Raw genomic sequence first — 130,800 nt, 5'->3', positions numbered from 1 at the left:
CCCCTTTTTTAAATTGTTATATACATGGCTTTCTTGGTTAGGTCAGTCCTACCTGATTATCAACATGATTTGAGAGATTAGACAGCAAAATGGGAATAGCACAATCCAATGGAACACACAGTCTTAGCAATAAAATGACACCAAGGCAAATCATAATCAAACGTTATCTTAGAAGCAGCCAGGCAGATAAAAGACACACTGTGTACAGAGGAACAAAGATAAAGATGATAACAGAACACTCCTTAGAAAGAATGCAAGTGACAGGGGGAGTGTTATCTTTAAAATACCAAAAGGAAAAAAGAAAAAAAAAAACCATATGTCAATCTAGAATTCTATACTCACTGAAAATGTCTTTCAAAAATGAAGGTAAAAGAAAGCCTTATTTAGACATAACAAAAGTTGAAAGAATTCTTTGGCAGAAGACCTGCATTACAAGAACTCTTAAAGTCTTTTAGGCAGGAGAAAAATGGTACCAGGTGAAAATCTGATTGTACACAAAGAAACAAAGAACACTGGAAATGGTATTACATAAATAAATGTATCAGATTATTTCTTCTAAGAATCTATTTAAACACTAAATGTTTAAAAATAGCAATAATGTGGGGAATGTGGGTGGCTCAGTCAGTTAAGTGTTTGCCTTCCGCTCAGGTCATATCCTGGGTCCTAGGATCAAGCCCCGTATCAGGCTCCTTGCTCAGCAGGGAGTCTGCTTCTCCCTCTGCCTCTGCCCCTCCCTCTGCTCATGCTCACTGTCTAGCTCTCAAATAAATAAATGAGTAAAATATTAAAAAAAAAATAGCAGTAATAGGGGCACCGGAATGGCTCAGTGGGTTAAAGCCTCTGCCTTCGGCTCAGGTCATGATCCCAGGAGCTTTCTGCTCAGTTGGGGTTTCTGCTCGACAGGGAGCCTGCTTCCCCGTCTCTCTCTGCTTGCTTCTCTGCTTACTTGTGATCTCTCTTTCTCTGTCAAATAAATAAATAAAATCTTTTTAAAAATTAAAAAATAAATAAATAAAATAGTAATATATTTTGGAGTTCATATATATTTGGAGTTCATAACACAGTGCAAGTAAAATATGGCAATGATCGTATAAAGACTGGGAGGGGAGAAATGGGAATATGCTATTACACAGTTATATACTTTACATGAAGTGGTATCTGATACCAGATACCAGGTTTGAAGGAAGACTGTAATGACTCAAAGATATATACTAAGCTCTAGGGCAACCACTAACACTAACACAACACAACAAAACAAAAAGTCACATATAATAAGTCAACAGAGAAGATAAAATGGAGTAATAATAATAAAGTCAATAGAATCAAAAGAAGGCAGAAAAAGAGGGGGGGAAGCATTAACAAACAGATGGTACAAATAAAAGAAATAGCTGGGGGATAGACTTACACCTAACCATCGATAGTCACATGTCACGTCAATAATCACATGAAATATAAACTACCCCAATTAAAGAGCAAAACTCATCAGCTTGGGTTAAAAAAAGAGAGAGAGAGAGACTTTAAACATACATGCTGTCCCCAGAGAACACACTTTCAACACACAAATAAGTTAAATGTAAAAAACAATTCAGAAAATGCCTACAGATAGACCATGATAACACTAGTCAAAAGCAAATTGACGATTATACACACACACGCACACACACACACACACACACACAGTTTTCTAACCACAATGTAACTCAGTTAGAATTCATCAGGAAAATGATATCTGAAGATTCCCCAAAATATTTGGAAACTAAATAATGTGCTTCTTAAAAAAACAAACAAACAAACCTTGGATCAAAGAATAAATCAAAGGAGAAATTAAAAAGTATTTTGAGCTGAATGAATACAGAAACACCCCATATCAGACTTCACAGAATGTTACTAAAGCAATACTTAGAGTGAAATTTATAGCACCAAATGCCCATGTTAGCAAAGAATTTCCTCAGTTTGCTAAGGGCACCTATGAAAAACCTATAGCGAACATCATACTTAATGAAAAAAGCCTGAATACTTTCTCCTTAATATCAGAAACAATACAAGGATATTCATTCTTTTCACCTGTATTTATCATTTTATTTGAGAATCTAGCCATTGCAATAAGGCAAAAACATAAATAAATAAAATAAAAGACATTCAAATTGGAAAGGTAGACATAAAACTGTCTTATTCATAGTCTACGTAGATAATTCTATAAAATCTACAAAAATGTTCCTAGAGCTAGTGAGTGAGTCAAGCAGGACTGCAGAATACAAGATTAATATACAAAAAATTGTGTTTCTTAAGGTACAAAAATCAATTGTGTTTCTGTTTACCAGCAATGAACAATCAGAAATTGAAGTTGAAAACTACAATTTACAATAGCACAAAAGATGTGAAATATTTAAGTTTTACTTTGATAAAGAATATGAAAAACTGTGCAGTAAAAATTAGGAAACATTGCTGAGAGAGATTAAAGAAGATCCAAGTAAACAAAGAGATGTACTTTGTTTGCAAATCAGATAGACTCAGTGTTGTCAATGTAGCAATTCTCCCCAAATTGATCTATAGATTCAATGAATATTAATAAAAATTCCAACAGACACTTTTTGTAAAAATTGGCAAGCTTATTCTAAAATTTGTACAGAAACTTAAAGGACTGAGATTAGCCAAAACAGCTTTGAAAAAGAAGAATAAATTTGGAGGACTAATGTATCCTGATTTCAAGACATATCATGAAGCTATAGTAATCAAGGCAGTAAGGAATGATAAATAGATCAGGGAAACAGAATAAGATGTCTAGAAATAGAACTGCACATGTATGTGCTGATTTTTGACAAAGACATAAAGGCATTTCACAAATAACTTATTTTTGACAAAGTCAAAGGCATTTAGTGAAGAAAGCATAGTTTTTTCAGCAATGGTGCTGTAACAATTAGAAATCTGTATTTTTAAAAAATGAATTTTCATACTAATTGCACATCACACACAAAAATGGATCATAGATTTAAGTATATGACTTAAAGTTATGAAACTTTTAGAAGAAAAGACAAAGACTTGGTGGGATTTTTTTTTTTTAAAGATTTATTTATTTGACAGAGAGAAATCACAAGTAGACAGAGAGGCAGCCAGAGAGAGAGAGAGAGGGAAGCAAGCTCCCTGCTGAGCAGAAAGCCCGATGCGGGACTCGATCCCAGGACCCTGAGATCATGACCTGAGCCGAAGGCAGCGGCTTAACCCACTGAGCCACCCAGGCGCCCCGGTGGGATTTTTGATTAAGCAAAAACTCCATAGCTATGATGACAAGAGCACAATCTATAAAAGAACAAGTTGATAAACAGGACTTTGCCAAAATTAAAAATGTCTGCTTTTCTGAAGCCACGGTTAATAAGAAAATGTAAAGCCTAGCCACAGAATGGAAGAAGATATTTGCAAAGCATATCTCTAATAAAAGACTTGGGTCCAGAAAATATAAACTTTATATGAAGGAACAATTTGCACTCATTTCAGCAGCATCTACATTAAAATTGGAAAGGTGCAGAGAAGATTAGCGTGGCCCTTGTGCAAGGATGACAGGCAAATCCATGAAGCATCCCATATTGTCTTATGCCATGACCTTACAGGAGGACAATAAAGGATTTGTATTAAAAAAAAAAAAAAACAGAAACAATTCAATTTAAAAACAGCATAAGATTTGAACAGCAACTTCACCAAAACACACTTCATGAGTTCTACAACATGAACAGCCATTTCACTCTATGGCATTTACTCAAGAGAAAGGAAAGTATATGTTCATACAAAAACTTTACACGAATGTTCATAGCAGCTTTATTTGCAATAGTTTGAAACCGGAAACAGCCCAATGTCCATTAGAAGGTAAGTAAATAAAGAAATTGTGGTGTATCCCTATAATGGATACTGCTCAACAGTAACAAGAAATGAACTTCTCTTTTTCTTTTTCTTTTTTTTTTAAGATTTTACTTATTTATTTGAGATAGAGCGAGAGAGAGAGAGAGAGAGAGAGAGAGAGAAAGCACAAGGAGCAGCAGGCAGAGGGAGAAGCAGGCTCTCCACTGAGCTGGGATCCTGACGTGGGGCTCTATCCCAGGACTTCAGGATCATGATCTGAGCTGAAGGCAGATCAGCTTATCTGACTGAGCCACTCAGGCGTCCCAAGAAATGAACTTTTCATATGTGTAACATGATGAATGAATCTCATGGATGAATTATATTGAGTTAAAAGAAGCCAGACCAAAAAAGACTGTATATTACATGATGCTCTTTATATAATATACTAGGAAACCCAAACTGATTCATACTGTCGGAAAGTAGATTAGTAGTTATCTGGGCAGTGGTTACTCCACGTGGCCTCAGCTGGGGTGGCTCAAAGGACAGCTGGGGACTGGCATGGCGAGGCTCCTCTGACACAGCTCATGCAGTGTAAGCTCTGAGGATCTCGTGATCTTGCCTCATGCCTTCCTGCCCCCCACCCCCTCACTTTCAAAGTGCCCACATCCACCAACATGTGTTTCCCAGACTTTCCATTCATAGGCACCTCTGTGTCTCTCTTTACCATGGCTTCCCTTCCCTGCCCCTGACTAACTCCTACGCGTCCTTGAAGACCCTTGAAGTCAAGGGGTCACCACCACCTGGAAGCCTCCTCTGATAACTCCTACCCCAACACACTTCAGTTTGCATTAAGTAACTCTCCACGATATTCCCACAGCACGGGTTTCCCTCTCTAATGGACCGTTCTTTTCATTTCTGTCTTTCCCACTAGACCCTTCATGCTTGAAGAGAAGAAACTTGTGTCCTCGGTGGGATACAGTAGATGCCCCGTGTGTGGAATCCATGAACGATGAGATGATAAAACAGATTTTGTAAATTAAAATGCTCTCCAAATCACCAGATGAGCGGCAAGACCCAAATGAGGTCGAGTCTATCAAGCACCCTTGAGCCGGGCATCACACACAGTAAGCACGGTGTAAGCGTTTGCTGCCACGGCTCTGACGACTTCTGCAGCTTTCAGAGGAAGAGCTGACCTTGTCGAAAGTCCTTTCTGCACCCTCATTAGACTTTCCCTAGAAGGAGCCCTCGAGTGACCTCCCACATGCTCTTCCTCCTCCTCAGGCTCTGGGGGTTCCCTGAGGTTAGAATTCCCGAAAGAGGAATCCTCTGGAAGAGGAAGTGTGTGAGGCGAACAGTCTGGGTGTGTCTCCCGCTGGCTTCCACTGCGGCAGGTGGATGCAAGCTTGCCACCTGCCAGGTGTTCCCCAGCCTCCCCAGGCGGGGCAGAGCGAAGGAAAGGCAGACGTGAGGAGTGACAGACAGCTCTGGGATCAGCATTCACCTTCCCTTTGCCCTTTGAACCCAGGGCCGTTCGGGAGGAGGGAAAGCAGACCCTCTGGAATGAAAGCCAATTACACACAGGGAGAAGGCTTGGTCTACCCCTTAATTTGGTAGAGGTGCCTGGTTCGTCACGTTTCCTCAGGCCTGGCTCCTGCCCTGTCTTTCTGGAGTGGCCAGGAGCTGAAAAGTCCCAGATTCCTCCTCAATCACGTCCCTGCCCCACCCTCCCAGGAATCTGGGGAAACCTGAGCATGGCAGTTTGGGCCTGAACTGTGATTAATATTTGGTGCCGGGAAAACCAGAGTTCTGGGCTAAACTTGAAAATTTCAGGGGTGAGGAGAGGAGCGGAATTTCCGAGATGCTCCTGAGAGAATGAGGCAGAAGGGTCTTGGGTAAGAAGCTTGAGTGCCCGAGGGAGTCTGAGAAGGGTTGACAGGGAAACACGCAGGATAGAAGGGCTGCAAAGTAAGGCACGTAGGAATGGCAGGTGTAGGGTCTTGAAGAACCAGGCTAGGGGCAAAAAATAGGGTGGGAATCCCGAAAGCGGGGAGGCTGGAGTCTGGTGGGTGATCTGGAGGAGAGAGTGGAATTCGGTATTTCTGTCTAGTGTTTCCAGGTAAACCTCACTTCCTCAGGAGCTCTTCTCTGACCACACAGCATCTCCCGGAACAGCACTGTCCTAATCCTCACCGCACTCCAGAGTCAGACTCTGCGGGTCCAGACCCCAGCTTCTCCCTCACTAATGCAATAGACCTTTGTCCAAATATTTAAACTTTTTTTTTTTTTTTTTTAACCTAAGCTCCCTCAATCTGTGTGAGGCGGTTGAGGATAGGACCTCCTCGCAGGGTTATAAAGAACAAATAAAATGGTAATTAGAAGTGTTTAGCACAAGGGGGGCTGGGTGGCTCAGTAGGTTAAAAGTTGGACTCTTGGTTTCAGCTTAAGTCACGATCTCAGAGTCATGGGACTGAGCTCTGCATGGGGCTCCTCGCTCAGCAGGGAGTCTGCTTACATGTTGCCCATGCGTGGGCATGCGCACTCTCTCTCTCTCTCTAATAAATACATAAATAAATAAATAAATATTCTTTTAAAAAGTGCTGAGCATAGAGGTCAGCTCTTGGGTGGTAAGGACGGTTTGGTGGCTATGACTGGCTAATGACTTGTCTCTTCTACCACTGAGAGGTCGGGGGGGCGGGGGTATTCCTGTTGTCTGCCACCATCCTTGGAACATAACTCCGTGCCTGGTACATCACAACGCAACAAACAGTGTTTGTTGAATGAATGTATAAGTGACTACGGTGGCTTAAGTCAGGTCTCTTGTGGGGGTTGGGGCATAGGGATATGGGTCACTGTGTGCACCCTCAAAACATTCTTCTCTTCGTGATCCAAGTTAAAAAAAAAAAAAAAAGACAACAAGGTTTTTCCTTGAGAGAATGCCCACTTTTCTTTCCTTCCTGTGAGTGATCACTTTTCTTTCCTTCCTCTTTTCTGTAGTCTCCACAAATTTTCCCTAGTAAAACAAGGATTAACTTTCTTATTTATTTATATATGTATTTATTGAGAGGGAGAGCACTCGCACGGGAGTGGGGATGTGGGTGGGTGGCAGAGGGGGAGGAGAGAGAGAATCTCTAGCAGACTCCCCGCTGAGCACAGAGCCCGACTGGGGGCTGGATCTCAGAAGATCCTGATCTGAGCCAAAATCAAGAGTCTAATGTTCAACCAACTGAGGTGCCCACGAGGATTCCTTTCCTAATGGTTTACAAGGAGAATGTGCTAGGACAGCTTTGTTATTAGTAGAGCAGAATTCCTTTCTTCTTCTTTCCCCTCCCCTTTTCCTCAACCCTCACCACCACACTGGTGGATTGCTTGTTTTTTAAAAACTCATTATAATAAAATCCTAGAAGCTGGGAAAAAAGAAAAAAAGAGAGAGAGATGGGAGAGAGGGAGAAACCTAATACTATGCAAGGTCTGGAAGGGAGGACCCGTGACTAAAGCAGAAGGGTGAGTAGATAACGTAGAGAATGGCTTCTGTTTCTGCTTCCTGCCTATCACCTTCTCACTCGTCAGTGCCCCTTGGAGGTCTTACTGGCTGCTTCCTGCCAAGGGAATTCTCAAAGCACAAATCCATGGGGATGAGTTTCCTCTTTTTTTAAGAAGGATCTGACTGGAATGGCTAAAATTAACAAGTCAGGGAATGGCATATGCTGGAGAGGATGTGGAGAGAGGGGAACCCTCCTACACTGTTGGTGGGAATGCAAGCTGGTGCAGCCACTCTGGAAAACAGCATGGAGGTTCCTCAAAATGTTGAAAGTAGAACTGCCCTATGACCCAGCAATTGCACTATTGGGTATTTACCCTAAAGATACAAATGTAGTGATCCAAAGGGGCACATGCACCCAAATGTTTATAGCAGCAATGTCCACAATAGCCAAACTATGGAAAGAACCTAGATGTCCACCAACAGATGAACGGATAAAGAAGATGTGGTATATATATATATATATATATACACACACACATACATACAATACATATAGCCATATATGTATATACATATATATACATATATGTATACATATATGTATACATATATATACATATATATATACATACATACAATGGAATACTATGCAGCTATCAAAAGAAATGAAATCTTGCCATTTGCGACTACATGGATGGAACTAGAGGTTATCATGCTTAGTGAAATAAGTCAATCAGAGAAAGACAATTATCATATGATCTCCCTGATATGAGGAAATTGAGAGGTAACGTGAGGAGTTTGGGCGGTAGGAAAGGAATAATGAAACAAGATGGGATCGGGAGGGAGACAAACCATAAGAGACTCTTAATCTCGCAAAACAAACTGAGGGTTGGCCGGAGGTAGGGGGGTAGGGAGAGGGTGGTTGATTATGTACATTGGGGAATGTATGTGCTATGGTGAGTGCTGTGAAGTGTAAGGCTGGCGATTCACAGACCTGTACCCCTGGGGCAGATAATACATTATATATGTTAATTTAAAAATTTAAAAAAAAAAAAGAGAAGGATCTGACTGAAGTGCTTTTGAGCTCAGTCAAAGGATCTCCACACGTTCCGAGGGAAAGAACATTTTCAGCCATAAATCTTGTGTTGCCCAACAATGATCATGAGCCTATGTGGTGAGGGGAGAAATGTCTCCTGGTGCCCATCGTGGCACTGCCAATCTTGGTGAGAGTAGAGTGTTAGTCTCTAGAGGCCTGTCCCCCAGGCTAGGGAAAGCACTAGCAGCTGCCTGCGGGAGAGGGAAGGAGAATGGTCTGGAGGGAAGGCACCTGGACCAGACAATGAAGTGCTCACGTTGGAGGACTAGTCCCACGTTGGTGTGTGATGTTCCAATCACTAAGCCTCAGTGTCCCATCTGAAAAAAAAGATGTTAGGAACATCTTCCCTGCTTATGAGGAACTTTGAATATAAAGCAAGACCATCTGTGAAAATGCTTTGGAGAGTATGAAATGATGACAGAACCTATCTGTGACTGGGAAGAGTGTTGTTGGAGAAGTAGAAGGTACAGACTCCCCTCCGTGAGTTCCTGTTGCTTGCATTTCCAAATCAAAAAACATTTCCTGGGATGCCTGGGTGGCTTAGTAGGTTGGGCATCCAACTCTTCATGTCAGCTCAGGTCTTGATTCCAGGGTCATGGGTTCAAGCCCTGTGTTGGGCTCCATGCTGGCTGTGGAGTCTACTAAAAAACAAAATAACTATTAAGTTTCTCCCTTTACCTAGGAGTGGACATATATGTTATGTTGTTTTGTCCTTACTTATCCCATGTTCTAGATGAGAACACTGAGGCTAATAGAAGTTAGTCTTACAGGACTTGCCCAAGGTTGCACAGCTACTAATCACTAGATCTCAAATCCGGCCCTTCTTTCTCAGTCAAACTGGTAGTGACCAGGTTGTCTTGGTTCACCTCAGACATTCCCATATTCAGGATTGAAAGTTCTATGTCCCAGGAAACCTCTCAATCCTGGGCAACCTGGGATGGTTGGTCACCCTAAGTCTAGGCTTATTCCATAACTCAACATCATTTGGCTTTGCCAATGTAGTGGGGCCTATAGACCTATGGGGGTTAGAAATTATTCTCCTGCTTTTTCCTAAGGAAGAGATGGTACAAGCCTCCCACCCTGGAAAGATCCTTCTATAGGCAGGACTAACTTGAAAAAACTCAATTGAAAAGCCCAGTGGTGGTTCCCTTTCAGCATCAGATTTGTCTCTTTCTGTGACTTTTATCACTGAGCATGTTGTGAGCTACTCTTAGGTAAATAGGTAGAGAGAAAAGGCAATGCTTTCTTTCCAGTGATGGCATTTGCCATCACTCTGCTCCTTATTGTCCCTTACACATGGATGCAGCAATGATTTGCAACATAGGAGGACAGGGCAGGAATCACCAACCCCACTTTTCCTAATGTGCCCCAGTTGGGGTACAGAGGTTCACTCCTTTATACATCCAGAAAATGTCAAAATTAGACCCAAATCCAAATCTTTTAAGGTTTTAAATTTAGAGCTCATGGACTCCTGATTGTTCATGGATGGACATCAGCGAGGAAGTTTGTATGTTCTGCACATTTTGAGGGATCGTTCCATATATTTCACAAACTTCTCAAAGGAACAAGGCAGACATCTTGGATCTGTAGACTGGGCATCATTAAACCATGATGCTTTTTTGTGCTTAAACCAGAATCCTGTGTTTAAGTGTTACTGGGCTTCAAGTGCATTAGACAAAATGATAAATTTTACTTTGATATAACTGCCTAAATTAAATTATTTTCACTTCCTGTTTGATAATTCTTTAGTATCTAGAAGATGTCACGTTCAAAATTTTTCCTTCTGATACCACAATTTGTTTAATCGCTAACATGGGTGCATATACTGAAAGAAAAAGACCTATGTAATTCCATACTTCAACAGCCAGGATTTGCTTGCTTCCACTTCTTCTTGGGGGCTGATTGTTGTGGATGCTGGGAGAGAAGCATGCAAACCCTTTGCACCTGACTGATTTTTCTATGGTAGGGTTTCACCTAGGGCACACAGAAGAAATATTTCTATGGTACAAAACCGGGGACCCTTCCCTACTGGGCAACCAGCTTAGCGGGCAAACTCTTCATGATGAATTCACCAGAACTTACAGGTGGCTGTAGGGAAATGCCAAAAAACTCTGCAATTTTCTATGCTTTTGGAAGTTTCCATTATCTGCCATTTATTCTTTCATTCACTCAACAGACATTTATGGAGTATTTACTATGTGCTACATTTTGGAGGGAAAATAATGAAAAAGACAGAAAAGATCCCTGCCATTATAGAGTTTGTATCCTAGCAAGAACTTGACCTTACGTTCTCCAGCTAAAAGGTTGATTTAGGAAAGGAGCCATCTAGTTGCTAGCCGGAACACACTCTCTGTTGGAGGAGACAGAGCCTCAGTCATGCTCAAGTTTCAAGTCTGACGGGATGGAGATTTCAGAGTGGCTCCACTAACTCAAAGTGAAAATGAACGAGCACAGAGTAAGTTCACAAGTACTGAGAGGAGACCACGTGGAAAAGAATGAAGAGGATCAAGAGGATTCTGGGAGGAAACAACACATTTTAAGTTTGAGCCAAATGCTGAAAATCCTAGCTCACATTTTTTTTTTAGTGATTTATTTATTTCTTTGAGAGAGAGAGAGAACATGTCGGGGACATGGGTAGGGGAGGAGCAGAAGGCAAAAAACCCAAGCCGACTCCATGCTGAGCGAGGAACCCAGTGCAGAGCACAATCTCACACCCCTGAGACATGACCTGAGCTGAAATCAAGAGTCCTATGCTCAACAGACCGAGCCACCCAGGTGTCCCTCCTAGGTCATTTCTGAAAGATGCCAACAGCTGGCTTCCACTATGCATGCCAGATGGAATGAATCTGTACCTGGAATATGGTGGAGGTTTAATCTAACATGTAAAGACCATCCCCTAGGAAAGAAAGTCTAAGCAAAACCTCTGGCTTTCTGGAGAGACAGGATTCTAAGAGTTGGGGTAATTCAGTGCTGGGGTGCTACAAGTTGGGGTTTCCTCCAGGAGACGATGTGGACACAAGATGTAGTCTTCCCGCCTGTCTGCTCTCCCACCTCAAGGATTGCAGATCCGTGAGCCCTTACTCACTGCCTGCTAACTATAACTATATAGTAAGTCAACGGTGTCCAGTGTAACCTTCTCCTCCGCCTAGGTCTCTTGAGATGAAGTGGTTTCCAGGAACTCCTTGGCTCCCAGTGCCCGTGGGAACAGCTCTTTTTAACTGACACAGTTCATTTTACCAATAAGGGAAAAACCACATCCGATTTCTACAGAATGAGTTTCTGCTGACATGCCTGGATTTGTTGGTTGGGAAGGGTGCTCTCAAGCCATATTCTCTATACCATTTGCTGCTCTTCTTTTTCTTTGCATGGAGGGAAGAGATATCTTTTTTTTTTCTTTTTAATTTTAGGAAGGTTTCTATATTTGTAGGAAGAAACCAGAAGAAATGACAATGGCCAAGTGAATGAAAAGGACACTGGATTGAAAGTTCAGGGATACGGGTCCAGCACTATTCAGCTGGGTGGCTTTGAACAAGACACTTCTCCCTTCTCACAGCCTCTGCTGCTTCCTCATCTGTAAATGAGAAGCCTGAACCAGATGCTTCTTCATGTCTGGTAGAATGAAGTGGTTAAGAGTGAGGATGCCTCGCCAGGATGCCTAGATTGCCCTGCCACCTGGTCCGCGGTGCCCTGGGGTGAAGCTTTTGACAGGTGTCAGCTTCCATAGCTAAAACAATAGACACAAACATAGCATCTACCTCCTGGAGCAGGTAGGAGGATCAAAAGAGATAATGTATATAGGTGCTTAATACTGTGCCTGGGCTAATAAGCATGCTTAACAGTTGTTAGCTAGTCCTGTTAATCTAGCTCCTTCGGTCTGTGAATTCTGAGTTCATGGCCATGACAAACGCAAGCTAATGGAATGAAAAGCATATGGAACATTTGGATTTGATACTCTTCTTCTGGTTCTTCTTGGAGCAAGTAGAGACGCAAGGGCCCAAGAGCAGGATTTCACCTTCTCCCCATGGCTCATGCCTCCTTGGGTGGACTTTCATGACATGCTGCCTGGAAAGAAGTGCAACTGTGATACGTTTATGCTGGCAGGACAGGGGAGGGAAGTGAGCATCTTGGCATGGGATGTTGTATACAAGAGCTAAATTTTCATCTCCCATTGTAGTAAGCCAATAGATCACTTCTAAAACGAAGAGTATGAGATAGCAACAAATGTGCGTTCTTCAGAATGATGGAGCTAAGAACCTGAATGTTGTCAGCTGTTGCCTACAGGGCATAGGAATAGGGAGTAGGGAGGGCTGCAGTTTTCCTCATATATACGCCTTCTAAAATTGTGCACATGGTCATCCTTGATTAAAAATAAAAATTAAATTACAAAATACAAAGAAATGCAATGTAACTATCCTGGAGTCTGTGGTCGGTAGGGATTTACTGTTTGGCTAAGTTTAAGCTTCAGGACTCTCACTTGCATGGGTCTGTGGAGGGGTCTTAGCAATGTTCATACGTCTTGTAAAATCCAAGAGACGAAGGTATGGTAGCCTAATCAGTTAAGATCAGTGTCCTTTTTCACTCTGACTTTTCCTCATGGGGGGTGATATTAGAGAAGCCACAATACCTGGGCAATCTGGCTAAGGAGTAGTTGGTTGACTTGGGGATGCATTTGGCCCTTATCGAGATATATTTCCATGGCTTATAATCACATCTGTATGTGGTTAAGATATCATTAGTGGATTGTGTGTGAGCTATCTCACACCATCCCGGTGTGAGAATAGCACTGGGAACACTCCTTCCAGCCATGGTGCTGATTCTTGTTACTGGAAGTGTGCGAGCAGAAGAGAAGCAAAGTTTGAAATGTATGGAGACAGAAGGAAATGTGTTGAAAATTCTTCCAGGCATATAAAACTGTAAGCCAAAGATTTGGTTTTCATTAAAATCTAGTCAACATAGAAACATTTATTCAATAAAGCAATATATATAATTAGAAAGGAATCAGATACTTTTTTCTCTTCTGTTGGGAACTTCGTGAAGCAGAAATTTCCGTGTCTGTAGGGTGCAAACCAGTCACATACGCCATGCATGTGTTCCAACTATCAACAACAAAAACCCAAATCTGGACAACCAAACTAGAGGAAACACAGACTGTTCTTTTTATTCTCTTCATAGGAAATAACATTTAAAATTCATCATCAGTGACGAAACAAAGAGATGTTGTGTAGTTAATTGATAAAAGTATTCAGTGATCTTGCTGGATTTTGTGGTGTGTGGTATTTGTCAGCTTTTAAAATTTGTAATTTGTTATGATTTTTTAAACAATTCTAAATAAAGATTCATTATATATAATGAATCTTTATATATATATAAAAAGAATCTTTATTTAGAATGATTAAAAATATATAAATATATATATTCAATATATATATTACTCTTCTATCACCCATATATTTATATATTTTTAAAATGTAATTTAATTTTTTTACAGTGTTCCAAGATTCATTGTTTATGCACCACACCCAGTGCTCCATGCAATACATGCCCTCCTTAATACCCACCACGAGGCTCACCCAACCACCCACCCCTCTCCCCCCTCCAAAACCCTCAGTTCACTTTAGTCTCTTATTTTTTACTTTTATTTTAAAATTTATTTTCTTAAAAAGTACCCTCCTTCCCTGAGTATATGAGCTACCCGCCTCATACAACCTGGGTCTGCCCCTGGCTGGGGTTGAAATCTATAGACTGTTGGGTATAAGGTTGCCAGATTCAACTGATGAAAACACAGAAGCCCAGTTAACTTTTAGATGCATGAGCACTTACATGTGCTTATCCGAAATTCACAGTTACCTGGAAATCTGGTATCCATCCAGTGGGAATACAAAAGAAAGAGGAGTCAAGTCAGCTAGGGTAGATCAAGTCAGCTAGGGTAGAGGTAGGGAGGAGGAAGGAGAGGGCAGAGGGAAAGGAAGAGGGGAGAGATTTCACACAGGAAGTCACACCAGAGCTGAGTCTTGAAAGCTGGAGAGCATTTGCATAGCAGAAACCGCAAGAAGAGGGCTTTCTAGGTGAGGAGGGGCAATGAAGTGTTTGGAGCTCATCAAGAGAGATGAAGTTGAAGATGTGGACACTCTGTGATGGTTCTGAAGTTCTGTGGGGACAGACTAGCCCTTTATCCTAGTAGCCCCTGGGAGCCATGCTGGGAGTTTTAGGCTGGGAAGAACCAAGACTGGGTTTGCACTTTAGAAAGTCTGGCTTCCCTAGGAGAAGATGGGTTGTTGGGAATGAGACCAGGTCAGTGATCCAGGAAAGGAATGCGGAGGCCATGCTTGGACTCTTTCCATTACCCATCCCTGGCTCCCCCTCCCCAGTCCCCATAGGGGTTATAGTTCACACCATTTGACCTGTAGAATCCATTAGCATAAGGTGTCAAACAGGATCTGAGGCTCTAGATCAGCAGATCTACCCTTGACTGGAGCCCTGTGGTTGAGAAAGAAGAAGGCACAGCCAGGTGTATGTAGTAGAGGTACCCAATTTGTTCTCCTCTCTCCCACAAGGCAGGATCAGCCAGTTCAGATTTCCTTAGGTCATGGACTTCCTGGGTGAAGGCAAGTCAGAACATCTTCGCTTGGGAGAGTTACATCACCTCTCCTGCTAAACAGGCTTGCGGTTCCCCAGAGCTTTGTGTTCTGTTCCACTCCACGTGATCCTAAGATAAGAAAGCAGCATGGGGTTAGGAAGGGCACTGAGCTAGAAATCAAGAGATGGAGGTTTGAGAGCAGGGCGCCACTTCTTCACTGTGTGGGCTGGTTCACGTCTTCCTCTGCTCATTGCTGTAATGGGAATGCTGAGATGAGCGCTCTCTGCTATCCTTTCTGACCCATTTTTAAATCCCAAACAAAGGAGAAAGTTTTTAAGTTCAAAGTCCCCAAGGACTGAGAAATTGATCCTTTATTTTTTTGCTTTATTTTCACAGCTATATACAAACTCCAAATATATCTTTATAATCCAAATCTATTTATCAAGACCGTTCAACATTTATATTCTTTTTATGTTCCTATTTACTTCCCAGATAGAATATCCATTCATCAGTACCAACATTTCTTTCCTTTACAGACCCTTTCCCTATCATTCTTTCTAGTACCAACATTTCTTTCTTTTACAGACCCTTTCTCTATCATTCTCACAATGATATGCTGAAATCATTCATATAAGCCCTACCCATGTTGTTCAGATCACTCAGTAGGGTCCCACCACTCAACTGAATGGGGCTTCATTCCCATAAAAGACAGTGGGCATGATGCCCTCTGGAGTTGTGCAACGCCTGGCTCACTTCTTGTCTGTTGTCCAGGATTTAGCACTTAGAGGAGTGGGCCAGCTGCACTCTTTTATGAAGAGGAAATTACCTTGGCACCACCATGAGCCGTTCATGAAGTTGGAGAGGATAGGGGGTGAGGACGGGGGATTGGAAGGCGTGAGAGAGCTGTGTCCAGGACACATCAAGCTCAGAGCATTCTCCTGGAAGTCTTCCTTCACATTCTTTCTGCTTCCGCATGTACCAGATGGGAAATTGAACTCTGGTATTCCAGCTGTGGAATACCAACTGGTTTTAGAAGATCCAACACTAAGGTTAGACATAGCCCCACATTTATGGATCAAATCCACGGTTTGACTGCAATCCTGGAAGGGATGCCGTTCTATCGTAATCTATATTCTCACTTTAAGTATTATATTGTTAGGCAGCAAGGCTTAGGATGGAGGGAAATCATCGTTGTCTCTCCCTGCTCCCAACTGAAGGCCTCAAAAGGGGACTGTCAAATTAATAACAAGGGTTACCATTTTTTAAATTAAAAAAAAAATTTTAAGTAAGCTCCACAGCCAGCATGAAGCCAAGCATGCTTGAACTCACGACCCTGAGATCATGAGCTCAGCTGAGATCGAGAGTCTGATGCTTAACCATCTGAGCCATCCAGCTGCCCCAAAGGTTACCATTTTTGAACCCCCATTATGTGCCAGGTCATTTAACTCTGCACATGCTGCCCACACAACACATATTCAGTAGGCACAATCAGCACCATTTTGCAAAGGAAGAAATAAAGGCTCAGAGATGAACTGTCTCCCCTCCAGTCTGCCAGCCACAGGGAGTAGAGGTGGGCAGCTAGAGTCCCAACCACTGGGATGTTCTGTGTGTTGGAAAGAAGCTATAAAGACATCACATATTTTTCCTTCTGCTGCAAGTTCTCTGATATGACATCCTTGCCCTGAAATGAAAGCTGGGTTGGAACATACAGTCTGAACACATGAGGGGTTGAATACAGGGTGAGAGCCAGAAGGGACAGTTTTGCAATCACGTAGCACGTGGGGCTGGGCCACCATCTGGGAGCTATGAGCCAGGAGGCTCAGGCCAGGCTGGGAACCCAGCAGCAACCTTCCTGTCCAGCCCCTCTGTGGAGAAGCAGGGCTGGCTGGGGGGGGGGGGGAATCTCTGGAACCAAGAGAGCTCCTTTCTCCCTGCCAGAAGGAACAGAGAGACACCTATTAGCTCCTAACAAAGGTGCCTTCTCCTTCTTCAGGTGCCTGGCACACGGCATCGGAATAAAGAATATTTATGGGGTACTTATCAAGAATCAAGTCCATTAGCTCATTCCGACCCTCATAGTTTATTTTGCTTATTTTATTGGGCTCCAGAAAAGTCATAAACAGCTTGTCTAAGGTCTCACAGAGAAGAGAGAAAGGCAGGGTATAAATCTAGAGGTATACTGTGGTCATTATAATCATGTATTGTATTTTTAGGACATGTATTAAATCATTAAGTCCAAGATGCTGGACAAGGTTCGTAGCCCTCATAGCTTCTTGCCCTCACACTTACCCCATAAAAAGTCCTCAGACTTCCCTGTTCCTCTTTCTTCTCTGCCGGTGTCCTGCCCACCCCTCCCCCATCTCGCTGCATAGAAGGTCCACCCCAGCCTGTTGTCCAAAGGGCCAGTGGGTCTCTTGTAATTGTAGCCCATCTTCATTGAGAGTGCTTCGTTTGGTAAAAACAAGCTCTGCTTATTTGGGGATGTCATGCTCGGGGAGGAAACTTTTTACAACCTACGCTTCCCTCGACATCACCCCAAACCCTGCTCCTCGGAGAAGTCACGATGTAGAGTTTGTATACGAAGAGTGATTAGGATGGAGGGTCTTCTGTTCCAAGAGCAAGGACTCTAGGCTCAGTTCCTGAGTCTGCCACCGGCTGCTAAGCTCTTCCACTTCCTCATTTTCCCACTTTCTACTTCTCATTTTCTCTCCCTGCACTGATCGAGATGAAAGGGTCCTCCAAGCGACATGAGGAAGAGGAAAGAGATGGTGGCCTAGTAGGTACATTTCTGAGAGGGGGGAAAAGAGGTTTCCCATAAGGTTAAACAAAATAATGCATGTAGAGCATTTCGCTAGCACCTGGCACCAAAAGGTGTTCAACAGCTGTATGAAGCTTCGGGCAGAGGAAGGGTGCCGGGACCAAGGACACCTGCACGGTTTCCTGGGGCTGGCTGCTGTCAGGGTGGGGCCGGCAGGAGAGTATTTTGCTGAGTTTGCCTGCAGGGTACAGTTGGTGGCTTGCCATAGCTCTCAGGAAAGTGACCTAACTTGGATTTTTCTGTATGGACACAGAATTGCAAGAAATTCTCATTTGCATGGAGATGGGGAGTTTATTCTTCCTAGAAGCTGCATGTCAAAACCCAGAAGAAAGAGGCATTTCTTAATAATGATTAATCAGCTGTATCTCAAAGAAGCAAGAAAACAATTAGGGAAATGAGATACTAAGGAAACAAGGAGAAAAATAATCTCCCAAAGGTGGACCCACCCAGTAAACCTTGACAGCATTTCCTCCTATCCACCTGCATAAAAGTGACCAGCCCTTTTTGAGGGACGAAGGGCAGACAGAGAAGACACAGGGACGGCTGGAAGCACCTGGTGAGAGGTGAGGCGCTCCCCGGGCCACACACCGTCCTAGCCCTCGGCCCTCACTGCTGCAGAGATGTGACCTGTGGACATCGTGTATGGCCTGGGGAGTTTGTAGGACGGGGAAGGGTATGCCACGGAGAGGACGAGCCTCCTCGTACCTTGTTCTCGATGAGCAAGGATGGAGAACGGGGAAGAAGGAGGGCGGGAGGAAGGGAAGAGGAAGGAACCTACGATTGACTACAAGCTTTTTGTTCTAGGAGCTGTGCTGGGCATTTGATATCTTTTCTTTTTTAAAATAAGGCTTTGCTATATTAAATAGAAGGAGCACGGTTGGTTCAGTGGGACTGGATCCGGAAGGCGCTCCTGTCTGTCTAGTGGGAGGGAAGCTGCTGGGATGTCCAGCGGAGGCCCCGGGTTTCCAGCTGCTACTGTCCATGGACACTGCGGCGGCAGGGACAGCCGGCTTGAGCGCCAGCCTGTCTGTCTCCCGACGCTGGCTCTGCGGCTTACTGGCTTCCTACCGTGGGCAGGTGTGGTCGCTTCCTGTGTCAGTTTCCTCTTGAGTAAAATAGGGACAGAAACCACTCACCTCACAAGGTGGCTAAGAAAATTGTTAGAAATTCTAGGCACAATGCCCCTCCCCACGTGGCATGTATGATAAACATTAGCTATTATTGTCTCTGAATCGGCTGAGATGTCTGGGCTCACCTACCCGAGCTAAGGTCCTCTGCACGAGGTCCTAGGCTCCTGGCCTGGGGGTGATCAGAGGATGTCCCACTACTTCTTAGAGTCGTCTTGTCAGAGGAAAAACTGTGCTCTCTTCCCAGTCACTTGACTTTCTAGAAGTGTCCTAGTTGCCTCGAGGTGGGGATAGAGCTGTGGGAGACTTTACAGTCTTCCCTGCCAATGGGAGTCTGTTTTCCCGCTTTGGAAGAAAGAGGAACGAAGAAGCCCTTTGACAAGATGCCTGCGCCACGGTGAGGTCTCTACAGCTGTGCCCTCGTGGGGATGATGCCGAGTTACTAAGACACGAGGCAAAATGGTTTTCGAAACAGGATTTGCTCTTTCTTGGCTTTCTGGAGAAGAGCCTGGGAATTCCGGGGAAGACTGGGGAATGGTGGTGGGGAGTGGGGTCTGCCGAGGCTCACAGTCTCACACATGTCTTTGCAGCTCTGGCATGGGAAGCGATGGTGAGGAGTCGGTGGAGGGCTCCTCAGTTCCTGCAGCTGGCTTCCTAGCTTGTGCACAGCCACCGGTCTCTCCCCTTATCTCTCTCTCTCTCTCTCTCTCTCTCTCTCTCACACACACACACACACACACACACACACACAGCTGGAAGCCAGAACTCTGGGTGGGCACCATGGAGGATGCTGGGCAGAGGGCTGATCTCATCACACACGCTGTCCTAAGCCTTCTCTTGAAGGCTAAGCCCTGGGCTAGTGCTGGGGCAAGTCAGGGGAAGAGACTTTTCTCCGTGCGTCTGCATGAAACCATAGAGTGGTAACATGGGAGGGATAGAGAGGATGGAGGCAGGGAGGGTGATGGGATTAGAAGAGTCGGCCCCCCCGCAGGACAAGTGAGCTGCACACAGGTCTCTCACAGCCCCTGGGCTCAGTGAGTGACAGAGTGGGAGCTGACAACTTGCCCGCCTCTCTCACTTCACTGCGGCTCATTCGTTGATTGGAGGTGTTTTGTGCTTCCCTTTCCCATCTTCTCCGGAAGGTGACATCTTCATAGTTGGCTTCAGACAGATGATTTTAAGCAGATACACATTGGGGGTTTATAACAGAAGGGTGTCGCCTATTTCAGGAGCAAACATTTAAAAAATGTGCTTTTAGGGTTTTTCAGATCTGTTGCCTAATTCCCAGGGCGTATTACCAACCCTGTTTTTCCTATTTAAGTTATTAAAAACAATGCTTTTCATCCCTGTTGACAAAAATGAGCCTGTTGAGTCATAATGGAGTGATATCCACACAAATAGACTCCCTGGGACTTGAGAGAGCCCTGTATTGTGCTTTCTGGGGTGAAGGTGGGGGCACCGGGGGAGGGAGAGCGCTCATTCAGTTGATTCAAGAAAAACAGAGGAGGAGACACATGACCATGAACTCCACAAGGCTGAGGTACTGAGTCTCGTTTTCTTGGCTGCTGTCTGGCGTGCCTTGTGAGGTACAGAGGAGAGCTTGGCCAGGGGTCCCCATTGCTTTCCCCTCTCAACTGGGCAGCTGACCTCCCCCCTTCCTGCAGGACATGAAGGCACAGCGTGTTTCCCTCTGGCTCGTGGCTGCTATGTTCTTCCTGTGCTCAGTGCACGCCCGAGGTCTGAGAAGGTGTCTGATCTCCATGGACATACACCATATAGAAGAGACTTTCCAGGAAATCAAAAAAACTATCGTGAGTATGGGTTCAGGGTGAAGGTGTGGGCAAGGGAGCGTGTCTTACCTTCCATCTTCACTTGAAGAGCAAGTTCCTTTTCATTATCCTTTGATTCTCAGGGGGACACGGAGTACTCATGGCTTGTGTCTGTCCTTATGTTTCCCTCCATAGCAAGCTAAGGACACCTTCCAAAATGTCACCATCCTGTCCACACCAGAGACCCTGCATAGCATCAAGGTATTGGCTTGGATCTGCTCTTTCTGTATTTTTATTTTTATGGTGAAATGTCCCTGGGCTGAGAGAGAAATCTCCACTCTGTCTTCTTCTCCTTCTCCAATCTCTACTTTCTAAATATGCCCGGTTTCTTATTTGCCAGCTGATGTGTTCATGCACACTTGTGTCTCAGGGACTTGGAAACCCCTAGGATGGACCCGAGAAGTGCCACTTATCTATAGAGGGATTTTGGGGTGCCACATGCTCAAATGTGACAGGTTGTCTGTGGCTCAGGATGATTCTGGAAGTTTTCACGGGGGAGCCAAGAAAATGAACAGTGACTTAAAAACTGAGTTGGCTCTGGGTCAGTGGATAAAGGAGGAAGGAGTCTGGAGACCAGGGAGAATGTGTGTGAGATCAGTGAATGTGTATTAGGGGACAGTGAGGCAACCAGACCAGGCTTGTGGCATGAGGGTCGGGCAGGTGAGTGAGGTGAGGGTAAGAGGAGGAAGTAGAAAAATACACTGAAGTCATTTTACTAAGAGCTTCAAAGCCAGGCTGAGCCTTGACCTTGTAATACAGCAATAAGGGGTCCTGCAGGTTCTCGAGCCAAAGACGGTATGACCCACAGCATCTTTCAGAAAGACTGTCTGGTGATGTTCCTTACAATAGAAAATGTGAGGCCAAAAGGCAGTAAAGAGATATTCCAACTCTCCAAATGAGAGGTGTTGGGTGTGTTACGAAGCAGTTAGGCTTACAAGGCGAGAATTCACTTTATAGAATGCAGTCACTGAGAAGCACCCTTAAAAATGAGCTCCTCCAGTCCTTGTAAGCATTGTAGAAAGATTCAGGTTGTTTTTTTTTGTTGTTGTTTGTTTGTTTGTTTGTTTTTCCAGATATTTATCTGCCAGAGTGTGCAAGATAGTTGCAATGAGTTACTCTTTCTTTTTCTTTTGGCTTCTCTGAGCGAGATAATTCTTCTAGGCAGTATTGGGCCTGATCTATTCGTAGGAAATAGATGTAGCCACTTACTAAATACTATTCCAGCCCGCTGTATGAGAGACTCACAGGATAGCACAGTGGGAAGGGACCCAGGGGGCTACCTATTCCAAAGCCATCATTTTCAAATGAGCAAATCGCTAGCTTGGGAGAGAAAATGACCAGTCAATGGTTGAGCCAGTGGCTGATCCCACGCTCCCTCTGTCTCCAGATTCTTTCTCCTCTCTAGATCCAGAAATAGCTGATGGGGCAGGAGAGTCAACGAGGAGGCAGGTTTTTATTCATTTCTCCCTCCCCTCCCCGGCTCCCTGATAAAACAAAGGTGTTTCGCTTTTTTGCTCCTTTGGTTAAGGGAACAAGGAGAGAACAAGGAGAAGGGTTTTGCCATTGAGGAAAAGCTGCCTGTGGGGTCAAGGAGGCTTTGCTGCTTTAATGTTAATGAAGATGGACGCCCTGTCCCACTCATGCTTCATACTTTATACCCCTCCTTCTCAGCCTGCGCTATAAACCTCCTGCCAGGCAACTCATTGGCTCTCAGCGCAGGGTGTAAATTGCTAGAAGGAAATTCAGCCCTGCCAACTGCTGAGCTGTATCCTGGGAATTCAAGCACGCCCCCCTCCCCGGCCGCCCCTTAGAGACACAGACACCCTGCCAGCTGCAGACCCACCCAGAAGTACACGTTCCTACAGCTGTCAGTTTCCATTCTTGCAAATCGTTGCTCCATTCAAAGGATCCCTGCAGTTTAAACAGGACAGATCGGGGTGGTGGGGGGAGCAGAGCAGAGAGGGCAGGATAAATGCGATGTCATTACGGTGCAAGCAATTGTGCCCAGCACACACCGGGTGTGCAAGAGCTCCTGATACGTATACACGGGAATTTGTGCAATGTTGATGGGTGGGAGCAGGTACGGAGGGGCGGACCACAGCACAGCAGAAGGAAGTACTTTTCCAGAAAGCTGCTCAGATGTGGATCCTTTCAAAAGGGAGACACCAAATTCCTGCAAGGGTTTAAGCTGAAGTGAGTGATGGCGTGTGGGGATGCTGTAGGGAGGGTTCTAGTCTGTGACTGGGTTCATTGCTTGCTGTTATATTTCCTGGCCATAAAAAAAAAAAAAAAAAGAAAGAAAGAAAGAAAGGGCAATCTCTCCTTGATGCTTTCATCATAAGTAGCTTTGATGTGGTGAGAGGACACGGATACTCTGAGACCAACATGAATTTATAAAACTGACCTTTAGCTATTTTGTTCCTTGATGCCCTTACTCAGATAGGCTGCTTTGGTCTCTGAGATGGTAAGAGAAGACAGTCGCTGGGGCTTTCTCTAACCTGTGTCTGTAGCCCTTAGACGTATGCTGTATGACCAAGAACCTCCTGGCATTTTACGTGGACAAGGTATTCAAGGACCATCAGGAGCTGAACCCTCAGATCTTGAGAAAAATCAGCAGCATTGCCAACTCTTTCCTCTATATGAAGAAGGCTCTGCAACGATGTGTGAGTGACCACCTCAGGACTCTCTGTTCCCCCACGGCCCCAGGGAGGGTCCAGGACATGCTGATCCCACTTGGCTTGTTGTAGTAGTTCCTAGACTCAAGGGAAATCCCCTGCCCTATCATCCAGGGGAGAACCATCCAGAACCTCCTCCTTAGGGCTTCCTTCCGGCTGATTCCTCAGCAGATCCATTTCCTCATGGATAATCCTCCTGGGGTGACCTTCTGTCAAAGTATTCCTTCAGCGACCTCAGTGCTGGCCTGTGACAGAGGCACACCCAGGCGCCCAGGCTTATCATACGACTCTCTCTAGTTTCTTTGTCCGTGGCCCTTTCGGGTTTCCATACCCATGGACCTCTGGGTTGCTCCATCCTATAATCTGTCCCTGAGGGTTGTCTATAAATTCATTGTGCTCTATTAGAAACAAACACCAGAAATGAAACCAAACCCAAACAAACCCACAAGAACTTAGACCAGGAGAAACCCCGGGTTCCAGCTCTGACCCTGCCACAGTGTGACTTTGTGGCGAATTCTCTCCCCTTTCTGTGCCTTGGATTCTAAAGTTGTCAGAAGAAGTCATGACCCCTGCCGTACTTACCTTAAGATTCATTTAATCAGTTATTTAATTCACTAATCCAGTAAATACTTAGTGCCTAATGGGGTGCTGCATTCACCAGGTGGTGACGAGGCAGATTTGTCCCCCACTTTCCTGGCCCTTCCAGTCGGGCGAGCTGCAAACCCAGAAAAGCCCTGGTCAAACACAGGGTGACTCTGTCAACAGACTCTTGTCCCGCTCGCTGCTCCAACCCAAGCTGACCCTCCTGAGCCACCTGGGGCAGAAAAGGCGGGCCGGGTGGGAAGGTTCTCTCTGATGGCTCCTTCCTCCACTGGATTTCAGCAGGAGCAGAGGCAGTGTCACTGCAGGGATGAAGCCACCAATGCCACCAGAATCATCCATGACAACTATGATCAGGTAAGGGTAGGCAGGGGGAGATGCGAAAGACGGAGACTTTTGGGCCGTGGGACCCTGATGGAGAGTGTGCCAACCCTTTTGCCTCCTCTCCATGCAGAGTTGCTTGTTCCCTTGTCAAGTGTTCATTGCTGGTCTTCCCAATTCTGTGTGTCCGCAAGGAATGTGTTGGTCTTAGCCCCTTGACTAATTTCCTGGGCTCCCCTTCTCCACCCCCACCATTTCTTCTGCCTTTACATATCAGAACGAATGTATCAGAACTAAATATTGAGGGAAAGCACACACACCATTTCAGATGGGGGTGACACAGAGGGAGCCAAGATCCTCAAGGAACACATTACCTGCTAGGCGTCACTGTGGTCGGTAACCGCGACCAGCATTCTGTGGGCTGATGGAGAACAGTGCTTCTCCCGCACATGCAAGAGAGAACGCACACCTCATCTAGAGGTAGAGCAGAACTGGTGCTTCGCACATGCGTCCTTTGGAGACTTGGCCAAAATAAAATGCAGGTTCTGACGTAGTAGGTATGGAACGAGGCCTGAGAGTCTGCATTTCAACCACACTCTCAACTGATGTCAGTGCTTTAAGAAGGCAGGAGGTGGGAGTCTGGTCACGGCCGTGCTGTGTTTGGAGAGGCTGCCCAGCATCAGTTATAACTGGCTAAGACTCGTACTGTTCTTGCCATGGACCAGCTGTTCTCCCAAGCGCGCTGCAGATATCAGCACACGTGTTCCTCACAACGATGCTACGAGCCAGTATCTGCATTTGACAAACTAAGAAACAAGGGAAAACAATTTGGGTTTCCTGTTAGAAAAATAATCTAGGGTACATAGGCTCCGCCAATATAATGGATGGGTAAAAGGAAAACCTCCTGATGACTGGAACATGGGGAAAGATTTGAAAACAATCACACGGTCCAGAAAGGCAGGTTCTTGTGATGATTTGCCTGGTTTCAGCTGGAGGTCCGGTCTGCCGCCATTAAGTCGCTGGGAGAGCTTGACGTCTTTCTAGCCTGGATTGACAAGAATCATCAAGGACCTTCTGCGGCCTGAAGACCAGGAAGCTAACACCCGGGATGAGGGGGTGTGGGAGGGGTGTGGGTTGGGACAGCCCCTGTAAGGCTGCCGGAGGGGAGGGAGATGGGGAAGACCCCGTTTTACGCAGATGAGGGAATTCCGCAGAAACCTCTTTCCACTTTGGAATTCTTTCCTGTGAGGCTGGGGTATTGCAGGGGAAAATTTAGGTTTGGACAGATATCTCCCAGTGGGGCTGCAAGCCGCCCTGGCTGGGCCCAGGCTGCCTGAAAGCAGCCAAATAGTGTGCTGTCGTATTTATAATAAACCGACCTGTGGGAAGGCCCCGCGGGCCATCGCGGCGGGAACGGGTGGGCTTCCCCCTAATTTATTGTGCGCTTGTTTATCCCGTGTCTGTGATGCGAGCCGAGCGATGTCCTGTAGTGCATATTGTACGGACTGATTTTCCTGAATAAACTCAACTCTCTGCCAGTCAGTGGAACTGTCTTCTCATTCAGCAAGGGCCAGCCAAGGACTCCTAAGTGGTGGTGATTAGAAGTGAAAGGTGCCTTAAAGAACGCACATAGCGGGGCACCTGGGTGGCTCAGTGGGTTAAAGCCTCTGCCTTCCTCTCAGGTCATGATCCCAGGGTTCTGGGATCGAGCCTTGCCTTGGGCTCTCTGCTCAGCAGGGAGCCTGCTTCCCCCACTCTCTTTCTGCCTGCCTCTCTGCCTACTTGTGATGTCTGCCTGTCAAATAAATAAATAAATAAATAAAATCTTTAAAGAAAAAAAAATGCACATAGGTAGGGAAACCGAGGCTCGAAAGGGGTAAGAATCACTGAGTCCCAAGGCGAGTCAGAGCAGAGCAGGGCTTGGCATTGGGTCTCTAAAGCCTCTACCCAGCACCCTGCCCTCCACCTAATGATCTAGAAGGTGGACGCGGGGCCCCTGACTGCCGGCCTCTTGATATCACTCCGCCTCTCTCTGTCTCTGTGCCTTTCTGTCTTTGAATGTCATTTCTTTCTTACTGCTCCCAACCTAGATACATCTCCGACCCTACATTCGTCCTCCATGGGCTAGAGGTTGTGCTAGAGAGAAGGTGTTTCTGACACAGGGGTGGTTGTCCTGCTGACAACGCGGGGCAGGGGCAGCCCAAGGCATGGGCTATGCTGGGTAGAGCAGTAGCCCGGGCTACAGCGGAGAGAGGCCCAAATGGGCACCATCTTCTAGAAGGACATTCCTCATGCGGTTAGCAGCCATAACAGCTGACCCTAAGCACCTGCCATGTGCCAGGTGCTGTGCCGAGCCCTTTCTCGTCACCTCCCCGGGTCATCATCTGTGCTGTGAGTGGCTGCCCGAAGCATCCTCTCTTCACTGCTACCCAAGGAAGAGATCCCACAGGGCTCGCTTTCATGGACAGAACAGGATCTCTGAAGTCAGACGCGCTGGCTCCAAGCCCTTGTGATTTGGCATAAACTACTTGATGTCTCTGTCTCAGCGCCCTCTTCTGTAAAGGTGGGGGCAATGCCACCAATGTCAAATTGTTGCTGTGAGCATCAGCTGTGGTGAAGCACCCCAGCCCCCTCACTGCCTACACCCTGCCCTTCCCGCCCCCCGCCCTGGCGAACCCAGCAAGGTTCTAGCTGCACCTTGGGGTTGGTGGAGGGGGAAGAAAGTGCAACCAGGAGCCAAGGGCTGGTGTCGAGGCTTCTCTAGACGTGAACTGCCTGGGGCAAGAAACTGTCTTTCTTTGGTCCTTAGTCCTCTGGAATGTGGAAAATGACTGCTTTTCATTTAAAAGCCAGAGTCATCAACACAGCCTAGAGAGCCCTGTGATCTGTCCCCAAGGCCTCCCCAGCTTTGTTTCTCTAACGATGCCCTGACTGCCGGCTGTGGGGCTCCCTCCGACCCTGCCATCCTGGCCTGTGATCTGTGTTCCCCAAACACCCTGGTCAAGCTCTCATCTTAGGGCCTTCGCACGTTGTGGGCACATGTATGGGTCATCAGAGGTCGGGTTAAAAAAAAAAAAAGATCCAGCATCACGTTCTGATGGGATGAATAAGTTATGAAGAGGAAGCGGAACTGTTCGTTGAGGATTCCACCTTTGCAAGGTGACCTTGGGTAGATATCCATCCTGAGGCACCTGGAGGAGGGCAGGACCAGCTTCATCAGAACATTTCTGATATTTTATGGCTGCCTTGAGGCCCACTTGAACCCAGACATCTTCCCCTTTAGGCCTTTATTCAAAGGTATCTTATGGATGAACAAACCCCTCATTTCCACCTTTAGCACATCTGAGACCCCTTTCCTGCTTCCCCAGCATCCTACTTTGTTACCTGTTTCCCTACTCAGGTGTAAGCTCCATGAGGGTGAGGATAGTTTGTTTTTTTTCACTGCCTGGCACTTACTAGGTGTTAAATTCCCATTTCTTGAGTAAATGACCTGGATGAACTTAAATGATGATAATAGCAAACATTTATATAGGGCTTTCTATGTGGCAGGCTATGGTCTAAAAAATACACATAATGTACTATAATAAATATATTTATTTTATTTAATTCTCCCAACCATCCTCTAGCAGTTCTGAGAATGAAATAAAATGGGGGGGGGGGGGGAGGCCACTGCTTTGAATCCTAGCAACACAGGTAATTAAACTCCAAGGAGGAAATTGGGGCACAGAGAAGTTAAGTAAGAGACCCGAAGTCACATAGCTCCCAAGCAGCAGAGCCAGGGAACCTGGTTTCAGGATGAGCTACAACGTTAGCAATGATGGCCACATGCTGAGTGCTCACTCTGTGCCAGGCGCTGAGGTGAAAACTTGAGGTACCATTTCTCCTTCATTCCTTATGATGCTCTGTAAGGTAAAGATGATTGACCAACCCAATTCTACAGATGAAGAGAGCTAAAGCTTGGGGAGTTTCATTCACACCTACGGTCATGCAGGTGGTTGTGGAACTGGGATTCAAATTTGGGATCCTACTCCAAATCCAGAGCCCTCGGTCATGATGGAATGTCATCTTGGGCAAGCATGGAGAGAAAACCCTTTCCCGGCATCGTGGGCTGCACCTGCCAGGTTGCAGAAGCAGTAAAAGAGGAGGAGGAGAGCCGGGGCAGGAGGGGGAGGAAGGACTAGGGAAGGAGAAGATCTCTCTCCCACTCTCTTTCCTTCTGTATCTCTTGTTTGTGGGTTTCACTTTGTCCCCTTCGCTGGTGCATCTGTCCTTTCCTTCCTTCCTGACTTAAAGAATGTCTCCTGACTCTTTCGTAGGCCACAGGGGGTCTGGAACAGAATTGTGTTTTTGGTTTTGATATTGTTGTTTTTTGTTGGTTTGTTTGTTTTCTGTTTTCACAGAGTTGGTGCTTAATACTTGGGTGCTGAGGAACCAAGTATAAAATTCTCCCCTAAACCATCCGTTCTGAGTCCTTTATGAGATGCTAGGCACCCTTGCAAACTCAGGGCTCAGCTTTCACTGCTAAGGTGCCAAGGGAGGCACCCCACAGCAGGTGGCAGGACCACGGCAGGTGCCTTACATACAGGATCTCTCTCGAGTCCCAGAGGAGCAGAGGCGGTCAGAGGTCTTACCCTCAAGTGAGCAGTGAAAGAGGCTGAGGCTCAGGAAGGTGGGAAATCGCATGGCTAAGGGACGGCAGATGGAGACAGTAAATCCAGGTTCCATCTTCCTGGCTCCAGGACTCTCTCCCCTTGCTGCTAGGAGAGTTCACTTTATCTTGGGCAAGACTATATAATCTGGGACCTAGATTACTATGTCGGATGCAAGCAACGCAGATCCTTAACCCCAGACGTACAAAAAAGGACCTGGATTTACTAGCAGCAATTCTGTAAAGCTGCACACTAATTCATGGGCCAACACAGAGCAAAGAAGCAGAGGCCAAGTTCTGAACGTGTCACATGATGTTCCTGGTCCAGCTGAGAGTCTGGACTCCTGGAGGACACTGTCTCCTCTTTCCATCTTCCAGAGCCAGGCATGCACAGGGCAACTGTCTTTTAGAGCTGTGGCCTTGTCGGAAAGATGGGCCAAGAGAGTAAGATGATAGGCTTTTGTGTGAAATCCTGCCCCTGCCCTTACTGTATGACCTCGGGCAATCTACTTAATCTGAGCCTGTTTCCTTCTCAGTACAAATGTAGGAGAGAGCCGACTCCCAGATTATGAGGCTCAGGACATCATCTATAGTAGATATGTATAGTAGATGTGTAGTAGGTGCTCATTAAAGATGATGGTTGTTCCTAATGATTTCTTACCTTTTCTAATTTTATTTCCCATAAAACACTGTTGTTTTGGGAAAGCCTTACTCTTACAGGTTTTTTAAACTAGCAAGTGAGACCAGAGTAAAGGTACTGGCCTCTGGATCTGCACTCCGCAAGGCGGTCAGCTGAGTCCCTGAGAGGGAATGTGCATTTCTGTGCAGACAGCCAGGCTCCAGCTGTCTTTCTGAATCTCTCTATTCCTCAGACACCCTCATGAACTCATTCTGCCTCAGTCACAGACTTATCCCAGTGCGGAACCCCTCCCTTGCCCTGGCTGGACCTTGCCTCATTCATGCCCAGCACAATCCCTGGTGCCTACAGATCACGGGCAATCTCTGAGGCAGATGGGACTGAATGCCTGACCAGGGGCAGACACAGACTCATTCCTGGAGGGAGGTTTGGGGACCAGCATATTGCATTTGGCCAAGGAGTTTCGGGGAGGATAACTTCTTAAAAAGCTGTTATGAAGGAGCTCTAGGACATTCTAGAGAGAGTATCTACTTCCAGTCCTGTTTCGGAGAGCCACTTGGTTAGCCCAGTCTCAGAACTCGGCCATGAGCCACCATCTGTAGACTAGGGTGTCATAGAAGAGACCTTCTCTATTCAGGAATATGGCTTGATCCAGGCATGGGGCCCGGGAGAGGGCTCAGAAGCCAGCATTTACCATGAGGGACGTTTGCCCCAGCATGCCCCGAGTCTGGATATCTCTGTCTGATCACTTTCTTAGGTACTAAGAAGACTCTGTGCCTCAGTTTCCTTACTTGGAAAATGAAAAGAATAATCATACCCACCTTATGGGTTGCCTGAGGATAAAATGAGTTAATATATTATGAAGGATTCAGTGCCTGGAATTCAGTAAGTGCTACAAACAACAAAAGAGCCTCTGGTCATGTTCTGTTGCTGTCCTATCTCTGCCCTAACCTGGGATGAGCTTCCTAAGAACCATAGTTCCATTCCAGGGACAGAAAGTCGTCTTCCTCTCGCTCCTTCCTCTCTACCCCCACGCCACCCCCCTTTGGGTTCTCTGGGGCCCAGAGCGGTTTTCCAGTGTTTGACAAGTCAGAGATCCGTTAGTGTCCATCTCCTCTTTCCAGACTGTGCTCCCGGGGGACAGCTGCAGGGTGAATGGCTGCTCTCAGTATAGGAACAGATTAACGCGTGCCTGAAGACAAGCCAATCCCATCTGTCTAGGCAGCTCCCTCTCTCAGGAAACCCGTGGCTTTGCTTTTCGGCTGCCTAAGACATGCCTTGTCCTCCACGGATACATCTGTTTGGTATCCTTGTTTTAGCCTAGAACAAGGAGTCCGTTTTCCACTCTGTCTAGCTTCCCTAGCTTTGGGTTTGATTTTTGCCTCTGATTGTTGTCTTCTGGTCTTCAAGTCCATATCCTGAAGCCTTCAGGTCAGCGCCTCCCATCCCTCTCCGGGGCCAGCCAGCCCCTCGGGTATCTTGCTCACCTAGATCCCTGCTTCCCTGGGAGCAGCACAGTCCCGAGGGTCCCGGCCACAGCATGCTGTCTGCTCTGACAGATCAGCCCCAGCACCTTCTCTCTTGGGCAAGGAGTTCTCAGTTTTTTGGACCAGCAGCCCTGGGAGCCAGGAGAAAGGACTTAAGAAGTACCGACCGACTTCACCTCTTCCTCACCTCCTCAGTGTCTTGAACAGATCCACACCCAGCCCAGGAAGGGTGCAGTGGAACTCCGGAGGGGGTGTTCTGAGTGCAGATGACGCCCACCGGTAGAGACCTCGGGAGGACAGCGCTGAGGCAATGGGGTTATGCCTGCGGAGCTAGAAATGATGTCTGAGTGGACCGTGTTGGGACGGCAGAGAGCTTAGTCTCTGTGGAGAACCAGTGCCTGAAAAAGGGCTTTGAATCTAATTAGGGAAATGGATCAGTAAGCAAGACAGCTGAGCTGCTCTGAACTGTGCAGTGTTGACCTCAGCATCACCAAAGGAAACTGGTCCTTGGTTCTTAGAAATGGAAGATCTCAAAGGGCCGCTTCTTTAGACTGATGTTCACCGTTCATGGCATTGACCCTTTTCAACGTTCTGCGATACCTCCCTACCCCACCCAACACCCCCAGGAGGACCCTCCCTCAGGTACAGAAGCACCTTCTGCTTCTGAAACTTTGTTCTAACTATCCCACTGCAAGGAGCAAGGGTCCTTCTGCTCCTGCCACAGCCTCTCCATCCCCAAACCTCACAAAATCATTAGTTCTTCAAAGCCTTTCTCAAACCGGGCTCTCTCTAAGAAACCAACTCAGATAAGAAGTAATCTCCATACCCCCCCTCCCCAACCTCCAGTGGCTATGATGAGCACAGACTCTGCATTTTCTAGGAATGTCCTGATAACAACCTCTCCCATCATCTCCATAAATAACCTCCTCCTTCTCCCACTTCATGTCACGATTGGGAATGTGTGATTAACATACCAGTGGGTCTTTGCACCTGCCATTAGATCCAGGGATCTCAAACTTCTGTGTGCTCTGGACCTCCTTGGCACACAGCAAAGCCTATGGACCCTACTCAGAATAATGTTTTTAAATGCATAAAATAATACATAGGATTATAAAAGAAATCAATTATATTAAAATACAGCTATCAAAATACAGAATGACAACAGGTAATATAAAATGAATATCCTTTTTTATTAATGCATTAACAAGAGAGTGCAGACAGGCAGGCCTAAAAACTATTGGCATTTCTAAGTAGAGATGAGTAAAAATGATATTTTGAAGTGTCTGAAATAACTGTAATATGATACAAAAATATTTGTGGTTTCTGTGAAGTGACAAAGTCACAAGTACTGCTAATACTCTTCTGGTTTGTATTTATTCCCTATTCTCATAATCAAAGAAAATGCTAAATTTTGATTAGAGGTTAGGGAAAAGAAAAGATCTGGGGTTTTTTTCATCCAACTTCTCCCAGGCTATGATCTCCCATATTAAAGGCTCTGTTCCCCTACAATGCTCTGAGTCCCACAAGAGGTCCCGAGACACAGGTCTTTTCACTTGGGTGCTCTGGGGTCATCCAGCTCAGTGCCCACTCCTGAGAGCCCACACCTGGGAGTCTCCATGCTTGTTGGTGGAACTAAAAGGCAAAGAATTACATTCATTCCTGTTCTTCTAGATGAGGAAACTTAATTCAAGGCCACGTCTGGACTTTTGTTCCCAGAGTCCATGTCCAGGGGAGGGTTTTCCCAGTGATTCTCACTTGCAGGCAGAGGCTGGGAGGAATTAGCCAACTCTGGGGTAGGCTATGTCAGAGGAAATCTCAAGAGAAAGGGCGGCAGCAAGTCAAGCTGGTTAAATAGAGCAAGATGGAAAGACACAGGAAAAGGAAATGACGTCACCCGTTTTACAGGCTTTGAGGACAGGGAACTGAAAATGTGCGCTTCGGATAGCGTCAGCTGCTCCGCCCATCCCCACCCAGCAAGTGGGTAGCGGGGAAGGGACCAGAGGCTGCAGGCCTGCGAGTGAGAACGGTCTCTACGTGCCCATCCAGGGAGCTGAACTTCTTCCTTCAGCAGAACCTGAACACCCAAGTGTTTCCCTCCAAGGTGATGCAACTGGGCTGGAAGCCACGTGCCAGCAGCTGTGACGCTGGTGTAGACACGGAAAACCCTGAGCTACAAACGCAGGACGTGCCTTGGGAAAAAAGGAGTGGCTGGGTTTAGTTCTTGGTTTCTAGAAAATTGTTTCCTGCCCAAAAATGGCTTGGTTAGGAAGCTGAACTTATGTCATAAGAAGGGATTTTTCTTTTCTCTCCTCTGCCAGGCTTATCTTTACAATTACACTGGTTGACGGAGTATATGCTGACACCCAGTTTTAAAACCCTATTTCCTAGAGCTAGCTGGCTGTGCTCATGAATGTGCCCCCCACTTCTTCACCACAGCCACATCACCTGCAAGTATTTTATCTGATCACTCACAACGTGCCGAGCACTTCACTGCGCAGGAGGACCTCACGGCCAGTACAGTCACTACCACACTTCCTCCCTGACTCTGAGACCCTACATGGCCCCTTATTGCTTCACGGAGGGGGATGGTGAGGACAAAGAATCACAGAAACAAAAGGCAGGGGCACCTGGGTGGCTAGTGGATTGGGCCGCTGCCTTTGGCTCAGGTCATGATCTCAGTGTCCTGGGATCGAGCCTCTCATTGGGCTCTTTGCTCAGCGGGAGTCTGCTTCTCTCTCTCTCTCTCTGCCTGACTCTCCGCCGACTTGTGATCTCTCTCTCTGTCAAATAAATAAATAAAATCTTAAAAAAAAAAAAAAAGAAACAAAAGGCAGAAATGAAAAGGACTTAAATTCTTTAATTAATTTCTCCATCCTTTACAGATGAGGAAACTGAGATCCAGAGAAGATCTAAGACCACGCTGTGGGCTGCAGGTAAAGCCAGAGCCAGACAATCTCTCTCTAGATTCCTAGTCCAAGTTCACACTCCTTGGCATGATAACCGTGATGATAAAGCCGTATTTCCAGCTTGGTCTCCCATCGCCCCTCTACACGAAATCCAGCTCCAGCCAGCTAGGCCGTTTGCTAGTCCTCAAATATATTGTGAGCTTTGCTGCTCTAGTCATCTCTGTCCTGAAAGCCCTTCGTGGGACCCTAGTTTTTCTAGTTGGCTTATCCAATCACGTTGTTCCTTGCTGTAAGTCTTCATAACTCCTTGCTTTTCGGTAAAATCCAAATTTCTTAATATGGCCAATATTACTTCTGACCTCAGACCAGCTCATCTTTTACCCTCATCTCGCCATCCTCTTATCCCTGTCTGATTTCAGGCCATTTGGTAATAACTATTTATTCTCTGTGTCTCTAATTTTAGGTTGAGCCAAGCCTGAGAGCCTGTGGCAGGGTTTAACATAAAGAGGACATGAGGGGCACCTGGGTGGCTCAGTGGGTTAAAGTCTCTGCCTTCTGCTCAGGTCATGATCCCAGGGTCCTGGGATAGAGCCCCACATCAGGCTCTCTGCTCAGTAGGGGAGCCTACTTCCTCCTCTCTCTCTCTCTGCCTACTTGTGATCTCTGTCTGTCAAATAAATAAATAAAATCTTAAAAAAAAAGAGGACATGATTTTAAATCAGTCTGTTCATATACTAGGTCTAAGGTATTAACTGAGCACCTACCAGGAGGTCATCGAGTGCTGGGACCACAAAGATGAATACGGAGCTCTCAGGCTGGTGAGAGATCCAGATACGCAACTAAAAAACCTGCAAATTGCTGTGAGAGGTACAAAAGAAGGAATATGCAAGGCAGAGTGGAGGTCCACAGGTGGGAGGGACCAATTTTGCCCTGGGAAATGGGGGTGGGGGGAGAAAGTGAGAGAGAGAGAGAGAGGTTAGGTTGAGGCAAGGGCAGTTTTATAGAGGAGAGATGAATTGGTGTCTGTTTAGAGAATGGAATGGAATCTGTTGGATGGATTTTAAGAGAAGAAAGTACTTCAGTGTAGGAAAATGAAAGACTCAATTATTAAATTAGAATCAGGATTGAATAGGAATAAGTTTAGTTAATCATTACAGGTAACTTCAAATGAAACAATTGTGTTCTTCTTGCTTAAAAGAAAGGAGTTCACAGGCATGAGAACAGCTTATATTTTCTAAAGCTTTGGGCTTCAAATATTCTTGTCAAACCATGGTTCTCATTACTTTAGTCACCATTCTGGATGATCATGAGAAATGGTCTACCTAGCAGCAATGATTAAAAAACAGGCTTGAGGGGCACCTGGGTGGCTCAGTTGGTTAAGTGGCTGCCTTCAGCTCAGGTTATGATCTCGGGGTCCTGGGATCGAGTCCCAAATCGGGCTTCCTGCTCAACAGAGAGCCTGCTTCTCCCTCTCCCTCTGCCTGCTGTCTGCTTACTTGTGCTCTCTCTCTATCGCTCTGTCAAATAAATACATAAAATCTTAAAACAAAAACAAACAAACCAGGCATGAGCTCAAAAGATATTTAGATCGGATATTCACACATATTTCCAATATTTATCAAGCATTACAATGAAAAGTTATGGTCTTCATTTTCAAGGAACTTTAGGGAGATATTAAAAGACATTTTAAAAAGAGTGCTCTGAGCCAAAAGGTAGAAGAGCAAGGAAGCATAGTGGCGTTGAATGTCAGAATTGGGATGGATCTTATGCGTTACCTATTACGCTGCTCTCATTTGTACGTAAACAGATGTGTAAACAAATCCAGAAAAATGAAATCATATGGGAAAGTCATCCTGTAAACCTTGGGATCCCTGAACTCAAATACAGGACCCCGGAAACTTAGGTATTAAGAAAAGAGCCAAAAAGGAACATATTACCATCTCTACCATCTTGACAGTTGTCAAAGCATTGTATATAGTTAATCCCAGGTGCTTTGATTTAATATTACCTGGAGATATGGTCCCACTTGATGGATTAGTCCCTAAGATAATTTTTCAGGATCATTGGGGAGGAAAGTCTAAGGCTTATGAAACAGAGGGCAACATCAGACTCTCTTACATTCCAAAGAAAGGCCTGAAATTGGAAGTCAGAGAAGGAAGGGATTTGCCTAGCCCTGAAGAAACTGGGTTAAAGGGAACTGGATTCAAAGGTGGGGGTTGGGGTGCGTGGCTGGCTCAGCTGGTAGTGATGAGAAGCTTTATCTTAGGGCTGTGAATTCCAGTGAATAAGGGACAGGCGGGGCTAGGTAGGGAGAGGTAGATAGGGTGCTATGTGATCAGGCTTTCAGAAATCCCCAAAAGGGGGGAATTTGGGGAAACCAGAGATAAGGGAGCAAACCGGGCCACCCTGCCCTAGGCATGTGGGGTGGGAGTCTTGTTTTATAACAGCCTCCTGTGATCAACAAAGAATAACCAGACCCTAAAAAGAAGTGAGCCATTAAAAATGTTATCATCAGTCCTTACTCAAGCCAAAACATCACAAGAATGGTAAGGCCACAAGCTCTCCGGTCAGTTCTAAATTAAAGACTGTCAGTGGAGGCCCTTGTTGGCAGCCCCGTTGGAACCCCTCTCACTCTTGATTGCTTTTCCTGTATCTTCAGGAGCTGGGTGAGTAGTGTGTCTTCACTTAATAAAACTCCATCGCTTTACTCCCTCTCCTTTGTCCGAGAGGGTCATTCTTCCACTCTGGGAGACGAGAACCTTGCTCTCCCACTTCACCAGCACCACGCTGGATGTGCAGATTATTTAAGAACAAAATCTTAAAAAATAAAAATTTGAAAAATAAAGGAGGGGACAAAAGCACCTCTTGGAATTCTCTTCCAGTTCTGTCCTTCAGGGATCTTTCTTGCCCTGATTACCGTCTCACCTTCCTCCTGGAAGGGACCCGGGAAGAAAGAAGCGCATCTTTGATCTAAAAACTATAGCCAGTAGTCTTCTAAGAAGGCTTCTTTAGGAGGAAGGTGTTGAGGTAACACAGCCTGCAATTAATCTGCCTTGGGATGGGAGGAAGTGAAGTGCCACCAGAGAAATCCCAGGGGAGTTTCAGACCTCACCTTTGGGATCTCACTTCCTTTATGTGACATATATAAATCCCTGGAAGCCTCCTGGCTTGAGACAGACTCCTAGGAGACCAGAAGCAGCAGCCTTTCCTGAACTCCGGTAAGAGAGCTCCCTTTATCTACACTATTCACACAGTTCTGGGGATCAGGGTGGTTCTCCCAATCATTCACCCAAGAGCGTTCAGGGCAACATCTAAAGGAGCCTTTTCCAGGAGGACAAAAATACCTTAAGGATAGAGAATTGTCATGTTTCTTTTCTCACGCCAGTACCTAACGCAATATTTAAGGTAGTGTTCAGTAAATACTAATCAAATCATTGATTTTAAACTATATTTACTATACGCCCTCTATGCTCAAGGCAACGAACATCATTTTCTTTTTTAAATGAATTGATTACTCTCTATATTTTAGATGTATAAATCATGCTTCATTTTCTTTAAAATGTTAAACCAAGTTTCTGGGGTAAGTGGTTATTATACTACCCTTCTGGGGGCTAAGAAAACAAAACTCGAAAAGGCGAGTTTACTTGTCCAGGATCCCGTAGATGTAGGGTGTCTAAAGCATTCAGGTTTACCTGTGACTTTTCCAGTTTTCAAACTGAAAGTCTTGGGTCTGGGGATCCCCCTCAGTGCTGAGCACACTGGGAACAACCTACCTTGACTGGAATTTGTAGCCAGTATGTCTCAGCACGCCACTGTCAGATTCTGTCTTTGTTTAAAATGTTGATCTGTTGTTCATCGTGGATTTTTTTCATTAATTCTGATGTTGCATTAACATATTACTTATCTGGATCACGGAGACTTTTGGTGTGCCCTTAAATTTTGTGCTTGACGTGAGCACTTTGTTCTCCTCACCCTAATCTCAGCCCCCTATAATTTCTCTTACAACTCAGCAGTTTGGGGATAGGAGCAGCCTATCCCAAGAAGAAATGAATTCCCTTCTTGCCTTTCTTCTTCTTTTGGAGGGGCCTGGGCAGAGCGAAGCGTTGCAGAATGAGGAAAGAGCCCCCATCTTGCATTCCTCTCAGATGTGCCTGTGTCTTCCTGTAGAGGGTGCTGTGGAGCTCAGCCACCTCAGGAAGGAGAAGTGTTAGGTGTAACTGGGCTAATTGCCCATCAGATCTTGACTTTCCCTGGCAGCAGGACTATTATGAAATCACTGACTTTCTATTTGCCTTTGGGGCTGAAGTAAATCTATGATCCCCAAATAACCAACCTGATCCCAGACAAATACCAAACAGCTAAGCTCTTCTGCCCCTGGGGGGCAACCATAAAATCCATAGACAGTTTCCCCCAAGTGTTTTTGGTGGCTCAGCAACAGCTTCTGTGAGATTCTGTTTTCCTGCAGTTCCCCTCCGGGCTCAAGGGGACCAGAAGAGTGAGCTACACTGGCACTCTGGAAGGAAAGACGGTATACGTCAATTCGCCAAAACAAGTTTTAACATTTTCCCTGAAATGTAATCCTCTACTCACTGCAAGTGCCTCCTGTTCCAGGACTTACGTGCTGGGCAATGACGATGGGGCTGGGATGGGGGCAGAATAAAGGAGCCAGGACCTGAAACACCAACTCACACTGAGACCTTGAACAAAGACCCAGAGTCTTTTCTTCCAGGAGGCTCAGCTGCTTTTCTTAGTAAGTCAGAGGAAAGGGCCAGACTGTCCAAAGCCAGACAAAGCTATTGACTTTCACCAGGGGACACCTTGAGAGGGCATGTCCCTGGTGACTGAATTGGCTTCTTAAGACATGATGTTGGGAAAATTAGTAAGTCATTCTCTTTCCTTTGAATTCCTAGCTCATTCGGTCTTCAGATTCTGGCACAAGATGAAAGCTTCTGGTCTTCCCATCTGCCTTCTCTCTGCTGCATTTTATCTCTTCTGGACACCTTCTGCTGGGCTAAAGACACTCCATTTGGGAAGCTGTGTGATCACCACAAACCTTCAGGAAATGCGAAATGGATTTTCTGAGATCCGAGACAGTGTGGTAAGTGAGGGTGGCAACCCTTTCCTGTTCCAGTGGCTGTCTCTCTTCTTCTCTACTTAACTTTCTCTGTCCTCTGGCAGCCCAACAGTGTGATCACAAAAAGAGATAGGCTGGGGAACTCCTTACCAGGAGGATGTGTTCCCAAAAAACAGCTGTAGTTCATAATTCAAGAATGTTTTGGAAAGGGACGCTGTCTGCTGAGCTGTGTGGCAGGGAGAAGATGAGAGGTCTTGATGTCTAAGACCTGGCAGTCGTCACTGACCCGTCCTTTCTTGTCTTGCTTTCTTTCATTTAGCAAGCCAAAGATGAAATCATTGATACCAGAATCTTGAGGAAGACTGAGTCTTTGCAAGACACAAAGGTATGTGCTTGGTCCATAAAGTTTTGGGAGGAAATATGAATTAGAGGCATCTGCATCACTGGGTCTCATTCCTGGATGCTCTGCCTCCACCAACATACTGGTCTTCTTTGTAGCCTACAGATCAGTGCTGCCTCCTCCGCCACGTACTGAGACTCTACCTGGACAGGGTATTCAAAAACTTTAAGACTCCTGACCACCGTATCCTCCGGAAGACCAGCAGTCTTGCTAACTCTTTTCTCACCGTTAAGAAGGAACTCCGGCTCTGTGTGAGTAAAAGTCTTGGGTAAAAAGAGTTCATCACTGCACACAACTTCAGTGGCTTGGCAACTAAGTTCTTTCTTACACCCATTTAACAGATAGAAATACTGAGTCCAAAAGTTCTCATAATCTGTGTTGTGCCATGTGACTAAGTAATAAGAACTCAGTTTTACTCACTTTTGGGTATATGCTCCATGCCAAAAGCCCAAATAACTACAAAATGCTGTTGAATATCTAGGATAATTATCTACTATCCATGAAATAACACTTTTCCTGTAGGTGAAAGATCCTACAATATATTAGTGTATCCTGTGTCCTGGAAGCCACTCAGCAAAGCCATTGCACTCAATATCAAGATAGCATCTGAATAGGACATGAAGAGCTCCATATTTGAGACTACAAAGCTGGTCTCTTCTTCTAGCTGATGATTAGTTTTCTGATCCCCAATGATGAGGTCTGAAAAGACTTTTCTATAAGAATGGAGTATGAGCAAGAATGCAGATGAAAGAACAGAACTCTCCTTACTTCACGGTAGTGGCAAGAGCAGAAAATCAGAGTCTTTAATAAAACCTATTATTCTGTGGCATTCTTTTCAGCATGCCCATATGACATGCCCTTGTGGAGAGGAAGCAACAGAGAAATACAGCCAGATTCTGAGTCACTTCGAAGAGGTATATGCAGTTTTGGCCTTGGTTGGGATGGGTGTGTTTTCTGGGACTGAGATCACAGATGGGTGGAATGGACAGTCATACTGGTAGAAATCCTGTGGCCCTCAGTAACCCTCTGAAGTCATGTAGACCACCCCTCTGCTTTAACCCAGGGGATACCCATCTAGGCGCTAGAAGGATGCTGTCTCTAGAAGCCACTCTGGGATTCAAGAGGGAAGGGCCCTAATTCCATCAAGTCACTCCAGGGACATCTGGATCTTCCAGCTGCACAAAGGGCAATAGTTTCCCAACATTCACACCCTCACACATACCCTCAAAAACACTCAATCTCAAACTCACACATGTCCGTGCCGTATTATTTCTCATCTTGGTGCCTTTGCACATCTGCCAGGGAAGACTGGAGTCTACTCCTCATTGACTAATTCCGACTCATCCTTTAAGACTCATCCTAGGCATCACCTCCAGGAAGGTACTGACTACGTCTCCCAAAATTTCTTATGTCTCCTGTCATCCCGTGGGAGCGCCATCCTCTACCCACCCCACTACATTTTGGTTGTCTGCTTCTGTCTCCCTCGCTTGCCTGAATTCCCTGTCAGTGGGCCTTGTGCCATTCATCTCTGAATCCCTGGGCAGCCCAATGCTTAACACAACAAAAATTTGTTCATCTGAAGTTGCACGGTAGCAACCATTACACGCACATGCGTGCACGTGCGCAGACACACACACACACACACACACACACACACACACCTTTCTTTAAAAAAACAAACAGCCTAATTACTTTGATTTCTGATTCAAGAGGCCTGAGTTGTAGTCTGAGTTCTGCTCACCCCCTAGGCTTCACTTTCCCTATGTAATGGACCCCATAATTTTCCTTCGTCTTGTGAGATCCCAAGATCCCATAACTTCTTTCAAGGTCTCCATCTTGAAAAGGATACTGTGCTTACAATCCCCTGCAGACCTACCAAGGAAAGGAGAGGATTAACCCAGGAGCATGTATTGTCTGTTTAGGAGATGCTCACCACAGAAGTGTGTGTCTTTCAGCTTACGCCTCAGGCCGCAGCGGTGAAGGCTTTGGGAGAGCTGGACATTCTCCTGCAATGGATGGAGGAGATGAAATAGGAGGAGAGCGATGACCTTACTGACGGTGGTGCTGGCCAAGCATCCCAGTCCTTGGTACCGGCAGAAGCATGGCCCCAAACCATCATCTCGCTGCTGCAGAATCTAGTGCTGGTCACCATGTATATATTATTTATTTATTTATTATTTGCTTCCTTATTGTGTTTGTCTCCATGTTTTCCTACTCTTAATCTAGCCCATGGTTTTATAAGATTTTTGATAATATTTTTTCTACCATTGGGTGTATTTATTAGTAAATGTATTTATTTATTTTTGCTATTTAACTTATTTATTTTTATTTGTAAAGATAAGACTCATTAAAAATTCACGGATTATATGTATAACCTGATGATAGGTTTTCATACAGGTTTTTGTACAGGAAACAAACCCTCTAAATACTCAAGGGGTGGCTGGGGCTGTTGTCCATTTTATTAAATTAAGGACATGTTTACTGACTGCCAAGACTCTGTGAGATATTTAAAAGTGAACTAATGGCTACTAAGTGTGGGTTGTGGAAGAAGTTCTGATGTGAAATTGTAGACTTCTCTTATATTTACGGACCGCCCCCACTCAGCTCTCCAACCTCAAACATGCTATGGAATCCTGTATGGCCAAAATGTATTTCTACAAATAAAGTTTTCCTTGCGTAATATCTTCGTGGAGTTTGGAAATGCTTCAGGAGCAAAAATAATGGTGGGGTAACATGAATCTTTTATTACCTTATTACTTCTTGCTCTTTTGGGAAAGAAAGATGCCAATGGGAACCTGGCTTTCTTTCTCCTATTGAATGCATTCCCAGCTCTATGTCTTCATTGACTCATAGCTCTGATCCCACAACTCTGCCCTCTACATAAAGGGTCTATGACTGAGCAAAGGGCTTCAGTCTGTTTTCACCTTGTTGGCTTTGAGCACTGTCCTCTCTGCACCTGGTTTTCTTTCTCACTTTGTGTTCTCACACTGTAAGCAATCAAGAGTCTTGATTTCAACATAAATTACAATAGGCAGAAGGCTCAGTTATAAAGGTTAAGAAAACAGATGTAGGGGCACCTGTGTGGCTCAGTGGTTTAAAGCCTCTACATTCAGCTCAGGTCATGATCCCAATGGTCCTGGGATTGAGCCCCATATCGGGCTCTCTGCTCAGCGGAGAGCCTGCTTCCCCTCCTCTCTCTGCTGCCTATCTGCCTACTTGTGATCTCTGTCTGTCAAAGAAAGAAAGAAAGAAAGAAAGAAAACAGATGTAAAGTGTAGGTACTGAGCCTTGCCTAGATTGGTGCATGAACACTCTCTTGAGGTTCTTTTACTTTGTATTCTGGCCAGCCCCAGGGTTTAGATTGTTTCTGGATCAAGTCTTTGTCTTTGTGACCAACTGCTAAGTCAGTGTTCTCTCTTCCGGCTCCTTTCATGGTGAGCTTCCCTGGGCTTTTCTGGCACTGGCTGTTTGTCTCCTTCCTCCCCACCTCACTCTGAACTGCAACCCTGCTGAGCAATTCAGTTTTTTCATGACTAGCAGACAAATGTTGATGCCTTGGCTCCCAAAGCTGGCGCCCCTTACGGCCTCTGGTTTCTGCTCTCAGCCATCAGATTGGGCCTTGAAGAAGTTTAAATAACAGTGTTAACTTCTCTTTTCATTATAAAATAACAACTACCCAAGAGAGAAAATTTGGAAAATACAGAAAAACATAAAGAAGAAAATTTAGATCACCTATTATCCACTTAAACATATAGGTGTATTTTTCCTGGATCTCTTTTTTTTTTTTTGCATCCAAATAATGACTCAACTCTCATTACCTGAGTGATTTGGGCTGTAAAACTTAACCTTCTTGGAATTCAGTTTCTCCCTCTGGGACACAGGATGATAATATCTATATTTTGGGGTGACGGAAGACATGGTTTTTTATGTTCCTCTGAAAACAAGACACCTTCTGCTTTCATACTCCATGTAACTATCACCTATTTGCTATCAGAATTTTACTCCATCTCACCTGTCTTCTGTCATACTTTTCAGTTGCATGTATCTTGGTTTTCTATGACCAATCTGACAAACAACTTAGATTCAGCCCTCAAGGAGTCGTTGAGGAGGCAACTTCACTGAAATTACTGTTAAAGTTGGAACAATCACCTCCAAGAGACATTGGAGATAGCAAGGAGGAAGCTGGTTTTACCTGCCAAAGGTGTGAGACTTCCGGAAGAATGTGCCACAGATTGGCCACATAGCTAAGGAGGAAATTCCCCCATTTGTTTCTTGGGAAACATTTCTGATTCTTTCAAAAGTCTGGGCCATGGGAATTCTAGGTCTTTTGAGACTATACATGACCATGTTAGCAATGCCTCTTTACCTCTTCGCTTATCTATTCCTTGCCCCAGCAGGACCCATCTCTTCCTCCAAGTCACTGCTTGACCTATTGTAGTCCCAACAACATGGTACTAAGGGGCTGTGGGGCCAGTGAGGGACAGACTCTAAAGAATGGTTTATGATTGTCACTTCCAACTCCAACAATTAAAATGATTATTGTCATTTATGAAGTACTCATCATGTCTCAGGCACTCTATTGGGAATTACACATACATCATATTATGCAATCCTTAAGACAAGCCTGCAAGGTAGATAGTATTGTTACCAGTTTGCAAAGGACAAAGTGCTCAGAGATGGTAAGTAATTTGTGCAAGGGAACAGAACCAAGGGTTGAATGTGGGCACACTGATACCACAGCCCTATATGCTTCCCACTCCATGGTTTACTTTTCCTTCTTTTATCTTATTTTATTATTTTATGTTAGACACCATACAGTACATCATTAGTTTTTGATGTAATGTTCTATGATCCATTGTTTGCATATAACACCCAGTGCTCCATGCAATCCATGCCCTCCTTAATACCCATCACCAGACTAACCCATCCCCCCCCACACCCCTCCCCTCTGAAACCTTCAGTTGGTTTCCTGGAGTCCATAGTCTCTCATGGTTTGTCTCCCTCTCTACTGTTCACTTTTCCAACAATGACATCTTGGGTTCAGAGGTATAGTAGGAAGGAAAAATGTGTGATGACTTCATAGAGACATGAATAAAAATCCTGACTTTGACAACCATGATCTTGGGCAAGTGACATCGGTAGTCTTAGTATCTTTACCTGCAAAGTGCAGGTTATACTAGTTACCACACGTGAACACTAAATGAGATTATCATAGCTAACATTAACAAGCACTTATTATATACTAAGTATGGTTCTAAGTGTGTCATAAGTGCTCACTCACTTAATTTGTATAAAAGCGTGATAAGATAGCTCTGATTATTCCCATTTTCCATATGATGAAGCAGAAGACCAGAAAGGTAAAGTACTTTGTTTAAGTTCACACAACTTACAATGGTGGAGGTGAAATAGGAATACAGTAAGAAGACTGGAGAACCATGCATCTGACCACTTCACCTCACTGGCTGGGCAGAATATCCAGTCTATAGAGAGCACTGGATCAATAGAAGCTCTGGTTATTATAGCAGTCCTGCCTTGAGAAGAAGGTGATGAGCCTTTCCACCAAGCTGTAGTGTTAACTTCCTGGTACAACTACTCTCTACGACATCTATATTGACCTTCCTTTTTCCATGGTCTAGACCTTGTCTCCTCAACAAGCTGAATATAAATTCATTTGGAGGTCACAAGATACATGTGCCATACCTCACGTTGACCTATCAGTTCTGGTTACTCTACCTCTCCAGGTCTCAGTTTCTGCTGAGAGATTGAATATACAGATGTACAGTGGCTAGACCAATATGAAAGTAGAATTCTGATCTACAATCTGCAGCTTGGGAAACCAACTCATTGTCTACAGTGCCACGCCAGGGAAGCCAGTCTGCTATCTGTAAGTTGGATTTATATGAAGTCAGACCACTATCTAGCAACCATCCCAGGAAGCCAAACTATAACCCCTGTAGCAATTGGTCCCTTGATGACCATGATTTGAATGGTAACTGACAGATTCCTTATATTTTGTTCCCACTCCCAACTTTGCAGGAACCAGGAAAGTTGAATTGGGACTCCTAACCAATCACATAGGATGCCCTGCTTCTCGTTATTCCACTGACATCTTCCTCATGCCAATCAAAGTGTCCCCAAAGGCTTCCTTGTTTTCTGCTGTAAAGCTTTCCCACCCCTGCAAGCCTTTAAGTCTGTGCTAAAACACAAGTAATAGCAGATGACTTCTTTGCTATAATAAGCTCTGAATAAATAATACCCCTTGCCTGTTCTCATTTGGTTGGTCTTAATGTATTCCACACTACATTTGTAAAATGAAAAAGTTGAAACAGGTGATTCTGAATTCTGGAAATGAGGTATACTACAACAGACGCAGGGGATCAGATGTAGCTGCTGTTTTCTTCATTGCCGGGAGGAGTTTGCGTGGTTCCTGTATCACCAGGTTTGGATTCAGAATTTGGGGTGAGCATATCTGATTGGTCAATCCTAGAGGGTGCCCTGGATGCTGGGAATCCTGGAGCACCTTCCCTCTGATGGGACGTGGACTCCTTCTCAGAGTGAGAGACGGTTCCCAAACCCAGAAATGAGATCTAGATGCAGGTAACACAAAAGAATAAAAATGTCCACTCTACCTCTCACTGCCATCATAGCTTGGGGTTGCCCAAATTCCTTATTTTTAAGGATCCAGGCCTTCTCCAACATAGTCCAGCATAGCTTTGTCTGCCCATCCCTCTCTCAAAAAGACAGAATAGACCATTCTTTTGTGGCCTCAAGTTCCTGAAGGACAGGACTGTGTCTTTTCAGCTTTTTTTTTTTTTTTAAGATTTTTTATTTATTTGCCAGAGAGAGAGAGAGAGAGCGCGCGCAAGCGAGTACACACAAGCAGGCAGAGAGGCAGGCAGAGGCAGAGAGAGAAGCAGGCTCCTCGCTGAGCAAGGAGCCCGATGTGGGACTCGATCCCAGGACCCTTGGATCATGACCTGAGCCGAAGGCGGCGGCTTAACCCACTGAGCCACCCAGGCGTCCCGTCTTTTCAGCTTTTTAGCCTATCTTGTCTTAGTAGAACATTACATTATTGATAAGGACTTAATTCAAAAGCAAAAGAATGGAATATGTGTAATAACAACATTTTTAAAAATACCAAATGAAAGTGCTCTTTCTAGATATGTTGCTTTCACCTGATTTTTTTTTTCAGTTCAACCAGATTTGTGTTGATTTATTTAATTTTATTTTTAAAATTTACTTATTTAATTTCTTTCCAGTGTTCCAGAATTCATTGTTTATGCACCACACTTAGTGCTCCATGCAATATGTGCCCTCTGTAATACCCACCACCAGGCTCACCCAACCTCCCACTGCCCTCCCCTCCAAAACCCTCAGTTTGTTTCTCAGAGTCCATAGTCTCTCATGGTTCATCTCCCCTTCCAATTTCCCCCAACTCACTTCTCTTCTTCATCTCCCAATGTCTTCTGTGTTATTCCTTATGCTCCACAAATGAGCAAAACCATATGATAATTGACTCTCTCTGCTTGACTTATTTCACTCAGCATAATCTCTTCCAGTCCCATCCATATTGATACAAAAGTTGGGTATTCATCCTTTCTGATGGAGGCATAATACTCCATTGTATATATGTACCATATCTTCTTTCTCCATTCATCTCTCTAAGGACATCTTGGTTCTTTCCAGTTTGGTGACTGTGGCCATTGCTGCTATGAACATTGGGGTACAGACAGCCCTTCTTTTCACTACATCTGTATCTTTGGGGTAAATACCTAATAGTGCAATTGCAGGGTCATAGGGAAGCTCTATTTTTAATTTCTTAAGGAATATCCACACTGTTTTCAAAAGTGACTACACCAACTTGCATTCCCACCAACAGTGTAAGAGGGTTACCCTTTCTCCACAACCTCTCCAACACATGTTATTTACTGTCTTGTTAATTTTGGCCATTCTAACTGGTATAAGGTGGTATCCCAATGAGGTTTTGATTTAAATCTCCCTGATGGCTAATGATGATGAACATTTTTTCATGTGTCTGTTAGCCATTTGTATGTCTTCCTTGGAGAAGTGTCTGTTCATGTCTTCTGCCCATTTTTTGACATGATTATCTGTTTTGTGTGTGTTGAGTTTGAAGAGTTCTTTATAGACCCTGGATACCAGCCTTTTGCCTATAGTGTCATTTGTGAATATCTTCTCCCATTCAGTGGGTTACCTCTTTGTTTTGTTGACTGTTTCCTTTGCTGTGCAGAAGCTTTTGATCTTGATGAAATCCCAAAAGTTCATTTTCACTTTTGTTTCCTTTGCCTTTGGAGACATATTTTTTTTTTTAAAGATTTTATTTACTTGACAGACTGAGATCACAAGTAGGCAGAGAGGCAGGCAGAAAGAGAGGAGGAAGCAGGCTCCCTGCTGAGTAGAGAGCCCAATGTGGGGCTCTATCCAGGACTCTGGTATCATGACCTGAGCGGAAGGCAGAGGCTTTAACCCACTGAGCCACCCAGGCACCCCTGGAGACATATCTTGAAAGAGTTGCTGTGGCTGATGTCGAAGAGGTCACTGCGTATGTTCTCCTCTAGGGTTCTAATGGATTCCTGCCTCATGTTGAGGTCTTTTATCCATTTTGAGTTTATCTTTTTGTATGATGTAAGAGGATCGTCGAGTTTCATTCTTCTACACATAGCTGTCCAATTTTCCCAGCATCATTTATTGAAGAGATCGTCTATTTTCCACTGTATATTATTTCCTGCTTCATTGAAGATTATTTGACCATAAAGTTGAGGGTCCATATCTGGGCTCTCTGCTCTGTTCCACTGGTCTATGTATTTGTTTTTGTGCCAGTAGCATGCTGTCTTGGTGATCACAGCTTTGTAGTAAAACTTAAAATCAGGCAACAAGGTGCCCCCAGTTTTGTTTTTCATTTTCAACATTTTCTTAGCGATTCGGGGTCTCTTCTGGTTCCATACAAATTTTAGAATTGTTTGATCCAGTTCTTTGAAAAATGCCAGTGGAATTTTGATTGAAATGACATTGAAAGTATAGATTGCTCTAGGCAGTATAGACATTTTAACAATGTTTATTTTTATGATCCAGGAGCATGGAATGGTCTTCCATCTTTTTGTATCTTCTTCAATTTCTTTCATGAGTGTTCTGTAGTTCCTCAAGTACAGATCCTTTATGTCTTTGGTTAGGTTTATTCCCAGGTATCTTATGGTTCTTGCTGCTATAGTAAATGGAATTGATTCTCTAATTTCCCTTTCTGTATTTTCATTGTTAGTGTGTAAGAAAGCAACTGATTTTTTTCCTGAGTTAAATGCTCTGGCTTTTGCCAGAACACAGACAACCCACCCTGAAGACTGGGCTTTGCCAATAGGAGGCAGCAGAGCAAACAGTAAAAGGATGACTGAATACAGGCACTCCCCTATTTCACTGGAAGGTTGGGAGGAGAAAAGGTTGACACCCTTTGGTTCAACTCAACTGTCCCTAGCAGGATGAGTCAACTGCTTAACGGGAAGAACGGGAAGAACGTAGAACTCAGAGGCCTCGAGGCAGGAAGCCGTGGATTACAATTAGAGTACTAATACCTTTCAGAAAGCATTCTTTGTCTTACTGAATGTTAGAAGTAGGAGACAACATGGATCATTTTACAGGGTGACTGGGGTTCAGCGAGGGAAAGCAATTTGCCAAAGGTTGCGCAATAGTTATGGCAGAGCTGGCATTAAAACTCAGGTCCCTGGACTTCCAACATTATTAAACCTCAACTCAATTTAAGAAGAAATAAGTCATCCATAGTAGAATGAAGCAAAACTCTTCTTATACATAGACGACACGCTTATTTGGGTAGAAATATCTGATGGAATCTACAAAAAGCTCCTAGAACTAAGAAGAAAGTTTCATTTGGAAACAGAGTATAAGATCAATATACAAAGATCAACTGTATTTCCATATACCAGTAACACACAATTGGAAGTTGAAATAATAATATACATATTATTATGGTACAAACAATAATATAAATAAATAATCTACATAAACAATATATGTGTGTATTTGATACACACACATGTATATATACACACACACTGTTGACAATAGCATAAAATGTTTTGAAATGCTTGGGAACAAATCAGGCTAAAGATGTAAATGATTTCTTTAGTGCGGGTCCTGGGTGGCTCAGTTTGTTAAGCCTCTTGGCTTAACAAGAGGTTTTGACTCAGGACATGATCTCAGGGTTGTTAGATGGAGACCTGCATCAGGATCTATATTCAGCAGGGGGTCTGCTTGAAGAGTCTCTCCCTCTGCCCTTTCCCCCACTCGCACTTGCTTATTTTCTCTGTCAAATAAATATATCTTTAAAAAAAGATTTCTGCATTACAGACTACAAACCATTGCTGGGAGAATTAAAAGATGATCTAAATAATGGGAAGATATATCATATTCAAGAATTAGAAGTCTCATTATTAAAACGTTAAGTCTCCCCAAATTGATCCATAAATTCAATGCAATCACTATAAAATTTTCAGCAGCCTTTTTTAAAAGGTAGAAATAGATGAAGTCATTTAAAAATTCCTACTAAAATACAACAGGCCAAAAATAGCCTTCTGAAAGAGAAGAACAAAATTGGAGAATTAATATTCTAGTCTCAAGAGTTATATAAAACAATAGCAATTAAGACAGTGTGGTATTAGTATAAAAATAGATCAATGGAACAGAAGAGAAAATCTAGAAAAAGGCCCACACATTCATGGACAATCGATTTTTAACAAAGTTATAGAGGTAATTCAAAAATTAACTCAAGATAATTTTAACTCATTTAAAAAATTTTAACTCAAAATGGACCATAGATCCAAGCATACAATGTATTAAAAAATACATAAAAGACTTGAGCAGACACCAAAGAAGATAAAACCAAACAAAAGCACATGAAAAGACAGTCAACATTAAGTTGCATTGATTAAGTGCAAATTACAGCCATAATGAGATACCACATCATACAAACTAGAATGGCTACAAGTAAAAAGATTGACCATACCAGGTGTGGGGAGAATGTGGGGGAACTGAAATTCTCATATACTGCTACTGGGGATGTAAAATGGTAAAACCATGTTGAAAACAGCTTAGTGGTTTATAAAAACATAAGCAAACCTCTGCCAAATGACTTAGACATTCCGTTCTTATGTATTTATCCAAGAGAAAAGAAAGCATAGGCCCATATAAAGACTTGTACATGAATGCTTAGAGCAGCTTTCTTTTAAATAAAATTTTGAAATAACCTGAATGTCCACCAATAATTGAATGGTTAATGTGGTGGATATATCATCTTGATGGTGATGATGATTTTACAGAGGTTTGCATATGCCAAAAAGTATCAAATGGCACATTTTAAATATGCACAGCTTACTGCATAACAATAACATATCAGTAAAGCTGTTGTAAAATAATTCAATTTAATGCCTTAAATTTTTTTTTTAAAAGATCTTATTTATTTATTTGACAGGGAGAGACACAACGAGAGAGGGAACACAAGCAGGGGGAGCCAGAGAGAAAGAAGCAGGCTTCCCAACCATGCGGAACTTGATCCCAGGACCCCAGGATCATGACCTGAGCTGCAGGCAGATGCTTAACGACTGAGCCACCCAAGCGCCCCAATGCCTTAAATTTTTCTGAGAGTTTCTAAATGTTTTTTAAATGTTTCTCTTTCTAGGCATTGTGGAGGTTAAAGACATATAAAGAGAGTGAAGTTGGCAGGGCAAGTCACTGTCCAGCAATAGATGGTCCAATATGATTAAAGAAAGAAGCTTGTGTGGAGGTGAGACCAGAGAAGTCTTTCCAAAGGAGAGATCCTTGGACTAGGCCTTGAGGGGTGAGCAAGGATGTCAGCAAGTGGCACGAGAAGACAAAGGACCTCAAAGTTCTTCTACCTCAGGCAACTGGTTCAATCTTGTGCTAATATCAATATCTCCTTCTGTGTGCTTAGCATAATGCAATTTAAAAAACCTTTATTTAACTTATTTTATTTACTTATTTATGTCCCACCTCCTACTTAAGTGATTCAGAGTGGCTTATAAAAATACATGCAATCCAAGATTTAAGGAAAATGGATAAAACAATTGGAATGCAGACAATACAATGAAGTTGAGCTAGGATTTTTTCCACAAAGGATGTATCATAAGATTCTGAATCATAAATTGCTAGAAGGATCAAAATTTGGCTGTATGCTTTCTACAGGCTGGAACAAATTGGGAAATGATTGCTACAAACTCACTAAGCACTTGGTGAAGTTTATCTCTGAATCCTCACAGACCCCACACAGTAGGGGTGTCTGTCCTCCCAATGGCAGGGCACAGAGATTTTTCTGAAGCTGTTGAATATGTGGAAGTATTTTCCTCTTTGTCTGTTTTGCATGAAGGAGGAAATAGCTGTTGGATTTTAAATGAAACTTCTCACTGAGAAGAATCTCAAAAAAATTGGAAAAATCAGGAAATAGGGAAATAAAAACTGAAGATAATTGGAGAGGTAACAAGACAAGCAGAAATACAGAGTCAAGAAGTGGGCAATGGAAATACAGTCAGAGCTGGGCTGGGCCCTGGGGATGCCTTTTCCCTCAGGGAAGCCATCTAAATTGAGAAAAGTTAAGGAAAGGTTGGGAAACTGAGAAGATGTGTAGAATTTAACACAAATTTACAAGAGTGGGGCAACACAAGAGTTCAGAGCCTCCTGAAGAGGGGCCCTACTAATTTCCTGTTAAGCTTGGGTTTGAGACCCCAAAGAGCTACCCCGAGGAGTCATGGTATTCCCTAGACTGGCCTTAAGAGGAACAGGCAAATCAGCTTTGAATCATATCAGTCTACTAAAGTCATCTGAGTAATTAAAGTAATTGGAGATAACTAATCCCCTACTCTCCTTTGAGAAGCAAATATAAATCCACCTCAGAGGAAAATGATATTCTAAGCTTGAAATTATAGTTTTTCAAATACAATGTCTGGAAATGTTCAGAATAGGCAAAGGCATAGAGACAGAAAATACACCAGTGGTTTCCAGAGGCTAGAGGCAGGAGAAATGGGGAGTGATTGAGAATGGGTAGGAGGTTGCTTTTGGGGTGATGAAAATGTTCTGGAATTAGATAACGATGCTGGTTGCACAACTCTGGGAATATACCCAAAACCACTTTTAAAGGGTGAACTTTACGGTATGTGAATTATAGCTCAATAAAGCTATTGTTTTAAAAATAAACATGAAATAAAAACATTTTCAGATCAACAAACTTTAGCAGAAAGTATGAATAGTTATTTAAGGCATAACGATTTTAGGACAAGATGATCTGGCTTATTAGGAAATGACTTAGTTATTTTTGTTTTCTTTATAAATGTTAATCAAAAAAGAGCCCACTCCACAAATCATGGTCTTGAGGTTTTCATGTAATATTCTATTTTTTTTAAAGATTTTATTTATTTATTTGACAGAGAGAGAGAGGGAGAGATCACAAGTAGGCAGAGAGGCAGGCAGAGAGAGAGGGGAGGAAGCAGTTTGCCCGCCGAGCAGAGAGCCTGATGCGGGGCTTGATCCCAGGACCCTGAGATCATGACCCGAGCGGAAGACAGAGGCTCAACCCACTGAGCCACCCAGGCGCCCTCATGTAATATTCTTATATCACTTCTCTCGGGGCTGAACGATTATCGTTTTAAAGCAACTTTGCAGACATCCTAAGCAGACGATAGAAACTGGCATTAACTACAGTCCATTCTGTCATTTCTCTGTGGAGTACTTTTATAAGCACTAATTTTATTCTTCCTAAATGGAAGAGCATATAGATAAAGGGAAGAAGTTATTTGTAGCCATCTCAAGTTCTTTTTATTAATAAAAGGCATTAAGTGGGTCACAGTAATAGATAAAAATAATATTAGTAATATTTTAATAACATCTAACTCTTTCCTGTGCCTACTAATGTGTCAGGTTCTCTCTTCTATGAGTGTTGCGTGTACTTCCTCGTTTAACAATACCTATGAAGATGCATTGTTATTCTTACTTCATAGAGTAGGAAATTGAAGAACAGAGGAATCAAGAGACTTATCCAAGGTCACACAGCTAGTAAATTGCAGAGTCAGGAACCCAAACACAAAGTGTGACTCCAAGGCTGCATGCTTACTGCCTTTCGTGCACTCAGGTTTAAAGCCAGAATCCCAGGTTCAAGTCTAAGCAGCTCCATTTGCTAGCCCTATGAGCTTGGGCAAATAACAAAACTTCTCTTTGCCTTGGCTTTCTAAAATGGAAATGATTTCTGTTCTGCACTACATGGTTTATGGGAATACCAAACTGTGGAAGTACTTTGTAAGATATAACACAACAAGCTGGCTTATTGGACTACAGCTGAGACCTACCTCCGACCCCCACTTCACCAAAGAAATGATGAATTACAGTGCCATGCTACCAGAAGCTGTCCCCAAACCAATCTTCCTGGTAGGTATCCCAGTATGTGGCCAAGGATATATCCCAAGGACTTGTGATATAAATTGGGAAAGCTGTTTCACAAGTCCAGCAGTGGTCCAACATCCTATGAGGGTGAATGAGACTTTGCAACATTTTTTTGGCTGGAGCAAATGGTGCTGAGAACTTGGTAAGGAGAATTCCATTCTCACCATCACTGGGGCAGCCACTGGAGCTGACAATAGCTGGCTTGGCCAGCCCTGATGGTATAGACTGGTGCATGGATGTGCCTATGAGAGACATTCCTTTGAGAATTCTCAAAACACTTTGGAGAGTGGGACTCTGTGAGAGCCTGGTATGTTTATATAAGTATTTGGGACCACAGCACTTTGAGATATTTAATTTCTAACTTTTAATCATAGGTTAATGAAACATGAACATTCAGGTTATCCTATTCCCAGTCATTTTTATTACTATTTTATTGTGGGAAAGAGGAATTCACTCAACCAGGATTAAGCAATTAGATCCATTACATCTCCATCCTTGGAGGTCCATCTCCTGGGGCTGGGAAAAGGCATGGTGACTTTTCAAGGCAGGAAATACTCCACAGAGGGAAATACCCTCTCTTCATTTCTATGAGTAATACATTTTCCAAGAGGATATTTTTCGGAAGCTGAAGGCAGAATGGATAAGCCCCACCCACTTGCTGGAAGCAGTGACCACTCTTCATCAGTCCTTTGACTTTTGATGATTCTCTGGATTTGATCATTTATCTGTGGTAAAGGCTGGAGGTAAGGAACTACACACACAAAAATTTTGGTTTAAGGCGCCCAAATTATTTTGTATATCAAGCATCATATGCAAGGCTTTTCAGAGATACAATCTGCAGTTTCTCATATTCTGGGGCAAGCTCAGACCTGCCTTTCATTGCCAGTTTTAAAATCCATGTAGTAGGGGTGCCTGGGTGGCTCAGTGGGTTAAGCCACTGCCTTCAGCTCAGGTCATAATCTCAGAGTCCTGGGACCCAGCCCCGCATCAGGCTTTCCGCTCAGCAGGGAGTCTGCTTGCCCACCCCACACCCCCAGCTGCCTGCTTGTGATCTCTGACTGTCAAACAAATAAGTAAAATATTTTTTTAAAAATCCATGTAGTAAGTAAGTATGTGGGAGAAGTGTGTGTGTGTTTTGTTGTTATTGTTGGCTTGTCCAAAGCTTTTTATTGGCACCTACCAGGAGAAGGGTCCTCTCCATCACTCCAGCCAGGAGCACAAGACTCTCTCTTGCAGGCAAGCTTTCGGACTCCATCCATCTTACGTTCTGGAGCTGCTGCCCCATTGTGTGACAATGACTGAGCAGCCAGTTGCTGGATCCCAACGTGGTGAGCCTCATGCCAGAACCTGCTGAGTGCCTTGCTTGCACTGTGCTTCAGGAGGAAGCAGTGCTTTCCATCAAAGAAGGATTTTTGAGAATCTCTGACTTATAATGAGTCCTCTAAATAGCATCTAGACCAACAGTTCTTCTAAATTGGGGTCTAAATTCATTTCCTGAGAGTTTAAAGGATCTTTAGGGACATCTAAAGTCTCCTCCCCTCTAACATTAGCCAGGTTAGGCGAAGTTATGCTGCAGTAATAAACAAGACCTTCATCTCTCTCAGTGGCTTAATACAACAGAAGTGATTTCTCCCTAATTTCACACATCCAAGACACATTAACAAGAGACTGTGCCCATTATGGATACTCAGGGGCCCAGGCTGAAGGAACTGCTTCTCTCCTGGGATGTTGCCATCACAACAGGAGTGGGACATGAGAGAGCATGGAGAAGTATGCCCAAGATTCTAATTCTTCCACCCCAAATAGTCACATGGCCCATTGAACTTCAGTGGGGCAGGGAAGTGTGGTTTTCCCAAGTTGTGGGAAGAGGGAAGCTGTAAACATGAGGAGCAACTGAAACGTCTGCCATACATCAAAGTGAGTATTCAACCAAGAGCACATTCAGAGATTCAAAATCTTAATTTGTGTGCTGAGATTAACCCAACAAAATGTAGTTTTCAAATCATTCTGAATACTTACATATTGAGTATCTTATTATTTATTTATTCAATAACCTATTCCTCTAATCTGAACAGTGTAAGGAAAGGAGAAGGATACAATATCTGATAACAGTATCCATCCCTTTGCCCTCCCAGGAGAGGGAGGGCGATGGACGGGAAGGGAAGGGAAAGGAAGGAAAGGGAAAAGGATTCAGTACCACAAAAGAAGATTCAAATTGCAACAGTGATCAAAGGTGATAGAAATTCTTTGCAGCTTTTGGAAAAGTTTTCAAGGAAGAGAACTTGATGAGCAGGCAAAATTTTTAATGCAAAAGTAGTAGGTGTTTATTGTTTATGCCAATTATACCAAATAGTTGAAAGATAAAAAGAAAATTATACTCAGCCTGTACTTTTACTTCTTCAAAATAAGTATCCTTAACAGTGTGTGTGTGTGTGTACATGTATATGCATATATATGCAATCTGCTTTTGACAATCAACACTGTATCATGACCATCTTTCTATGTCCAGGCAACAGGTGGTAAAGGTGGTGGTGAGTGTTTGGCAGGTGGTAAAGAAATCTTAGATTGTGAACAGAGGGGCAGAGGCAGGAGGTGGAGATGAGCAGCTCAGTTGGGTTGGGAAGCACAATGTGCAGAGGTTTGGAGAAGAGATAAAACTGGGAAAATGAATGGACCAAGTCTCAGAGGCTATACATTTCCAGCCAGGGAATTTCAACAGTTTTCAGTGAGCAATGGGGAAACTAATGATTTACTTAAATTAAAAATAACTTTTAAAAAGATTTTATTTTTTTTATTTGAGAAAAATTGAGAGAGAGAAAGAGAGAGAGAGTGAACAGGAGGGAGAGGGAGAGAGAATCCAAAGTAGACTCCACACTGAGGGGAGAGCCTGATGTGGGCTTGATCCCAGGACTGAGAGGTCACGACCTGAGCCAAAACCAAGAATCAGACGCTTAACTGACTGAGCCACCTAGATGCCACAAATTAAAAATGACTTGTAAAGAAACTTGCATTTATATTCAACTTGTATAAACTTAGAAAATGAAGAATAGGTACAGAGGAGGAAAACATCCGTTATCTTACCGCTCCAAGATAATTCTGTTAAAATCTTGGTATTTATAGTTCTTGATCATTTTCAAGATATATGCCCACTCTTTTTTGTATAAAACCCAGATCATACTGCATATATCATTCCATCATCTGCTTTTTAAACCTAAAATGTTATAATTTTTTAAGAATTTAAAAATATAAATTTTTAGTGGCCGATAGCATTCCATTATGCAGATTTTATCCATGAATAATCAATGAAGAATCACACAAAAATAAAAATCAGTTCAATTTACCTTATCTCTCCCTTAGTGCATTCCAGTTACCCAATTTTGAAATTAACAATTGATTAGAGAAGAACCACGATGACTGAACACCCGATAAGTGGAAGGCTCTGTGCTAAAGCAAGGCTGGGATACAGAAACGGAAAAGAAGAGTGATGGGTGGGAGTCGGGAAGGGGGAGCGTTCTCACCAGAAACCAAAGACGGTTTGGTGGCTGAGGAGTAAGACAATCAAGCTGTGCATTTGGAAGTTTCTTCCAGAGTAGTGAGCATTTTGCTTTAAAGAGGGATGAGAGAAGAAGCTGTAGGAGTCCTTCCTTTTCCCTCCCTTTCTTTCCCCCTTCCCTTCATCCTTCCTCTCTTCCTCCCTCCTCTCCTTCCTTCCATTAAAAAAAAGAGAATCTCCTTTAGGAAAAGCAATCTGGGATATGTGAGTGACAGAGCAACGCAGGAAGAAGGAACACAGTCCTCGGCCTGGATCTACTCAGAAGACTATCACCATCATTTCCCCCAACCTGTTTACTGTCAGGTATTTAAAAAAAATTCATGTCTTTGGGACTCAAAGCTGGTGTCTTGCAGGTTGTGGGAGAGTACAGAAGCCTGAATCTGAGGAGCAGGGGCAGTTCTCAGAACTGGATGTCTTGTGTGGTTCTGTTTCCTGTGACTGGCCAAAAGCCTTTGCTTAGAAAGTGAGGACCATGGCTCTTCCCTTCCACTTTCCACTCCTGCCGCTGCTTTGGGAATCAGCAGCACCCTACATCCCTTGGCATGCTCCTAAGTTGTACTGAAACTGCTGTTCCCCATTGGTGTCCATGAATCTTTAAGCAAAAGAACAATCACTGGTGGTCCTCTTCTAGCAGCTTCCAGATCCTTCTTTTCCTTGGTCCCTTACAGTAGTTGTATGGCCATGGAATTTGTGAGGGTCATAGTGGTCTTGGGCAGGTGCTCTCCCTTTGCTTTTGCTGATAAACTCCTGCTCAGGCTTCAAGCCTCAGATCAAACATCACCTCTACTGCAAAGTCTCTCTACCCCTTCCAACACTGTCCCAAGATGGCGGGGGCGGGGGGATCCTGTCGCACCTCCATGTTCCCATGAACTCGATCCTTCTGTTAAGGGCACCCAAGACACAGTGTGACAATTGATCTATCTGCAAGTGTATCTCCACTTTACTGATGGATTAGAGCTCAGAAGACTGCATCTTAGTTGATTTTTTAACAGCTTTATTGAGATAATTTACACATGATAGGGTTCACCCGTTTAAAATGTACAATTTAATGGCTTTTAGAATGTTCATGGAGTGCATCACCATAATCTAGTTTTATAACATTTTTTTAACATCCCAAAAGAAACCTTGCGGTCACAATCATTCCTCCTACCCACCCAGACCCCGAACTCCAAGCCCTAGGCAACCACAATTCTACTTTCTGTCTGTATAGATTTGTCTTTTCTGGACATTTTTACATAAATGCAATTATAGTGATCATTTTTTTTGGTATAGCCTCTTCTGGCACTTAGTAGTGCTTAGGAAATGTTTGTTCAGTAAATGAACGCACATCTGCACGATTGAGAAGTGGCTTGAAAGGGTAGTACAAGGCAGAGTACTAGACTAAAACCAGAAGACCAGCACTCCACTTCCAGTTCTGTCGATTATTTATGTGTCGGAGGGAAAATCACTGGACTCTTCTGACTCTCAGCTTTCTAATCTGCAAAGAAATATTATCTGTCCTCCTTATCTCAAACGATTACGGTGTATATCAAATGAGAACATTTATTTGGACGTGTTTTGTATAGCTAAGCATGCTGTAGAAATGTAAAAAGAATTGGTTTTTACTTTCATCTTTTGGAATGCCTGTAATAATAAATTGTTTGTTACATCAACAACAGAAAAGAAGGTAGGATGGCAGCGTGCCAGTCTAAGGGGGCCGACGAGTAGACACGCACATTTCATTTCTGCTCCTGAAATGACAGCAGCTAAGACAGGGAAAAGACTGACAAAATGCCCAGGTAACCCACATCTATTAGCGCTTAAATCTCTTAGCCAAATAGGGAGATAATGATCATTCTTAGGGTGAAGATTAAAGTCAATTCATTGGAAGAAAATATGATGATGTAACTTTCTTTTCTCTTCTGGCTATCAGGAAATCCTCGTTAATGGGCTTATTGCTTCTCTCCTGCAGAGCATTTCCATGTCTCAGAAAGACAGGTTATTCAGCTCTAAGAGTGAGCCCTTTAGTGCTTCACCTCACCTTTAGTGCAGATGGGACCCTGCTCCATCCTGATTCAGTCCCTTTCTCTCCCTATAGATTTAGGGAGACTTAAGTAGATGTGGGGTAGGAGTGGATTTACTTCTCAAACATGACACTGACACTCTGTAGAAAGATACAGAGGGCAGATGGTATGAGATTAACTGAGTAACCCCCCAGATCTAAGAATATTTGGGGGGGGGGGAAGTAGCCTTGTAAATCAAAGCTTATTCTCAGAGATTTTCTCCCACCCAATATTTTTGTAAGGGAAATTCCCCAAATTCTGGATGAAAGAGATTAGAAGAGCCTCTGGTCTCAGTCTGGTCTAGGATGGAGTTTGGGTTAAAAATATAGGCATATAGCCCAAAGGACCAGCCCCAATTTCTCCAACATTTCCAAGTCAGAGACTCAGAGCTTTCCCAGGGGTGAGCTAGTGGGGTGGGCTGTGCCATCTGCTCCCTCCCAGGAGTCTTTGGGCTCTGCCTTCCAAGTTACCATCTTGCTTTGTCCACTTCCCTGACCATGTGATCTGTCCACAGCCCCCTCCCCAGTAATGGCCCTCTTTTTTTTTTTTTTTAAGATTTAATTTATTTATTTGACAGAGAGAGATCACAAGTAGGCAGAGAGGCAGGCAGAGAGAGAGAGAGGAAGGGAAGCAGGCTCCCTGCTGAGCAGAGAGCCTGATGCAGGGCTCGATCCCAGGACCCTGAGATCATGACCTGAGCCGAAGGCAGCGGCTTAACCCACTGAGCCACCCAGGCACCCCAATAGCCCCCTTCTTATCCATCTTTGGTGCTACTTCAGCTTTTTCCCTCACAACCACTTCTTTCCTCTAGCCCAGGATTTCTTAGCCTCAGCACTGTTGGCATCATTCTTTGTGGTGAGGGGCTGTCCTGTGCACTGTAGAGTGTCCAGCCGCAGCCCTAGCCCATTCCACTCCATGTCTGTAGCATCTCCATCTCCCACACTCCCCAGTTAGGATGCCCCAAAACATCTCCAGACATTGTCCAATGTCCCTAGGGGACAAAATTGTGCCCCTGGAATCACTGCTCTAGTCCTTCCAAGTTCACTTGAAGTGCTTACTTGTTAAGACACTGGGTTGTCCTTCGTGTGTTTTACGTAGTGCCTCGCAAATTTTCATATGCTTAAGAATCACCTTGGCGTTTCTTAAAATGCACATTCTGGTTGCGTAGTTTTGGGGGAAGGGTTTGAGACTCTGCATTTCTAATGAGCTCCCAGATATTGCTGTTGCTGCTGGTCCACAGACCACACTTGGAGGAACAGGCTCTCCATTGTTGTGTCCTTGTGATCCTATAGGACTTGACTTTATAATTAAGAAAACTGAGACGCAGACAGCTCATAGGCCACTCAATCACATTTTGAACCCAAGCCTGCTTGTGTGTAAATCTTATACTCATAAGGGGCAACCTCAGTTGACTTTGGGCCAAGGTCCTTGAGTTCTCTCTTGGCCCTCTCTTCCCAGGTAATCGTGCTAGGTTAAGCTCAGGCACATGTTTGCCTGGAATATCCCTCTTACGCCACGCCTTCCTTCGACAGAATGAGCTACCTGTGACCTCAGGTAGAGATTCTGGAATCTACTGAGCTATACCCATGACCTCATGCCTCTGTTCTAGCCTGCCCTGCTAACAGCTCATCCCTCCTGCCCTCCTGCCCATCTGTAGGCCGTGGTCTAGCACTGCAGCCGCCCTGGGGCTCACTTTCTCTCTCAGCTTCCTGCCTCAGCTGTCTGTCTCTCCTGTCTCCCCCTTGTCTGCTGCTGCTACATTCGTACTTTGTGTTCTTTTTTTTATCTCAGGAATGCCTCTGGGCATCTTCTTCCCGTAGTGGTTAGGGATTTTAGTAATGCTCTGGATCCTCACAGGGGAGGAAAGGGTGTGGTGTGAGCTCCTGCCAAAGACTGGATGCAGGTCCTCTAGAAGCGAAAGGAGGGAAGAATTCAAGTTTGGTCCTCATACAGACCAGGCTGCTGGCTGGGGACGGCAGCAAGTATTTCGTCTGCTTAAGGAAACAAACACCACTGAATGTGTGATGAAGGGAAAGGGTGTTGGTGCCAGAGAGACTGAGAAGGGTCTGCCCGCCAGAGAGACTGGGAAGGGCCAGTTCCTTTCAGGGTCCCCTGTTTGTCCTCCACTGAGCTGGGGAAATGATCCCACGCCTCGCATCACGTTCTACTCCCATGTGTCTTGCCTGATTCCAGATGATCCCCAGTCCCAGATGAATTACCAGGAAGGTAATTCAGAGCAGGGCTCAGCAGTCTCCCTGCAAAGGGCAGAGAGTAAATATTTGGGGCTTTGTGGGCCATATGGTCTCAGCCATGACTACTAGTCTCCATCACTGGAGCACAAAAGCAGCCATAGACCATATGTAACAGACGGGGTGTGGCTGTGTCCCAGTAAAACTTTACTCGTAAACACCGAAATTTGAATTTCACGTACTTCGTATTTTTTGATTTTTTGTTTGTTTGTTTGTTTTAGTCACTAACAAATGTAAAACCATTCTTAGATCACAGGGTAAGCCATTCTCAGCTTATTCTTGGTCCATAGTTCGGCAGTCCCTAATCCAGGGTCTGGCGTTTCCCACAATGTGTCCCAGAGACATGGTCAAATACTCATGGGATGGGCTGCATTAAACAAAGTCAAATACATGTCCCTGCCCCCCAGTCCTCCTGAGACTTCTCAGTCTGCATTATTCTCAGGAGCATTACATGTTCCCTAGAGGGGCTGGCACACGTCAGCCTTCTGGAATCTACTGACGAGGCAGTCTCTTGTCCCTCAGAACCATGTTCTGGGCAACATGCTGTAGGAGCATGGCTCAGGTCTATCCTTCACTTCACCCACAGGGCAACCGAAGTCTGACACCCAAACATATGGTTGGGTGTCTTCACCTTGGCTCCTGACATGCCGAGTCCCATGGGCAAACCCCGGCCAAGCAGTGCAGGCTGAGGCCCGCCCACCAGGACACCAGAATATCTCAGCTTTCCAGGTCTGGCCATGCACTCAGAGCCTTCTTCTTCTTGAACTTGAGACGGGGCCATCGGGGGCTGCATGTGAGGAAACTCTAAACTTCCAGGCTCTGAACCATCATAGAAGTACGCATGGGCGATCCTCAGCCTTCAGGCCACTGTCCCGTCATTAACAGAGCACCATTATTGAATGATCTTGGAGTAAGGAGACCGGGTTGCTCTGCACAGCAATAATGTATTCCCATATGTGTACAGTTTGCAAAGCACCCTGTGTCATTTTCCCATTTGCTCCTTGCACCTGTGTGGTGGGGTGGGGGAGTCTGTTGGTTTGTTTTAATTTTATAGATGCAGAAACTGAGGCTCAGGGTAGCCAGGAGACTTGTCCCTGGTCACAGAGCTGGTGGCACAGCCAGAAGTCAGCTCCAGGCCTCAGCTCACCTCCCTCAGCATCGTCCCATTGTCTTCAGGTGAGGGGTGAGTAGGCAGTGAAGTAATTCTCTAGGAAAGCATGACCAATTTCCCTTTCTCCACCTCCCCCCTCCCTCCGCCCCTCCCCCAGCCCCCATATATAGGTTCTCCACAGAGCCTTGAGAGCCTGCACATCTTTATCTTTGAAAACGGCTTTCACTGCTGGGAGAAGAACCTTCCACCTGTGGCTACACCCTTGATCAGTGAATGGGGAAGGTGCCTGTCCGACTTGCCCCTCCCTCAACAGGACCCAGCCACCCTTGAACAGCCAGCCCTCAAGCACCCCTTCCGGGACTGTGGTGAGTGCTGGGGGTCGAGGGAGTACTTTGCTTCCAAGCACCCGACGGCTGCCTCGTTGGGAAACGGGGCCAGGGGGACGGATGCGGAGCTGCGGTCTCTGCTTTAACACCAAGAAGGGTCTGGGTTGAATGGAAGGAAGGTGGGCAGGATCATGAGGCCCAAAAATGAATCTTCAAGAGAGGCTGCAAAGGCTGTGGCATCGGAAGAAACAGAACGAGAAGGCTCCGAGGGAGACACCGGGGCTCCAGGAAAGAGGCTCATCTGACTGGGCGCTCATCCTGTGCCCCTCTGGCCCGCGTGTCGTCAGCCACTCCAGATGCAGGTCTTTTCCCACCTCCCTGCCCAGTCCGGGCTGGAATCGAGGGGCTGCAGGTGTGAAACCAGTGCCCCGAGTAAGACAGGTCCTTAAATGTTTGTGGAAGGAAGGAAGGAAGGAAGGAAGGAAGGAAGGAAGGAAGGAAGGAAGGAAGGGAGGGAGAAAGCAGAGAGGAAAGAAGGAAGGAAGAAAAGGGCAAGGAAAGCCGGGAGAGGAAACTGTCTGCACGCGGCTGTGACAGACAGAGAGTGGGTGGCCGTCCCCTAGCTTGGGGCCTCTTCGAGACAGTCATCCCACTGGTGCTTCAGTGGGAGGTTTTCAAGGTGATTCACTTGGAAATCTGATTCCTCCCGTTTGTGCGGTTACCTGAAAACTTAACTCTTCGAGTCAGGGGTGAGTCGGTCAATTGAGGTGGCCCAGTGAGTGTGTGACCCTAACCTGCTGTCTGAGCCCCTCCCTGTGGGCCAGGACGAATCCCCTGGCTCCCTGGTGATGAGGCATCGGGATGGTCCTCTCCTGGGGAGGAGAAAAGACCTGCCGGAGGGGGCCTGGGGATCCAGGGCAGAGCTCAGTCATGTGAATGCCTAGTTAAGGTCCCTATGCTCCCGAGTTTGGAGAATGCTCTACGCATGTTCTTTGGCTCTATAAGCTTCCTGCCCCCCATTTCTTCACTCTTCTTGGTTCAATTCTGACTGGACAATTCCTGGCTGGAGAGAACGGTCATGGAGCAAGGAGGGAGGCGTTGGGTGCTGGGGACGTGGGTGGGCATGGTGGGGAACGGCAGAGAGACAGCGAGACCAGCGGTATGAGATGGAGGGGCAGAAAGACCCGCGCCCCACCCAAGCACACCCCAGCAAGGCCACACGTTTGCCATATTCTAAACTGGGAACTTACTCTGGTCTCAGATTTCACATCCATGTGTCCCCGTAGGTGGCCCAGGGAGAGCCAAGGAGCACTGATCTGGGTGTGCTATGGCCGGGGCAGAAGTCCTACCTTGCGACGTACCTTGTGACGCCTCCTTTTCTTCCAGCAGGTTCCTCCTGCTCCCTCCTTCGCGGCAGATGGGCTTTCCAGGGCGGACAACTGCCCTCCTTGGCCTGAGTCTGACCCTGCTTCTCTGCAGCCAGGTTCTAGGGGTCCAGGGCCAAGAATTCCAGTTCGGACCCTGCCGAGTGGAGGGTGTAGTCCTCCAGGAACTCTGGGAGGCCTTCTGGGCCGTGAAGGACATTGTGGTGAGTGAGGTGTGGCTCTGGACGCGGCTGCAGGGGTTCCTGTGAGTGCAGCAGGCTATTTTGTGATTACGGAGCCCTTTGCAACTCGCTGATTATTTTCCTGTATAATAAGTTTTTGAAATCAGAGGCATCACAGCATGCTTTAGCTAATGGTAAAAAGAGTGGTTGATGCTCTTTTTGGGAGGGGCCGCTTGTGAAACATGACTGAGAATTTCTCCGGGTGCTGAAGGTGATCGGTGCTCATACTGGCTCTAAAGCGCCTTTCTCACAGGGACACTTTGGCTATAAACAGAGTTGGAGGATACGGCTGCTTGAGGGGAAGTTCCAAGGGCAAGAGGCAGCTCAAACGTGCAACCACCACTCCATGCCAACCCCCACAGAAAATGGGGGTAAAACCCTGCCCCTACTCATTCTTAAACCAAATAGGCTTATTTCCTTCTGACCGAGGGAAACAACAGGTCCCCCACGAAGGCTCTGAGAACTCCTGGGATTCCATCTGCCTCTGGGGGTTAAGCTTAGTGATTTCTGTGGCTGGAAACTTGTCCCCTCACCCCCTGGGGGCCTACCTCAGCTCAGCCCTTCCTGGGTCCTCCCTTGGCTTCTCTGGCCTTTGAGATCTCAGACTGGATAGATCTGGGGACCAGCATGTATTTGCGTGGTTGGTTTCTGTGTTGTCCCTCAACCTGGATGCATCTTCTCTTTCTATTCCCAAAGCAAGCTAAGGATAACATCACGAGTGTCCGGCTGCTACGGAAGGAGATTCTGCAGAACGTTTCGGTAATCAGACACTGGGGAAAGACAATGCCTCTGTGTCTGGTGGCTTGTCTCCTATGGGTGGTCGAGGGGAGGCTGATAGAGACCACTTCTGCCTGGACTGAGCCTACACAGGACAGGGCTGGGCAGGGAGCTGGAGAAGTAAACGTCTGAGTCATCACCCCCGTGTCTGGGTTACGTGGGTATGTGTGTGTGGGGACATGAGGGTGGTACGGATTGAGGCTCATAAGCATCTTTCTCCATTTAGCCAGAGCCACCAGGATTGCACACGTGCTTTGGTCTCATTGGTTCCCATCCTTCTTTCTCACTCATTACCGTCATCCCCACACCCAGCTAGGCAGTCAGCGAGTGCACGTACTGAGCCCTGGTCCCCGCAAGGCACTGAGCTTCCCTCTGGCGCTCAAGGGGGCTTGAGTGCAATCCCTGTGTTCCAGGGTGTTAGTTTTCTTTCTTCATTTCTCTTTCCAGTTCTTTCCCTGGACTCTCAACTCTGAACCACCAAGTGCCGGGTGCTTTCTACGGTCCAGCACCCAACCCTACACAAACACAGCTATTAGAGAGGCCATGTAGTGTAGAGGAAAGGACATTAAACAGATGGGGAATCAGGACTTCTGGGACCTCGGTCTGTGTCTGCCACTGACTGGCTGTGGGTCTGTCCTCTCTGGGTCTGCGGTTCCTCCCATCAACCAAGGGCGCCGCTCTGCGTGCCCCTGAAGGCCCCTTCAGATTTAATGTTGGTCAGCCTCTCCTAGAAGATCTCTTTCTCTGTGTGCTTATCTTGCCTCGTGTGGCACATGGGTTGTTCACCTAGGGCTATGGTGGGGGGAAGGCTCGGCTCCGCAGTAACCCAGATCCTCCCCAGGACGTCGAGAGCTGTTACCTCATCCGTGCCCTGCTGAAGTTTTACCTGAATACCATTTTCAAAGGCTATCTGGGTAAGGCAGCTGACTCCAGGATCCGGAAGTCATTCTCAACTCTGGCCAACAACTTTTTTGTCATCGCCTCAAAACTGCAACCCAGTGTGAGTAGAACAATGCTGTGACCAGGGCCCATGGGAAATGACGTATTTTGAGAAGACATCCTCCCTTCCCTTATCCAGTCCTGGCTTTTATTGCATGACAGGGATTCGATGGTGTCACGGGAGAGAGCACAGGCTCTGGATTCGGAAATGAGTAGTTCTGGATTCAAGTTCAGGTCTGCTTCTAACCAGCTGGAAAACCCTTTACATAGCAGTCTACGTCTCTGAGCTTCATTTTCCTTATGTATAAAATGTAGATAATCATGCTACGTGACCAGATTGCTGTGAAAATGAAAGGAGTCAGTCCCCACCATGGTGGGAGTTCGGCAAAGGCTATCTTGAGAATGTGGGATTCAGAGTTGGTCTGGGGAACTGCGCTGGCATCACTAGGAAGGAGGGGGAGGGGGCTTGCTTCTGCTGCTACCCAACACTTGGCATAATTTTACCGCCCTATTATTCAGCAGGAAAACGACATGTTTTCTATCAGTGAGAGTGCACGCCGGCGGTTTCTACTGTTCCAGAGAGCATTTAAACAGGTAAAGGCCAGGATTTGAGAACCTGCCTATCCACCAGTAGACTAGCCTGAACCATCACACGTGGGTGTCTCATGCAGAACTCACTGCAGGTGACCCCACCAGGCATACCCCAAAGCCACCTAATTTTGCACACCCACAGGGATATTTGCATCAATTATCATCTACTTTGCACAAGCTCCACAAACGACACGATCCATATTTGTGCCAGTTTTCCTATTGAAGTGCATTTCTATTTCCCTACGAGATGATTTTCTTATGAAGGACTTTTCCCTGGGAAAGTTTTACGATCACTTGAGCTGGGCAACTGGAGGCTGAAGCGGGTGCCCCAACCCCAACCACATGCTACATATCTGCAGTATTTTCCATAATGCTCAAATGGTCTAGTTTGTGAGAAAAAAAGGGAGAATATATTACCATCTCCCAAATAAAGACAACAAAGAAAATCCAAATTTCATCTGCAGACCCCTCCAAAAAATAAATGATTTTGATCAGTTTTTTTGAGGAACAGAGCAATCAGCATAAAAATAAATGGTGAAGAGGAATCTTATACACAGGAAGGGGGGCAACTGGACCTCAGTTTCTTCATCTGCATAGTAAACTCGGGAGGTGGCAAAATCCACCTCACACTAGGATTCCATAGTTCTTGTTATTAGGAGCTCCAGGTGCCTTTCCCTTGCTCCTTGCCCACTGCTACTCACTGGTCCCTTGGTCCTCACTGCCTCCCACACCCTTGCGGAGGAACAAGTGATGGGTGGGTGCCCTCATCAGAGGCCATCCCAGAGCTGACACAGCGAGCTCCAGGAGTACAGGATGGCAAGGAAACTTAATCCTGTGGCTAATACGGTAGACCCTCAACTCTCTTTTCTCTTTAGTTGGACATCCAATCAGCCCAGACCAAAGCCTTTGGAGAAGTGGACATTCTCTTGACCTGGATGGAGAAATTCTACCAGTTCTGAATGCCAACACCAGGATACCCTCCTGAATGCCAACACCAGGATACCCTCTTGAAGTGGATGGATAAATTCTACCAATTCTGAATGCCAACACCAGGATACCCTCCTTGTTCTCCATGTCATTTTGAATGTGCCATATCCCTTCCAGTGATGTTCTCTGAACACTTCACCCCTTTGACGATGGATATCATTCTTGGCCAGGCTTATCCTCAAAGACTTCTTTCTTGAAGTGGCCCCAAAGACAGTCATGGAAGGTTCTCTTGGATGCTGTGAATAATCTACAAAGTAGATTTCTATATTTATTACAACTCTATTTAATTTCTATCAGTGTTTTAATCGATGCCGTATTTATTCATCAGACTGTAAGTTCTGTGTTGGCAGCAAGGACTGTGCCACATGCTTCTTTTTTTATCCTCCATGATGCTTTACACCACGGGGGGCAGTGGATAAGTGCTAAGTAAATGCTTAATAAACTGGATTTTTTTGTCTGTCTTTGAATGGTTGAGGAACAATGAAGTGCTGAAGTTGCACTTCAGGACATAGAAACCATATTGCCATGAGATCTGCAGGAACACAGCAGGGAAGAGGTGAGGGGCATCCGTTTGGAATGTAAATGATGGAAGATACAAGATACAGGCTAAGAAGGGCCAGGCATGAAGCAGGCTCACTAAACATTTCACTTCTCCCCACCCCCTTCTCCCCATCCCTTCTCCTCGGGGGCTCTCCTTTCTTATACTACTTATTCTTACTTGCTGCTGGAGAGGTGCCATCGTCAAGCTGACACGGCTAATGGTGTCATCACATGACCGTCCAATCTTTGATGCCACTCCCTGCTAATAAGAAGCAGGAAACCCAGTTCTGACAGCCTCTTCTTCCTAAGTGTGGGCAAGTGCCGGTAAGGCAGAGATATGCCTCCAGGAAAGGTCTTTTTCCTAACAGCAAGACTGGGGTGATCCCTAGTCCCGAGCTCTGGATGAACTTTGTAGTTGACTTCAGTCTGCCTATGTCCTTGCCTGGAAAACTCAAGAGAAGGTCTATGCAGGAGGTGGGCGATCTCTCCCTTCATGACATAAGTGCTTTTGTGGAGTGGTAGGCCCTCCAAGAAACCACTTTCCTCCCTACCTTGCCAGAAGTTACCTGGCAAAGAGATGAGGTGGCATTTCTGAATGCAGAGAGATGTTAACGGTTTGGGATGGCCAAAACAGACCAACGCAAAGTGCACAAATATCATTGCTAAGCCATGGAAGGAAGATAAAGAGATAACACAAGCTATCTTATTTTTAAAAGAGGGGAGACACTGGGGTCACAGCACTTATGTACATCAAGGGAGGGAGACAGTATAAAGGATTTAGGAGCACTGACACTAACAAGCCTAGGCTCTGAAAATTTACAACCTTTCATCATATCAACCAACTCACAGGACTGAGGCATGGTCTCACTAGAAGGTCCAGGAGCCTTCTACTGGTGTGACACCCAAGCCTGAGAAAGTCTCCTGAAGCAACACCTATGCCTATCTCCAGCCAGATGCCATGAGTCAAGAGCCAGGGCAGCGAAGACCCTGTGATTGAAGATACTCTTTGAATCCCATGGCTTGGAGAGGAAGCAGTTGGTACTGGGACAAATGCTCCATGTGCCCAGGGCGCACTTGAAAACCACAGGGGGCTCCAGAGGGGTGCGAGAAGAGTTGGGAGAGGTTACTGAGCTATTCTCAGGAGACAAAGGAATGAGACTCAAGGTTGGCATGGGAGGTGATGAGGGCTCTGGAAACAGAGCAAGTATTGGAATCCAGCAGCTCGACAGGACTCATTGGCACCAGGGTCTGGGCCCAGGGGGACAGCTGGCTAGGTGAGTCAGACAGGGGATATTGACATAATCATCAGCATCCATGTCCTCCGCTTTGGCAGCAGGCTTGAAGTAGAGGCTCATGTATTCACAGCTGGTCTTCAGAGACGGGGCATGGAGCCAGAGAGCTTCAGATACCTGGGAACCAGCATACAAGCATCATTGGATCTGAGTAGGGTGATTTTAGTATCTCTCCAGATAGATTTTCACAGTGGGCAATGGGGGGCATGTGCATGGTTGCCGATTTCTAGAAGGCAAAGACACAGAGGTGGCTCTGCCTTGGGCAGTTTCAGGGTGGCGTCTCACCGCAGATAACTGGAAACCACTTAAATCTAATGTGGGCAGGAAATGCCTTAAATGGGGTTTGGGCTCAAGTCACCTGGCTAAGCATGGGTCTGAAGGAGACTCAGCTGCCAGAGGAGTTTCCCCTCTAGGGTTAGACAGTGTGACTTGTGGAATAAATATGCATCTTCTTAGGGAGTTATTCAGAAGCACGGTGAGTCATCCCTTGCACCTCTGTAAGGACTAAGAGAGGCTGTGATGTGGCATAACAGTACATTCCAGGAAGGGGCTGGGTAGGGAAGAGGAGGAAGGCCGTAGGCTGCTTGGGCACAGTGGTACTCCTCTTCCCCGGAAAGAAACTTCAGGGTCATCTGCTTTCAGGATGGGTCAGCTTGGGGGAGGATAGCACTGTGCATTGATTCCAACACTGCACAATTATTATAACATCCACCCAACAAGGCTTCGGGAGGGAGAGTCACGTATTGAAATACAAGTGCTGAGAACTGCAAGTTCGGGCCCATGAGCATGGTGGCACTCAGGAAGTGCTCAGTCATGGAAAGCAACTACTACTTTGTGAACGTCAGCAGAGAGAGAATGAGCTGCAATGTGTTTCAAAGATATATCTCCCACTGCTTGTCACCGTCCTTCACCTAAGATTAATTTATTCTGCTTGAAAAATCAAGACGCTCCCTATGAAAGCTAAAATATTGAGCCATTAACCATACACACCTTGTGGTGGACTGGTTTGGTCAAGAGTTTTATCCCTAAGAGTGGGAATGAGAGTTTCAAGCAGGGAGGAAGTGTAAGATGGGAGCAAAGTACAGGCTTGGGTGAGGGTGTGTGTGGCAGCGGGGAAGTTCAAGAGGAAAGGGCTGGTGTAATGGTAGATGGTGCTGCTGGGCCATACCTATGCTACTACGAGCCTTCTCTAGCAGGGGTGGGTAAGGGCAAGGTCAGGAAGCTGGAGGTGACTATGGCAGAGCTGTTACTGGTTACCGGGCATCACTGTACCTTTTTAGCAAGGCACACAATTGTCCAGTTAGGGGGTCCATGTCTCAGTCTCCCTTGAAGATAGGTGTGGCTGCATGACTAGGCTATGGACAATGGGATGTGACTGGATGGGATGCATGAAACCTCAGGGTCATGGTCTTAAAGAAACACCTTTTGCTGTCTCTAAGGGGCTGGAATGGAGACATGAGGCTGTGACTGAGCACTGATGGTGGACCAGACGAGACTCCAGAGGATAGTCGAGCAACAAGACAGAAGTTGTTTGAGTCCCTGGATGACCTGGTGGCTTTGGCCACCTCTTCCTGGTCCCCTGCCTTAACTTGGGAGGAAAACAGGCTTCCATCTCGTGAGCCCTGTGGTTTAGGGTCTGTTGCATTAGCTTTGTCAACACCCCAATTAAAACTAGGACATTCACCAAGCTTAGTTTTTTCCTGGTTCCTGGGGCAATAGTAGTAGTAGTTTTTAATTACTCTGGGCTACTTCAGAGAATAAAATAGTTTCTCTTCTTAATTTGGATAAACAAAAATGAATGGACAGTTCAAATACTTGTTACCCGTCTGCCAATGGCTATCCACAGACACAGGACTTCTCTATGGCCATTCATAGATTTCCAGAGGACTCCGCCTCAGCCAAGGTTTGAATCCTCTACGTCTTGACATCTGTCCGCCAAGTCATCCTCTAGGCCAGGCTTAGTACCTCTAGTGATGGGCAAAGTGCCTCCTCTCATCTACAAGAGTTTACTAGAAAGTTCTCCCTCATATTGAAGTAAAACTGGGTAGATTCCAATCCCTAAGACCTCCTGGAAATCGCAGCTCTTTCACATGAAAGCCCTTCGTGTGTAGAATTGCCATCCCTCGCCTCTACTAACCCCCAATTTACCCCATGGCTAGAAGCCAGGTAACGGAGTCTACCACGATCGTTGGACTCTCAGTCCACCGACACCCTCAAAGGAGGAAACTGACACAACTTCTTCCCAGACTCGGGGCCCAGGAGCTGCTGGGAAAGCCGTGCCCTCCGGCCAACCCGCAGCTTCGGGAGCCGCCTCCCCGCAGGGCCAAGCCCAGGTCTAGAGCCGGCTTCCGGCCGCAGATGCCAAGCAGGGGCGGGGCAGAGCTTACCTGCGGAGCGGCAGGGGGCGCCGACGCTCGGAGGCCTGGGAAAGGTACCTCCCCCTCACCTAAGGAGACCAGGAGACGAAGGTGAGGGCGTGGCCGCGGCCCTGCCCGCCCCTGCCCCGCCTCTTCCCCGCCCCTGGCCCGCCCCGGCCCCGCCCCCGGCCCGCCGGAAGCCCTGGGGAGGCGGAGCCGGAGCGGAGGTGCGGGCGTTCCCGGAGGCAAGGGGTTCGGGCGCAGCCTCGGCGTCCGCGCAATTTCTGCGGCCGCTTGGTGCTCAAGGGTCTCGCTCCGCGTGGCCCCCGCCCGGCCCGGCCGTCTGTCCCCGCGGCGCCCGGCCCCCGGCTCACCCTCAGCGTCCGCCGCCCTGGCGCGCCGCGGGCACGCGCTGTAGATGTTCTGGGAGCGCGGAGGCTGCGAGGCGCGGGGCCGCTGCGTCGGGGGCCGCTGGGACGCTTCCAGGGCGCGCATCCTCACGGCCGCTCGGCGGACCCGCCTGGAGAGGGCTGCCCGGGAAGAGGAGAAAGGTGTCAGGGGCCCTGAGCCACCGTCCCCCTCACTCGGGTCCCAGGAAACTACGGGCTGTCTCCCTCCCCGGGGCGCTTGGCCGGGTCTGCCGTGGAGATGCTCTGAATGTATGAGCCACAGCCTGGCCCAACACGAAAGACCAAAGGCCCCAGGCCGCCCTCCACGTCCCCATCCCCCTTTCCAGACCGTAGACCCCCTGCCACGTTTCTCGTGCCCCAGGTTGCCCATCTGAAGCTCCTGAGTTTTCCCTTGGGGAAGCTGGGGGGGTGGGGGTGGCTTCCAGCGGAGTCTGAATGGGCCTTTCTCACAACTCGCCTTGTTCCAACTGAGCCCCCAGCCGCTCACCTTTTCTCCTTTGGATGACCCTTTTCATCAACAGCCCCAGCAGTGCCGCCAGGATGAGGGCCAGGGTGGTGGGGACCAGGATGTGAAATCCTTGGCTTTCCAACCCAGGCAAGGGGTCCTGGTGGAAGGCTCTGAGGAAGAAAGGAGAGGGAGAGGGAAGGAAGAGGTCTGGGAGGGAGGGAGGTTTAAGGCAGCATTCCCAAATAGCCAACTTTTTGGGAAATGGCCCCTTTCTTAAAAAAAGCCTTCTCCCCACCCCACCCTCAAAGAGCCTTGTCTATTGGAGTCATGAAACCCGGATATAAATTCAGGTTCAGCTTTCTACTGGCCGTGTGATCTTGAATCAGTCTCCGAACCTCGCTGAGCCTCATTTCCGGAGAAATGGGTAGAGTAAAGCCTATTTCACGGAACTGTTCAAGGATGAAACAAAATTGTAGGTATAAAGAAGGGAAAGCACCTGGTCCAAGCAGCAATCAGGAAATGTCAGTTCCCCTCTGACTGTTTGCATCTCGGATTCTTTACAAGATTAGTGCAAATACTAAGCAAATTAAGTTTCTTATAACAGTGGAAAAGATGTTTCTCACATGGGGTGCCCTCTGCTTAAAAGGTCTTCCCTCCATGTTGTTTACAGATTGAAATTTTACTTTCCTTAAAGGGTGAGTACATCAGTTCTATTTTCTCTTGCAACCATGGAAAACTAGAATTATTTTTTTCTCACTGTCCTCAGTTCTTGTGTTTGTACGGATTACAACACTTATTACAATCAGACTGACGTTAGTAAGAGAAGACCTGGATATTTCATGTTTTCATCTTTCTTACATTTTTCAGGACAGAGCACAATGCCTGGCAGATAGTAGAAACTGAGAAAATGTTGGTTGAGGGACACCTGGGTGGCGCAGTCAGTTGAGCTTCTGACTCTTGGTTTCAGCTCAGGTCATGACCTCAGGGTCGTGAGAGTGAGCCCCCAGATGGCTCAGTGTTGAGCACAGAGTCTGCTTGAGATTGTCTCTCCCTCTCTCTCTTCCCCTTCCATTTGTGCTTTCTCTCTCTCTCTCAAATAAATAAATCTTAAAAAAAAAAAAAAAGGAAAAAAGGAAATAAAGAAAGAAAATGTTGGTTGAACTGACTTGAGTTCTCCACTGGCCGGCTGGTGGAGTCTACTGAACTAGGAATCAGGAGTCCTGGTTCTATTTGAAAACACGTAGTGCTGGGCGCCTGGGTGGCTCAGAGGGTTAAGCCTCTGCCTTCGGCTCAGGTCATGATCTCAGGGTCCTGGGATCAAGCCCCACATCGGGCTCTCTGCTCAGCAGGAAGCCTGCTTCCTCCTCTCTGCCTGCCTCTCTGCCTACTCCTGATCTCTGTCTGTCAAATGAATAAATAAAATCTTAAAAAAAAAAAAAACCACGTAGTTCTGATGACCTCAGTTCCTCATCTATAAAACACAAATGATGCTGGAGGTCCCTTTCCTCACCAACATGCTTGTCTTTGCTTAGGCAAAAATAATTCCAATTCTTACAGGTTTTCTTTGGAGGCTGCCTCTGATGCTGACCCCTAGTGATCCATTGCAGCACTTTCCTGGGTGTGCCCCAGTCTTTAGACCAGTGCCCTCCAGTAGAAATACTACGTTAAAATTACACATGTAATTTTAAATATCCTAGCCACACTGAAAAAGCAAAAGAAAACAGATGAAATCAATTGAATAGTTAATAGTTTCATCATTAGTTTTTGTTTTTTTTTTCTTATTCAGTTCCCCATCAAAGCAGATCTGAATGAATGCTGAGCAACTTAAAGATTTGGGTCTCCTTCCTACAGGATCTCCTGCTGGGGCATTGCCAAGTGTATTCTTGTCATTGTACTAATGAGCTAATGTGCTACACTCATAGGTAGTATGGCCCACAGGGGCCTAAAGACAAGAAGGGTCTCTGTTGGCAGATGTTGTGAGAAGAGTTCAGTGGGTCTCCTACCTCTTGACTACGTTGCCCGACCTCTAGCCCATTCTGGGTGGTGGAGACCTCTTACCTGTGCCTGTGAAGCCTGGTGTGGTAATTGTAGCTGGCTGTCTGGGGCTTAAGCAGCCCCTCCGGAGCTGAGGTCTCTGAGGCTCTGGTAGATGGCAGGAAGGTTGGTGGGTTGGCAGCTGCTACTGAAGACGCTCTGGAAACTCGAAGGTAGTGAGAGGTTGGGGTGGTGGGGGAGGAGTGGATTTCTGGAGGGGCCTCTGTCCCTTCAGCTGGTGTGGTAACTGCAGGAGATAGCAGAAATAAGTGATTTTCCCTATACACACTCTAGTCTCCAGCAGGATTAGGTCACCCTCTCTTTCCTGAACACACTCCTTCTCTTTACTTAGACTCTGTACTTGAAGTCTTCATGGCTAAAATGCCTTCTTAGCATATCCTCTACACCTAGTATATTTGCTATTCTATATATTTTTCTAAATGTATTTGCTTCAAATGCCATTTCCTCCAGGAAGACTTCTTGGAGTTCCCAGGCAGAAGAGCTTGCTCTCCTCTGAGCATGGGGAAAATCCTGTTTGTAGTTCCATCCCCACTCTACCCTATGCTGTATTTGTGTGCTTGCCTGTTCTCCATCCTACACCTATCAGTCACAACCTTGGGTATGTGGTACACTCAATTATATTATCTCTCTAGCAAAGTCCTCCAGGGTATCAATTGTTCAATTAATGTATCTACCTCACAAGATATATGTGAAGATGTGGTGGAAATATTGCATGTCAAAATGCATTTAAAACAGGAAAAGGATATAGGAATGTAAGATATCATTAGTATAGTCATCAGTATATAATTATAGTATAATTAGTATAATTATCAGTCTTTTATTGCAAAATGGAATCGTTAAAATCACTGTATTCCAGCAAATGTAGATGGCCCTTTGGGGAACAAGAGGCATCAGGACCTCTGGCTGGAAAAGTTCTGCCCAGTCTTGGCTTCTGTAAGTCATTCATAAAAGAACGAAGATTTTGTGAATGGAGCACAGACTTCATTACTTGTGGTGCCACCTGGTGGTGATGTGTAAGTCCTGCAATTAGTGCCAAGTGGACAAGGCTTTAGGTTGGGCTCCACGGACATAGGATGCTGATCTTAGGGAGGTACCCTCTCCCAAGACAGGGAAATACACATCTGAGACTCAGCTGTACTCTGCCAACCATTCGATGAACTGAACGCATCCCCCCTCCTCCACTGTCACAATGCCACATCATCTCTCCCACCTCCTCTCCCACCTTAGCTTTGATGAACTGACCTTTAGGTACAAATTCAAAAGAATTGTCACGTGCAGGCATCTGGAGCCAAGGGGGCACTGGCATGTGTGGAAATCTGTGAAGCCAAGGTGGGGGCTCAGGCATCGGCTCCTCTTCCCAGAATGGCTCATACTCTATGGAGGCAAGCGGAACACACCTGTGGGCTCTAAGACCAGACTGAGACCTGGGGAAGGGATGTCAGTAGGAGTTGAAGCTGACCGAGCCAGGGTGGATGGCAGCAAGCGGAGGACGGCAGACTCCACCAAGAAGAGCACAAAAAGAAGCGGACTAGAGACTTCCCCAAAAGAAATTCTCTTTCGCCTTCACTCAGCCAACTTTTGCACTAACCACCACTGGGATTCGAGGCTGCATTTGATTAGGAAATCAGTGGAGGAATGGAAGAACGTGGGATTCAGAAGACATATGGAAAGGATCCGATTATAAAGTACCAAGTTTGGCTTACAAATGTGGCTTGAAAAATGACTGTCTTTCCTTAATAGTTGTCCCTGATATTTCTTATGGGGCAACTGTGTAGGACAATTATGTCCTTCTAACTTCTTCCTATCTCAGAGCCTCTCCTCAATCTTAAATCCCCACTCCTCTTAGGCCTTGGGTGGGATGGATACAGTACAGCACAGTAAGTGTTGTAAGAAGAGTGCTGGTCTTGTTCCTTTCATATGGTTTGGACCAGAAATTGGGGGGACTGTGAGGTTTCAACCAGTATCTTTGGATTGGCTAAGATGGCAATAGCAGGAGAGTCTGGGGGACCGGTGGCTGTCTCAGCCATCACATGTGAAGACATTTGCTGGGTGCACTGAGCCTGGGACACCTACCACTGAAGACAGTCAGGGTGACTAGCTGGGTCTTGCCTTGGTCTGTGTTCATGCCTGTCCCACAGGCATAGACCCCACTATCACTCTTGGTCAGCTCTGTCACCTCTACGAGGAACAGGTTCTTATCTGGACAAGGCTTCAGGGTGACTCGTTCCTTGTATTCTTCCTTGACAAAGTTCTTGCTGGACACCACGGTGGCACAGCCTCTAGTCTTGGCCATTTCCCGGCACAGATAGAGCCTTAGATGCATCTGGGGAAGCGGGCACTCGATGGTAATGGATCCACCCAGCACTCCCTCCATCTTTACTTCTGGGAGGATCTTCAGAGCCCCAGCCACTGCAGGGAGAGAGAGTTAATGTAGAGGAAGCCCCGTTCCCAACCACAACTCCAACCCCATCCCTATTTCCAAACCAGGCCCCTGCCCAGCCTCGCACTCATCCCTCGCTCCAGCCACATCTCATCATCAGCCCAAGCCTCAGCTGGTCCTTAGCCCCAGCCCTCTTCTGATCTCTAGCCCTGGCCTCATCCCTAACCCTATGTATGTCCTCAGCCTGGCTCTATGCCCTGGTCCGTTTGACCCAAGCCTGGCTTCCAGGCAGATCTCTCCCAGCCTAAGCCTTAACATAACCTTCAACCTCATTCAAACCCAAACCCATAAGTTCCCAGACACCAACCCCCTAAGAATATAGTCAAAGTACTGCCCTACTCCCAGGAGAGAGGCTCTCCCACGGCGACCCTACACAGCCCGTAGTGCTGCAGTGACTTCGTGTGGAGCTGGGAGGCACAGTGCGATTTTGCTGCAGGAGGTTTCCTGACAATTCTGTTTTGCTCAGATCCACTCAGCCAAAAGAACTGTTCACCCTCAGTTTCATTTGTTAAATCATTAAAAAACAAAACAAAACAAAACCAGAACATTTACTGAATGCCTTTCATGTGGCAGGAAGGCTGCTGGCCTCCCTCCATGCACAGAGTGACTCCTTTGGTGGGCAATACAAAAGGCCAGTCACTATAGCACCAGCACAGCGGGGTAAAGCCCACGCCGGAAATACGCAGCGTGCCCTGTGAGGAAGAAAGCAGTGAGGGCATGCAGAGGGCTGGTGTAGCATGAGGGAGGGATTCTGGAAGAAGTGATGTCTCCACAGGTAGAATTTTCTGTCCATTGGCACCAAAGTGAAGTCACATTTCCTCTTGGGAGACAGAAATTCCACATGTGAACATAGAGTAAGTTAGGAAAAAATGACCCCTGTTGTTTATTTTATTACTATTGTGATTCTGAGATCTGGGATTACTAATACACTAGCAGTGAACAACGCAAACTCCTGGCGACAACCGTCAGGTCAGTAACACTAACTCCCTTCCCCCAGTCACAAAATTTTAGTATGAAAAGAATTAAAATTACTAAGCTGAACAAATGGGAAACAAGAAACTAAGCATAACTAAAACAAAACAAACTCCTACTAAAGTCTGAAATCACAAGGAGAACTTTGGAATGCACTTAATAGCTGGTTTTTATACCTTGATTTCAAGGTGGAAAGTAATTGATCATGAGTCTCTAATAAATTTCAATCTAAACCAGTAGGTGCTTAATATTTTTTTATTTGATTGATGCCCATTTGAATTTCATGGGTTCTAATAATTAAATTTAAGACCCTAATCCATTGTCATCTATAATTACCCTTGGACTTTACCAAGGTATAATATGGGGTTTTATGCAAAGTTACAAGCTACATGGAACTTTTTTTAACCGTAATAAAGAGGAGGAATTATTCCCAGCCTTCTTTACATGTTGTGTTTTGTGGTCCAGACATGGCAGACCTTTTAGAAGATGGTACGACTTTGAGTCCTTGGCTTGTCTATACAGCTTTGGGCTTCATGGCATGTCAGCTCTGCCATATTCATAGGAGAGTTGTTCTATGTCTAACAGCTCAGAGTTGTAAATTTCACATGTGAATGAGATGGTAACCTTAAGAAATGTCTGTATTGTATTTGAAGACTGTTCACATAAATCTGAAGTTTGAACTTATGTATTTCAATTTGGTATGCTAAAAAGTACTGAATTAATGTAATAATCCTTTTCTTTTTTTTTTTTATATAATATTGTAATCTCAGTTCAGAATTTAACTGAAAATATAAAACCCGAATGACTTCTACATAGTCAATTGAACTGTAAAGGTAATTTGTGTGTGATTCTGAATACACAAGATAAAATGTTTTTATTCCTAAAAAAAAAAAAAAAAAAAAAAAAAAGAAGAAGAAGTGATGTCTCCATGGTGACCTGGAAGACTGGGCATGAAGGATGGCCGAGAGAGGGATGAGCACCTTCCCTGAAGCAGGGAACACGGGCAGAGCACAAGGGAGTGTGTCAGTGTGCGTGCATATGTGCCCAGGCGTATGCGCCTTGTGCGTGCAGGGAGGGGGTGACGCAGGGAGGGATACATCATGGCTCACGAGTCCCTGAAATCAAAGCGCTTATGCTCTGGGTGAGAGAAGGCAGGCCCCATGCTGTTGGGTCAGCTGGAGAGGAGGCTAAGTCCAAGTATGATTAATTACCAGCCGATGAATGTCCACATATTTCTGGGAAGAGGGAATAGGAGTAGGAATAGGAAGGTGCGGGGTGGGGGGGCAGGGGTCTTGCGTGGAGGAGGAGAGACTCTTCCAGGCAGTGAGTGCGGCCCCCAAAGCAGCGAGGGTCGCAGAGAGAACATGGCGTGTTCGTGGGGGCAGAGAGGAGTGGACGAATTTCTGGAAATTCATCCGCCGACCCCATTAAGAATAGCTCCGATGAGTTTAGTAAGGCGAGGAAAGGCAAGAAGGGAAGTCAAGGAAAGAAGCAGGGCTTGAGGTTTCCGGGTGGGCGGAGAGAGAGCCGAGGAGGACGTTCTGGAGAGACGGGAGGGCGTGGATAACTGTGAAGAGGTTGAAACCAGCATGGGAGTGTGAGTGGGGGCGAGGTGCTGGGCGGGGACTATTGACAGGAGCCTGTTCAAGTCTGAGAGCGTCATAGCTGGTGCCCACGGGGCAGGGTGAAGCACAGGGGCCAGCCAGACACGTGATATCGGCCGTGGCCCTCACACAAGTAATCCAACCCTGCTTCCAGCCTGCCGGAAACGAAGGTGTGTGAGGCAGCCTCATGACTGGAACATGGCGATGGAAGGGTGACCCATTCAAAAGACAAAGACCCAGTCAAGGGGTGGGGGAATTACCCTGTGTGATCAGACAGCCTGCACCTGTGTGTGAGGTTCAGCACCTGCGGGTGAACATGTATTTTTGGACCAACCCAACCAGAAAGGAGAGAATGCTGCTTTCCTAAGAGCAAGATGCTGTAGGGTGGGCAGGGGCAAGACAGACCAGGAGGGACCTCCACCTACGCAGACACTTCCAGTGGCCTCCCTCTGCTCAGGGATGAGCTTCGGGTAAAGCCTTGGCTTACCCAGATCCTTGGTTAGGGGCTTCATGCTTATGTCCCTTTAGAATTCACGGTTTGAAGCCCTAACCTTCAATGTGACGGTCCTAGGAGGTGGGGCCTTTGGGAAGTAATCAGAGTTAGACCAGGTTAGTGAAGCCCTCATAATGGGATTAGTGTTCTCATTCCCTCCAAGGACACCAGAAGAGGCCATGTGGATGTCCAAGGATTTGGGGGCGGTCTGTAAGCCAGGGAGACGACCGTCACCAAGGACAATATTTGCCGGCACCTTGATCTTGGGCTTCTAGTTTCCAGGACTGCGAGAAATAAATATCTGTTGTTAAAGTCGCACGGTCTATGGTATTTTATTGAATCGGCCAGAACAGACTAAGGCATCCTTACTGTGTGAACTCCGAATGGATGAAACACAGGAAAAGCTGCTGGCTACAATGATCTCTGGTCCCAAGGAAGCACGAGTCAGTGACATGTGAAATGGCCAGACCCCAGATCTCTGTGGAGTTCATAGGAGCTTCTAGCCCACACCCAAGGCTTAGTAAAGCAGATTTCCCAAAGAGAGAAAAGACAGATAGAACTTCCTGGCTTTGAACTTATGCAAAGGGGCGCCTGGATGGCTCAGTTGGTTAAGCATCTGCCTTTGGCTTGGGTCATGATCGCAGGGTCCTGGGATGGGGTCCTACGTCGGGCTGCCTGCTTAGCCGGGAGTCTGCTTCTCCCTCTGCCCCTACCCATCCCCTGCTTATTCTTTTTCTCTCTTTCTAATAAAGAGATAAAATATTTTTTTAAAAAATAGAACTTATGCTCCATGTGCATCAGATTCGTGTTGGAGAAACTTACTAGGGCTACAGACGACCTGATCCCCCCCTTCAGCGCGGTGGTTACGTTTATCTACAGCGGGGTCTGTGCACCTGCATTTTAAAATAAGCATCCTAGGTGCCCTTGAATTTTGCGATTCCAAACTATATAGCTCTATTTCCAAGTACAGATTCTGGGGACTAATGGGAGGGGTGGAAGAGGTGCCTAAGGACCCACCCTGCAAAATATTGGTATTTTAGAGAGACTCCTCAGTCAGCGGCATTGATCTCTAAGTTGGTGACTTGGTTTTCATGGTGATGGTAGGGGACAGGGATATACGTGCTTTGAAAAGTCCCTCTCAACATATAATTGGATATAAGTGTGTGTGTGTGTGTATTTGGAGTATGGGGAAAAACACATTATTTCCATGATGAGAAACACAGTGAATGCCCACAGGGCCTTGGCTGGGGTGGTGCTCTGGAGGTAGACTTCGGGTTCTGTAGCCACGGTTTTGCAGGTGATGAGAACCCTGTCAACTCAAGTCACAGCAGAATTACGTCTGGAAGAAGGAAGCTGGCCTGAGATTTTTATGTTTGTCAGATGGGGTGTGAATTTTTAAAAAAGAATGAGAAATGTCTGACAGTTTCCCGTCCCTGCATACCCAACATGTGTGTCCAGGCCGGCGGTCTGCTCTTTGTCCTGTCACGAGGAGTGGAGTGCTCTCTCTCCTCCCACGAGCCAGTCCTGAGTCTGTCCTGCTCACTTTCTTTAGAACTTGTCCGGGGCCGCTGTCCCTCTCTCCTCCCGCTACCGTTGGTCTCCTCTCCGCCCTCACTGCCGTGGCTTCCACACCTGCTCTGATAATGTCTGTGCTGAAAAAACCCTCCGTTCACTTGTTTGCTAGCCCTCTTCTGTTCTCTTCCTCAGACGAGTCGTCACACTCACGGACTCCATCTCCACGCCTCCTACTTCCTCTTCCACCCACACCTGTCAGAGTTTGTCTCCAAGATTCCACTAGAACTGCTGGTCAAGTTCAGCAAAAGCTTCCTTTTTTACCCAAATTTCCTTTTTCCCCAAGTTTTCCTTACATTTGGTTTTTGTTTTTGTTTTACTTGCCTCTTGGCAGCATTTGAGGGAACTGATCCCTTCTACTTTGAAACACTTATGTCTTGTGGCTTCCCTGAAACCATGTTCTGAATGACTGCTCCTTTCCAATTTCCCTACATTCTTCTCCATCTCTATCCACCTCTCAGGGTTGGGTTCCCCCAGGGCCTGGAACTTGGGCCGGTTCTTTACTTGGTCTTCCCTTACTCCCCCCACCCCACAAGCTCATTTAGGCCCATGGCTTATAATGCCAGCTCTCTGTAGATTTCTCCAGAACCTTGATCTCCAGGCTTGTCTTCCCTAGACTCACCTTTCTGATATCTCCTTGGAACTACTCGAATATCTGAGATGTATTTCAAACTTACAATGGCAAAACAAACAACAACAACAAAAATAATTCTTGATTTCTCTTTCAAAACCTATTTCTTCTAAGCTCTTCCTGTTTCAGAAGATACACCAGCATCTATCCAGCAGCAGAAGTTCAAAACTCATTCCCATACTATATTAAAAAATCAAGAATAAATTTAAGGGTGTGTGTGTGTGTGTGTGTGCGTGCGTGTGCGTGTGTGTGTGTGCACAAGCATGGTCCCAGCCACAACATCAAGTGTATGTATTATTATTTTTGGGGTCAAGGTAAAAAAAGATTTGAATGCCTCCAACATGTAATACTGCCTTGCTTTATTACAGAAATACATTTAGGGCTCCAGGCACGATGGCCTATGGCTTGGGACCTAGACCTGGTTCCTGGGAACCAGGACCACCCCAACATTTATACAACCTGGGACAGAAGTGCAAATAATGTCTAAGTATTTTAGAGTTATAAATAAAGCTAATGAACTGTTGAAAAAAGTGTGTTCTATACCTCATCTTGGCAAATTTACATGCTCCTTAGATGTCCATTCTAAACCACTTCTGTTTGGGAATAATGTTCCCCACATTCCTAACCTCTGTCCCATCTCCCTTCTTTTCTCATGCCTGGCTCCTGTTCACACCACAAAGGTCCTGGTATGGACATGATGGATAACCCAGCTTATCTGTATTAGTTCCACCCATCTCATTCCGAATGGCCACCTGTGGTGACTCTTCTATAAAATTAGAATACTAGGATCGAAGATCCAGGATAGAGGCTCACACAGTCATTAAAAGTGGGCCCAGAGTCATTTGGACAGGAAGCTTGAGGTTTAGAAGAGGGGACATGAATGGGGCTTGAGGTGGACAATCTCCTTGGGTCTGTGAACTCCTCACCCTTTGGGGAAGGGCACAAAAGAAAGATGTTCTGGACCCAGAGCAGGGATCACTCTGGCCCAGCTAGAAAGGTGGTATTGCTTGGGGCAGACTGCAGTGGTACAATTTAAGTACCCTTCACTGTTAGAGATCATCTACTTCCATCCAACCCCTCTCTCCTCTCAGGCCTAAGTTTAGTTAACCATCAACTGGTTCACCTAAGTCCTACTATCTCCCACAGAGTCTGACATTTTGCTTACCACGTACAGAGTCTGACATTTCATTAAAGTTGCATTTCCTTAGATTTTTAGGGGTTTTTAATCTTCAACTCAACAAATATTTGACTTTCTTCCATATTCAAGCTATCAGGAAGGAAGAAAATATGAATAAGAAAATAATGTTGACCCTCCAGGAATCTACTGTTTCATCAACAAAATGAAGTGAATATATGCCAAGTCACAATATAAAACAGAATGAGGTCAGTTATGGAGATTCAGAAAATGGGTTCTGAAAAGTGTTATTAAAAGGAAGTGGAGGATGAGGTAGACTTTGAAGCTGAGAGGAGGGGTGTTCCCAGCAGAAGGAATGGCATGAGGAAGAACATGGTGGCAAGAATGTCTAGCACATGTTCAAGGAGGACTCCTCTTTGGCTGGAGGTTAGAAAGTTCAGGGGATTGTGGTAAGCTCAGAGAGTAAAAGGGGAGTACAAGGGATGAGTTTGTAGGAGGTGGGAACCATTGAAGGTTGCTGGGAAGGGCACTCCTATAATTAGAGTCAAGAATTAGGAAGAGGAATCTGGTACTGTGGGCGAGCCAGGTTGAAAGAAGTGGGAAAGACAGTTACGGGATGACTGTGTGTTCTCCTCCTTCCCATTCCCTCTGTTACCTTTTTATAGAGACTGCCACTGATGCTCCTTCTGGTAATACTAATCCAGAAACTACATGAATTGGCCATTGACTGAGTCAAAGTCTGCGTCGGGATAAATGGGAAGAGGTGGCAAAAAAACCATTCTGCATTCTGTAGCTGATATCAGAGATAGTTAAGATGGATAGAGTGGTCGGTTTGTTGGAGACCAATGAGGAACTTGAAGTAAGGTATTAGGCATGTTGCATTTCAGATCTTCGTGGGATATTGAAGTGGGGGTTCCTAGAAGGTAGCTGTAAATTAATACATGGAACTTGGACAATGGACTAGGGTTACTAAATGGATCAGGGAGGCTTCATTTAAAGTTGAAGTTGAAAATGAGCAGTGAAAGAGACCCAAAGAAAGAGAATGTAGAGATAGGAAGAAAGGAATTTGAAGGCACTTGCTTTAAAATCCCCCATTATCAGGCTAATGTGTCTAGGAGGGGTGACACCTTCAGCTCTCATGAGTCAACACCTGAGCCCCACAAGAGTTGTGTCTGGAGTGGAGAGAGGAGCACTAGCAGAGAGTGGGGAGGGCCTCCCAAGAGGCCCTCACATGGTCTCCATCCTTATTCTGCCCTAGGTACTGGTCTGCAACTAAACCCATCCAGGAATAGCAGAGCTCGAGATGGCCCACAACTCCCCTACCTGTGGCCAATTTGAACCTCCTAAGATATGCGAGGTGTTTTCCCATGGCACTTACCTGGCAGGAAGCAAAGTGACCAAAGCCAGAGGTCCATGGCTCCTTCCAGAGCAAGGTCCCATCCAAGAGCCCCTGAAGACCAGAACAGAGACCCACTGCTCACCCAGGAAACCTTTACAATCTGGAGCTTGAAAGAGATTTCGGGCCCCACGAGGAGCAAGGCTTGAAAATGAGGAAATGACAACTTGTCTTGTTTGCTAACTAGTCTTAGACTAAAAAAGAAAATACCAGCAAACCACAGCGGAAGTTAAGAATTAAGAAAACATGTTATGTTGAGGGCGAATGGGTCACCAGGGTTCAAAGAGCTTTGAGGCAGCTCCTGAATGCTACTAGAAATGTTCAGGTATGCTATTTCTTTGCCTTGGGGACTTTCTCTTGGAGGTCCTCACGCTTTATGTCTGTTCGTTAACTTCGGAACCACAGTCACTTGCTTTATCCCTGCCTTTGGGACAAAAGAGACTTATCACCAATTTTCTCCACCTGCAGAAGACCATATGGATAGAAGCTTCGGCCTGAAGTCAGAGGATTCTGGTTGTAGACCTTGAACTTATATGAGAAATAATTTTGAGCACCTACTATGTGGGACTCCTAACCATGGGTTTTGAGGAATTCACTCCCTTTCTCTAAGCCTTGATCTCTTTATCTAGAAAATGAAGGTGGGACTGCCAGGAGATGATGTGACAGTACCGAAAGTCACACAGCCTAGCAGAGCTGTCCTTCAAGCACCCAACAGACCATCGGGGGAGGCCCAGTGACTGATGGAGAAGAATAAAATGTTGAGGCCCTTGGTCACAAGGTGTCACAGACAGAGCCTTGGATTCCAGTCAGAAGATGTGGTTTCTGGTCCTGGCTTGGTGCTTACTAGCATCTGGCCTCAGTTTTCTCATTGATAAATAGGGATGGTCCCTGCCCTGTGTATATCACAGGGCTTTCACAAGGCCCAGCAGGAGCCATGGTCATAGGGGTGGTTGAAGAATCTTTTGTTGTGGAGATGCATGGGACTGATCCTTAAGAGGGTATCCCCAGGGCTTCATTCCTGGTGGTGACATTTTAGGTGGCTTCCCAACATTCCCACTTCCAGGTGCTACAGCTTCTAGAGCCCATGGAGGACTGAGGCTTCCCACCTCTTTTCTGGAAAGGCTTCTCAGTGGTCCTGTGCACACTGCTCTTCCCTGGACCCACACCCCCTATTTGTCACATGCTCTCCAAAACACAAAAAGAAAACATCCTCGGTAGAATTTGCATGGGAGGCCCAGAGCAGGTGCAGAGGAAATGGGTGTGTGGGCGGGCAGCCTGCCCTCTCCGCCCCTACGTGGATTTCCACCAGCACAGAGCTACTGTGGTTCTGATTTCCTCCAACCACGAACTGGGCCAAGGTGGCAGAGGGCAGGCCTAAGGACTCTAGTCAGTGAGTGACCACCAGAGGTCTTGGTTCGGGTTGGCCTCCACCCTAGCCTACTCAGAGGACTCTTCCCAGTTTCCCACAGCTGTCCCACTCCTGGGCTCTGCCATTCACTGGGCTCAAGGCCTGGGACTGCCTTGGAGAGAAAGAATGTGACATGTGTATGTCAGTGGGCCTAACAGGGTTTGTGTGTGTGTTTGTGTGTGTGTGTGTGAATGTGTAGTGTTTGTGTGCTGTGTGATTGTGTGTAGATGTGGGTGTGTGGTATGTGAGCAATGAGTGCTCTATGACTGATGTGTGACTGTGTGTGACATACACACCATGTGGGACAGTGGGAGGAATGGCATGGGAACGTGTCATGTGTGACAGGTTAGTGTGTGAGTATATGATGTGTGGCGTAAAATGTGTGTGTGGCATGTGAGGTGTGATTATGAGATGCATGACTGAGTGTGTAAATGTGTGTGATGTGATGTATGAATATGTAGCATATGGTTGTGAGTATGTGAATGTATGTGTTGTGTGTGTGGCATAAGTGATGTGTGGTTGTGAGTACGCAAATATGTGTGGGGTGTCTGAGTGTGATGTGTGGGTGTGAACACGTGTGTGTGAACATGTGTGATGTGTAAATGTGTGGTTGTGAGTGTGTGAATGTGTGCAGGAAGTGTGGGTGTGTGGAAGGTGGGTGTTAACAGGTTGCATGTGTGAACATGTGGCATACGTCTGTGAATGTGCAAATGTGTGCAGAATGTATGGGGTGTGTGTGTGAACAGGTTACGTGTGTGAACATGTGTGTGTATGAAGATGTAGGTTGGATGCACTATGGTGGCCTCCTGCTAGGCAGTGCCTGGAGATGTGTGGCCCAGATAAAACCCTTAGAGATATCACACTGGGGTTAAGAGCAAGAATTAGGGGTCTCACGATTGCCAGGAAGGAATGGGACTGCCACGACAGGCAGGAAGGGAATGCTGGGAGTCTGAGGAACCAATGTTAAAGATGGGGTAAGAAAGATAATTCTCATCAGGTTGCTGTGAGGATTGCCTGAGGAGAGCATTACAGAGGGTTTAGCACGATGCCTGAAGTACAGTGTAAGTGCCATGGCGGTCAGCCCTTGTCACTGAGGTGGAAGTTGTCCTTATGGGTTGGGCTCTGTCATAGCATCATCCCACTTTGACCTCCCATGTCGCCAGTCTCCGAAGAGCCATCTCCTGGGCCTTTCCAGACCAAGAGCTGAGATCCTAGGTGGTCCTTGCCATGACCCAGCACTGTTCTCCCCAAAGACAGACCCTGAGAATCCCCCCACCTGCTGGATTCAGTGGGGGTCCCACTCAGGTAGAGGTACCTGCCTCAGGCATCCTGTAGTTTCCACCTTCTAACAACCTAGACCAGAGTGAGCCAGTCCACAGGAACGGGGCTTTGGGAGGGTTAACCTTTACTCTAAGCCTACTCATGGCTTCCTGCTACAAGAAATGGTTAAGACTTCTTAGCTGAATATGGCTATACTTCTGGTAGTACTCTAAGGTTAGAACCTGTATACGTAGAATTTTGCATGAATTTTAATGTGACTTAAGAGCAAAAATCTGAAATTTAGAGTAATCACCTCCACACATTTAGTCAAAGACGTTGACTCTAGTGAGCACAGATTGGCTGCCCATTTCCTTGTCAGCCTTAGGAGGGGCTTACCAAGCCCGAGAAATTCCTGGAGCCTTACAGGACCATTTTCCTTCCCCTCCCTCTTCCTTCCTCCTTTCAGCTCCCTAGCCAGCTGGGGGCCAATGGTCTCACCATCTCCTCTCATGGTGTGTCCCCTGTCTACTTAGATATGTGGTCTTTCTGAGGTGATCTCCTATTATTTTTATCGTATAGACTCCTTGGTAGAGTTCATCATTTCAGAGAAGCTTGTGGGGTCAAGGGACAGTCCTTGTTTCCCTGCCTTGGGGACCAGTTTCAAGACCTTATGCCAGTCAGCTTCTCTCTGCTGTCTACTGTTCTTGGGAGACATGTTCTGTCCTGACTCTTGGGAAAGTCTTGGACAAGCGAGATATATAAATATATCTTCACACATTAAAATCAACTGCTATAAGCAGATTCACAGGCACTATTGGACCTCAGTAATATGTAATCACTATTATGTAATAGATTTTTTTAAAAGAAATAAAATCAAGGTAGTTCAAGGACTTGAGGAAGATTCTTTTGTCATTAGAAATATTTAAATAGTTCTTTGAGTGATCGCTGGACACTTATCGTTGCATTTGGTTTATCATTAACCCCACAGTTGATTGTTACTCCCTAGTCCTGGGCTGAATAATGTCCTTCCAAAATTTATGTCCACCTGGAACCTCGGAGTATGACCTTACTTAGAAATGGGCACTTTGCTGATGCAATTCATTAATGTGAGGCCACACTGGATCAATGTAGGCCCTAAACCCAATGACAAGTGTCCTTGTAGGAAGGCCCTGTGAAGACACAGAGAGACACAGTGGGAGAAGGTCAGGGGAGGATGGGCAGAGGTCGGAGCCATGCAGCTGTGGGCCAAGGATCCCTGAGCATTGCTGGAGGTGCCTGGCAGCCCCTGGCAGCCCCTGGCAGCAAGGAGAAAGGCACAACCCCCTTCACAGATCTCCCCTCACAGCGTCCTGAAGGAACCAACCCTGTGGACATCTTGATTTCAGACTTCAAACCTCTAGAATGGTGAGAGACTAAATTATTGTTATTTTAAGCCACCCAGTTTATGGTACTTTGTTACAGTGGCCCTGGGAAATTAACATACTCCACCAAACTGGTGAATTTTTAACTTAATTAGATATCCCATTTCGGCTACAGACCAACTTCCTTATTCATGGAAAGATTTAAAGTGGACTTTGGGGAGTTCATTTTTATATCGGCTATCACCTATTTATACTATCAGTTAAAAATAATGTAAGGTTGTCTGTGGCTTTAGTGGCATTTCTTGGCCTTTGATTCTAAGGACCAGGATAGGCTATCTGAGGTCAGGATTGGCTTGTGGGTTATTGGTATTAATATGGAAGCTGTGTCTTAGTCCTTCTGCCCTAGGATGATGCTCTGGAGGTCAGGGAGCCCCTTCCAGGGGGAAAAGATTGATAGGTTCTGATGGACTTTGTAGTTTTGGTTCTTCTGGCAAGATGGGCCATCATGCCAGAAGAAGCTAGATATACCACTCCATTATAGAGAACAGAGAAATAAACCTTCCTGATGACCACCTCTCCAGGCCAGGGTGGAGCCCCAGGCTCTGACCTAGGTCATGGCCTGGCAATCAAGCTTGGGCACTGCAGCTGGTAAAGCAGGAGAGGAGACCAAGGAGGACTGAAGTCTGAGTCTTGTCAAGGGCAGGCTTCGAAGCGTGAAGTATCAGAAACAGTATGTTCAAGGTCGATGTGGAAGCAAAGGTTCTGCCCCACATCAGGCAGGATGGAAGCCTGGAAAGAACTTTCTCCTAGAGAGAACTCTCATACACAGAGGCCCTGGGGATGAGTCCAGCATGTACTGGGGGCTGATAGGACATGACAAGGTTTAGTGCCAGAACCTAGGAATGGCCTTGGCAGACAAAGGGGTCCTTTATCTAATTGCTGTACCCCAAGACACTCTGGGTTAACTACTCTAAAAGCTAAGTTATCGATTACCTGGATTCTGGTTGATATTTCTGTGGAGGGAGTTTACTCATTTGATTTTTTATTAATAGCCTCTCCATCTGGGACGATATCCCAGAAAGGTATGAGATTCAAGTTCAAGTGTTCCATGGATGCCTACCCAAGATATTTTTTCAATGCCAAAGAGAAGTGTGGTTATACTCGCTTTCAGTTTGTTCCATTACAAATGTCCTAATCACATTCTATAACACAGAGCTTTGAGATCTTGACCATTGGTGTAGACCCCAAACTATTCTTCTTCTGCAGATCATCTTGGTCCCACTCGTAGGCAGTCTTCCACCCCCACTCCCAGCCCAGTCTTGGAGGGAGAGGGAACTTTGGCTTGGGCCCAGAGGCTGGAGTGTCTAAGAGTGGGACCAAAGCAAAAAGGGCTGTCTGGGAAATAGAAGGTATGGGGACAAATGCAGCCTGAGCCTCCTTGGTGGCAATCATGGTCTTTAATTATTAATGAAGTCGCATTTTTGATTTGTAAGCGAGTGTCAGCTGGTAGGTGCTGGTTGAAGTACAGAGCTCAGAGGGAAAAAGACCTTAAACCTTAGCTCTTGGAAGATCAGCCCCTCTCTGGCATCATCAGACACCTTCTTAACTTTCCTTTGGTTGGGAACTCTTCACATAAGTGGTGTATGAGGGTTTGACCACGCGTTTATCCTCTTGGGTCCATCTGAGTGGCAGAAAGGGAAAGAGTCCTCTTCCCTGAGGTGTGGTTTATGGAAGATCAGTCTCCATTACGTTTTTCTCCTCCTTTACCTCCTCTTTATTCTAGAAGTCTGCCTCCATCAGGAGTGCAGGGGCTCTTATAGAGAGACACCTAGTCAGGAGGACAGGAGATGCATCCTCTGGTTTTGATACTAGTTTATGCTACGTGGTCCCCTTGAGCAAACCTCGTCACCTCTCGGGATCTCAGTTTTCTCTCCTGTGAAATGGTTAGCATGTGTGTTTACGATTCCTTGTATGTATGCCCATGTAACCTGATCGTTCAGGCCCAGGACTCCGGGCAGGTTATGATTTGTCCTACTGTGGGTGGAGATGAGTGTTCCTTGTGAGGATTTCAGGTCTCGGTGAGGGTTACTGCACTGAGAGGAGCTGCAGGTTCCAAGAATTTAGGGAGGTTTACAAAAAGGCTACTGGCTAGGTCTGTGGCCTCTCTGTCCCAGCGTCTAGAAGAGCCTGGATTCTAGTGAGTATCCAAATATGTATTTTCAATGAAGGAAAGAAGAGAAGATGGAAGGGAGGGGAGATGAAGAGAAGGAAGGGTTAAGGGGAGAGGAGAATTCCATGGAGGATACCATAAGAAGGATGTGGAAAAGCTGCCATTTTGAAACGATCTTCCCACCCACGGGATCTCTCTTCTTTCTGACAGATGCCTCTGAGATCTTAATTCTCCTTCACCGTCTTGGGTTCCTTCATTAAAATAAGCTGCAGAGGGGACCCCTCTTGGTCCCTCCACCCCAATAGTTAGGCCAGGCTGGGATACCACTGAGGAGGGACCAGCAAACCCTCTGAGGAAGGGAAAGTGGGATGTGAGTGCATGCATCGAAGCCCCCTGGAGCCGAGGTCCCCTGAGGATCAACATGATTTTGAAGGCGATTGTCATGAGTGGTTGGAGCGGAGAGAGCCACTGGTGCCTAGACTTTCTCAGGGTCCTCCTGGACTTTGGCAGCCATGTTGTTGGTCTGGAGCAAGAAGGCGGTGTAGGCCATGTCAGCTTCCTCCTTGGAGGACTAAGGGGGCAAGAGGACAGGAGTCAGTGTTTGGGGCACTGGCTCAGCAGGTGGGGATCAGAGGGAGTGTCGGCACTTCATAATCTTGGCCTAAGCAACCCAAGCCTGTGTTGACCTGCTGCTCTTATTCTAGCTCCTCAGGCTCGCCAAGGACTAATTTTGAGAAACGGAAAGTTGCAGTTTCTAAAAATGCCTCCCTCTGTCTCACTACCTCCTTCCAACACGTGGAGTGGAACCACCTCTGTTGCTTGGGCCTGTCCCAGGAAGCTCTGCCCACACAGTCCATGGGCAAGGTGGTCTAGACTGATGTCAGCCACAGTGCTTCACGTTTTTCTTTCACTACCTGCTCAGAGATGGAGCTCAGCAACAACACAGGGCTAGAGGGGAAGGCTGTCTCCAGACGAGCTTCCTCCCCTACTTGTTCCAGATTCAGGGTCTCTGCTGCTTCCAGGGAGAGTAGATATGAAAGCAAGCATTAAAACCCTGGACTAGGAGGCCCAGGGGATGGGAGGAGGGTAATACGTGACTCAAAGCCAGGAATCACCTCTGGTAGGGTTGTAAGCAACATGGCACCTGACTGGGGTGGGGAAGGGCTTCTGGTGACTACCAAAGTGCCCGTGGCCAGCAGATGTCTTTCAGACCCAACTGGAAGGCTGGTCCTGAGCAAACTCTCAAGGGAGGCTGGGTGGCCTGAAGCCTACAGGTTCCACAGCCCACGAAGGGGATCCACCTAATCACCGGCATTTGACATTTGACCTTCCCTACCCTGTGTCTGCAGTTTCGTTGTCCTTCCTTCTCATCCCTCGCTCTCCCTGCCTCTGACATGTTCACAGCCCGTCCGCTGACCTCCTGCCTCTGCCTCAGTCACATCAACAGCACAGCCAGGAAAGCAGACCTTGCCCTCAGAAAGTTCTCCTGAAAACTATTTTCATTGCCTTCCCTCTTCTGACATCAGCCCCAACACTGAGGTAGCTTCTCCTGAGGTCTAACTGTTCCCCCCCCCCCATGCTGCCTTTCCTTGTCACAAAAGTGAGGCCTCCCTCTCCCTCCTCATTCTCACCCGTTTTGCCTTCTTGGGTTCTTCGGTCTCTGCGATGTTCTCGGTGGCGGTGCCCTCGGTGGCGGTGCCGCACTCTGTGTGAGGAGCGAGGGTGGGGGGGGGGGGTCTTAGCCTTCACTGGCCTTATATCACCACCTCAGAGGCAGGGTCAGGTCTCGTTCTCGCTCCCCCAGGGGGCTGGGCATTCCCTTTGAGTGAGGGGCGTACCATCTTTTCCTCCGAGCGTTGTCTCCTGAGTGACTGGCGAGGCTCCCATGTTGTCATTGGCACCAAAATCCTTGGAGTTCTCAAAGTCCGACATGCTGATGTCTGTCCTATAGCTTCTAATTGAAACCCGGTCTGTCCAGGAGAAAGAGGAGTTGGTGTAGGGACAGAGGACATGTGTGAGCAGGACATGCTGCCTCTGAGGGAGCCCCACAGGATAGCTGGAGAGGACAGTGTGGCACGTTGCTCATCTCTGACTCTGACCCGGAGCAGAATGGAGATGGTCAGAGGCTCCTTCCCCGTCCCTTCTCAAGGAGAATCAAGACCCAATAACCCCTGACCCCCCACCTTTTTTTTTTTTTTAAGATTATTTATTTGTGTGTGTGAGAGAGAGAGGGAGCAGGGGAAGGGGCACAGGGTGAGGGAGAGAATGGGAAAGAAGCAGATTCCCCACTGAGCGCAGAGTCTGATGTGGGGCTCGATCTCACTACCCTGAGATCATGACCTGAGCCAAAACCAAGAGTCAGAGGCTCAACCGACTGAGCCTCCCAGGCACTCCAAGAACCCCTGACCTTTCAAGGCACAGTGCCTCGTTCTGTCCTCACATCAGCCCTGTGAGGCACTTATTATTATCCCCACCTCGAACCCTGAGGAAATGGAGGCATGAAATGGGGACACCCAAAGTCACACAGCCAGCCAGTTCTCAAAGTAGGCCGGAAGTGTAGCTCCTCTTGCCTCCTGAGCTCCTCATCCTGCAGGTCCTGCCTGTGAACTTGGACCCAGAGCCATTACAGGTGACCTTCCTGGGACAGCAGCACTCAATGTGAGTTTTGGGTATGAGTTTATCTTTCCCCACCCTGCTTTCCCAGAACCCTTTCTCAGAGCCTGTGAAAGAGAAGAGACCGTGGCAGCCCCATACTGAGGGCAGCTAAGCCCCCCGACTGAGGTCCAAGGGCTCAGGACTGGAGATGCGGGGCAGGGGTCTCCCGGGCACTCACCAACGTTCTTCCTATGCCGTGCCCTGAGCACTGCCACGGCGACGGCCCCCGCTGCCAGCACCAGGCCCAGGGGCACCAGGGTGGAGACAAGCACTGTGGAGCTCCCGCTTTGTCCTGCAGAGCTGGAAGAAGGGCTGAGTTAGTCGCTGGAAGGGAAGCCTGGGGTTCCAGGACATCCCAGCAGTTTGGGTCCCCCCAGCTGTTTCTTTTCCTCCTCTTGGTACAGCCCCTTAGCTCTCCTAGGGAGACTCCCCAGACATGGCAAAGGCAAGGACAGAACCTTCTCTGCATCCCAGGTCTAGGAAATTGAACTGAATGGTGGACACGCCCCCCCCCACACACACACACCCCGGGCCTCAGGAGAAGGGCAAAGAGAACCACGGGCCCCTCCTGAGCACAAACCAAGGCAGAGAGGGCTGCCCCACCAGCGAGAGGAGGACATGCCCTCCTCTATGCTCCCCACAGCCCAAGATCAGGTCCTCATCCTCTGGGATATTCTCCCTCACCTGCTGGCATCTGCGGACCCTCTGCTCCCATCTGCAGGGTCTCCGACGTCCTTCACTGTTTTGTCATCCACAAAAAGCCTGGGATTCTGAATGACTTTGCTCTCAACCTCCCTGACGCTCGACTCTACCACTTCTTCACCGGGAGCTGAATCCACTTGGCTGATGTCTTGGGACTCTGGAGAAAGACAGGTATGGCTGGATTATTTGTTCTTTCTCTATTTTCCCTCCTTCATATCAGGGAATGCAAGGAGTGGGACTTCAGTAGCAGTCACGGGGTCAGGGTGAGATCTCAAGGCTATTAGAGTCGAGTCCAGAATAACACTAGAAATAGATGATCTCTGTCCCATTATACCAAACTCATTTCCATCTCCAAGGCTCCATGGCATAACTCCAGCTCTGCATAGGGGCTGGCCGATCATTTGTAGACTAACATTTTTCTCAGCTTTTTGAAACACTGCCCCAGGTCTGCTGGGTTCGGTTGTGCTGCCCCCTGGTGGTAGCTTGGCAGTGGTTCCCTTAGTGAATGAGACCAGTGGGACCCAGGTATAGTAGGATTTCTAGAGATTCTTATAATACCCTCACTAGGGACAAAACACTTCATGTGACATTTTAAAAAAGAGCCTTAAAATGCAAACATGCTCAAATAATTTGCCTTAATTTTCTTTGTTATATCTTACACATGAAGATATCTGGCCTCTTTCGAGAGCAGGCTTTGGCAGAATGTATCACATGTGATAGAGACTTTGAAATTTCATGATGTGGACGATCTCTCTTATAGAAAGGGCTTCAAAATACCCTGAAGAGGCAACTATAGGGTTTTTCTTGAACCTGTGGTTATATGGCAAACCTACTTTTTTTTTTCCGGTTTGTATGCTTTTTTCAGATGCTCCTTGTAGAGGGCTAAATGAAACTCAACAGAGGCTTACTCTCCCCCTGCCTCTAGTTGCTTATAGCCAGACTGGGGGCCACCTCTGATGGACGAGCTGGTAGGCAGGAACCTTCTCTGGTAACTCCCGGGGACATAGACCTTGACCTCAGAGACTTACCCTTTACCCTCTCCTCGACTGACAAATAGACAGCCACGGTCTCTCCGTATCGGGGCCCATCCTTCACCCCGCACCAGTACCAGCCTTCATCTGCCTTGGAGACTGGGTTCAGGGTCATGGAAATGATCTGGCTCTTCTGGTCACAGTTCACGAAGGCCTGGCTGGGCCCTTCATCTTGGCTGGGCAGAGTTTCGCAGCCTTTCTTACTCCACTTGCACCAGTATTTCTGGAAGGAGTAGTATTTGCATGGGAAGTGACAGGAGAGCTTGAAGGTCTTCCCCACCTGAGCAACGGCATTCTTGGGTGCCTTGAGGCCTGGTTCTCCTGGAGCAGGGCAGGAGGGAGAGATAGGCATGCAGGTTGGCATTGGTGAGACTGCAGGGAAGTAACTGTGGTGCGGACCTTTGTCCACGGCCCATTTCCTCTCTGGAGAGCATTATAAATAAATACATTATACTGAGCACATAAGGAATGTGATTATGTGCCTATGTAAGAATTACTATTGATGACCCTCATGCATTAATCTAGTCTATCATTAAACACAGGGTCTTACCCATTGGCCTCAGTTTGCTTTCCTTGATCTTCTCTTCTAGACTAAATACAAAGAGCTGCACTCTACTTCAGCTGTTGGCATATATACTGTAAAAGAGGCCACTGCTTTTGATACTAAAAGGGGCTACACGTGGTGGTTTGGAGAGTGTGGAGTATGTGCAGGAAAGGGTGCTTGTTAGAGTTATGAAAACATGATGTCTCGATCCTTGGGCTCTCTCCTGAGGTTTGTCCCATCAGCACGGGATGAGATAAGAGGAAGAGTGGTTGAGGGGGATGTCACTGCTGACTGAAGGGTCCTGGGGCTGCCTCTTCTCCCTCTTGTCCCCGTTCAGCTCTTACCTTCGACAATCTTGAGCTCCACCGTGTACATCCAGCGATTATCGCCATTGGTCAAACACCAGTAGAAACCAGCATCCTCGGGCGTGAGCTGGTTGAGTATAACCGTGTAGGTGCCATTGCCTGGCTCTCTGTGCAGTGTGAGCCTGCCATTGTACTGCTCCTCAACCAGCCCCGCACTCTCCACCAGTGGCTGACAGCGGCCATTTTGAGTGTCTTCCCAGCGACACCAGTACTTCAGTCTGTCTGCTTCCTTGGGGTTGTAGGGGCAGAGCACTGCCACAGAGCCACCAACCACACCTTTCACCACAGAGGGAATCTGGGGCATTACGGTCTCTGGAAGTACAGAAATGGAACGGAACATCAGCAACACGGTCTGGGTAGATCTTCCCCACGGTCTCTGCTAGGGCAGAGAGTGATGTTTAGATCATTTACCTCACTCTCCTCAGAAAATGAGACTTTCCTAATATACAGAGCCTGTAGCTGAAGACGTCCAGCCAGACTCCAGTGACCTTCACCACTAGTCTGGGCATTTTGTTTCCTTTCCCCACTTTATTCTTGGCAGAGAATGGAAGGAGTTTAAGGAACGACTCTCAGTTCTCCTTGGGCTTCTTATAAAATCTCGCTATATACAAGTTTTTGTCTGTTTATTAACTCATCCCTTTCAAATGGCCAGATGGTTTTTCTCCAAATTAAGAAAATATATTTAGGATGGTATGCTTTAAAATATAAGCTACGTAGCACAGAAGGTTTACTAGTTGATGACTCTGAGGGCCATCTCAGGAAAAAAAAGATGGCCATTCTCCAAAAACTAAAGCTGATGTCCAGTGCGAAGATGGACATCATATGAAGATGCTGAGGAATGTAGTGAGGGCCAAGCTGGATATAAAAGTACTACCCAGGGAATGTGAGCCCCTTAAGGAAAAGCCACAGGTGACATTGAACTGCAAGTACTGGTTTGCTGTTTCTCATGAGGGTAACTCTCTGCAGTGCTCCTGGGTGAGGGGGAGCAGGAATTTAATGATTTCACCACCTTGCTGGCCTGCCAAACTAGAGCTATTGCAGGCCAGGTGGTGGAATCACAAATACCCTTATGAGATGTTGAGGGGGAAACGCAGAGGCTGGGGTATTGTTTTCCTGGCACAGCACTGAGGCCGAGATAAGACCAAGAAAAGACCAAGATAAACCTCCCATTACAGATTAAGGGATGAGATGCTATCCTGCTTGAAAGACTAGGGAGAAGGGGCAGGTGGACCTTGTAAGCCTTGCCATGGCACTGGGGTTCCATGCTAGGTCCTCACCATGGCTCTCTGAGACCCAGACATTCGGAGGGTCTTGACTCAATGAGGAGCTTCGCTCTCCTTGTTAATCAGGGACAGCCATCAGAAGGCCTTTGACAGAGAAAAATTGGTAGATAATGCAAGGCTGAGGCTGTGTTTTCTAACACTCCTGTCCAGCTGCCTACATAGCACATAGTTCAGGGCTCGATGGGGAGAGGACGACATTGACTGACTGATGGATAATAGATAGACTCCCAGGGCACGAGACAGGTGCCCACCTGATGCGCTGACACTCTTCTTCCCTTCCCCATCTCAGGTCTCACCTTCATTGACAAAGAGTTGCCAGGGCTGGGTGGGGTAGCCTTCGTGAAGCTGACCATCAGAGTGGGTTCCACACAGGTAGTTTCCGGCATCTTCTTTCTTTAGGTTGGTGATATGCACACTGAAAGAGCCCTTCTCCTTGGGAATAAGCAGGGTCCTGCCCTCAAAAGCCTGAGCCTTCTGCCCCAGGGTGTTGATGACCACGTCGCAGTCTTTCCCGTTGCGTTTTCGGCACAGAAATCTGGCTGTATCTTTCACCTCGGAGCCCAGGGCACAGTCAAAGGTCACGGAGCCTCTCAGATCTCCATAAAGCAGTTCAGTCTTAGGCTTCAGCACCTGGAGGTCAGCCTTACTCTTCTCAGCACTGGGGCCATTCCCAACCTGGCAGACGTATGTCCCAGCATCATCGAGCTGGACTTGCTTGATAATGAAACTGAACATTAATTGGCTGGTACCCGCAATATTGATCTCTGCTCTGTCTGCATAGTTAGAGCTCACATAGCCATTGGAGTCAATGACTGTAAGACAGGCCTGGCCTCTCATCTTGCACACAGACTTCCTCTCAGAATTCACACGCTTGAAAGAGCAATTGATGGTCACTGTTCCATGCAAGTCAGCAACATAGACCTCAACGTCATTTTGAAACCCAGGACCTGCAGGATAACGGGAAGGTGGCCAGTTGTGATTTCACTTTCTTGCAATTGAGGGCTGTTTAGTATTCCCAGTGAGGGTCTGGGTATACCTATCACCTTCACTGCCTTCCTTCCAAGGAGGACTCTACCAGAATGTCTTCCAAGGACCAGCCTTACTGCTGTCTCCTCCATGAAGCCCTCCCCAAGCTGGCGCTAATCTTTTCCTCCTCCGTGCTCTTGACACTTACATCTGTTATCTCTTATTACATCTGATCTTGCCTAGAGCTAATTATGTTCTCCATAGCCCGGAAGTCCCTTGAGAGCAAAGACATACTTTACCCATGTGTGACTGCCCCCCGCCGTGCCCACCACAATGACTATACGTGGTAGGAACCCAACGTAACGTGTGTCGAAATAAACAGAATGAATGTAAGGATAGGGTGATGGATTTCAGTGCATGTGATGGAAGTTTCTAAAACTTACAGCAGTCCAAATATGGAAGGATCTGCTTTGTAAAGTAGTGAATGTCTGCCATTTCAAGTGTTTAATCAGAGGCTGTATACCCATTGTCTCCAGGATTCTTTCAGACATCCTGAAACCTGTCAACTCCAAGTTCTCCTCAGCTCTTAAAATTCTTCCATTTTATGACTCTCCATGACCACCTGAATGAACTCTTTATTCAGTTCACAGATAACCCCCAGGCACATCCCAGGGGAATATCTTTGAGACCTATCTTTGAGAACCCCTCCAATTTTTCACCCCTAAGACTTCTTTCTCTCTTAATTTCCCTTGATTATCTGAAATGCCCTTTGTTGTTGAACCGTTGTCAGAAAGATCTTTCCTATTTTTCTCTTCTCTGAACTAGAACAGCCTTATTCAGTGGCCCACTCTTGCAGGGCCCTGGTCTTTGGGCAACGACTGATCATTTCATTTATGCTAAGGTTGTTGATGGACTAAGGGATCCCAGATCAAAAATGCATTTTGAAAGAAGCCTTCTGGTGACCTTAAGGTCCTGATCTGTAGAGTGCACTAATGGCAGGAGTTTAAGGATCCCTAGAAACCTCTCCCTGCTTTTTCTGTCTCCCTCAGTTCAAAGACTTCTTGCCCCGCCCTGGAACAAACACAGTAAGAGAACTTGTCCTCCTGATGCTCTTCTAAGCTACCGCTTTAGTAAAACCCTCAAATGTCATAGGCCCTGAAGACCTAGATAGTTGTACTCACCATCCCCAAGGGTGTGCCATCTGTCTCATTTCCATATTCTATTATGAAAAGTCCTTGCCTCTGGAAAGAGAACTCACAGTCTTCCCCGCCCCATGCTGTACCTCTTTTGTGTCAGGAAATGCTTCCTCCAGCCCTCCCACAGCAACTGAGATGAGTCCCTCTCACTTGTCCACTCTCACAACCCAAGGAGCCTGGGTTCTTACCCCGGAGGACCTCCAGGTTCACATCAAAGGACAGGCCTCGGCTGTTAATGCCCAGACCACACTTGTAGCGCCCAGAGTCGCCCGGAGTGAGATGGTCAATGTTCACCACAAATGTGTTGTTCTCTGGGAAGTTGATAAGGTTGGCTCTGCCCTCATAGTCCCTGGAGATGTAGCCTTCTGAAGAGAGGAGTGTTATGCAGCGGCCCTGGGCCCCCTGTCGGCACCAGTACTTCCGGGTATGCCGGTTGACGGAGGAGTCTGGGTAGTAGCATGTGATAGATACTGAGTGCCCTTCCACACTGCTTACTTCCTGGGGACCGAATATGGGACTCTTCATGGAGATCACTGTGGGGACAAAAGGCAGAGGTTTTCTGAGGTCCTGGCAGGTAAAGCCTGCTCAAATGATCCCAACAGCCTCCCTGAGGAGATGGAATTGTCCCCCGACACATGTGCCTCCTGTAGATTATTTGCTATGCATGACAGCAGGACAACTGCTGCTGGACAATTCTACATGACTTGCTGTGATTGGGTAAAATGATTGATTAATCATTATTACATTCTAACTGTATCTCACTAAGGATTGCCATTTTAAGGACAATGGAACAGCAAACTTACTTCATATCCCTTTCCATTAATAAAAAGCCACTTTGTGGGGTGCAACACCATTGCATTTGTTATCTATTACTTTCTTATATTTCTAGAAACACTTGGTGGATTCTTTTCTTTTTTTTTTCCAGATAAAAATATTGGGAGCCAAGAAGGAAAAGTCATTTTCTCCAAATCCCATAGCAACTCCTGAGAGGTCTGATTTGAGGTCTAGGTCTTTTTTTTTTTTTTTTTTTTTCCTGGTAAAGAATCTTAACCAGACTCCTGGCCTTGAAACAAGTAATTGCCACTCCTGTTCCGGATCCCCTACACTGGTCACCATATCTTTTTTTCAGACGTGACCTTTCAGCGCCGTCTGTGTGACTCCTCCTTGAGTCAGTACAAGTTTTGAGAGTGGCATCCCTGGGGACAGGCCAGGTTTCCGTGTTCCCAGCACCCTGGGTCCTGGAGGGATGGACTGGGGTCTGACAGACACACCTGGGAAGACAGCCAGCAGGCAGGCGAGGAAGAGGAGCCCCATGGCTTGTGGTTCTCAAGGGGCTGTGCCACCCAGGCCGGCTTCTTTGTGGGAAGCTGAAAGAGAGTAGCAGAAAAAATGAAGCTCTTGTGTTTTCCAAGGCCAGTTGGCTTTACAGTTCCTGTAACACCTATTTGGTTTTGTAGTTCCAGTAACAGACAGAAAGCCTGTTGAAAGAATGAATGGCTCCGCCTTTCCCTTTATATTTCAAAGTCCCATTATTCCACAGAGCTTTTTGTTCCTTAATAGTTCTAAGTAGCTACTTGTCTTCTCAACTAAACTGCATGTTCCTTCGGAGTAGGGACACAGGTGCCATTTTTTCCTGTGTCCCTGTCTGGGTGGCATGGTCCTAGGGTTAGCTCTGTAAGGTCTCAGAACAGCTCACTGGATCGTGGGTTATACTGACCAGCGGTCCTGTCTCTCTGTTTCGGCTGCCCTCCGTACAGCCCTGGCATACTTTATGGTGTGTTCATATGAGCAAACTGGGACCCCTCGAGAAGGCCAGATAGGGATTAAAGTTTAAATGTCACAATGATGGTCTCTTACATTAGCTCCTTCCAGGCACTGTGTTAAATAATGTACATGTATTATCTCATTTAAACTTAATATCACCCTCAGAAGTGGTTGTTCTTCCCCACATAGGAAGAACGGAAGCTTAAAACTAAGTGCTTCCCTCAAGGTTGTATAAGACTTAAGTGTATGGGTGGGCAGGCTGGGAGTGGGGGAGATGGGCAAGATTTGAACCCAAACTTGTCTGACTCCACAGTCCAAGCTCTTTGCCTTCTCCCGATGCACTGGGTCACACCTCAAACACAGGAGGAGGCTTAGCCCTGTGCTCATCCTTGTCCGTGGTAGAGCCCCCGTTGCTTATCAAAGTATTGTCATTCATGCCTTCCTGGAGCTTCATCACTTCCCTTTAGCTAAGACAGAATGGATATAATTACAACTGTTTTATGGATAAGAAAATCAAGATCTTGAGATGCTGAGGGATAGGCCCAAGATTTCCCAGAGATTCGGTTATGGGGTCAGAGTTTCAAGCGTAGGTATTGTGGCTTATTACCTTGCCTCGTCATTCAGGGCAGAGGAAGCTGGAGAATCCAAAATAAGGCCCCTTGGAGGGTCTGGTGTGGGTAAATCTTGCCATGTCTGTGGATGTAGTTTTGGGCTGGGGTGGGGTGGGTGCAGCTTGAGGGTCCCAGGGCTCAGCCTTACCACCGCTATCCTTAGGATCCCAAACCGAGCCCAGAGGAGGAGAGAGGTGGACAGAGGAGCCCCACTTTCCCATGAACTTCGGCAGGCTTTAGCCTTTGGAGTGGATTTGACGATGGATGAGAGCTTTAAGGGAGAAAACCTTGTCAAGAAGCCCGGTGCAATAATGAGCACCTATAAAGATTAGGAAGCCCTAAGCACTCAGGAGCCCAGAGAGTGAAGTCCCAGGCTCCCCTTACCACTCCGGCCCCTGGTCTTGCCCTCAGAGACTCCCTTCATTAGCTTGAGCCAAAGGCAATAGAGCTGTTTGTCTTGGTTATTTCTTTTCCGGGGGCGGGGGGGGGGGGGGTGGGAATTCCCCAGCAAGGAACCTTTTTATTTCCTTGTGCAGATAAAGGTATTCTGTTTCTCCAGTTCTTTGGGAGAGTCAGGGGAGTGGGTTCGGGAAGGAGGGGACAGATATGATGCCAGGTGGCAGCTTGAGGTTCTCTTGATGCCAGATAATTGCCCCAGACTTTTCACGCCAGGCCAATGATTAACTCCTGGGGTGGGTTCTCAGCCGAATGCCAGGGTCAGCCCCAAACTGGATGCATTTGGGGGATGCTGGCTTGAGGAACTGTCTGAGTGGGCACTACAGGTCACCATAAGACAGACTTCCAGGGGGGACCAGGCCTCAGAAGACTGGCAAGTCTCTCTCTTCTGGAAGACTTAGCGTGGACTGGGTGCAGAGCCCCAGGGAAATGACCTTGGGTAAATCGGGCCTTGGGTGCAGTGACAAAATGCCGCGTGTGCTTTGAAGCACCAAACCAGCCGTGCTTCCCTAGGTGCTGGTTCCTACGCTCACCTTCAGACAAGCAAGCTCTCTAACATTTCTGTATGCCAGGAATGGGTACCTCCCTGGACGGCTAAAAGGGACTTGCTCTGGGTTACAGAGAGGCAGGTGCCTGCTCTTCCCAAGTGGAAGTCCCAATTTTGGGCTCAGGCTTCCTCTCATTTGTGACATGCTTACGTCGCTGTGACTCTCCACCTGGGGAGACGACATGCACATGGACCCACCAGCCTTTGCACAGCCTTGGGGCAGGGATGAGAGCATCAGGTATGCACAGCTGGAAGGGCAAACTTGGCAGAGAGTGACCTTGGTGAGAACCACAGGGGAGATGATGCGAGGGCAAAGGCACCCCCACTCTCGGAGGCAGGAAATCTTTGTCCGAAGATAAACTTGAAGCACCGTTTCTCTGCTAGCTGCTGACGTGACCCTGGGCTTTGACAATCGTTAGAGATCCCTTCTCCAAACCAGACTATTTTCCCAAACCTGGGAAATTCAGGTGTCTGGGAGGCCCCAGGCCATGGTGGTTAGAACTGGCTTCAACAATTTGCTTAAGGAAAGAGCATAGTATTTACTGGCACTTACTAGGGCAGCAGATGCTTTGCTTTCCTTACGTAAACCCTTCCATCATCACCGGAACCCAAGAGACAGATAAAATTACCTTCATGTTGTGGATGAGAGAGCAAAAGGTTAGCAAGATTCTTGGCTCCAAGACCCACAGCAGAATTAGATCACTACTGGATTATCATTCCTTACATGAGCAGAGGGACCTGTCCTTTTGGGATCTACATAGGCTGGGATACCCGGCATGAAGGCACTTTTTCTTGTCCTTAGAACAGGACTTGTTCTTTTCCCCAGCTAGGTTGGGGTATTCTCAATCACTCTCGTGTTACCAAATTACTACCCCTGACACATTTATAACATGTCTACACATTGTGGATTGGGGCAGGGTTGTCGGCTGTGCTGGAGAATAAAGTTTATTACCTTGTAAAATTAACCTACCCAGCTCCCCTTTGGTTAGAGTGACTGAACTTCAGCTCTACTAGGTTGGAATCCAAACCTTTGTCCACCAAATCTATAGTTTCCTTTTTTTTTTTTTTTTTTTTTATTCAGAGGGAGAGGGATCTCCCAGACAGACCAGGTCCTAGCACAGCTGCTGGTGCACCATTTGACCTTCAGTCTCTCTGAGCTCTTTCTCTGTTTGGTACATCGCTCAGGGCCAGTCAGGGCTCTCAGCCCCAGGGGCTTCAGAGAGGAGGAAGAGTGTGCACGACAGGGACTCGAAGCCAAGTTGGCAGTTTCTGACATCTTCCTGTGAGTGTGAACTTGGAGGAGCAAGAAGGTTGGAGCAGCTGGCCTGGCTGGGGACGGGGCTTTCCTTGGCCAGACCTGAGCAGCTCTTTCCCCTACTTCTAGAAGAGGCACCGCCTGAGTCCATGTGGGGCTATCCCTTCTGTCTCCCTTGGGTGCAGGAGCAGAGCGCATACTAGAGAGATCCCGGAAACTGCATGATCACTGTGTGGTTTGGAAGGGCCTCAGACATGAAATGACAAGTAGGAGCTTAGGAGAGTTTATATAGTTTATATAAGTCCTGGCGTGTGGGACAGTCTCCATGTAAAGGCAACATTTGGGGGAAGGGAATAAGAATTCTAGAGGACAAGAAGATGGAGAGAGAACAAAGGGGTCTGAAGAACGTATGACCTAGAAATACTGAAGACTTTCTAATCCCATCTCTGTCAAAAGTGGCCCGCATGAATGCAAAATTTAAGCAGAATTAAACATTTGAAATACCAGCTCCATGAAACTCTGGGAATAAGCTTCGTGGATGTCTAGAAGACCTTTCTGTAAAAACTTAGAACTTTGTTATTAATTCCACCACATTCTGCCTTAATGTGTAGATACTTATCTCGTCCACTCAACCAAATGGCTTGCTCCTGGAAGGCAGGGGCCAACTGGGATCAGTCTCTACAACCCAGAGGGGCTTGCGTGAGAACATCTGGCGAGGACCAGCTGCTCAGCGAAGTTGAATGGGATTGGAAAGGGTTCCATCTCTATCCTCTGTATGGGAAGGGCCAAGTCAGGGCTGATTTCTTACATTTTGCCAAATGCCTTCTTAGTTTGGGGCACGCAAGGGACAGTTGCGTGAAGAGGAGCCTAGCGGATGGAAGAGAACCCAGAGGTTCCAAGTCCTTCTGTGTCACAGGCTAGTGGAAGAGCTCTAGCACTTGGGCAAAATACGCTGGCCCAATTCCTTCACCTGTAAAATGAGCATCATAGTCCCCGAGTCTTCTAGAGAGACACACTTCTGTGGGATGGGGGAATAGGGAGGGGATAACGAGATATGCATATGGAAGTACTTTAAACAGTATAAAGTGCCCTTCCCAAGTAGGAGCTTACAGTCACTCTCAAGCACAAGGCAGTGAGGGTCTGTACACTTGACTTTCATGATTGCTGAGCACTTGGAGAGTGGCACAGAGTATGGGCTCCACCGCTTGGTTTTCAGCTCTCTCACTTGGGGGCTGTGTAATTCGGGGGAAGGATTCTTCGAGCCTCGAGTCCTCACTTATAAACTAGAGACAATTGCATGTAGTAGAGAGAATCGCTCTAAGGATTAAATAAAACAACATATGTAAAGTCCTTAGTATGGTGTCAGCTTAAAAAGTGTTAGTTCCTTTCCCATCTCCTCTCTCAAGTCAGCAGTCCTCTCTTTTTCCTGTCCTAGAGTGAGAGGAGAATAGAAGTCTGTTCACTAGGCATCCCTTGGAGACCAGGAGTGAGCTACTCAGATTGGACCCGCATGGTCTGAAGGAGGAGAGTAGGTTAGAAGTGGGACATAGAATTATAGCTAGCACATAGGGAGTTTTTCTCAAGGGCTTTCCATGTGTTTATCTCACTTAATCTTCGCAGCAACCCTAGGAGGGAGAATAAAATGGGCAAACCCATTTCACCGATGAGAAAACCGAGGTACAGAGAAGTAGGAAATCTGCCCGGGGTTACAAAGCTGGTAAGTGACTGCCATGGGATTCAAGTTCAGGTGCTTTGGACCAAGAACAGAGGCTAAGCTGTCCTAGGCAGGTCTTGAAATTTACAGGAAGCAGTCAGGAGAGGAGGGAGCAGGAAAGCCACTTTTAGAGAAGTCAGTCCAGTTCTCTCCTCTTGACTATTCACAGGAAAGATCGTTCCTGTAAAGAGATGCCTGAACCCAGAGGTAGGTGCCAGCAGAGAAATTTCTTCCTGAAAAATAATAATAGCTGCTATTGATGTAGCCCCTACCACGTGTTAGGCACGTTAGGTTTGTTTCCTGTAACTGGACACATTGCCTCCAAAGCCTTTTTCCACATGGTCAGTGCCAGGGACTTTGGGATCCGAGCCCTGGCCCACACAGAGTGAGGGCAAGACGTCGCTGAGGAGGGCCTCGGCCGAGCATTTAGCAGAGAGATCGCTCTAAGGATTAAATAAAACAACATATGGATAATCTCAATTTTGCATGGATAATCTCAGTTTTTAAAAAGTTGGGTATTTTGTTTTATAGGTGATGTCAAAAGGTCCCCATGACCCTGTCAAAATGTTGGTACCAAACCGTCCTTGCCCATACTTGCTGGGTGACTTTATGTTACTCGTGGAGAACTAGCTTCCTCACCGACAGGCAGGATTCTGTACCTACCATGCCTGCCTGCTAGATTTAGTTCTGGCGGGAGTGAGATGATGCTCTGAAAGCCTGGGGTAAGTGAATTCTTGACATGGACTTTGCTGTCTTCACACTATTGATAAAATAAAGCTGCCAAGGTCTAGAGGCGCCGAGAGACAGGAACGACTACAGAGCTAGTGGCTCTCCTGACTCTTGGCTCATCGCTCTTTCGGCTACATCCCCACATCCAGGACTGAGGTGAAGGATGGATGGATGAATACTTCCAGAGCTGGCTCTGGGTGGGCAGATTGCTGCCTTCCACCATAACCCATGAACGGGCGCATCCCCTCTCCAGATGTTCGAGAACCTGTAATTCCTCTAGTGAAGGGGGGTAGTAATGGTGCGGGTTTTGGTGCAAAACCACCAGCAGCTCGGTTGGCCCTAGGCATAGGACAGTTGCACAAGTGGCGCTGGGGGCCCTGGGAATGGAGCCAGTGCAGCCACTGTGCTTATGGACGAGGGTCCCGTGGCTGGCTGGGGGTGCTGTCAGGGTGGGCAAGGCGAGAACACAAAGGGAAAGAGGAGTCCTGGCTGCAGAGCCAGGGGGAGAACCGGGACTTGGAATGCTGTCTACACCCGGGAGGGGGCTCTTCCCACCTTACTCACCCGGGGAAGACGTCCTTTTCCCCACTGTAGCAAGGGCAGGGTGATATGACCATATAGATCATGCCTCCGTACAGCAGGAATCAACGGGATCAAAACGAGGTTCGAACAGGAAGGATCCCAGAGCCTCTCCAAGACCCGGAAAAGGGGGCTGCAGGTGCCCTCCCCAGCAAGCTGAAGCTGGAAAGCTTCCAAGGCTGGAGGACTGCTATGCATGATCTTATCCAGGTCAGTCTGGTGCTCAGTTAAGTCCTCGAGTAACTGAACCCATTTGAAAAACACCAAACCATTGCTATTTTGCTCTGAAGGTTACAAAGCAACTTCACACATATTTTTCCATTGGAACCCCACATACCTGAGCGATAGGCATGATTTGGATCTCCATTTTACAGATTAAGAAACGGAGGCTTGGAGAGCCATGAGGTGACTTGCGTAAGGTCACGCAGTTTAACTATGGAGGCCTTAGTTGGGAATTCATGGGATGAACTTAGAGAAAACCTGCACATGCTGACCGCAGACATTCCTTCTCCTCCCCACCCCCCCAGCTGATATTTCTCAGAAAAGAGGCAAGGCGTCCCCCACCCACATGCACCCTTGCTCAGCTCTGGGCCATGGACATCTGCTCTCCGGCCACATACTCAGCTGCTCACGCTGCGGCCCCTGTCCTCCTCAGCCCGCCATCTGCAGGCTGCGAGCTGTGAATGTGGAAGGTTGCCTGAGCCCCCATCCCAGGCCCTTCCCAGACGGCATCCTGTTGCAGATCCCAGAGCAGCCACACTTACTTTAAGCCACTTTCTTCTCTCCCAGCAACTCAGATTCGGGGGCACAGCCTGCTGGCTGGTCCACAGCCTGGGGTTTTCCAAAAGTTGCCAGCAGGACACTGGATGTTGCTGCCAAAACTGAAACTGTGCAATGCTTGACCCACACCTGGGCTCTTAAAGGGACACTCTCCCGTAGGCCTGGCGGCCGGCCAGGGGCACGTGACTCTCACGGATCCCTTGCTTTCCTTTCCTTTCCGTTTTTCTGACTGGTTCCATTTGCTCCCCTTGACCTTGGGGAGACTGTGACCCTCCATCATTTCAGCTGCAGGATGAGAGAGTAAAGAACGAAGAACCTACTCTGACTTTTTCTAGCTACAAGATCCTAGGCAAGTCTTCTTTATATTTCTTTTCATCAGATAGATAGGGATAGTAATCCCAAACCTACAGGTTGAGGGTAGAGCCAGTTATTAGATATAAAACCCTGGTCCAGGTATGGTATGAGGTTCATATGCGTTTGATGGAACACAGGTGGCAGGAGGAGCTCTCAGTCCTTGGTCTCATCTTCCCCACTCACTCGGGAACCCGCTACTTTCTAGGAAACTTAACCTGGATAAAGTCTGCTCTTTACACATCTTCTGAGGAGCCCCCCTTTCACCAGCCCCGGGGCTTCCAGGAACTTAGGGGAACTGTCGCTCTCCTATTTTACTCCCTCCTGGGATGAAAGAAGGGCTTCTTCCGGGCTCTCCTGAAAATGGCGGACCTGAGAGCCATGTTGGGACCTGGGCTCGACGCCATAGCAAAGTCGGCGCTTATCTGCCGAGCGGGGTGGGGGACCTCCTTCCCTTTTTCAGGAGGTCGTTGGTGGTCTCCCGGCCATGACCCGGTTAGGACTCCCAGAGGTGCCCCAAATGCTCTCAGCAGTCCCGTGTCACACAAGTGAAGCCTACTCCTCAACACACACTCATATGATCCCCCACCCCTCACCACACACCCGCTCCCACAGAATCCTGCCCCAACCTACCTGTGCGGGACAGATCCAAGCTCTCCCTTACAGCGTCCTTCAGGCCAAGCCCAGAAGGGGAAGGAGAAAAGGAGAAATAGAGCCCTGGAAAGCGCAAGATGGTCAGAGCCCTGAGTCTTATTTTAGCTCACCACTCACTCAGGAGTGAGTATCAACCTGCAGCTATAGGTTTGCATGGCAGGAAAAGAAATTGCATTTTCTAGCATGGAACTTCATTTCAGACTCCAAAAGCACAATTTGACTAACGTTAGAAAATAAAATTACCTAGCTACTTCCGGGCAACCTCGGTGCCATTCAACGAGCTCTCCGGCACCTTGCTCCCGATTTAAAACTCAGTCTCATTCAGGACTTACTTTCCTTTTTGTCTCTCTTCTCCCTTCTGCTTTTATATTAAGTCTGGGGGAACGGGGCCTGCACAAAGGGGTGGCTTATGTCAACATTACTGTCGAGGCAGTAAGAAGGAATGCCCTATTATTTTGACCTTGTTTTGTCGTCGTTCTACGTTGGCTTCATCCTGGGGCAGGAAATAGCTTTGTCTTCTGAGATGTGACTTGTTCTGCTGGTCAGTGGCCAGTAAGTGGCCCTTGTCTCTGCCCATCCTGAGACTGTATGATCGACTCTATGCTCTCCTTGTCCCTACTTCAGGGCTCCTTCAGTTAGGACTTTTGTGATCTCTCAGCCTTTCGTTGCCTTTCTTATGGACGCAGGCTAAGCTGGGCTCATCTGCCTCCTCCCGACGCCTTTGGGAGATCCTGGGCAGCAGAACCCATTCTCCCTTACAGGGCCCCTTGTAGCCTTCTGAGCTCCGTTGTTCCCATGTAACCGGAGTTGCAGTGAGTGTCGACAAGACCATCGCCCACTGAAGTACAATTCGGGACAAGCAAGGTACGGTTGCCCCAGGTCTGGCACCTCCAAACTGTTCTGGATAGCTCCACCGTTACCATCTCCACTTCCCACCTGTAACCTGGAGTAAGCTCCACCGTGGTGAGTGGAAGGGCACACAGGTGCATCAACAGCTAAGCAGTCGTTCTCCTGCCCTGGCCCAGGGTGGCTATCCATGGGAGGGTGGGAGGGGAGATGGAGACGGTGTGCGGATGGGGATAGGACAAGCCTGGTTCTGCCAGGTTACAACGCCTTTCAAAGGTTTTCTTCTTACGCTTCTCTCTTTTCAAACCCCATCGTCAGATATCTGTAGGTTTTCTTCTCTTATTTTGCATTAACTCACTTTCTCCAAGGCAGGGGATAACTTGGATCTAGTGGTCTGGGCTGGATTAGGCGTTAAGGGAGCCCCACTGAGTCCAAGGACAGAAACCTGATACATGTTTGCAGGGAGGGAGGGAAGAACACCCATAGAATGGTTGCTGGTCAGGCTGTCTCGGGATCGCTGTCTCGGGATCGCTGTCTCGGGATCGCTGTCTCGGGATCGCTGTCTCGGGATCGCTGTCTCGGGATCCCAAGATCTCCAACTCCATTTCCTTATTCTGCACGGAGGAGAATTTCCTGTGGTGTGTGCTCCCAGGGACCCCCCCAAACTGTCTTAGCATACATGCACATAAGCACAACCCATAGGGCCTACTGATCCAGCTTAGGGGAAAGGGAAAACAAGAAGTAAGACGTAGGGAAGAGTTGGAAAGTCAAAACCCTGCATCTTATTTTGGGCTCAGCCACAGGCTAGTGGTGTGATTGAAGCCACCCAACTTCCCCTCTCTCACTGTGGCTTCCCTATAGGGAACTTAGTGGCCCTAAAGCGTGGCCCCTGCCTCCCAGTCCCGAGAGGGGGAGGGACTGGCCACGAGGGTCCAACTGCCCAGCACAGCCACAACGATGATGAGAGCGGTAACCACACCCTCTGAAACTGACATCCCATCATGTGCTTTAAAGCTCTCCCCTCCATCTTGAAATAATAATAGGAGAAGAATATACTAATAATAAGAACTAGGGCTTCTCATTTGACTTTCGTGACCCTGGGACTCAGGTTCCGAGCACCAGTCTGGACTCGGAACACGTGTCCTTGTCCCGGCTCTGCCTTTCACTTGCTGAGTGACCTTTGCCAAATCGATTCCTCCTTTAGGGCTGTGGTTGATTCTTCTGTTCAATGGGAGGCCTGGGCCACGCGGTCTCCAAGGCTTTTCCAGGCCTAGGCTTCCGTGTTTTGAGTGAGCTCTGCCTTTGACTCCTATGGTTGCTGTAACACATCACTGTAATTTTGCTGGCTTAAAAGAACAGAAAGATGCTCTCCGTTCTGGAGGCCGAGAGTCTGAATCAGGAGTGGACAGAGCCGTGCTCCCATTGGAGGCTCAAGGGGGGGATCTTTTCCTTGCCTTTCCTGGCTTCCAGCAGCTGCTGGATCCCTGGGCATTTTTTTTTGCCTGTGGCTACATCATGCCCGTCTTGTCCCTGTGCTCATGTTGCCTTCTGTGTGTGCCTCAAATGTTTCTCCACTCTCTCCTACAAGGCATTTAGGGCCCATTCAGATAATCCAGGATGATCTCTTCATCTCAAGTGCCTGGACTGAATCAAATCTGCAAAGACCCTTTTCCCAAGTAAGGTAACATTTACAGATCCCAGGGATCAGGAGGTGAGCATGTCTTTGGGGGTACATTTTGTAGCCTACTGTAAGCATCTACTATGCCCATGACCAGTCCAAGTGAGGTCCAGGGAAAGTCCAGACATTAGCTGTGTGCCTCTCTGCTCCCCAAGGGCATCTGGTCTACCTGAGGAGCCGTCACCCCACACACCACTGCCAAGGGGCAACACCAGCTGAGCAGTAGCCAGTGCGCTGAGGCAGCCTTGGGGAAAGGTCACAGGCTCCAGACGCAGAATGCCTGGGTTCACATCCAAGCCCTGCCACCTGCTGGGCCAGGGGACCCTTGATAAGTTTCTCAGGGTCTCTGGACCTCAGTATTTTCCTTTACAAAATGGGCCTAATTAGACTTAGCCTGTGCGTTTGTTACAGATACTAAGTATGATATGTGCAGAGGCTGGCATCTTACAGACTTTCAGAACCAGGAGTGATTCCCACTGATCAGTGAGGAACCAAGGGCAGAGAAGTGGAATGACTTGCCCAAGGTCACACAATGAGGTCATGGCAGAGATGGGTCGAGAACCAAGGTTTTCTAGCATTAGGAAGTTTCTTCTACTTCCCAGAGCCTTCACTCTCCAGAAGAGTCTTTTGAATCATGTTTGCATGGGCGGCAACAGGCTTCAATCTGCACTTTCTGTCAATTCAGGGAAGACTGGAGAGGACCAAACATACAGGCCTGTGCAGGTCTGACCCTGCAGGCAGGCATCACCAGCTGGGCGCTCCAAGACCTTGGGTTGACCCAGCCACCCAGAGAGAGAAGGGGAGGCCTGAGCTGCAGGGTCCTTTCCCAGACCTCCCCTGTCCTTCTGGTATCCTGGCATCCCTCCCCGCAGATGGCCCCTATGAGTGTGGCTTTCGCCAGCCGAGGGAGATAAGAGCGGACACATGAAACAGCCTATCGCGGCGGTTTACTGCCAGTTCTCTGCTCCCAAGTGCAGATCTTGGGCTGAGTCAATGTTTAACCTCATGTAGAGTCAATGTTTAATCCCAGGCCAGCCGGCCCCCAAACCCAGCATCCCTCAGCAAACCGGTCATACAGTCATGTCAGTGTCCATCACTGGGAAAGTAGAATCATGACTGTGAATCTACCAAAACTAAATATCAAATCCCCTCTGCCCCTCCCCCCCACAACCGCCTTTAAGGATATTGACTATGTGGGATTATCATGTCCAAGCAGCCCTACCCTGGTCATCAGCAGGTAATACTCTAGTCATCCCTGCCACTAGCTGTCTTGCACTGGCAGGAACACAGCAAGGACACTTCCTGCTCTGGGCTGGAGAGAACCACGGGACAGGGACTAGCGCCGCTGGTGCTCAGCTGAGTGCTGCGGGCTGGGAAGGCAGGCCATAGCATGCTCGCTGCCTGGGACCCCACCGTGAAAGCGGGCCCTGCCCTAGTCTAGTTGGCTGAGCTCAGGTAGGCCTTTGGGCAGCTCCTGAGAGCCCACATATGTTTGGAGGCCTGAGCCTTTTTTGAGGTGAGCCTTCCTGTTAGGGAGCTATTAATAGTCTGTATTTGCCTGGCTGTGGAGTGATTTCATAGAGGCTCTCCAGGCCCTTCTCAAGGAGCTCAGAGCCTGATATCTGGGACTGGGACTGGCAGTGTGACGTCCATGTCAAGAACAACCTGAATGAGTGAAAAGTCGGACAATGGCCAGCTGGGTGGTGGATGCGTGGAGGGTGGATAGAAGGTGGTTCTGGTCACCGGAGAGTGTCGGGGAGGGCGGCTTGCTGGACAAAGGACGTATGAGAGCTGGGCGCTCTTCTTCCCCATGAACTCATTGAGCCGCCTCCTTCCCCCTGATTACCTGCCTCCCTGTGTCATTGTCCACACGTCCTACTCCTCTCCTGTTTTCCTAGCTCTGTTCACTCTGAATCAGAGAGTGAAAAACAACATTCCTTGGGGGGGTCCTGGGGTGGGGTGGGGGTTGCCTTCGTCATTTGGGTGACAGAGCAATGAAGGCCGGGACCGCGGTGGGAGCCTTCTGAGACTGGCGGGTCTTGTTCCAAAGAGCTGGTTGTGCAGAGCAGGGAGGAGTGAAGCTGGGCTGGAGAGCTGGCCTTGGTCCGGAGGCGCTCTCAGTTTCCCTGGGCCAATCCCAGAGCCCCGGAGACTTTTGGTCTCTTGGTTTGAGAGGCAGGAACAAATGAACCACCTCTCCCACTGCTCTCTTTCCCTCTCCCACCTCCATACCCTGTACAGGGAGGGGCGGAAGGAGGAAGATTTTCAGAGTAGACATCCAAAGTCAACAGGCAGAGCGTCAGGTAACAGGGCCCAGCCCCTCTCATAAGCCACTGGGGTCCTTCTGCAGAAGTGTTGTTTCCTTGTTCCTGATCTGAGCCTGGCCTTTAGCCCACAGTTTGCCTGTCGGACGGCCACTGGAAAAACATCCTCTGTGATCCCCTGTGGCCCACGCCCCTCTGAGCCTCAACATTCCCATCTGTGCAATGGTATACAATCCACTTTTTTCTGGGGATAGGTACTGTAATTAATTTTTAGTTGTCTGTGCTGTGCGGGTGGAGTCGTGCGCTGGCAAAATGAAGTTTAGGCCGTTGCATTCACTAACCATCTGCCCTTTCCCATGCCAGGCTCTACAGAAGCAAAACTCCCCAATGCTCTTTTCCTGAACTCTTGTCTCAAGGGCAACAACTGACCTTGCTGGGCAACATGGAAAACACCTTTGGTCATGATAGTCTTGGCGTTTCCTCTCTTAACTAAGATCCTCGGGGGAGTCAGGAATTTGTAACATTAGGGAAAAGAGTGGCCTTTCTTTGACCTTCTTCTCTCAGAGCAGAACTGGTAGATCTAGACCAAGTCAGCAAATAAGCAAAGGTTGGGAACTCAGCCAGAGGTTGGAAAAGGCGGAACAGAGAAGGCTCTGGATGCTAACCAGGGAATGTGTGTCTTCAACAAAATGGGACCAGGGGACAAAGAGTGGCTGACTGGACAGTGCCCCAGTGTTCATGATTTCTACATGCCTCCAGAAGTGTGGGATAGTGCCCTCCCCTACCCCTCTGCTGTCCTTCTGGGTTCCTGCTGACCCCTTAGGGAGCAGGCAGGGGGATGACAATTTGTCTTCCTGCTTAGAGTGAAGGGAGCAGGCTGGTCCCGGGGGTGCGGGGAGTAGCCCTCGAGCCAAGTGGCATCCCTTAATGGGAAGGGAAGAACTTGGTGGGCTGGACCCTGCCAGAGGGTCTGTTGCCTTTTGTGTAGAATCTGCATTTTCATCAAACACTTGTCAATCCCTTAGCCCTGGGGTATCTGTACCCTTGGAAAATAATCACACAATTCATGTCCACTCGGCTTAAGTGCATTAGAGATCATTCCGTGGAAATACCTTCCTTTTTGTGTCTGACTAAAGCTATGTTTAAGCTGATTCCGGAGTTCCCAGACCACACTGGCTACTGGAGGAGGGGAAGAAAGCCCCAAAACCTTAGTGGAGAACAGTGACAAGTTTCCTGGGTTGTCAAGCATTTGCCCTGGGTTACCCAAGATGGACGAACATCCTCACAGGGAGTGAAAATCTGGGCTCTATAATGCCGGGAAGGACCTCGGGGCAGTGACTGAAATTTCAGCTCTCTCTTCCAGCTCCATGAACTTGTACGCTTCGCTTAGCCAGGCTGGGAATCCAACGCTGGGTGACCAAAGAAAACAAATCACTGGAAATGATTATAAAACCTTCTACACACGGGCCTGACAGGAAAACAATGAAAGCTCTCGAAGGTTAAACAGGAAAGGACCTGAACAGATTCCAGGGCATAAACCCAAGTGAGGAGGAAGTCATGGAGGGGTATGGATCAAGGTTTTAACCATGAGGGTAGACTGCTTTGTGTTCAGTTCTCCACTTGCCCTTTCCCTAGGGGTCTAACTTCTTCATTTCTCTGGCCTCAGCTTTTGCATCTGGAAAGCGAGAAGTCTCATGCCTGCCTTACAGAACTGTTGCATCAAATGCAAGGTGAAAACCAAGGGTGGTGCCTGCTACGTAGAGATACCAAGGCAAGGAGCATCCACAACAAGAGCTCTGCCCTCTCGGGGAGAACCTGCTTGATTACGGGAAAGTCGGCACTCCCTGCATCTTGAATTTAAATCTCCATGGAGACTTCCCTGATTCTAGCCTAGTGATGGATGTTTCCCTGCCGCTCGTCCCAGTGATGTGACTACCACCCTAGCTGGGGATAGAAGACAAAAGCCAAGCCACTGACCATGCCACGTGGTGGAGTTGGCCCGCTTTGTCTGTTTGACTCCTGCCCCACTGCAGGCATTAGTTAGCCCATAGACGAAAGCTATAGAGACTTGGGGCTGCCCCATTTCTCTCCAGGTGAGAGTTTCCCTCTGATCTTATCTCTGCCCAGCAATAAACGGTAGGCCCTGAGACTCTGATCTTGACTCTGCTCTGACACTTTGAACTATTGCTGGCCCTCCTCCTGGCAGACCTCAGCTTCCCCTAATGCACCCGGACGCGCCAACCGGTTCTACTTCTGGAAGTCACCCCTGCCTCCAGCCAGTTGGCGAGCACCCTTGCCGGGCTGCTCCCCTCTTTCCCCAAGATGGCATTGTCAGACTGGGCTTCTTCCCTGCTGAACCCCAAGCAGACACTGTTACAGGAGGTTGGAGGAAGGAGAGTTCCCTGAGAGGGTTATCAGGGGGAAGCAGAGGGGAGACAGGGAAGCTTATGAAGAGTGGGGTCTGATCCTTGACATCAGAGTGGGAACAGGACAGTCTGGTATGCTTGTATGGCTTAGCTCAGGGGTTGGCAAATCCTGGCTCTAGAGCCAGATCCAACCTGACACCTGTTTCTGTAAATAAAATTGTGTTGGCTCACAGCCAGTGTCATTCCTTTAAGTATTGTCCTTGGTCGCTTTGGGGCCACAACAGCAGAGCTGCCTAGTTGCAGCAGAGCCTACGTGTCCTACAAAGTGTGAAGTATTTACTGTCAGGCCCTTGACGGAAAAGGTTTGCAGACCCCAACTTTAGCGCACCCAGCTTTCCCAAACAGTGATCTGAGGAACCCAGTCCAGGGAGATTGCCTCACCAAGATACCAGAGTCCAAAACGCTGGGGAAACACTCCTAACGTCCCCACACCCCAGGGCTATTCACAAGGTATCTTAGTGTATCAAAGACTCCAAAAAGTCGTATGCATAAGAACCCATTTATTGTTTAACCATCATTTCCCAAACTTGTTTGATCTTCCACCTCAAATTTTTTTCTTCCTTCAGAACACCTCTTAACGATCTTGAGAAGCTTGCCTTCTGTGGACGCCCCTGGTAAACACTGGGTAGGTGGAATGATCCTTTACCGCCTGAGTTCTCAGCCTGACCCTGTCTCTAATGGGCCAAGTGACCTTGGCTGGACAGCCTCTGCCCCCGCGCCTGCTTCCTCATTGGTTGAATGGGGTAATGTGGCTCTTCTGGCTTCCCTGTCCCTCTTACAGACCATGCAGGAGGGTCACTGAGAACTGAGAGAGTGTTCACAAAAACGATCTGGGGCAAGAAACAGCAACGTCATGTATTAGTTTTGCTTTGAAACATTGTTTAGCAATGGCGAAGAGGAGAAAGTACTAGATCAAAGTTAGGGGTTCCCTTTTCGGATCCTTACTCTATTACTCACTAGCTTCAACCAGATTACTTCTCCCCATAGGGCCTCAGTTACTTCACCCAGGAGTGTAAGGCTCTGTTAGCTCTGAAAGCCTATGATTCCATTCGGCTAGACACATCCAACTTCCCTTCTTCTCCAAAACAATGGGGTCTCTCTCACCAACTTGGAAGACTAAATCTCCGTGATTTTTTGGGGACAGCGCCTGTGCTGGGCACCAGCTGTGAGGCAATATTAATGGAGGGTTTCTGGCCCTGCTGACAGCAATGGAGGCAGGGTTGATTGATCCTTCTGGAAATGTCGACCTGACAGTTCTCAACTTGACACCGGAGTCCTTCCTTTCTTTCTCTCCCATTGTTCAAAGGCTGCTTTGCCCAGATGCAAAGTTCAGACAGCTGGCTAACAGATCTGGCAGAATAAAAAAGCAGATGTGACCCCGGAAAACGCAGTGGGACCAAGGGTGGAGTGAAAGTTTTCCGATAGACATGGAATGAAGTGTTTATGAAGCAGAATCCGCATAAAATTCCTTCTGGCCACCTTCTCTGTGAACACCACCCTCCCCTTAAAATGACCATTTCCCAGCTTCATCAATAATCCCTTGGATAGTAAAGATTTATAAACAGCGGAACAAGAGGAGCTTTATGAAGAAGGTGAGAATCTACTGAAAAATTCCCTCCTCATCCATGCGTTTAGGAAAATCCCAGAAAATCTTGCCTGGGTCAAAATGTCTGTGGCATAATGAGTATGGGCTCAGATGGGAAGGGGTGATTTGAAGAATGGGGGTTGTTGTTCTTTTTGGTTTCTATGGAGAAGGCACCTGCCACTGGAGTCAACCAGGGGAACTCCCAAATGAAGGGGACTCAGCATCTCAGAGGCCACTGAGCCCATGCCCTCCAGTACAGCCTTTCAACCACAAATACTTACTGGGGGCCCCACAGAGCTGGAGGTCCTCTGGGGACTTAGTGAGGTGGGTCTAACATGATTACTGCCCCACAGGAGCTCAGAGTGCACTTGAGAAGGCAAGCGTCATGTACGCGAATCTGATGAAATGTGTGCAGCAGGCTGAGCGCTAACGGACTTCAGAAAAGAAGGCGGCTAGCAAGGGCGAAGGAGGGTGGCTAAGAAGTTACAGCAGTCAGAGGACTCATATATTTTCAAAGTCCCAGGAAAGGAAATTTCACACTTTCCTAGGTGACCTCCACCAGGGTTCAATCAAACCTTTCTTGAAGCCTTCTCTGAGTCATGCATCCCCTTTGGCTGGGGGAAATGCTTGACCTTCCTGGGCCCAAGGGTGGCCCAAGGGAAGCCTCTGCTTCCCCAGAAGGAGTGCCCACTCCATTCGCTCTGCTTTGTACAGGCAGAGGAAAGGCTGAAGCTATGGTCCTTCATCCTGGTTCTCTTTCCCTGGTGATGGAAAGAGAGCTTATGCTTCCATTCCTCGGGGTCCGGGGTGTGTCTCCGGGACAGTCAGACTGACCTGGGGAGGCCAGTCATCCCGGAGCATGCTCCTTTCCATGTGGGACAGCTGGTCTGGCTGCAGGCTCGGATCCAGGAGACATGTCATCTGAATCAAGGTGACCGCTGCTGCCCTCTCTGTCTCCTGAGCTGCACAGACACAGAGCAGGCTGTGAGGGGACTGGGGACTGAATTTGATTCCCTGAGAACCCCAAACCCCTGCCCCTTCTGGGAACTTCCTGACACACAAGAACGCAGTGGAGCCCTTTGACTGAAGAGGATGGGGCCGGGCCTTTGGGGTCCTGGCTGTGATCACCATAGTCTCTTCCACCTGCTCCCACAAATCTCACCATCTCTTCATCAGAGCTAACCACTGTGGAGCACTCATTCGGGGAGCATTTAAACGTGGGCTCAAGAGACTTTCAGGCAGGCCGCGGAGAGGGCACAAGCGTAGTTCGCTCCCACATCTGGGACCTCCACGGGGGACTGGTCCTGCCGTTCGCATGCCTGTGGGGAACGTCTGTCTTGCCTTCCTCCGAGGAGAGGCTCCTCAGCTCTCTCCTCTCTCCTCAGCCTCTCCTCCAGCTCTGGGACATCACTGAGGCATAAGTACAGAGAAGGTTCCCCCATTTCATCGATAAACCAAGGCCAGGAGCGGTGAAATGGCTCAAGCTAGAACTTAGCATTTCCCTCTCTAGAGGTCTTGGCCCCGACTCCGACCCAGTCCTGAGAGTGTCTGAGCAGAACAAACACTCCCTCCCCAGCCTCGGGGCTACTCCAACTGCACTCACTCATCTTCTTTGTCCGGAGCTTCTTTTGCAATAGGCCAAATGCCACAAGGGTCAGGGGGCACAGCACCGTGGAGACGGGAATCAGGATCCGAGAGATGTTTTTCTCTCCTGGAGATGCGCTGGAGTGGAAGTATCCGGTGTGGGGAGGGAAAGAGCACAGGGGGGATACGGTTGGAGCTGGACAGGAGACTGAAGGGCACATGGTCCTCGCCCCTCGCTTTACAGGTGAGAGGCTAAGGTGGAGGAAGTTGGCCGCCTTCATTCCCACAGCAGGTTAGTAGCAGGGCGGGGACCAGAACCCTTGTCTTCAGGTTTCCAAGCCCTGAATCCTGGTCCCCACTGCACTGCCCAGGTGTGGGCCCCCCCTGGGGGCCAGTGGGAAAGAGGACCGAGTGAGTCATGTCACCCGCCCTGGGCATTTGGCTCTGCCACAATCTTTCCTTGTGGCTTCAGCAAGTACCTCCCCTCTCTAGAGCTTTCGTTCCTCATCTTTAAAAAAAAAAAAAGTCCCAAAGGTTCGACCTAAATATTCTGTTTTCGTAATGTTTAGATTTTTACTTGAAAACCACGTGAAAATACTCTGGGTTTCTTAGCAAGGACTCTTGAACAAGGGAGGGTCTGTGATTTTTATGGTTCTTGCCCTTCGTTGTCCCGGGGTTACAAAGAGAGAAGTGAGCACATAGAATGGGGGGTACAGACATCAGCCCACGGGGGAGCATGCCGGGAGTGGTACGGAGCCCAGCCAAGACGAGGGTCTGGGAGTTTACCTCATCATGGAGGACCTCTTGCCCATGGGCATCGCGGACCCAGCAGCTGGGGCCTGGCTTGGTGTGGCTTGGGGATCGTTGTCTCCAACAGGCATGTCTAGGTCCCCTTTGGTGGCTTCCTGCTCAGACGCCATCTCTATGCTGGTGGGTCCTGGGGTCCACACACTCGCAGCTGGGGTGCTTCCTTCATTGGAGCCCAGGGCTTGTGGCTGAGCAGCAGTTATCGCTGTTTCTGACAGGATTTCCTGCACCCATTTTCCTGAGACCAGAGTCGATGGCGTACCGGTCCCTGGGACCTTCCCCGTGACATCCAGAGCTGTTCTGACCCAGTCTGTTTCTTCTGGTGGTCCATCGGCCTCAGTAGCTGTCTCCTTCCTTTCCTCACTGGGCCTACCTGTATTTGCTACTGAGCCTCTGGTGTCCCACACCCAAATACCTTCTGTCGTTCTGGACACGCCTCGGATTGTTGAAGCCAGACTCTCTAGAATGGGGACTGTTGTTGCCCAGACAGAGCCCTCTCCCTGGCTGGCTGTTCCTACAGCTATGGCCACAGTTGTCCCTGGGGTCTGCCTTCCCTCAGCTGATGCTCTTGTTTTGTTGGTTCCTGGAGGCAGAGCAATTCTGTCCCATCCTGTCCCCTGTCTTTCTACAGTCTGGGTGGTTCCTGAGGTCTGTCTGTTGGCCGCTGGTGATGCTGTTTCAGAGAATCTTGTGATGCGCTCACCTGTAGCCAGACTGGCCAAGGGGTTGGTGCTGGAAGGATCTGTGAACGGCAGAGGGAGTCCACATGGGAAGGCTACCCTGATTGCCTTCAGGATTTAGCAAAGGATGCCAGGCTAGTGTGCCTGCTCCAAGGACTGCGTCCTCCCTAAGCCACACAGTCTTTGGTTAATATGTTGGAAAAAATAAAAACTAGGGAAAACCAGGAGTGTCCTCTAGCCTGTTGCACATATTGACACTCCGTGGTCCTTTCTCCTTGTTTTATGCCCACATACTCTCTACTGAGTCGTCCCATACTCCCACGCGGCCCCTTTTCCGCAGGCCGCCCCGTACTGCTTCTCAGACACAGCAGGCCATCTCAGCAGATGTGTGAGCAACATCTCACCGGACACATGCAAACCCAGGCTCTGCCTGCTCCCTGCCATGCCACCCGTCCCTGCCAGCCACCGCCTGGGCCCCCTTCCGTGGACTCCGGGTGCCCAACTCCAGGTCACGTCTCTGGAACCTGCCAGGCAGAGCATGGTCTTGGTAGCTTGTGGGATGTCTGTCAAGGGGCTCGGTCTCAGGAAAAACCACTTCTCTCCTGAGTATCTCACGTCTGCTTGTCTGAACAAAGAGACTTCGTGAGCCTGAGAAGCTGCATTTTTCAATTTGCCCCCTTCTTGGAGTCCTCTCCAAGCATCCAGGCCACAGAATTTGGGGGAATGTAGGCAGGACAGCTGGCTTGCATTCATTTAAGGTAGTTTTCCAAATACCTGCTTTCCTTCTGAAAGTGATTGCTTTCTGAAATGAAAGCCGACTTCCTAAAGGCCCTGCTTCACCCCCAGCTTTTCCTCATCACCGCCCCTCCCCAAGCTTAAAGCCCTCTTGGACCTGTCGATCTGCTCCCGCACCTCCCCCCCCACACCCCGCATTCACTTCACCAAACTTGACCCACCAGCCCGTACCTGTGGAGACGGTCAGATTCATGCTGAAGAAGAACATGTTGTTTCTGTTGCCAATGCCACAGCGATAGCGCCCCACGTCTTCCGGGGACAGCTGGGACAGCGTCACCACAAACAAGCCGCCCTGCGGGTAGTCTGCTAGGGCCACGCGGCCGCGGTAGCCGAGGTGAGTGTAGTTGGTGGTGGACACGACGGTGTGGCAGACCCGTGTCACCGGGCTTATGCGGCACCAGTACTTCCTCGCGTGCTTGTTGATGGACAAGGGGCTGTAGCGGCAGCGGATGGTGACAGCTCCCCCAGGCCCCCCAGACACCAGCCTCGGACCTTTCAGTGCATTTGAAGCTGTGGGCAGAGAGCAGGGGAGAAAAAAGTCAAAGGAAATGGAGCACTGGCTATAGCCACTGTTTGCGGGTTACAAGCTCCAGACTCTGCCGGAATCAGGGAACAGGTCAGAAAATGCCGTCGTGAAAGTGAAGGGAAGAGGAATGCACGTGGACACTTGGGAGCTCAGGAGTGCCCCCAGGTGTGGGTGGAGCTTCACCTAAGGCCCCATCGGAGAGACAGAAATGCGAGAATGCTCCCACCAGCTATCTAGCCAGCGCCCGTTGCGTGCCCGGCGTTCTCAGACAAGTCCTTCCAGAACCGGGTCAGCATCTGACGGAAGGGGCTACAGTTTGATGGAACACACAAGAGAGGAGGTAAGTAGGGGAGGGTGGGTTAGTGTGCGTTCCCCTGAGAGGGAAGGGTGCCCTGAACACCAGAATCACGGTCCATGTAGTGGACCAGGCAGCTGAAAAACATTCACACTGACACTTTTCTGCAGAAATACAGACAGCCGCGTACCACCGTCAGAACACAGACGAGCAGCACCGTAAACAGGTCTGCTTTGGCAAGGGGCGAACCTCAGGTCTGAACGCGTCCGCGGCCTGTTTACTGAGTGACATGAACTTGACCCGACGCGGGCAGAAACAGAGCTTGTTCTCGCGCTGTCTCTTCACACCAGCTCTGCTCCTCGATAAATCTCAGGCATGATTTCAGGTGCAGGAACTTTCACGGTCTCACTGAGACTGGAAAAAGTCCAGTCTGGTCAAAACCTATATATGTAGCCCAGTTCCGGGACTGACTGCAACTCCAGTCTCTTTGCTCTGCTCCTTCCTCTGTTCAAAACTGCAGGTCAGGCCCCGCGGGGATTGCCTGTGGCGGGGCAGAGGGGAAGGTGAGCGGGAGAGCTGCGGTCTGTGCGCACACTCTCCGGGCACAAGGGATATCCAGAGCTCTTCCTAGATCTTTGGTCTCCCAGACTGTTCCAGGCCCTTTGGCTGCAGTTCCTTCCTTGTAAGAACTGCCTCTCCTGGGGCCTCTTGTGCCTCCTCCAAAACCACACCTATGACTTTGGGCCACCTACCCTTCTTTCTGTAGTCACAGCCCTTTCTGGGTGGCCTTTGTGGCGGGGTTCCCCAGGGCCAGCTCCCTTCTGTAGGTCCCATATTTGATCACAGGAAGCACGCTCTGGTCCTACTGTCCGGAGAAGCTAGGATGTGGGGAAGCTTGGCGAATGGCATTCTGGAAGTTCCTTCTCTTATTTGACAGAACGTGAGGGGGAAGTGATCCTTCCTGCCCCCCGGGACTGGTGGAGAGGAGCCCAACACTGACACCTCTCTCCACAGCACTTCATCTGTGAGCTTGCTACCCTCCCCTGATTCCTCAGATGGCTATGTGGGGGGGCTGTCCCTGGCACAGCCTGCTCGGCAGTCTCTCCACGGTCCTGCCCAGGTGCTTAAACATCTGGCTTTCAGATGTGGCTGCCTGGCCTCGATCGATTTGCTCTATGTCTCTAGGGCCATCTGAAGCTGAGAAGGTTCAGTTTTTGTTGCTCGTTTGTTTCTAAAGATTTTATTTATTTATTTGACAGAGAGCGAGCGAGTGCACACAAGCAGGAGAGGGGCAGAGGGAGAGAGAGAGAGAAACAGACTTCCCACCGAGCAGGGAACCCGATGCAGGGCTCGATTTCAGGACCCCAGAGATCATGACCTGAGCTGAAGGCAGACATTCAACCGACTGAGCCACCCAGGTGCCCCAAGAAGGTTCAGTTCAGTATCCAGGTTTAATATCCCGTTGCCAGAACTGGCTATAGAATTGCAAAGCCCGGTGCAAAATGAAGTCCAGAACATCCCCACTCAGAGGCCAGTAAGCCCTGCTCTCTATGATGCTAGCGGAGCATTAAACCGAGCCCCTTCTGAGTATGGGGCCCTGTGCTTGCCCAGGGCACATGCTCATGAAGCCGGCCTGCCTGCTGCATATGTCTTGAGGTCTAATTATAGGAAATGCTATGACTATAGCACTACTCACTGTAGGTTTAATTAAATGACATGCCACCAGCTATGTTGCTATTAATAAAGCTAAATGGCAGCTTTTCTTTAAAAGTCAAGAATATTCACAATTTTAAACAAGGACCATCTCGGGACAACAGTGATGGTGCCCTGATAAGGTGTTCATACCCTAGTTCTCAGAAATTCTTGCAGTCTACACGTGGCACATACGAGAAGCTCTCTGCCCCGTTCATCAGCAGGATGGGGCAGTCTGACCTCGCAGGAGAAGGCTGATAAGAATCCTGAATGCGCTCTTGCAATGAACATTTTTTTCTTACATAAATACCAAATTTTGCTTGCCCTTGAGAGCTCATTTGGTGAATACCTGATCAGTAGCTCTTAGTTACATATATTTAAGGTGTATACAGATTATATTATATATAATTGAGAATCTATTGGGTATGGGCTAGTATTTTAGGATGAAGGGGGTGTCTTCCTCGGTTCCCTGATGCATATTCTCAGCCCTACAGTGGAGTCGAGGACCCCATCATTTCCCTGCAGTTGTCTGTGACTCTGGCTTCCCCCGGGGAGGAGCGAGGGGGGCCTGCACAAGGAGGGGGCTCTTGGATGGGAGACCGACTGGGTCTGAGCGAGCACAAGGGGTCTGAAGCTGGACAGAGGGGGAGCGGTTGCACCTGCAGTGGCTGCCTCCTCCATCTGGCAGAGAAGTGGGAAAGGAATGAGTGTTTCCCTGGCCTAGAGGTGGGGCCTGGAGGGGAGAGGGCCACTCCACCGGCATCTGAGATGGGGTCTTCTGTGTGCGTGGGGGGGGGGGTCAAAGAAGAGCCTGGGCAAAGGGAGGAGATGGACCATCAGGGGACCATCTTAGTTCACAAATACAACCACAAAAGGAAGAGCCAGCTCTCAACTCCTTGCCACCCCATCTAATAAGTGTTCCCTGCCTTCTACCGCACCTCCCTTCGGCCCCTATGACCCTGCTGGGGTCCCACATGACATGGAGAGGAGAGGAGAGGGAGGAACAGAGGAGAGGGCCTCCATCCCCCGCACTGCCTTCCGGACCACAGGCCTTGGGTGAATGAGGGGACACATCTTTGAAGGAAGACTGAAGTATTTTAACTGCACCCTTAAAAGTATACATTCAGCACTTAAAACTTAAGGGAATTGAGTTAGGACTCTTACCTACACTAATATGTTAGCAGAAAAATCATGGGCCTGCCTGAGTTTTTGCTTGGGGGCAGGGGATGCCCGCTTCTACTGAAAATTTTTTAAATTTTCAATTAAAGAGGTAGAATGATTATATGACAGAGGGTTCTTGCTCAAAATGAACTTTTGGTTCATTAAAATTCTGATTTGCTTATATACCAAACACAATTATTCATCCTTTTCTTTCTTTCTTCCTTTTTTTTTTTTTTTTTTGGTGTTACCAGAGCATTTTCATTCATTCAATGATTATTTGCTCAGTCTCTACTCAGGACCAGGTTCTAGGACCACGCACTCTGGGGACATATTTATCACATTTCTCAATGATTCCCCATCACCATCAAAATAAAATCTAGACACCGCAGCCTGGAGATGGGCCGTGCGTCATCTGAGCCCGATCTATACCTGGCCAGCCTCACCACCAGCCTGCCAGGACCTATGGGGCAAGGACTCTGTCCTCCATCCACCGGTCCCTTGTGACTGGCACGTGGTCAGCCCTCCATAAACGTGTGTCCACTAAATCAGTAGATGCAGAAATGCAAATTTTATTTACCCAGCCGGTTTCTTTGTAGACTCTGGACACTCTTGAGGAGGGCAGGTCTGCCCTCGTCCCGAGTCCTGGTCCTGGCACTGAGTGTTTTTGGAATGAGGGAGAATCAGCAGTGCCCCTTCTGTGCCCTGGAACCCTCATCTTGCAAATGCAGACGACTTTCAGTCAAGTGGAAGGGAAGAGAGCAGAGACACTGGGACTATCAGAACAGGGAATATTCTAGAAGTGAGCATGGCCGGCATTGGCCCTCTCCTGTGGGCTCTTGCCTCTCTCCTTCCCCCTGGACGCAGACCTGACCCTTCCCAGGACGCACTGCATGGCCCGGGATCCCGGGAGACAAAGCCAGGGGTAGAAAGTCCGAAGTGTCGAGGCAGCCTTGAACACTGCTGAGCGGCCTGCCAGCAAACCCCGCAGACTGGGAGGCTCTGGGCCGGCTTTGCCAGCTCCACATCCGGGCGGTGTTTGGGACTCACCTTGCAAGAGCAACAATGTGAGGAGAATGAGCATTTTCCATCCTGCCCTCTGGATGGCGACCTGCAAAAAACACTGTATTTGAGGAAACCCGAGGGGGCAGCTGAGAAGCTGAGGGGAACCCAGGGAGACCAGGGCTGAGGTGAGCCCTTTCTCACTCGAGGACCTCAGTGTGCTCAGTGTTGTGGCTGATGGGCCGTGTCTCACCCAGAGAAGGACTGCAACTGCCCTCCTTGAGAGAAACATGACTCCATCTCCCACCCCCAAGCCCGCATGTTTGTCCCGGGTCACGACCACCAAGGCGAAAAGGTCTCTACCCTTGGGGTTTCTGTGTTCAGAAGAGTTGGAACCCCCTCTGTAGGATCCCAGCACCCCCCGCCCACCCCGCCACTTGCCAGCCCCGGAGCTCTGAATTTGGGGGAGCCTTGGGTCGTGGAAAGACCATGTGCTTGAAGTTGAAACGTAGGCGGTAGCTGTGGGGCCTCGGGGGGTCAGCTTCCTCCCCAGGGAAATGAGCACATGCGTCAGGGGCTTGTTGCACAACTGAAACTGGATTGTGTTAGAAGTGCTGGCAGTGTGCTGGGTACAGAGCTGCTCCCTCCCCCTTCCCTCCTCACCCCTTCTTTTTGGCAGAAAGAGAATTGATTCCTTCAAGGGGAAGCTGGTGGGGTTTCTCCCAGCAGTGACAAGGACTTAGACACAGACTCTCTGGACAAGCAGTTGCCGGCACAAGAGTTCTATTCTCTTTCTTCTCCATAGCTTCTAGAAGGCTCTCCCTGTCCTCCAGCGCATGCTGATCTCCCCCTACTCTGGTCTCTCCTGTGGGCCTGGTGGGACTTTGTGTGTCATTGCTCTAACCCCAGGCTCTGGGACAGGATGCAGCACGGTGCTGGAGCGAGGACCGACCACTCTCGGAAGAGACACCATACTGATCCCCGCTCACTAGCCTTTTACTGCTTGCTGATGATAAAGACTGAGACTGTACATTATACTTCAGTTGTAGTCCCCCTTCGTGTTTTCATGGATGCTTTTGGGTTGATTAAAAATCTGTGCTTTAAAACTGTCTACTGCCTGCGGTTCTTAGGACCTATACACTTAAAAAAGAAAGAGAAACAAAGAAAGAAAGAAAGAGAGAAAGAGCAAACTAGTTCGCTATCATCGTCTCCTTCTCCTTCCAATCCCGACCTCACTAGTGCTGAGCACAGGTGTAGACCATCAATGGTCTGACCCAGGGGCTGGAGACCCCCTCCCCCCCCCACCCTTGCCCAGCTAGACTAAACCATGCAAGGCCGCTGGCCAGGCTGGGACATAAGCTTAAGGAGGAAAAAAGGGAATGGGGGAGGCAAGAGGGAGACGGGGGAGAGGAAAGGAAGGGCAAAGGAAGAGAGAGTAGAGGACCCGAGAATGACTGAAGCCATGGTTTGGCCCCATAGCTGCGAGCTGGCCCCTCAACTTGGCTCCACCAGCCGTCGCCCCTAAAGCCTTGGCCTGCTCTACCAGGTGGAGCCCTGAGGGTGGGGAACGTTGGAAGAGTCCTTGGGCTCCTCATGCCTCCTTCGTGCCCTCTTAGTGATGCCCCTGCCTTGGGTGCCACCATGGCCACCTAAGCTGCCTGCCTCCCCCCTGCCGTCCAGGGTTCTGGCTGTCTGCCTTTACCCAGAGGCTCTCCCAGGTGTGCCTGCGCCTAATCTGCTGTTTGTTTAATGTCCACCAAGCCCAGCTTCCTCGGGGCTTGTTTTTCTAGGGCACTAGGTGCTGACACGGCCCACGCTGAGGTCAAAGTCTTAGCACCACACCACCCAGTTCCTCGGAAGTCTACCGGTGCAGCAATCTCTAGGCTCGGGAGCAAAAGCCGCCTCACCCCAGAGAGGCAATGAGGAAGCACAGGATATGAGATAAAAGGTCTCCCGGGAGTGATCAGCCTTGATTGGAGGCTGAAAGGACAATATCTGAAGTGACCTTCAGAAAACCTTCCTCCAGAATACAGAGAGCCCCAGCTCAGCAGCCTGGGGCTACAGGCCTCTGTAATAATCCACAACATTTTAGGGGATGAGGCCACTTGGGGGCTGCTCTCATCCCCCCATCCTGCTGGGAAGGGCATCTATTCATCTCCAGCACAGGCTGGTGTATGACTCCCCAAATCCCTACAGCCCCCCTGAGGCCCACTTCCCTCCTATTCCTACCCAGGGACAGCAGACACGAAAGCAAGGGAACCTTCGTGATGTAGAAGGAAGTGCTCAGAACCAGGACTCAGGGGACTTCGCTTCACCAGTGGCTGATGGAATGACCTTGAGCAAAGGCAGCCTTGTCTCCACTACAGCAGAAGAGCTTTGGCTGTGTGATCTCCATGTCTCCTTCTCATTCTGACATTTGTTGGTTTCACATGACTCAGGGCCTCAAAGGAATCATGCACTCCGGTGGGAGGGAGAGTCCAGGGGAGCAGGAGAGTGGGGAGGCAGGAGGGAAATGCTGTGGCCTGAACCCCATGGTCCTTCCCTGGCCTCCTGGGCATGAGCCCAGCCTGCTCTGGGAAGGGCCCCTGAATGCACACTGGAGAGCTGCTGCTGCAAGTCCCCACCCCCTGCCCCCCATCCCGAGGGAGACAAGACCCCAGCTTCTGGGGAGAAAGCCGAGTCTCACCTGTCTTTCTCCTGGCTTAGCCGAGGCTTCTCCAGCCATCTCAGTCCAGAGATAATATCCACCTGGACTTTTCTTTTTATTCTCTCCCGTTTTGCGATGCTGGTGTTTGAATACCTTCTACCTTCTTTTCTTTAACCTTGAGACTGAGAAGGCAGCCCTGGAGGGCTGAAAAGCAGCTGGAGCCCCAAGAAGCTCCAAGTGCAAGATGGAGCTCTGCCCCTCGCCTCTCCAGCCCTGCAGCAAGTCAGTGCACCCCTGGCCCTGGCTGCTAGTCCTAGGAAGGAGCCAGTCCCGGTTCCTTGTGGTCCTCACTGACACTCTTACAGAACTTTTCCAGGGGTGGTGACAGTGACGTCAAGGATCCACATTCTTCCATCTTTTTTTTCCCCTCCTGTCCTGGGCCCCAGATTTCTCAGGATGCCCCAGTTTAGCTGACCCCTTCAGGATAAGTGGTGCAACAATCTGGAGAGGGGAGAAAATTCAGGGGAGGAATTCCCCTGTAGTCTGGCTGGGCAGCCAGTGCCTTCTCCCAGCTCCCAGGAGAGCCAGTGTAGGGCACAGACTCCAGGTCAACTGCATGCCTGGTAGTCCCTAATTCATGCTCTGCATGAAGCACAATACAGGAAATGAGATAATTTCCATGGAAAAAGATCCCTGACCAGCGTGGCTCATCCTGGAGGACAACCACATGCTTAGAAATACTCCAACATTTTGCTTTGGAAAATAAGCCATGGGTGGGTTCTCTTCCTCATAAAAGATGTAACTCCTACCTCTGCTGGTTTTAAATGGACATCAGAATGACAACTAAGGAGCTCCAAGGGATGGAGGTATTGCAGACTCGATTGAAGGACTCTCACCAAGGCCCCTGTTGGACACTGCAGCACCCTTGGGCC

At 47.5% G+C, this 130,800-nt stretch overlaps 6 protein-coding genes and 2 long non-coding RNA genes across 11 annotated transcripts; 5 read left to right on the top strand and 3 right to left on the bottom strand.

Annotated features, from left to right (window-relative positions):
• The first annotated feature begins 18,316 nt into the window (after positions 1-18,316).
• IL19 (interleukin 19) lies at positions 18,317-25,893 on the top strand. 2 transcript variants are annotated; one of them, XM_082702581.1, is made up of 6 exons: positions 18,317-18,366; positions 20,595-20,741; positions 20,895-20,960; positions 23,270-23,422; positions 24,317-24,391; positions 25,345-25,893. In XM_082702581.1, exons 2-6 carry the CDS (start codon positions 20,598-20,600, stop codon positions 25,438-25,440), a joined length of 534 nt encoding a protein of 177 aa, XP_082558707.1. In that variant the 5' UTR covers positions 18,317-18,366; positions 20,595-20,597; the 3' UTR covers positions 25,441-25,893. The 2 variants fall into 2 exon arrangements, with proteins under 2 accessions (XP_082558707.1, XP_082558708.1); XM_082702582.1 differs by having other exon boundaries at positions 18,319-18,366; positions 23,324-23,422.
• A 7,212-nt stretch (positions 25,894-33,105) lies between these two features.
• LOC309849687 lies at positions 33,106-34,734 on the top strand. The gene is made up of 3 exons (XR_014303839.1): positions 33,106-33,228; positions 34,010-34,060; positions 34,497-34,734. It is a non-coding gene; the product is annotated as an uncharacterized lncRNA (long non-coding RNA).
• Positions 34,735-38,972: 4,238 nt separating this feature from the next.
• Positions 38,973-42,181, top strand: IL20 (interleukin 20; the record flags this gene model as incomplete). Its single annotated transcript, XM_082702554.1, has 5 exons — positions 38,973-39,131; positions 39,427-39,492; positions 39,606-39,758; positions 40,347-40,421; positions 41,463-42,181. The coding sequence occupies 5 exons, from the start codon at positions 38,973-38,975 to the stop codon at positions 41,538-41,540; spliced, it is 531 nt and encodes a 176-aa protein (XP_082558680.1). The 3' UTR covers positions 41,541-42,181.
• A 17,059-nt stretch (positions 42,182-59,240) lies between these two features.
• Positions 59,241-68,482, top strand: IL24 (interleukin 24). Its single transcript, XM_082701923.1, has 7 exons — positions 59,241-59,307; positions 63,089-63,296; positions 64,644-64,845; positions 65,560-65,622; positions 66,482-66,640; positions 67,099-67,173; positions 68,046-68,482. The coding sequence occupies exons 3-7, from the start codon at positions 64,675-64,677 to the stop codon at positions 68,127-68,129; spliced, it is 552 nt and encodes a 183-aa protein (XP_082558049.1). The 5' UTR covers positions 59,241-59,307; positions 63,089-63,296; positions 64,644-64,674; the 3' UTR covers positions 68,130-68,482.
• On the bottom strand, positions 68,425-86,680 carry FCMR (Fc mu receptor). Of its 2 annotated transcripts, XM_082701919.1 has the most exons (9): positions 85,485-86,674; positions 84,137-84,238; positions 77,333-77,668; positions 76,502-76,633; positions 75,263-75,485; positions 73,244-73,374; positions 72,721-72,876; positions 72,377-72,435; positions 68,425-70,106 (listed from the first exon to the last, which is right to left on the bottom strand). In XM_082701919.1, exons 2-9 carry the CDS (start codon positions 84,153-84,155, stop codon positions 69,930-69,932), a joined length of 1,233 nt encoding a protein of 410 aa, XP_082558045.1. In that variant the 5' UTR covers positions 84,156-84,238; positions 85,485-86,674; the 3' UTR covers positions 68,425-69,929. The 2 variants fall into 2 exon arrangements, with proteins under 2 accessions (XP_082558045.1, XP_082558044.1); XM_082701918.1 differs by lacking the exon at positions 84,137-84,238 and having other exon boundaries at positions 85,485-86,680.
• Positions 86,681-90,969: 4,289 nt separating this feature from the next.
• On the bottom strand, positions 90,970-109,028 carry PIGR (polymeric immunoglobulin receptor). Of its 2 annotated transcripts, none has more exons than XM_082701883.1 (11): positions 108,863-109,028; positions 101,715-101,810; positions 100,632-100,976; positions 98,578-99,228; positions 96,978-97,310; positions 96,087-96,410; positions 95,041-95,215; positions 94,535-94,656; positions 93,540-93,671; positions 93,333-93,406; positions 90,970-92,272 (listed from the first exon to the last, which is right to left on the bottom strand). In XM_082701883.1, exons 2-11 carry the CDS (start codon positions 101,755-101,757, stop codon positions 92,177-92,179), a joined length of 2,295 nt encoding a protein of 764 aa, XP_082558009.1. In that variant the 5' UTR covers positions 101,758-101,810; positions 108,863-109,028; the 3' UTR covers positions 90,970-92,176. The 2 variants fall into 2 exon arrangements, with proteins under 2 accessions (XP_082558009.1, XP_082558010.1); XM_082701884.1 differs by lacking the exon at positions 108,863-109,028 and adding an exon at positions 104,375-104,445.
• Positions 109,029-113,657: 4,629 nt separating this feature from the next.
• Positions 113,658-117,269, top strand: LOC309849406. The gene is made up of 3 exons (XR_014303688.1): positions 113,658-113,862; positions 114,799-114,896; positions 115,035-117,269. It is a non-coding gene; the product is annotated as an uncharacterized lncRNA (long non-coding RNA).
• Positions 117,270-117,577: 308 nt separating this feature from the next.
• Positions 117,578-130,289, bottom strand: FCAMR (Fc alpha and mu receptor). The gene is made up of 7 exons (XM_082701917.1): positions 129,908-130,289; positions 127,270-127,330; positions 122,720-123,058; positions 121,053-121,815; positions 120,286-120,404; positions 119,517-119,644; positions 117,578-118,447 (listed from the first exon to the last, which is right to left on the bottom strand). The coding sequence occupies exons 1-7, from the start codon at positions 129,944-129,946 to the stop codon at positions 118,439-118,441; spliced, it is 1,458 nt and encodes a 485-aa protein (XP_082558043.1). The 5' UTR covers positions 129,947-130,289; the 3' UTR covers positions 117,578-118,438.
• Between the last annotated feature and the right edge of the window lie 511 nt (positions 130,290-130,800).

Source organism: Mustela nivalis (genome assembly GCF_964662115.1).
Source record: "Mustela nivalis genome assembly, chromosome: 16".
Taxonomy (NCBI): Eukaryota; Metazoa; Chordata; class Mammalia; order Carnivora; family Mustelidae; genus Mustela; species Mustela nivalis.
This window is presented reverse-complemented; position numbering and strand designations above follow the sequence as displayed.

What these genes read in the sequence shown, in the direction of transcription:
- PIGR (XM_082701883.1), bottom strand. Translation starts at nt 101,757, where the DNA reads ATGGGGCTCCTCTTCCTCGCCTGCCTGCTGGCTGTCTTCCCAG. An exon ending in GAACCTGGAGGTCCTCCGGG is followed by an intron (nt 99,229 to 100,631) that starts GTAAGAACCCAG and finishes GTTATCCTGCAG; the next exon opens with GTCCTGGGTTTCAAAATGAC. An exon ending in ACGGCATAGGAAGAACGTTG is followed by an intron (nt 93,672 to 94,534) that starts GTGAGTGCCCGG and finishes TCTCCTGGACAG; the next exon opens with ACCGGGTTTCAATTAGAAGC.
- IL19 (XM_082702581.1), top strand. Translation starts at nt 20,598, where the DNA reads ATGAAGGCACAGCGTGTTTCCCTCTGGCTCGTGGCTGCTATGTTCTTC. An exon ending in AGACCCTGCATAGCATCAAG is followed by an intron (nt 20,961 to 23,269) that starts GTATTGGCTTGG and finishes CTGTGTCTGTAG; the next exon opens with CCCTTAGACGTATGCTGTAT. An exon ending in AGAAGGCTCTGCAACGATGT is followed by an intron (nt 23,423 to 24,316) that starts GTGAGTGACCAC and finishes ACTGGATTTCAG; the next exon opens with CAGGAGCAGAGGCAGTGTCA.
- IL24 (XM_082701923.1), top strand. Translation starts at nt 64,675, where the DNA reads ATGGGCTTTCCAGGGCGGACAACTGCCCTCCTTGGCCTGAGTCTGACC. An exon ending in AGATTCTGCAGAACGTTTCG is followed by an intron (nt 65,623 to 66,481) that starts GTAATCAGACAC and finishes GATCCTCCCCAG; the next exon opens with GACGTCGAGAGCTGTTACCT. An exon ending in TCCAGAGAGCATTTAAACAG is followed by an intron (nt 67,174 to 68,045) that starts GTAAAGGCCAGG and finishes TTTTCTCTTTAG; the next exon opens with TTGGACATCCAATCAGCCCA.
- FCAMR (XM_082701917.1), bottom strand. Translation starts at nt 129,946, where the DNA reads ATGGCTGGAGAAGCCTCGGCTAAGCCAGGAGAAAGACAG. An exon ending in CTAAGCCAGGAGAAAGACAG is followed by an intron (nt 127,331 to 129,907) that starts GTGAGACTCGGC and finishes TGTTTTTTGCAG; the next exon opens with GTCGCCATCCAGAGGGCAGG. An exon ending in GCTCCGGACAAAGAAGATGA is followed by an intron (nt 119,645 to 120,285) that starts GTGAGTGCAGTT and finishes GTGTCTGTGCAG; the next exon opens with CTCAGGAGACAGAGAGGGCA.
- FCMR (XM_082701918.1), bottom strand. Translation starts at nt 85,521, where the DNA reads ATGGACCTCTGGCTTTGGTCACTTTGCTTCCTGCCAG. An exon ending in CAGGGCGGCGGACGCTGAGG is followed by an intron (nt 72,436 to 72,720) that starts GTGAGCCGGGGG and finishes TGGTCTCCTTAG; the next exon opens with GTGAGGGGGAGGTACCTTTC. An exon ending in CGCCCCCTGCCGCTCCGCAG is followed by an intron (nt 70,107 to 72,376) that starts GTAAGCTCTGCC and finishes GCTGGTTCCCAG; the next exon opens with GTATCTGAAGCTCTCTGGCT.